We start from the raw sequence: 119,801 nt of genomic DNA, 5'->3' as shown, positions 1-119,801 counted from the left end.
TCCACCCTCCCTGATCTGATCCTTTCTAAACCTTCAGCTCCACCTCCTTTAAATCACTAATCACCTCATGCATCAGACACATCAGTTATTGCAACATTTTACTTGTAATTCTAATGTGTTTTTAAAAAAAATCGAATCAAAGCAGCTCAAACTACAGCTTTTTGTTGGGGTCCGGGTGTCGGAATTAAAGTAATGTGACGGGATGAAGTGAACAAAATTGTTCAGTAAGTTTTGAATTCTCTTTTGTACGCGTGCAGATGGTGATGAACTCTACGAATCTGATTAAACCTCTGTTTGTTAAATATCCTGGTGCAGTGTGACTCTGTCCATATTGATTTCTGAACAGGGAGGATCAACAATCGATAACAGTCCAGTCTAGTGACGGGATCTCGTGTTTCCTGCTTTCTGGCAGTTAAACACAAAAAATATTCCGAGAGTTCCCTATTTTCTTTTTTGGCAGAAAATAAATATATAAATCCTGCGTGAAGGTGAAGAGGGAAACGGGCTGTAAATGTGAGTGATGTCACAGGATATGTGTGGTTTGGCGAACATGACGTTGCTCCATCATATTGCCAAGCTCAGTCATGTGTGTGTGATCCAACCCGGCATTCAATTAACAGCCAGTTCCGCCTGGTAGCCTCCCGCCTCTCCTCGCCCCCAACTCATCCTCACTGACCCTGTAGCTTGGAAAACGTCTGACTTTAAAAATATAACAAAAAGGGTCAAGTAGGGGATTAAAATGGACAGTTTTTAGTTAATATTTTGTCTCAGCAAGAAGAGAATCGGAAGGTCGAAGCTGTTGGAACCACTTGCAGCTTAATTTCCCTCAATTGATGCAGAAACGGCGGCAGGACCCCCCCCCCCCCCCCCCCTTTTGTACATTGACGGCCCTGTGCTTATATTAGCAGCCGCCTCGGGGTGGATGTAGAACTATAGGTTTACAAGTGGTGCAACACTTCCACTGTTTGTAATTAGAGCTTGTATCCGTCAGCCTTTACATAACCAGCCACAGTCGGGAGATACGCTAATGGGAAAAATCCAAACCACCGACTTGCGACCTCATCAGCTCGACACGCTGAATGAAACGAGGAGAACGAAACGAGGCCAGTAGGATGTTGACAGTCGTTATGCAAACGGTGTTTAACGTAGATGAGGCACTTCTTTGTGAATGGTTTAAAAAAAAAGGGTTCATGCCCCCACTAAGCAGGTTGTGTTTGGTTATTTGTGTCGGCACGATTACACAAAAAGTAATAAACCAATTTGCGCCAGACATGGAGAGATGAGGCGTGGTTCAGGGAATAACCCTTGAAAAGTTCATGCGGATCCAGGAATTTGTGTTATCACTTTATAAACGTTGTTGCATAAGGCATTTTCAGACATTTATTTAATCAGGAAATAATATATGTATCTTGAAATCAGACAAATCTATGGCGTTGAGACATTTCACTTTGAGTTTTACATGTTATTATTGGTTTATTTAACTAAAATACTGTCATTTTGATCCAGGAGGATACAATTAGCCCAGGTTTTAGTTTAGAATTGACAGAAAGGTATTAAGCAGCAGATTCATATCACATTTAAAACTGCAATCGATACTGTACAAGTCTTATTAACAGCTAGTGACATGTACTGTTTAACAAGAGCTAGAGTGTAGTACAACAATTTGCCACCTCATTGTGTTAATTAGGGGAAATAACAGAAATATAAGAAAATAACACCTCTTGTATGAAGAAATGTAAAAGTTGCAGTGTTTAAACTTTCTTCGCACCTTTGTCCGACATTGTATCGCTCAGTGTTGAATTTACAGCCGTCGCTACCTGCCCTTCTGTCTTCATCAATGCTTAACGAAGCCTCTCATTGTTTGCTGCGCTTTGCAAAATAAACATCGGTCACGAGGTGAGAGAGTAAAGAAAAATGTCTGACCTCGTTGCTCAGCCGAGCGCTTGATGGAAATCACCAGGATGAAGGTAACGCTGAATGCATGGCAGTTCCTCGGCGGGCCGGGTTGATTCTTATGGTGACAGTGCGTTTTATTCCGATTATTCTGGGGCACGTTAACCTCGGTGAATTCGCAAGGTCACGAGGATTTGCGGTGATAAAACATGCGTCAGGGGTAATGGAAGGAGAGCAGAGTGAAATGGAGAACGAGGATATTGATGCTGCAGATACTGGGGGAGGATTAATGCCCCAATGAAACCCCAGATTCATGCACGAGGCGAAACCATAAAGGAAGAAGTTTCAATGCCCTCTGTCACTTCTTTTATCGGACGGTCTCCATCTTTCAGCTCTGGAACAATCTTCCTCGGTTTCCTGCAGCTATTTCCATAATATATATATATCTCTTCATCTCATTTCCCTTCTCCTCTGGAACTACTGTGACACATAAACTCTTCCCATCTTTTATCTCGCCAATCTCTTTATTCTGCCTCCCAACTCATTTCTATGTTACCCCCCCCCCCCCCCCCCCCCCCCCCGTCTTCCCATTCGTTGCAGTGATTTTCTCGGCCCCTTCCTCCCTCATCGTCTTTTCATCTTTTCACTTCTTCCCTCTCATTAACACAGTGGCGCTCCCTCTGATGTGCGCCTCGCCCTGTGCTTTGTCCTCAACCTGGGGAAATTTATGCACCGTGCATTTCCCCATAATACATTACTGGATGAAGCCGTTGGTAATACCAGGCGCCTGTATACGCATCCCAATCACCTCGTCTTCCTCTTTGTTCTGTTTATTGGCGAGTGGTCACAGATGTCAAGGTGCATTACTGCCATCTACTGCTGTACTTCTCTTTTCCTTTTCATTAGTGCATTACCGTTTTTTTGGTAACACCCACACTGATTCAGGGGCCACGACATGTGCTGTGAATCAAAGAAATCTCAAAGGCAACAGTTTTATTTGAATTCCAAACTATTTCCTGTGTTTTATGGATGTAATTGAGGAATATTTCTCTCAAGGCGGCCGGTGGGCCGAGCAAAGAAGAAGAAGACACAGTAGATGGAGATACTTGACTTGATAAGTGTAAACTTTGACCTGCTGCTGATGCTGATGCTGGGTCAAAGGTCAGAGGGTCGCCAAAGTCATTTGAGAGTTGTAGATAAACAGAAGGGGTGAAAATTCCCACTTGCTTAAAGGTTCAGTGTGTACGATTTAGTGACATCTAGTGGTGAAGTTTCATGTTGCAGCTGAATACCTCTAACTTCACCCTCCAATGCAAACCATCTATTCTGCATGTCAGGTATGAGCTATCACTTTTCAGCAAAGTCGTGTATATGCTGACCACTGTTGTGTTTTTCTCGTTAGATTCTTCTGCACCGAAACATTTGCTGAGTCATTTATCATATGATGTCATAAGATGTCAAACTAATTTAATGCATCATACACAGTCTTCCTCTGTGGTAACAGGATTTCTGCAGAACGAGGCTTTTCCCATTTTACGTTTGCCAACATCGGAATCAACTTACGGCATCATGAAGACAAATATTAAGACGGAGTAAATCACACTCGCATTATCCATCGAGCACAATAGATCTAATGCAACACGGGTTCATTTGGAGACGCACGGAATATTGCTAATTGACGGAATTTACCACTTTCAAAATTGCACACATTCATTATTTGAAATATGAGCCATTAATCTGTGTTTTCTTGAGGGATCATTTGTTGCTGCAACAGAAGCTCATTAAGCAGCGACAGGAACCGGAGCTCATGCATACAAATGACTGTTCCACCCAAGGTTTTATCTCTGTGCTCTACGCAAACTCAGCAAATCTCACAAGTACCACAACAAGTTAGGCAGTTGTTCCAAAGTAGAGAAAACAAGGCATCACGATGGATCTAACGCAACACAACGCACAATCAGAGCGACAAGGGTTTTTATGCAGCAAATTAGTACTTAAGAAGATACACGTAGGAGCAGCTTCAAAATCATCCACTAGAGGGCAGCGCAGAGGCGAGAGTTTATGTTAACAAACGATAAGTAAAAGGTTTTTAAGCAACTCGCAAAGTCTCTCAGCCAATGTTGAAGTTTCTTCCCCGTATTCTATAATTGTCCCGCTTAACTGTTAGCTACGCCGGGGATCATGGGTAATATCCACCATTCCGTTGTGTTTCAGTTCAGCGAGTGGGCCGAAGCAGTCAGAGCTCTCTGCAGGGGGCGCTGTGGCTCAGTAAAAGTTACAAAGTGTTGCTTTAAACCTGAGATCTTCAATTCTCACCATGTTTAAAAGAGTGTTTGCTCTTTTACTGTTCACAATATATATGTAAAGTTACATTTTTCTTGGAAGGAAAAAGGCTTCGGACCAACCAAACAAATTTTTGACATGATCTTAATAACTTTTGCAGATTGAACTTTTACTTCTATAACATTCTGCCTCTGTCAACGACATAATTGCTGTTATTCTTTCCCACGGACGCTCTGGAATCGTAATTATGCTGCTGTGATCTTGGGGAAGGATGTAAACATATAGATGAAAACCAGCCTTGACAACTCCGATTCCACCGCAGCTCCCACCACCGGGCTCCACACAGACAACAAAAAACCTCACCAGAGATTACACTGAATCTGCTTTTGATACGAGTGACTCACTACGGCTGTAATTAAGCTTCCAATATGATTTAATCTCTCACGTTCAAAAACCTCCATATCTGCTGTCCGTCCAAACGTATCAGCAGACCTATGGGCATTGAGTGCGGCACTGCCGGCGGCATTCAGGGAATGTTCATTAGTCTTTCTAATTGGCTGCTGATAGAATATCTGCGGCAGATATTCACGTTAGGAGGTCACCTGCCACCAGCGACACAAAGGCCTCGTGTCTCATATCTAATCACATTAATATTAATGAAGCCAGCGCATTGTTTAAGATAACGCCACTGAATCCACTATGGGTGTAAATTTAGCACGTCAGGATATTAGTGTTAAAACTTCTATGTTACATGGTTGCGTGGCGTATGATTAAATGTATAATATGTGACAATTTTTCATTAAAATGTCAAGATCTATGTTTTATGTTTTGTTAAATGTGTGTACTTAAATTATCCAAAAATGTTCAAGCCCAGAGAAATCCCCAATTTTATTCAATTTTATTCAACAGTTTCATTTCACATTTGAATTTCGAAATTAACTTTTGTTTTTCATCAGTTTTACCAACAGGGGTAAACATTTACCGCAGGTTTGGCCAAATTTAAACAAAATATAGCCTGACAGCACCATTTAAAAAAAAAATAACTACCAGCTTCACCTTTAATCGTGAATTTAACAGATGAATCAGAGGAAGACGACCATCACGATCAAATCCTCTTCAGAGTGAGGCCATATACATGCATCTTTCAGCTTATATCCGCAGCCGCATTGTCATTAGAGGCAAAAGTAGTGCGGCCCTGAGTTCACGATGACTCATCAAACAGTTGAAAGAGCTCCGCAGGAAGAGAAATGTAAAAATAGAATGATATTGTGTTTTTTTCCCCCACATATGTAAATGAGATAAATGAATTATGAATACAGGGACACAGGATTAAAACTGGGGGAAAATCTATTCGTCATTTCTTGAGGCCTTTTTTAAAAAACAAACCTGAACTTTTATTCCCCACAGCTTTACTTTTACTGGGGTTACGGAGCAAACTGGTTCTCGCTCGGTCGCAGTGACGTCAGAGTCTCTACGAGAGAAACAGGAGGAGGTTTAAGGAAACAAACATTATACATACAAACATTTATACATTTGCACATATGCATCAACTGCATATCCCCCAAAAATGTGGATAATTTTTAACATTTTACAGAAAGATTGGCAGACAGATCTTTTTTGCTTGCAGAGGCCACTGAGGATGAATATCAGGTCACTTTATGTGTCGATTGGATCTTTTATTTAATCGTCAGTCTGCTCCGGGCATCGGTCGCATTTGTGCTCATGCATTTCCACAGTCTTGGCCAACAGTCACTGCTCGCTTCATTTTTCCAAAGCTCCACGAGCTCTTTCACTGATCGGGCCCTTCTCTATTGGGAAATACCATGGCAACGGGGCTGGCAGGAGCCAACCTCAACTATCACAACAATCACACAACACACACACACACACACACACACACACACACACACACACATATGTACGCACACACACTCTGCTGCCGTCCCTGGAGTTCTCCACCAGAACGGGACGATTGACATACTGTATCCCCCGCGGCCCCGGGGCCTCGCTGGTCAGAACTGAGCTGTAATCGAAGCAGACACACAGGTCGAACTTTATTATCAACCACTCGATACCGAGCGCAGGAACGGCCACAAGTCCTGCAAAAATACAGCGTGCGGGGAAGAGTTGCAAAATCAGAAACAGGTTTTCGGGGGAGCAGGAACATTACGGCTTCCTCTGGGCCTGGAGAGCTGGCTTCTTAGCTTCTCACACTTTTAATTTAAATTTTTTTTATTCCTTCTTGCTGTGTGATGTCGGTGTGGTGAAGTGAAGCTGATGACCTGACGGAGGACTTTGAAAACTATCAGGTAGGATGCACCTTGTTTCTTCCTCCTCCTTCCTTTTGCTTTAAACTCTGTCGTTTATGAAGTTGGCTTCGGTCAGTGACGGTAAAATATGTCCACAGAAAAAGCCCTTTGGTTTCCAAAGTCCTGCCGCAGACCGTAATTATTAATTTAAAAGTCATTCTAGTTTATTTATAAGGATGACACACTTTGATCAACAGTTCTGTGAATGTGCCAGTCTTAGCCAGCTGGCAGATTTTCAACTGAAGTCCTTCGGTTCGATGTTTTTGAGTCATTTAGATGATAAAATAAGATTTGGGTGATTTATTACCTGCATAAGGTCTTTATTGAAAGGAAATATTTTAACTGTCGGGAAAAACATTCCAAAAAACTGCTTGATTCACTTTGACTTTCCAGAGATGGCAGAGTTTTATCATATATATTCATATGTACTCAACAGTTTAAAAGTATTTTAATCATCTTTACATTACAAAGTGACTCAAAATGGGAAGTTAAATGCTTCTATATGTCTGCTGCCTATATTCTTATAAAATGAAGTGAAACCCTCCAGAAATATACAAAGAAAAAAATACTTGTAGTTCTCTGTGTAAATTATTCTTTTAAAAACCAAAAGCGAATGACCTGTTTTTAAATGTACATTGGTGTCGTTCAACAATTTCACCTCAACAAGTCATATGTCTTTTCTTGGTTTTCTTTTTGTTGTTGTTTATAAAGATATTTGATATTTGCAGTTAGCATCAAAGACCAGTAGGTTCAAATGATCCATCTATTAAAAGAGACTGCAGTCAAACCTCGATATACGTTTATATTTTCATTTGCCTTTTTACACAGTGAGTGAGAATGGAACAGACAGAAAAACAGCACAGAAATTAAAGTCTTGGTGAGTAAGAGAGCTGAACATTTTCACAGCTGCTTTGAGTGAGTAAAACAAGTTTGAGTTGTTCTTTCAAGAAGAAAAAAAACCCTGAACTCGACCTCCAGCAATTGCACAAAGCGATTCAGACGATTTCTGGGTCAATCGATGTTGACCCGAACAACTTCCTCTCGATTCTCGCACTTCCTGAACATGTGATGTCAGTTTATTTCTTCTTCTGCCCTGTGGAACATGCACAGTTCCCAAGGTCACATGTTGTCAAATTCAACAAATCAGTAGAAAAAATCAGCAATTATTCACAAACACTTTGTCTCTGGTTCCAGCTTCTTAAATGAGAGGACAGCTGCTTTTCTCAATTTCAAATAAATCCAAAAGCTTTTACATCTTGCTTGAAAATTCAAGCTTTAACTGAATCTGTGTCTCTCTCAACAGCTTTTCTGCACAGCCGGCGTCCGTCCATTGTCCCGAATCTGTCCGGCCGACATCTGAACCCAGTGTGAGAGACTCAGTCGGACTTTGCCCATCACAGGCCGTCAGGAGCGGGAGATTTTCCTTTCACAACACCCCGTCGGTCTGTGGTGTTCCCGCGATGGGGAAGACCGGGCAGAGCACGGTGGCCTTGAACTCCCCGACAGAGGTCAAACAAGCGGTGCCCTTTGAGGAACTGGATCCTGTGGCGCCCCCTGATGACAAGAAGAAGAAGACAGAGGAGCCGCCCGACAGGGGGAGCTGGAAGGGCAAGTTTGATTTCCTGCTGTCGTGTGTGGGATACGCCATCGGATTAGGAAACGTGTGGAGGTTCCCTTATCTCTGCGGCAAGAACGGAGGAGGTGAGTGACGGGAACAAAGATAACACAGTTTAAAAACCTATAGTGATGATAACATTTTGATGTTCTAAAATAAAATGCAGTAAGAAAGCTTTGTTGTATTCATATTTATCTTTGTAAAATGTTTCCATGCAGCCGTCTTGTCCAGGTCTCTGTTGGGAAAAGAGTTTATTCTGCAGCTCGAGAAAGGAAAATGAAAAGTTTAGTGTTTCACTTCTCTGTAGGGAATCCTCTTTATGGATTTCTGCTGTAATGATGACACGCTCGGTGGTAAAGCATTGATATTTCTTGCGGCACAATAAAATATTTCCCCTCTCACCCGGAGCTGTGCCAGTCAGAGGTTCATTTGTTTCATTTGACTGAAATCGACCTGATAGATGTAATTTATAGGAGAAAAACACATTGGCTTTTATAAAAACTTCACTTTTTTAATGGAAACTTCTCGTGTTAAACTTCCTTTATGTGCAGGGATTATATGGAAGATGTGTCTCCTTGGTGTTCAATTTCTGAAACTAGACGGCCCTGTAGGATTTCACATAAAATGCTGATAATAAAAAAGATGGTTTGCAGGAGAACGGGATATGTGACTCTCTGGCCAATATTAAAGTAATTCAATTTCTTTTTTAGTTCAAAATGAAGAAAAAGAAACCTAATTTGCTCAAATGGAACTTTTAAGTTTCTAAGAAGTGAAATTACGAGCTGTCAGTCCAATTAACAACTTGAATAAAACATCAAATTGAACATCTATAGTAATAAAACCTCCTGAAGACACTAAACCAAATTTAAATGTATTTCCACGTGTTTTTAAATGTAAAACTGGAAGTAAATGTACATTTTATAAATTCAAGGTGTCTTAAAACTCCAGAAAGGGATGGAGCAGATGTGTAAAATACATGTTTTTACGTGACACGTCTATTCTAACGTATTTTTTGTCCATCTCCTCTGTGGTGGTGCATCAGGAGCGTTCCTGATCCCGTACTTCCTGACGCTGGTGTTTGCTGGGATCCCGCTCTTCTTCCTGGAGACGTCTCTGGGACAGTTCACCTCAGTGGGAGGACTGGGAGTGTGGAGACTCATGCCTATGATGAAAGGTACCATGGGGATTTAGCAGGAAGATAAAGATGTGTTAGATGTGAGTGTGTTGCTCCTGTGAAGTTACACGTCTGTTTAACCAGGGGCCCGTTGTCTCGTCATCCCTGCTTCGACAGTGTTTTTCCTCCACTTGAGATTAAAAAGAAAAATGTCAAGGGCGCGAAACTCTGTGACGCAGAAACACAACAGAAGAGCAGGAAAAATGAAATCTTTGTTGACAACTTTTCATGTAAGAATCGTCTCCTGCTCTTGTGCTCGGTGCCCGGCAGCAATCACACCTCAGCTCCGAGCTCAAGAGCCGGAGAGTGTGGGGAACATCTGATCTCCATCCAGTGATGGAGACTGTGGTTCTGAGCCGAGTGACCCTCAAAGACAAGGACGAGTAAACTTGAGAAACAGCCAAATAGCAATGATGATGAGGATGATGATGAAGATGCTGAGTCCTCTGTTAAACCTGCTCTGGTGTCAGATTGTAGTTTCCTGGAGCGTGTCAGCTGACCTGTGTACATGTGTCTCCTCCAGGTGTCGGCCTGGCTTCAGTGGTTCTGTCCTTCTGGCTCAACATCTACTACATCATCATAATCGCCTGGGCGCTCTACTACCTATTCAACTCCTTCGGTTCGGTACGTTACATCGTCGGCAGAATTCCAGAAATGTTGGTGTAGCTTTGGTTAGTGTGTGTGTTACTTTTTCCTTTTTGATTATCAATCAGAGCCACAGCAAACACTCTTTTGTTTGGTTATATCTTCATTTATTTCGCAGGGAATTTCTAAGAAACACATTTGAACTTGTACTGAGTAAATATGACCTCTGCCAAGGAGGTTATGTCTTCTTTTGCACTTGTTTGTCTGTTTGTTTGCGAGTTTGTTGAGATTACGCAAAAACTACTGTGCCGATTTCAATGAAATGGTGTGGAGTATTGGGGCGTGACCCAGGGAACAACTGTTTCAGTTTCTAGCCAATCTGGATGCTAAAAATCAGACATGATAAATATGAGTGTGTGCAATTTGGTGCCGATCCATATAAATAATCTAATAATTTTGACTAGAGTTCAAACTGTTGAGCCTATAAGCAGTTTGCAGACACAAACATTAGAGACTTCCTGGTTACTGGTGTTTGTTGATGTTAGCTTATCACAATATTCTTAAAAACTTGGCTATGCAGCATTTTTTAAGTGTTTTCTTATTGTGGAAACTGTTTCTCAAACTTCCTTCCTGCCTTGAGATAATGTAAATGTTTTAGCTGCTGATAAAAATTCATTACAGAGGTTGGAATGAGGCACGGTGGTCCAGTGGCACTGACAACTCATTCAAGAAGCTTCTGGGTTTGAACCTGATGGCTTTTCTGTGCAGTGGCTACTTGTCGACCCGCAGGATGAGCGACATAGTTGCCGGACTGATGGTTGTAATTAGGCACCAGTCACAGAAGAAAGACACCATTTAATGCCGATCCCAATGTACTACCCTTCTCAGCTTTTTTCCCTCTCTGCCTTTCTTTCACTCTGCGTGACCGGCCTGCTCAAAGACGCGACAGCAGTGTAAAGACTTTGCAGACATTGTGCCCGGGGCTATTGTGGTGGGGGAAATGGAGGATTGAGAAGCAGCCATCAAAAGACTTTGAAGAGAGAATCTAGCGTTCATTGTTGTTCAGTGTTTTTTATCTGAGACCAAAAAAACCCCCCGAAAAACCCCCAAACATCACGGGTCCATTAGATGTCATTTTCACTGTTGAATGGGTTTTGTGTCTGTGTCTTTTATTCTGAGGAGCCTTTGTACAGATTGGGGCCGTTAAGTCAGACGGACTCAGTCGACTGCAGAGAGTCAAGAGGACGCTCGATAGAAGTTTCTTTATGTCTATGAAGAAACACACACACACACACACACACACACACACACACACACACGCACACACACACACATATCATTTATTTCTAGTGTAACTGTTGGTTTGTCTTCTTAGAAAAATAATACAGCTCGTGAACCTAATAACTTGGTTTAGGCTGAAATAGACAAAACAAAACTGAGCAAGATTTCATCATATAGATTTTCTCTGTGTGTGTGTGTGTATGTGTGTGTGTGTGCGTGTGCAGGAGCTGCCGTGGCAAAGCTGTGATAACCCCTGGAACACGGAGAAATGTTTTTCCAACTACAGTCTGACAGACACCACCAACCTGACCAGCGCTGTCACCGAGTTCTGGGAGTAAGTCCACGAGACATGTTCTGTATATCAATGTGTACGTAAGTATGTCTGATTGTGTGTGTGTGTGTGTGTGTGTGTGTGTGTGTAGGCGTAACATGCACCAGATGTCCAATGGTCTGGAGGAGCCTGGAGAGCTGCGCTGGCCCCTGGTGGGCACTCTGGCTCTGGCCTGGGTCCTCGTCTACTTCTCAATCTGGAAAGGAGTGGAGTGGACGGGGAAGGTCAGACTCAAGTTTTTCATAAATTTTCCCTTCTGCAAATTCTCTCTCTGCTTCATCTTCACCTTGTTACCATCCTCTCGCACATTTAAACTTTAAATCGTGCAAACGTGTCGAGACAAAGCTGCTCAGGAGGGAACAGTTGCTCATAGACCATATTAAGACCATTTACCGTTATAAAAGGAATAAGAAAGAAAAGACATGCTTTTCATAAAGCTTAAAAATTAGAATTTCCAATAACTTGTTTCTAACACGATAAACCAAGATGGTGGACATGTGAGCCAATACACCAGTGAAAACATGATGCATTCTCACTGTGCACTTGTTGCCATGGCAGCACTGTGATTGATGTGATTCATTTCCTATGACGCGTAGTTAGCGCGGCTTTTAATCCGTGAAGCCATTAGTCCGACGGTCCGTCCCAAACACCGACAGGAATACTGAGCTCCCATTGGCTCCGTGTTGTTACTCAAGTTTCTCCTCAGGCCAGAAAAAAATACAATCTCAGGCTCGATGAGTGAACGTTCTCCATCGCGAGCTGATTCATTTCCAGCCTCCTGCTCCCTCTCAGTTTCTGCTGGGTCACGGCTCCTGAATTACATCTCAGCTGGACGTGTTTTGTGATATTACTCCATCAGTCCTGAATTAAAACAAATAAGGCGAGGGATTGATTTGCGTCATTGATTGATGTGGAACTCTAATTGACCAGAAAGCTCTGGGAAGAGTTTTCCATCAAGTGATGATGACGCTGAAGCACTTAACCCACATTACATACGTTTATAATATATTGAGATTTGAGATTAAGTTGGATTTATGAACTGAACATTTAAGCTGATAACAAAAGTGTATTGAAGACTTTGTCTGTTCCAATCTTTTTCTATGTCAACTTATTATTTCAGTTATTATTCTTTCCTGATTGTTTGTTTTTTATTGCTGTATTGATTTTAATTCACACTGGTTTCAAAAGAAATGAAATAACAACTTTATTCCTGTAAAACTTTTTTCTCAAATAAATTATTTTTATTATTATTATTGAAATCCCAGAATCTTCTCGCCTCAAAACCGCATAGTGGCCGTTTGTCGTTAAATTCAATAGCGATATATTCTAGTATTTATTTATTCTTCCTCAGATGATGACTTTGCATGTATCTGCTCATTCTGCTGCTGGCACCCAATCTCCTGCTCTCAACATTTCACTGAAGTAGAAAAGTAGAAAAAGTTTCAAAGGTATTCTTTTAATCCCAAACTGCAAACAAACGATTCAGAGGTGATAAAAAAGTAAAAAATTTAAAATATCACAGTCTGTTGCTGTGGATTTTTTAAATTACAGCCAAGTCCAAGCGACGTATGTGAGCAGAAACATATTCACACATTCCCGGCCAGGGGTAATTGGATTTTAATGTGTAGCATTTGAGAGCAGTGAGAAAAATGAATTCCCCCGAGGCCCCGGCCGTGATGGACATTACCAATTAAGCATAAAAATCATGCAACAGAAACTCCAGCCACTTCTAAAAGGTGTGGAAAAAATCCTGTTGGCAAAGAGAAGCCACGGAAATACAGAAAATCAGAAGAATGTTTCACTCTCTGTTAGCTGGAAACAAGAGGTTCTGCAGTTTTGCTTTGACAAGGAGAGAAACGAATCTTTCAAACATGGAACATGCGCTTTGAAATAAAAACCTAATCTGAATTCTTAAAAATAGCCCCTTGTTCTTCTCTTTCTCTCAGGTGGTGTATTTCTCCGCCACTTATCCCTACTTCATGCTGTTCATCCTGTTCTTCCGAGGGGTCACTCTGCCCGGGGCCATCGACGGAATCCGCTTCTACATTACCCCGGACTTCAATAAACTCGTCCGGTCTGAGGTAGTGGGAAAAACTATGAGGCCAGTAGTATTTGTGCGTGTGCTGAAGGTTGTGTAACTGTTTCTCAATCTGTAATCAGATTTGTAAAAGGATATCACAAATCTGTGCAAATGTATAAATGTATAAATGTATAATGTATAAATTACAACTCCGTCAGGCCTCACAACTGTTTTACTGCCACTACTATCTATGTATGATTTATCTACACAATCACAGATCTATGCACAAACTTTCAAATTTGTCTACACATGCACAACTCTCATTACACACTTACCGATATTTTACACGACTACAAATCTGTTCATACACACATGGATCGAGATACAGTTACACGACTCTTCATGCACGCTCACAAATAATACTGCCACACAACCAATCACACAGACCAGTTCAGACACAAACGTGTGCACGTGTCATCTCTCAGGTGTGGCTGGATGCCGCGACTCAGATCTTCTTCTCCTACGGCCTGGGCCTGGGCTCGCTCATCGCACTGGGGAGCTACAACTCGTACAACAACGACGTCTACAAGTAGGGACATGAAATCACGGCGCTTTACGATTCACCAGCTTCCCCCTTCCACTCAGAACTGTTCACGTTGCTCCTCTCGCTTCAGGGACTCCCTTATAGTCTGCTGCGTCAACTCCTGTACGAGCATGTTCGCTGGATTTGTCATCTTTTCCATCGTAGGCTTCATGTCCCACATCACCAAGAAACCCGTGCAGGAATTAGCGGCGTCAGGTACGGTGCTGTTGTCTATTGATAAAGTTTCGACATAATTTGGAGTTTATTATTATTTTGTCTGTTGTTTTTATCATTTCATTGGTAATAAAACCTCAACTTGACCAATATGCTCCTCTTGTAAACAAGGGAGAAAAGTTCTCGAGGTTTTCAACTTGTCGCCTATTTGACCTTTACATGGAGCCTGAGACAAACTGACCTGCTTTCAGTCCTTCACTGCACATTTAAGTGAACTTATCTGGCAGCCATGGAGGTGTTGGAGGCTTAAAAACTCAATGCAACTCAACACCAAAAAAGGAAAAAGCAATGTAAATGCTAGATACAATGCTGTTTATACGTTTTCTACATATATACATGAGACATTAAGTCATTGAATTCTGTTTAATATGAGTCTCGGTTGTGGATTTTAGGTCCAGGCCTGGCGTTTTTGGCGTATCCTCAGGCCGTCACCCAGCTGCCCATGTCCTCGCTATGGGCCATCCTCTTCTTCTCCATGCTCATGATGCTGGGCCTGGACAGTCAGGTATGAACACACACTAACTGGTTGCTGGGCAGATTTTCCTCACCCGTAGTTCGTTTCAGGAGCAGTCTTCTGTGGGGGAGAGGAGCTCCCTTTACCACAGACTTGTTTTTTTTTACTTTGCAGAACAAAAAACCTATATAACACTGAAAAAACTAATCTTTAAAGTGATGTGTTCTTAATAAATACCCACTGCTTCTCTCCTAAGAAAGGACAATAAGACCAAAATATCAGCACTTGTGTTTCCTCTTTTAATAACCGACTTACAGTACAGCACATTCTGACCCGTGTGTCTTGATGATGTCATGTACTAGTTCTGCACAGTGGAAGGCTTCATCACCGCTCTGATGGATGAATACCCCATGGTGCTGAGGAAGAGGAAGAAGGTCTTCATCCTCATCGTCTGCCTCGTCTCCTTCATCATCGGCTTCTCCAACATCACACAGGTGTGGCATGCACTTTTCTTTTGTAGATTATACTCTCTTATACCCTGTTGATGGTCGGTTATGCATAAAAAAACAGTTTTACAGTATGAGGTGTGAGTTTTTAATCGCTGTGATTAATTCAAGCTGGAGGATGAGTCCGTTTGTAACTGGTGTTATGAGAAGAAGGTTCTGACACTGGGGAAAAGAAGAAGCCCTTCCTGCATTAAACATAATGACAAAACAATCGCACAACAACCTGCGGTGTTCATTCATCATGCATATTGTATTCAATAAAAGGGGGGGTATTAATATTCAGCCTCTAAAGCAGATCTGTGTGTGTGTGTGTGTTGGAATCTCCCAGGGTGGTCTCTACGTGTTCAAGCTGTTTGATTACTACTCCGCCAGTGGGATGTGTCTTCTCTTCCTGGTCTTCTTCGAAACCGTCTCCATATCTTGGTTTTATGGTAGGACCAACCAACCAACCAACCAACCAATCAACCAACCAATCAATTAACAAACAAACATGAATGCATGGAACTGTGCGGTCAATTGCGAAAATCATGCCGTTGGACTTTTATGTTTTGTGGTGCCTTATATAATACAATCGTTCACATTGATGGCCTCTATAAACTGTATTATCCATGCTTTATCATTTCAATTATTATTATTCTCCTATTTTAGCTGCCCTGGGCCGACAGATGCAAATTCGCCTATAGCTAACTCTGGTGCAATTGATTTTAATTGAAAAAGAAATGAAGTGAAAGAAAAGGAAACCTGAATAGCAGAGGGACGACAGTATATCGAGCCAAGTCACTGAATGAATCATGCATGTAGATTTCCTACGCAGCTGTCCAACAGGAAATTACATCTAGCGGCCCCACTTTTTGTGACAACGCTCTCTGCCTTCCCCGCTCTCTGGCTTTTGTTGTTGCAGTTATCACTTCTCCTTCTTTGTCCCCCTCTCTTTATGCCACAGGAGCCGACAGGTTTTACGAGAACATTGAAGACATGATCGGCTATCGGCCGTGTGTCTGGTGGAAGCTCTGCTGGAAGTTCTTCACGCCAATGATCTGCCTGGTAGGCACCGGGGGAATCATTATCGATTCGACCTCCCTGATATTGTTTTTTTTCGAAGTCGATCTCTGACATGTGTTTCCTCCTCCTTCGTGGAGAACTGGTTTCCTCTGCCGTGTGATGATTTGTACTCATCTCATGGACTGTGAGGCCCCCTGGGAAATCAATGTCTATGTCTCCTGTAGTGTAGTGATGGAGGAAGTGTGATGTTGAAGGAAGCGAAATTAAATGGAGAGTTAAGGGTGATCTGCCAAAATGACGGAGTGCACTCCACTCCCAGTAAATTGGAGTTAAAGTAATTTGATGGTTTGCACGTCAGAAATCATGGACTGTTTATTAAGATGGACGACATGACTGCTCCCCAAACTGAAGCCAAAGCACCTAGATTGCCCCCTGGTGGCTGGCTGCAGCATAGGTCACAAACCCCTGCTGCTACATGTTAGTGGATCCGAAACTATGAGGTCTGACTGTCTGCATGGACAGTAACAACTTTATGACGGGCCACCCCAATCTAGATAATTAATCAGATAATTAAGCGCACCCTTCTAGTTTGATTATATAAAAGTGGGGTTTAAACATCATGATTGACAGCTGAGACTGATCTGTGATTAGTTCTACCTGTGTATTGGCTCCATCGCCCAATCGCTACTGCACAGACTGTGGCTCCAAATGACGTCATTGGTGCACGATGGCAGCGTACATATCTAAGATAGGCTCCATGTCGTCCATCTTTATTCACAGTCTGTGATATGAATCCCTGCTCACCGGCCTCATTCTGTAACTGACAAGAGATCAAACGGACTGTTTTTAACTTACTTGTATCTTGTAGGGGGTGTTTACCTTCAGTGCCATCGAGATGACCCCTCTGACCTTGGGGAAGTATGTGTACCCGCTGTGGGGCCAAGTGATTGGCTGGTTCATGGCAATGTCTTCTATGATCCTGATCCCAGGCTACGTCATCTACATGTTCTGCACCAGCAAGGGCAGCTTCAAACAGGTACTGACATCGCAGATTTGAACGTAACAACAACAACAACAACACGTCTGCCAATGATTACGATGAAAAGCACATAAAATGAATCTGACCGTGATGTAACTCTCTGTGCTTGACCAGCGTTGGCGGAAGATGACAACTGCCCGGGAGGATAAAAAGCCATCGGGGCATGAGGAATTTACACACACAGGGAGCGTGGGCGAAGCTCCGGTCTAGCCAGGATTGTTCAGCTCAAAATAACCTCACCGCCACCCCCCACCCCCTTCCCCCCTCGTCTACCAGGGACTGAATGTGGTCGACGCTGAAATGTGACAATCGAGCAGATGGAGTCTCATGTAGCATTTTAGTGTGATGTTTTCCTTCGTCTGAAATTGTGCCGAAAAACCAGGAAAATAAAGAATGAAGATGAGGAACTTAGAGGATAGAATACATTTTGGGTTTTTTCGGTAAAATCTCTACAAACTGAATGATTGATTCACCGTGAACCCTTGACCATGAACACGACCGTAAACCTTCAGCCTACACACCCACGAATGTGATGAATGTGGTTGTACAGAGAAATGAAGCAATTAGTCAAAACTTGAAATCTGTGACGCATCAGTAATAAGTTCAGCCACCGTGATAAATATAAATATCAAATTTTACCATTAAATATTTTTGAACCGTATTGTTATATTTGTTGTTTTTGGTGATCCATACATACAGAAATGAAAACAAAACCAGGAACTATACTATGAATGTGATTGAATGTTCTATAATCTCAAGTATTAGCATTTATGTAAAATCCAAATATTAGAGAGCTGTAAATATAATGGTGTCTCTACATGTAATGTTTTTTAATAAATTGAACATTAAAAAAAAAGTGTTTTTCATACAGTGAACGATGAGAAAGTGTATAAGTGGGAATATGTAAAATGATGTGTTTGTAAGATTTGCCCAGAAATTTCAGTTTCATGTCAATAAAGACAAATACACATAAACAATAGATTTCATTCTTCATCAGAGTCATGTAACAAGTTATTCAGATCAACAAAGTCACCGATAATAACTTATTTTTCTCTAAAATTACTTCCTAAAAGCCGTTTATTATGTTTATGCTCACTGCTTTGCATACGCCATAGACTACGAGAAGCTCGACAACATGACGCCTCCCTAAATGGAAAGCCAAAGCATCTTGTTCGCCCCCTGGTGGCTGGTTGCTGTGTAAATCATAAACCCCGGCTCCTGCATTTACCGGCAAAAAAATACTATTATATATATATTTACATGTTTAATTCAATGTGTGGTAGCTACTTCAGCTATAAATTTGAGAAAGTGATGGAATATGAGGCATAATAAAATATATCATTGTGTAACATGTCATTTTAAAAAACAACAACATTTTACAATATTGACTTAAGGCTCATTTATGCTTAACGTTAGATACGTTACACGGAAACAGACGGAGCCTTCTTTCCGTACTTTGCGTTTATTTCGTCCATATTTGAAAGCACACGGATACAGACGAAATGGAACAGTACCATGGAAAGTCACTGGGGGGCAGTGTAGTCAACTGTTCGTTGTCAGATACTCTCGACTCTGCACTGCCCTCCAGTGGATGTACTGCAAAGCAAAGGACTTATGGAAGTGTGCATGACAGATTATTTGAACGGGACGTATTTCTTTTTGTACGTAAAGTCGGCATAAATGAGCCCATTGCAGATTAAATCCAAGACCCAGAGCACATCGTTGAGGTGAGTAGACTTAAATCATCTTTAATAGCATGTTGATATACAGGTAGAGAAGGATTGAACTGAGGGAAGTGACCGATCATATCTGTTACACTCAGTTTCCACCTGTCCGTCCCTTCGAATGTCCACTTTTCTGTAATTGTCCTAACTAGTATGAGCAAAACACAGTGTTGCAGAGCCGGACTGTAAGATCCACATGTCACTCATGAAGCAGTGCACTGGTATGGCAGAGCCCTTTAGTCAGTTTCGTTATGAAAGTCCGTCACTACTTCACTTGGGAGTCACATCACTCTGCGCTCCAGAAATGCTACATTTGTTTCCTCTCAAAACACAAACCCATGGTTGTAAATGTGTCCCGCATGTATGTTTATTGCACACGCAGCACGTCTTGTCTCCCAAAATGCATCGACGGGAAAAACTGTGCAATCATACAAAGGGTAGAGAAGGAGAGGGCAACAGAAATGGCCATGTTTTGACAAAAGAGGAGTTATTTAGAGGCACAGAAAAACCTATTTTCTGCTTAAAGTCGTGTTCATTTTTTTTTTAAATCATAAAATTTCATATATTCTTTTCAAAATTGTCATATTTTGGCATCTTCATCTCTGACTAGTGTGCTCACAGCGAATCCATGCACAAAAAAAACAAGACTTTGGGGACTTTAAAGGTCAAAAGGCCTCAAAACAGATGTCATGCAGGAAATAAAAAGAATAATTTTATATCTTAAAGTTGATTCAAACAAATAAAGAAGCCATCGTCATCGATCAATGTAAGAAAGTCCATAATAGTCAAACTGTAACCTTTAAGTTTGTTTATAGCTAGTAAAAATATGAAAATTATCATAAAAGCTCTTCATTCGTTTTTTGAAAGCACTAATTCGTCTTATTTTGTTACGTAATAATAAGAAAAGCAATTACTGAGATGAAAAGAGGAGGGGTCGGATTTGTTTGTGGGGGAATTAGGATTCTGTTGACACACACACACACACACACACACACACACACACACACACACACACAGACACAGACACACACTCTAACCCCCCGTAACAACAGTCCTGTCACCGGGTGGAATCGTAAGTTGGAAAGGACAGAACGATGAGATAGAGACGTCCCTGCAGTGGCTCCGCGATTATAAATCAACAAGTGGGACAGATGGGGGTCAGATGGGAGCAGAGTTAACCGCACATCCATTCCGCAGCACCTGGCGGGGCTCAATGTTTAAAAGATGGCGCCGCCGCTGACCTATTTCAGAATGGGGGACGTGCGACGGGGGGGCAGTAGCATTTCGAAAGGGGCTAAAGGTACAACTCGCTTGTCCTTTCCCCCGAAGCCGCTCGCATGTGGTATTTACAATCCAAGCTTGGGTGGACACAGAACAGATCAGATAATGCATTCGTCTTTTTTTGTCCCATTCTTATTTAAAGCAGCAGCAATACCATTAATGCCAGCGTTTTGCAACAGAAGCCGCGTGTGTGTGTGTGTTTTGCCTTTTTGAAAATGCCAGTCTGAAAGGTTAGAAGGAGGAAAACAGTCACAGGGAGCTGAAAAACAAAACCTGGGAGTTGTACCGACACGGGGAGACGGTGTCTGGATGTCTCGCGGGAGGAGGGCTCAGTCCTGCAGTTAAACACACACAAAAGCGGAAATATGCCTCACACAATTGAAAATAAACACAGATCTTGACATTTAACGTTTTTTCGCAGCGGGGAACCTCTTCACGGGAAATTCAATGGCGATTTTCCTGAAAGAAAGTGAAGAAGCACAAAATTTTCCACAAACGCACAGATGAACGCACAGTGTGTTGTTACGTATAGTATAATATACACACGGGGGGTTTCGGAATCGCGGTGGTTTTTAGAAAAAGTCAGAGAGCAGTTTCGGTGTTTCAAAATATGAAAAAAAGAAAGAAAAAAATGAAGTTCTTCCTCCGTTAGATAAACGTGGCGAGAATTTCTCTGGGAAGCGTTTAACAACATTGAACGTGGACGGTAAAAGACAAACGACAGAAACACAGAACCATCCCGTGGTCGGACTTTTTGGTTTGGCGACAGTCTACGTGATTTGTTGCCCTTTGTTTCCCATCATCCTTCACTGTAGCGTGACAATCGAGCGGGAGTGTTTTCTGATGATAGAGAGCCGCGGCGCGACGGAGGAGCAGATGAGAAAACGCCGCTTATCGGAAACGACGTTGCCTCTTTTTTTTTTTTGCCTTTTTAATCCAGGGGTGCAGAGAAGAAGAAGAGGACAGAAGGCTCTTCATCGCATAAATAAATCAGAAAGAGTGAAAATGGGGAAATAGCTTCTTTTATTTTATTTTTTAAATATGAAATATCAGTTTTGTTATTCATGCTCCTTGAGGGAGAAGCGTGAAAAGGACTATTTTTTTCTCTTTTCTTCCAGCCCTATCGTTTAGTCAAGTGCAAAGAAGTGTTTAGTGGAGGCGTGTGTATTTTGGCACATGATTTATTTTAAGTTTAAGTGTCAGCTATGCACGCATGCGCACATACAGCACAGGAGGCATGAGCTGTGGGATGTTGAAAGCGAAAACAGAAGGTCCTCAGAGTGGGTCCGTCCCAGGAAGAGTTTGAGGGATTCACATTTTTCTGTTGTTTTTGTTGTTTGTGAACACTGGAGTTAAAAGGAATCCATCCAGAAACTGAATATCTGAGAGTTTTTCTTTTAAAACTGACAAAAACGTTATAGAAATTTGTTAAAACTACGTAATATTTCAAAATACATGTGGAATCAAGTAAAACTTTATATATGCACTTTATTTCCTTATCTCTTTTAAAACCTTGATTTTTCTTTTAGTTTATTTTTAAATATATGCATATAAGTGTGATTTCATTTTTTTCACTATAGCTCTTTCTTCAGTATGTATATATGTACATTATGTACTTTTAAATAGATAGAGAGCGGGTGAGGATTGATGGAAGTGTGCGTGTGTGTTTTGGGGAAGTAATGCTAGTTTATCTATTTACACCATGCTCTGAGAGTCACTTGGGGTCCGGTGTAGACTGAGTCGTGGGTCTGGGGGTATATACTGGTGCGGGTGGTTATAAGGCGGAGGTGGGGGAGGTAACGGGGGCTGGTGGCCGTCGCCGCCGTGGGAGCCGTCCGGGGAGCGGACCGGGGTGGACATGGCCGAGTGGCTGAGCTGGCGATGGCTGTGGTGGTGGTGATGGTAGTGGTGGTGAGTGGGCGTTTGGCTGAGGAAGGCCTCGACGCGTCCGTGCCCGCTGTGGTCGAGCATGATGACCTTGACGATCTGTTGACACTGGATGAGCGTCTCGGGCCGCAGGTCGGACATGCTGACGGCGGTCTGGTGTTGCTGCTGGAGGTGGAGGTGGTGGACGGGGGTGCTTGCTGCTGCCTGCAGCTGCGGGTGCTGAGGTGGAGGCGCCGGGCCCTGGATTAGCCCCTGGGGCGCCTGCTGGAAAAGTAGCTCCCCCCGGTGGTTAAGAAGGGCCACGCTCTCGGGACTCCGAGCCGAGCTGCTGCTGCTGAGCTGGTACGTCTGAAGCCTGTTGTGAATTGACACCTAGTTTAGAAAACAGCCAAGAGAACAGCATCAAATGTTATAAAACTGGTTCCTCCTCTACAATCCGTCAAGCCCTCTTTTTCTTTTTTTTTTGGGGGTGGGTGGGGGTGGTGAACGCACAGCACACACACACAGGGCATGCGTGGGGGCTCAGGTGTTGGGGGGTCAGTGGGGGTGCAAAGTTATCGTGACCACTGTACACTCCCCTCCCTCCACTCCCACATGAGGTGGGGACACCGGTGCGTGACAGGGGTCGGGGGGACAGTGGTGGGGAATGGGGGGGGGATACGAGTTTTGGTGCGAGGCAAAATTAGGGGGCCGGTGGTTCCAAAGGGGACACTGAGGGCCCCTGTGTCTCCCTTCCAAACCACTGTGTGGCGCTATGGTGACAGCAGACACAAGGAGGCTGGGGGGGGGTGGGGGGGGGGGGGTGGGGGTTGGGATAACCAGAACATAGACGGAGGTCATATGTAGAAGAGGGAGAAGTGGAAGAAGAGGAGGAGTGGAGGTGAGCAGACTGACAACCACAGACATCCACAGGCAACACATCAGAATGCAAACCTCCAGTTCAAACATTTATTACATCTCTTTATTTTCTCTTTCTCCTTATCTCAATGTTTCCTGTTATCTTATCTTTACCTTAAATCTTGCTTTAAAGCCTCATCTACATTCTCAAAAGTGAAATGCATATAGAGTGTAGTGGACAGAAATTAGATGAACTTTGTGTAAACTTGTGAACCCGTCATTCTCACGTTTGCAGCCACGTTTGACCAAAATCCTCCAAAATAAGCTTAAAAATTATATTACATCCTCTTGTCTTCATTGCGTTTCAAGAGAAAACACATAAGAAACATGGCTATGTGGAAAATATAAGGTATTTTTGTCAACTAGCTCATTTGTTAGCCGCTATACAAATTTTGTGAGTTCCATTTGCACGTGGCTTCTCAGACTGATGAGTTTTATTTGACCACTTCATCTTCTGTACAGTGAGTGTGTCAATAAGAAAACTGTTGCCCACTAAAACTTTTCCAAATGGAGACTGTGTGAAAAAGGTCACCGGTAATTCTCCTGCCTTATAATTAAACGTGATGTATCTGCAGCAGTTTGTCTCTCGTTCTCTTCCAGCCGGTGTGATGCTTGTGTGAAAGGACTCCATTAACATTTGCTCCCATTCAATCTGCCAGCCATTATTTCTCCTTGACAACTTTGGCACAAAAGCTCAGATACGGTATCACTGAGCTCTGAAGCACTTAAGAGGGAGACAGACTTTCTGTCTGCTGCCTTTCGAAACTTTGATTTCTAAATCGAGAGAATAACTTTGTTCCACAGCTGAACAGAAGAGTTTCAGTTTAAGAGTAGTTTGTCAGTTATCGGTTATTTGGCTCCTGAAATTCAGCAGAAAATTAGCCTGATTCGGTTTAATTTGAATGAGGCAAATTCTAGGATCCTATAAAATAGAATTGTCTAAGAATGCCATGGTAATCAATAAGCAGATCATTAGCTCTGGATCAGTTCAGTTACTTTAGACTACACAAGCACAAGTAGTGTCCTTAATAACAATTAACCATTAATTTCCTTGTTCCTAACAATCATTTTAGAAAATGTCAATGAATATCAAAAACAATGTCCATCATATTTCACTTGAGCTCAGAGATCTCTGAATATGAGATATGATTCCAGAGGTTCTGGACTATTGATAGTTTTAAAAAAAACAAGCAGAGATGGTAAATTAGAAATTTTGATATTTGACAAAGTTTGCTATTCCCTGAAACTTGTAAATGAGAATATAAATTGAATATTATATTGCAACTCACATGAACATCATTATAAATATAATGTCCCATTCAGCATAAGGTCAATAGCTGCAAAATTGGTGTCCATAGAAACACAGTCACTGTCAATAAAAGCTTTCAGACTATGAATCTGACTGTAACACCACATCCTGAACACTTCGTAACAGCTTCAGAAACGTCCCTGTACTCATGTCCCCGGTAGGAGCAGGATTTCTCTGAGTGACCTTCCTGGTCTCAAAGATAAATGTTTTTTCAGCAGCCACTGACATTTACTGGTGAAGACTAACCTGAGGTGCAAACATAAGGGAGCGGGGGAGACCTTAAGTCAGCCTCATATTAGAGAGGGATAAACATAACATTTCTGCATAACATTAGACTGAAGCTTTACTGCAGGTAATAAGAAATAACGTTTTTATTTTATTCTTGCTTTAATGGCTTTTCTCTCTCGCCCTTGTGTTTATTTTGCATTAACATCCATAAAACCTCAGATATTATTGCACAATATAAATGGCTATCAAGCTCTTTCAAATTAAAGTGGATCATTGCGTCCAATGATCAGCATCCGAAGCCTGCTGCAGAAGAGTATGCATCAAATATTCAAACGCGCAATAAAAAGATCATTTTATTTTTATGTCTTTAAATGTCTCTTGTGCAGCAACACAGGCGTGTTTTCCTCTGCAGTAATTATTGCTATACGGGCATTTATGCTTGTGAAAATCAAATGGTCGTGAAAGCTTTCAGTTTGAAGTGTGTGTGTAATCACTTCCTCCCTAACAAGCTCCTGAGTGAGGATTTACATCCTTTATATCAATAAGCTGTGTGGAATTAAAAAATCCACTTCATGTCAAACGGACCCTGCGCATATTTGGATTTTCACTATTGATTCCACTGCTGCACATGAGGCCTAACTGGATGGTAATTGCAAAGCCCCATGGGTAGTGTAGTTCAGCTTGTTCTCTCGCTCGCACAAAATGTTCGCACGGGAAGTCCCCCCCCCCCCCCGACCCACCGGAGGTCCAGTGAGGTGAAGACACTCGGTCAAACAAGCATTACATTTAACCGCCTGCATGTTGCTGTGTTAATTAAGGTCTTGAATTTGGATGTGCACACACACACACACGCACACACACACAGTATATGCATTCCACTTGTGTCCTCAGCTACTTTTAGCGACGGCTGCAGTCCCTGCAGGAGTCACAATTTCTGCCTGAGCCTGTGAAGCTAATTACAACCTGTTCCTTTTTGAGCGTGCGCGTAATATTTAAGCCTCTGCGTCTGTTGCAGTTTCAAAGAGCAGGAACCTGTTCTGTTTTTATTCATTTCCCCAAACATTTTAGGGGTATTTTTTTTCCCTTTTCCCTCTTTATCCAAGAGTGTGGTCTTTTTCGCTTGATAGCAAGACTTTCAGGTTCGGATTTTGTGACCCTCTCGCTCAAAACCCTGCGCTCACACTCAAATATACCTTAGTTGTGCTTAGATTTGATCTGATCCAGCTTCAGCTCTTCTCCAAGGACTGTAATTTTTATATCATATATATTATATTTCTAATTCCCACCTGTATTTTGTTAGAACGGTACAAACAGCAAAGGCAACCAAAAAGAGGGCGGGGGGCAATTTCATGCATCATAATTATACCTCACATTCTATTGGTCGGGGAATTATGACGGACTTGTTGCACAAATCTGAGGGCAGACTTCTCACACATGCATATTGGCAGAAGAGCTGAAACTGGAGCAGAGCAGGCAGAGTATATTTGAGTGCAAGCGGGGCGTTTTGAGCGAAAGCCTTTGAAAATCTGAAATCAATAAGTCGTAAGATCACTGAGTTCAAGACCACCCTCTTGACTAAAGATAGTTTTTTAAAAAAAAAACACAAACACATTTAAACCCATTTAGTGCAGTCCTGGGGATCTCTATCTCCTCCTACGTTTCGTCATGACAAGCTGCACTGACTCCTACGGCTCTGACTTACCTGTCGTTCGGGACACAGCCCTATCACTAGGTACTTACCTCCACTGCATTGTGTCCGCTTCTGTCCTCTACCTCCTGGTTTCCTGAAGGCAGGGAATATAAAAGAGAAAGTGGGGGCAATATGTCCGTGTTAAACCGTCATTTCCTCTTTTACTGCGTCTTAAAAATAACCCTTTTTTTTTATGAATTGAAAACAGTTTAAATATAGGCACCAATTTAAAATGTTTGTTCTCAACAGCAGGCACATTAATGCGAGCGGGAACAAGGCCTCGGTGGTGGGTTTTGAAATTAGGGAAGCGACAGTGCAAACACACTCACACACACCTGATGTGGAGCCCGGTTTGCCACGCAGCTCGAGCTGTGTGCCGTTGTTCTTTACCGAGTGCGTCTTGGCCCCCTGCTGCTTCTCCAGCTCCCCTGCGGAGAGGAGCAAACAGGAAGGATCCAGAATAATCACCGTGACAGCGAGCAGAGGGGGTTGATGGGATGATGGTGATGGGAAGGTGTGACAACATTAACAGGAATATCTTGTGTCTTTAAAAAATGTGCGTACACACACACACTTTCTGGTGCCTTCCTCTCCAACTCTCTCCTCGAAGCTCAGAACCTCCCTAATTAAACTTCACACTTGATGGTAATTGCCTGTCATTTCCAATCATAATGACTAAATGTTGTTTGTGTACTAATTTTGACACTTAACCTCAAAACTGCCGGGTGAAATTCGTCAATTCAACATAAACAGTATGAAGAATATATTTTCAATAAAGTTGTTAATAAATAAAACTCATACGTTAAATAGAAAAACTCTTGAACTCTTAAAATATATCATCTTCACAACAGCTGAGACGGGATCAGAAACGCTCTGAGAGGCTGGAAGTGCAAACACAAGTGAGCGTGCTTCAGGCCTGTTTACTACAATAAAAAAGTCCTGGGAGGCGAAAGGAAGTTGTGCCGTTTCTGTTCCATATTAAGTCTCGAGCGTGAGATGTTTTCGTCTGTGTCCCAACATGCATTCTTGTTCATGTGCGTGCATCGGTTCGCGTGTGTGTTTTTTTGTAGCTCGTCTCGTTACTCGACTCCTGAGAGAGAAATAACTTCCATCTGTCAACCCCTGCCCGTCTCCGTATGTTGTTGACTGCTCTCCCCCCGGCTGCGGACCCTCCCTCTCCACGAAAGGCTAATGCAGTTGCGTCAAATCCCAGCAGGGCTGCTCTCTTTGATGCCCACTGGCAGGATCCAGACTGTGGAAGCTCAGGGTTTCTCCATGTGTGTGAGTGTGTCTTAAGTATGTGCCTTTCTTATTGTCTGGAGGATTTTCAGATGCACACCAAAAAACTAACTCTATTCACCTCCCTTCTGGAATCTGTTTGAGCTGCAGATGGAGAAATGCAAAAGTCTGACCCCAAACAAACACAACACAAAGAGGATGCTGACGATAGGACGACTGACTCTTGTCTTAACTGAAAGATATATTCATTTCCACACGGAGTATCTAAGAACTGTAGTCTACTACTTCCCAAGGTATGTACCGAGATGTCTCACAAAAGTGGCAACACAACTGCAAAAGCCACACAGTGGAAACACAACCACAACTGAAGTGAACGACTTGTTGCTGTCAAGTGAGCCTTCGTTTGTGAAAACCCGGTCAATCCAGCAGCCGTTCTTTAAATTTGATGCTTGTCTATTTGAGGTGTTTTACGGTACAGGTCCATTGGAACACCCAAACAAAGAAGGCATCTGTACCGTAACACCTCAAATAGACAAGCATCACTTTTAGTAGCTTTGTTTTGCATTTGTGTTTATTGCTTGTTCAGCTTGTGTGAGATGTTGAAATAGGTGCAAGCATTTCACTTGGTGGACAAACGACAACATGTACAAGTACACATGTATTCAACCACAGGAAGGAAAAAAAACAATAATAATATTAATATTTGAAGTTTTATTACTAATTGAATAATTATTTTCACTTTTTAGGTCAGATGCATCGGTATTGGAGCATTTTCCAGCATCATAAAAATCTGTGTCAGAATAGTCCTGCGTGTTATAGAGTTTTTCATTGTATTATAAAGGTGAAAATATAAAATGTCAGGGCTCGCACTCACATTCAATACGTATCTGCTCCATCTCCGACACCTCCGAGATTGATTCCTTCAGGTCCTCGATGAATTTGAGCAGCTCCTCTGCACTTTGGGCGCAGAAGTTAAGAACCTGCTTCTTGTCCGATCCGAAGGGCGAGAGGATGGTGATGCCGTGAGGGTAGTCTGAGGTCAACAGAGACAGAAGTATAAGCTCTGAAAGTTTGATCCTTTATATTCAGACCAAAGGTTGGGGTGTTAACTTGGGAGTGTGATATGGTTTTCTTCATGTCACTGTGACTTACACTCGTTTTCAAACAGGTGGAACTGCATGCCCAGCAGGCCCATGGCTTTGCAGAACGTGTAGGCTGCAGGACTCTTCTTCTTTGGACAAAGCTTCAAGATCTGCACACAACGAGAAAATAATGAAAGGTATATTGAGTTATTAAGTAAGTTAAGTTTATGTAAAAGTTAAAAACAGAGTTGTAAAACATTACAGAATCCATTAAAGTGCATAAGAGACAGACCAAGTTCACATGAATTACCTGAAAGCCTGTTTAAACAGCATTATCAGCTTTTTATATGATTCCACAGAATCAGCAAATCTTAGAGGTGTAGGTGGAGTATTTAAAAAATATATAAAGTAGATTTAAGTTACTGGATACGTCATGATTCCATGGCAGAGTATTAGTGTCACTTAAAGAGGAACATTTTTTGAGTTTTCAAGAATTAAGTCATTATATTCACAAGTATAAAGTTGCAATTTAATCAGAAGCTGATTCTTGAAATCTCAGAATAACCATTTTTTTAAAACTTCCTGTTGTATGGACTTTTATTTTGTCATAAAACTTTTGAGTTGCACAAATTTTGGACTTTTAATCTCCTTGTGTTTGAACTTTTTTTTTTTTTATATATATTTGGAGTTTTAGATTTATATCGTTGTTTGCACTTTGAGTTCATTACTTCCTGTTTTACTCTGAAGCTTCATTCCCTGTGTGTCTCTCTGACTTTACTTCCTGTGTTTTTCTGGTTTCCCTCCTTCCTGATTGTCTGCTCCAGCTCCAATGAGTCTCACCTGAGTTTCATTACCTCTGCCTCATTCTGTGTAAACAGTCTGAATCCCAAGTGAGAGTGAGATGAGATGACACGTTGCTCTATTCTAGTTTGGGACTTTTCATTTTATGTTCTTTACTTTCTTCATGACTGTGTTTGAGGGACAGACTGATCTCACGTTCCGGCCTCATGTCTTAAAGAGTGGACAAAAGGTAATGTTCAGATATTTAATTTACTTTAATTTGAATGTATGGCATCATAATGCTAAAACTTCTGTTTCTAGATGAATTAGCATGTGTGTTCCCTGATATATTCTTTTTGTGAGTAAGAGAAAAGAGAAAGAGGTGAATAGTGCACGTTGTAATTTAGTGACAAAGGTTCTTTCCCTGGAATTTGTTCTTGTTTTTGCTCCCTGCGTTGCTGGTTTGTTTCCTTTTGCTTCCTGTAGTTTGAGTCTGGACTCCTAGTTTGCTTGTTTGAGTAAAATTACACTTCTTGCTTTTGATTCTGCCAGAAACACTTAATGTGACAATGAGAGCAGCAGGAGCAGTAACAACCCTGAATGACAATAAATGATTTCTGTCGCTTTTTTTCAACACAATATCTGGGATTATCCCTGAGATCTACAGATCACAGAACCGCCTCAAAGGAAGCTCGGCGAGAACAACTAATTTAAAACGCATTTAAAAAAGCAAATTGAGTCAATATTGATGTACACTGCGATTTTCAAAGTGTCCTGGTTCTGCTGCTGTAATTTGTATGGAAAACCTCTTCGAGCTTCTATCAGGATGGATTAGAGATGTTGCGGAGCTTTTTCATTCAATGACCTTCCCAGATATAGAGAGAGAGGAGGCGAATCTATTTCGCAGCACCACTGGGGAACATAATTTACCAAGCAAGGTGTATTAAACCAATACATCACATCGACACTTTAAATACTCCTTGACGTGTTTAAGCTGCAAGAACGGGGGCCAAATTTTTGGAAAAAGTCCCCATCGTTTAAACTCCCTAGTAAAAAAAGTCTTTCAAAGACAATTTCTCCCTCGCTGTCCGAACTGTCGGGATTAAAAGTACACATCGTTAACTTTTCCGTCTGAATGAAGAGAATTCCCCTGTGATGGTGGGAGATAACTTTGTTTTCACCTCCTACCTGAAAATCAGCCTCTTCCTGCAGCTACTTATTGCATATCATATAAAAGCAAAGGGGGGGAGGCCATATTGCTTTTTCTTTCGCTGGCGTGAAATCAACATATTTGACGTAAATGCCAAACAAGGACATATATACTGCAGTGGATCTTACACCCTAAAGGACTCTGTAGGGGACAGATCTTTTCTCATGAGCTCGCTACAACTCTGCATTTGCATCTGTTATTAAAAGCCATGGCTGGATGGGCCTGAGTTGTGAAACGACATAGGAGAAGAGAGGGGGCCTCGAGAAATGGCTCACAGTCAAAGTAAGTGATGGTGCGTTGAAGCTGTCACAACAAAATAAGCAGCTTTTCAGCTTGAGCATGTGCAGCAGCAGCAGCAACAACATTTGAGGGCTGGTTTTAAAAGAAACACACGTGAAAACCACAACAGTAAATATGAATCATTTCAAAGGAGGTCTGTGTCTTTTTGATTTACTCACCACAATTAGATCGTTGAAGAGGAAGACTTCTCTCTGGTGCGCCGCCTGCTTCTGGGCCTTGTTGACATCTGTCACCTCGAAAAGTCGACTGCAGCACACCAATCTTCTGTGAGGGACAGAGAGAACCTGCAGAGAGAGACACACACACGCACACACACAGGTAAGTCTTCACTCACTCCGATTAAATGACTTGGAGGCTTAGAAAAGAAAAATCAATCAATGCCAGATGAAGACTGGAGGAGACTTTACCACCGGAGCTACACTTTAAATACGATGGACTCTGGCAACAGTACTAAAATACACATTAATTACTGTGGTTAAGGGCTGAAGTATTATTTAAAAAAAAACAATTAAACTCAACAGGCTGAAACAAACTAGTGACATAAACTGGAATCAACAGATCTTAAAACAGATCTTAAAATGTTAATCAGTGATAGATAAGAGTAAGTGTTAGTGCTCTCTCTATATCTTACAGGTATTTATTGTCTTTCCCAATATAATACAGATATTTGAGGTTTCTTTTTACATTTTAGAACATGTAAAATTTACCTAATCATTTCTTTTGGTCATATCAGACATGTATGTGTGACACCGTGTCAATTCGGCAATATACTCTTGAACTTGCTGGGTCTGACTATGGATAAAATGTAAGGATGGATAATTATAATAATAATAATTAAGTGTTTTGGATAGATGGTAAATAGTGTGTGAAGGATAGCAATATATTTCCTTTGCGTTTCGTCTCATGTCGTCATCCTCTGTACAAAGCGTTCCCCGTCAGTATTTGATCAGAATAAGTGTTTTGTACTTGTACATTGAATGATTATGCCTTCCTCCAGTTGTGTCCCTTGAAGCCTCAAGCTTCTCTTTCTGGACTTAAGTGCTTTTCCAAGTTTAAGCAGATTACAGGGTGGGGGGGGGAGAAGATGGCTCATGCCTTCAGAGACTGATCTAATCATGTTCTTGTCTCGTCCGGCTTTCTGACTTCGATTGCTGCAGAAATCCCAACACCAGCTGAAAGGCAGCCGTTAGATTCAAATACACACGATCTGCGTTCAGTCTTCACTACTTTCTGATTTTTGTTTCATTCCCCCCCCCCCCCCCCCCCCCCCCCCCCCGTGTGCTATTTGCAATGCAGCGAATGCACACAGCCTCTTTCTCTCCTGCTCTGCCATCACTCATCACTGCAGGGTTTACAGCCTGCAGCAGCCAGTCAGCCTGCTTTCTCATTACACTAATGTCAGAAACATGTAAAGACGTCATTAGCCTGAAATGCCTCCCACTCACGCTGGCAAAAAAAACAACAGTCCTTTTACTGACAGGATTAAGAAACAGTTTGACAGGAGAGTTTTCCAACGTGTTTCGTTAACTAAACTGCCACAGCTTCAAATTCAAGAAGGGTTGTTGCGTGGCTTTCATCACAACATCAAATATTTACGTCAAACCAAACTCCTATTATGGAGAAACCCATTAAGCCAAAATTATCCTGTGTGCAACTCCCGTGTAGCATAATATGTTTATAATCTACAATGCAGGGACTCGCACACCTTCAGGGATGGATTTTATTTTATGAGCAGCAATAATCACTTCCTGTCACAACAATCCATCATTGTTAACTGTATGACAGCTCTCTTTGTCATCCTAGGACTACTCATCTATCACTGAGAGAGACACTTGAAGGTAGACGGCTGTGTTTCCACCAAAGTTCCTCGATATCGAGGATGTACAGGAAGCGGCGCGTGACAAACCGTTAAACGAGATGTAGAGTTATGCAATGTCATCGCTCTGACGTTGAGCGGGTTTGTGTGTGTGTGTGTGTGTGTGTGTGTAGAAAACAGCTAAGTTCTGGAAAATAACGAGATTACATTAGTTAGCTGTTATTATTCTCCAAAATCTCTTCAGTACACATCTTAATCAACGTCTCAGCTCACACAGGAAATGAAAGTGTCATGAAGGACGACAGTGGGACCAAACTCAACCCTTGTCAACTATGTGTACTTTGAGAAAACTTGAATAGTCTAGTATCAGAGGTCACTAATGGTCGGACCGGATGTCCTTAGAGGTTTTGAAGAAATCTTTAAATCCGGCTCTTATATGTGGATACAATATATATGTCGATGTGAGATGAGAGAAAGAAACTTGGCAACTTTTATCTATATTTCATTAAGGATTGGAACGCCTTACACTGATAAGATTCAATCAGAATTCCCCCGAACTGTTTAAGTATTAAAAAAAAAAAGCCTTTCAGTGTTATGAGGGGGCACGGAGAACACATTCCCCCATGATTCAGAGTAATCAGTCAATTATCAAGCTGTCCACTTCTGCCCGTGTGTCTGTCTCAAGCTTTCAGACCTGCAACGAACTCCGCACATTGTCCTGAAATCCTCCGGAAGGGGCTCGTCCGAGTCAGCTGCTCTTTGAACAGTTAAAGGGGAGTCTTAATGACGCCAGTGGTTAACGATGTATCTTGCAGGAGTAATGACCTGAGGTAATGATCGCGCTGCTGATGAGACATTTAATGGCTAATAAATGTGCTCCGTCAAGGCTACTAAGGCTAGGTGGTAGTGACTAGGCCTTGAATAATGAGTGAGTCACTCGGCACTAAGGTGTGTGTGTGTGTGTGTGTGTGTGAAGTCAAAGTGGTCAACTCTGCCTATTTATTAAACAAAACTCATTAAAAACAGGAAGTGTGATCAGTGTGTGTCTCCTGTGTTGTAATAAAAACTTTGTTGTATGATTACGGAACAATGGGTCACTAGAGGTATTACAACTGCTGTTTAGAAGCTGTGGCTCATCGATATGAAACAACTGGGCAAAGGCTGTAGAGAGTCTGATGAAGGAAATGGTAACTGTACCATTGACTTGGTCAGGGATGAGTCAGTTTTAGATAAAACATTATCAAGGTTTGTGTTTACACTCATTTTTGTTCCATCTTCAGGACATTAACAATCATAAACACTGACTTGTGTGTGTGTGTGTACTGTTATTCCCTCTGTCTCCTGTATATTTATGAGAATATGTGGAGTCGTCCCTGCTTCTTCAAAAGGCTAATTGGGGGTTTAGACCTGGTTTCACTGCAGGGTTAAAGCTGCTCTAATCCACATTTGTAATATTAACAGAGGATTAAATTATTATGTGAAACCTGAAAGGGATCCGTCATAGTGACAAAACCAATAGAAACAAACAGTTCCCTCAGGAGGAAGCAAATCTCAGCCTCACTCTCATCAGGCAGCTGTAAACACAACTTTAAATGAATGACAGAGTTGCGTTAACAACTGGTTGTGCTTCCCTCAATGGTCAAAGACGTCCAGTTAAACAGGTTAAAGGGTTAGGGGTTATTGTTAAGTTAGCTGCCGTGAAGGGCTAAGGCGTGCGCTTACCGTCTTCATGCCCACAATAGACTGCTCAACCTTGGAGACGTAGGTGACGTGGTCTTCGTTGGAGCGTAACTCCCTCAGCTGTATTCTCTCGTAGATTCCCACCACCATGTCTCTGGGGATATCCGCTCCATCATCCACACCTGAGATGAGAAAATAGTCTAATTACACACCAGTGTACACACGTCACAGGGAGGCTGCTTTTCATTTTTCCCCGACAGTCTCGTTCCTCTGGCAGAGTGTCTTTTAAATTTTCTGCCATTCACTGTTGCCATTCAGTAACGACAGAGGGAAATGTGAGAGGAGGACATTTCCCGGTTATGTCCGCACAGCTGTACGCCATGTGGTGTGGTACATTGAGTTTTCAATGGGGCAGGGTGTGTTTGGAGAAAATAGCGAGGCTCCCTGGGAAACTGCGGAGACACAGGTGCAAATTATGTATGCAGGGGCTGTGAATGTAAGAAAATGGCCTTACATAATTGTTCATTACATATGATAGCAGTGTGATATGGGTTTACCATGTGAGTATTATATAACCATGAGATCATATTGTGGGCGGCTGTGGCTCAGGAGGTAGAGCGGGTTGTCCACTAACCAATCGGTCGGTGGTTCAATCCCCATCTCCCCCATTCCAACTGCCGAAGTGTCCTCGGCAAGATACTGTACCTCTGACTGCTTTGCCGGGGACTGTTGGGCCTTATGCACCCATAGGTGCCATTTTATTTGTGTCACTCCTCCCATTTTCCCCTTCGCCAAGGAGTTTTCATTCTGTTTGTTTGTCTATTGGTTGATTTGTTGGCAGGATTATGCAAAAACTATTAACTCGGTGGAGGACGTGGCCAGGACCTATAAAGAACCTGTTAAATTGATTTCTTTATGACAAATAAATCATTTAGGTTATCAGAGCACTTCCATCTTTCTTTTATATTTCAACTATAAGAACTAGACAATCACTGTTTGGGCTTGGCGGAGGTATACACTCGATTGAGCGCTATTCATCACTGCAGAATCTTGTTTTACCCAAATTTCCCATTTAGATATGCTTCTCCTTTTTAAAAGGGAGGTGAACTCCTTGTGCAACACTGACACATCCTCCCAGATAGAAATAAAGAAATCATAAATAACACAATACAGATGCCATTTTTCAGTGGGCTGGCGCACCAGATTAATTTAGGTGGAAGCTGGTCTGTGTTATGTTGAACCATTGTGCAGCAGCTCTGACTCTTCCCTTCTGTTTTAATTGAGATAATGAATGCTCTTTGGTTCTTCATTACTATTGGTTTCTGGGGTATAATTGCATTTCACCTCAGCCAATTAGCTGAGTGAACTATTCTTCTGTGGAAGAGACGTGAGTGAGGAGAAACGGAGAGAGAACAGACGAGGGACGGCGGCTGAATAAACAGACGGCGTAATATTGTGACGGAGAAAAAACAAGATAAGATAACGGATGCACAGAGAGAGAGAGAGAAAACAGTGAGCTGAGCAGAAGACAAATGTAAAGTCGGGGAGAGAGCGACATGTTTTAATTCACGTGAGATACCGAAATTGATTTTCCAACTTAATTTAATTGCGGCGGGAAAAGTCTGCATGAATTTATTAAACTTGTTCTGCAGCGACCTCGGTGTTCCCTGGCTGATTTCACAGAGGGAGAGCAAAACCTGTCTCTACCTCGGCGCTCGGCGAATGAGCATCTGTTTGACGAGAACAACAGGCGTCTCCTGTCTGTCGCTGTGACCTGTGATTGTGTAAAAGCACAACGGGCAGGGGGTGGAATGTAATCTTACATTTATCATCTAGATCAATGCAGGGAGGTTTGACTCACTTCCAATGATTCATCTGTGGATCTGCTGCCACTACAGGACATATTCATCAGGGAACACTTTACTTTTAATTTACAAAAAAAAAAATTGTCAACGTAAAAAAATATATATTTTCTTGTCGTATAGGCAATGTTGTGCTGAAAAAAGATACCAGGCATTGGCACGTATAAACCCTCTTTAATGTGGCGTATAAAGGCCAGATTAAAAGCATTCAAAAATGGCAAAAACACCCCAGGTCTCTGAAGGGTTAATGTATTTACTTGAGTTTTATTTGTCATATGTAAGTTAACACAAGGTCAATGCTACAGTGAAAAATGTTGGAAGAGAAGAAAGGGTAACAAGCGATAAGCAGTAAGAGCCTGTCCTGTCGCCGCTCCGTCGTGTGCACAATCCATATTGCTCGGTTATTGACCTTCGGTTGCTGAGTCGGCTTCCTGTGTGCATGTTTTGAGCAAACTACTTACTGAGTGAACTATTTAGCTCAAACATCACTTCTCAGGTGACAGCACATGCACATACGCTCCTAAAAGACTAACCTCCCTGCTTGAGCTGGTTACAACCACTAATTTCTGTCACTCTAACTTAATGGGCCTCTACACACACACACACACACACACACACACACACACACACACACACACACACACACACACACACACACACACACACACACACACACACACACACACACACACACACACACACAGGCAGATGCGATGCTGTCTTACCTCGCAGGTTGCGTATGAAGTCCTCCAGCAGCATCTTGCGATCGGGCTTGATGTTGGGGCTGTACATGTCGGTGTTGAGCAGGATGATGGCGAAGGCCAGGATGAAGATGGTGTCCGGGTTGTGAAACTGCTGCACCACGTCAGGGTTGCACATGCAGTAGCGCTGGCTGTTGGTTTAAAGGAGGGAAAGAACGATTAACTTTTTTAAATGTAAGGAACAAAAGGTGTATGAAGAAAGAAAGAACACAGGTGGAGGGTAAAGAAGGTGGAAATGCGAGGGATGAATTGAAGGAGTAATAGATGTGGGTTATGACCATTGACTGTGTTTATCGATTGAGGATGCATCTCCACTTTGTGTTTTACAAAAATGAAGCCAATATATCATGGATACATGAGCTGCCATCTTGTGCTGTTGACGTAATTCAGAGACACAGTCTGGCAGAGATTGTGATGTGGAGCCAAAACATGCTCTTGACCAATCGTGAGGCGGCAGTGTTGACCGTATAGGACATGAGGAAGAAAGTACGAGTTGGTGAATTAGACCACGTTTACAACACATCTGCTTTTGCCTGCTCTACCGTCGCCATGTTTGTTTTTGTAAGAAACTTTCAACTCTGCACCGCCCTCTAGTGGATGTATTGCTTAACAACCAGGCCGGTAAAGGACGCATGGTGACAGTTGCATCGTTTGAGACGGAGGTTCATTACAGTTCACACAGTGAAGGCAGCCTTAATGAGCCTCAACATGGAGGAGGCAGCGTTTTAATGACCCACACTGCAGCTAGCCACCAGGGGGTGATACAGACGATTGGGCTTCACTCTGAAAAGCTGTGTTGTCGCCCATGCCTTTTGGGTAGTCTTGAGTCGTGACGGCAGACGTAAACATGGAGGAATGACAGAAGGAGAGCAAGGGACCGAGTAGTTAGAGGCGATGGTAAGTACAGAGTGAGATGAATTAGTAAAATATAAGGGACGGGAAGACGAGGGAAGATGAGAAGGGGTAACAGATGGAAGACAAGTCGTATATAATTTGTTATTCTCAGCCTCTACAGGCATCCCTCACTGCACAACATGCTCGTAAAATGCCTCAACACAAGCTGAGCTGAGCGTGAGTGTCGCACCAAAATAGGAGTTATGGCTTTAATTTAGCTCGTGGCTTCATTGGAAGCAGTTAGCCGCCCCTCAGCAGCAATGAACCCCTCAGCAGGTGCTGTGCTCAAACACCGTCTCTCTGTACAAACACAGTCATCCCACTGGACTGGATGCTTCCACGGATCACTGTGAAATAAGTGTGGGTGCAACAAACAAAAACAAAAGACTATCTTCTGTGATTTACCCCCCGTCTTGGAATCGTTTTGTTTACGAAATAGAATAATAAAGTTCCATCCCTCTGTTGTTTATTTGCTGACACTACACAAACGCTGACAAAGTCCACTGAGTCCTTAGCCATAATTAAACACTCTGCAACATTTATGGGCCGGGGTGCTGGATTTACGCAGGTAGTTACTGCGCCGGAGAGAAGAAATATGACGTTGGAAATCCCTGATGTGGCTTCTTTTTTTCTGCAGGACACAACACAGGATCAGTTTAATCCCCGAAACAACTACATATCAGAGGTGGAGAACGGACATTTGTGTCGTTGTGTGGTTATGGAAGCCGGGAATCGAACAGTTGTGTAGACGCATGTATTGGGTGTTTGCATACGTAGTGCTCTGATGGTAGAGAGAGAGAGAGAAATTGATTCCATCTCTGTGAAGTGCACGAATACTTCCTGGTAAGCGGATGGATAAACAACAGTACATCTAGCTCTCATCAGATATATACAGTGTAAAGGGGAATGAGATGTTTTTTTGTGGATCCTGTGCGTCGGAGTGTATGATCGTTACTTTAATCAGTCATTTCCACACAGCACCTTTTTGCAGACCCATTGAGCTGCATGATTGGACTCTAATGTCTGTGTGGGGCTGAGTAAAGAAACGTGTATTGATATGCATGCAGTAGGTTAACACCTGTGAGCTTGACAACGTGACAAAGCTTGAGGTTGTATGTTTATGCTTGTTTCTATAAAGGCCTTTACAATGGCTCAATTTCTTTTTCTATTTCAAATCTCACTTGTGTAGTTTGGTTCATTCACTAAAGCCGTTTTTCAAACATGGACTTTAAATTACGAGGAACGCAGCAGGAGACTTCGGGTCAGACGCGTTCACAACACCAGTCAAATCATCACCAAAAGGCTCTGGAATCTCAGCTTCTTTCCAAGTTGACGTCTTTATCTGCATCTTCCACGTGTGTCAGTTGAAATCCAGAACATAGGGGTCATGCATTATTATGGAAACAATGATTTTAATTTGATTGAAATGTCTATCAATGAGGAGAATGAGATTCATATTCATTGTGTGTTGGCGGCGCGCTCCTCAGACAGTATTTGTTTAAGCATGATAATCACAGGGCTGTGCACAGATGCTTATTCACATCTCAGCGGATGGAAATCGTGACTCGGCAGCAACCAGTGATTATGTGCTTGTCTTTGAATCATGCAGTGCAGCAACACACAGTGGAAAAACCCTTCACGGAAAGACACACACACAATAACGAGGGTGAAATGGCACAAGATGCTTCTCTCTGAATGGAATTTGGCATTTTCGGTCGTGACAACTTTTCTCTCAGATGGTGCAACACATCACTAATTCCTGCATATTGCATGAAAACCATGATATATGGGGCAAACGGGAAAATGTATGCGAGTGCAGGATGAGTAAATACGAGTATCCTGTTACTACGCCGTGATTCAGAGATGAAAACACACGCTGCATGTATCTGCAGCATCGGGACTCTGGCTCATATTTGCTCATTCATTAGCACACTGACGCAGCAGATACTGAGGCTGCTGGCTGCTTTTCACTTTTCCACCCCTCACTCTCGTTCGCTGCTGCTTCAAATCCCCTTCACTTGCTTCAGAGATGTGTGTGTGTGTGTGTGTGTGTGTGTGTGTGTGTGTGTGTGTGTGTGTGTGTGTGTGTGTGTGTGTGTGTGTGTGTGTGTGTGTGTGTGTGTGTGTGTGTGTGTGTGTGTGTGTGTGTGTGTGTGTGTGTGTGTGGAGTCATATCAAAGCCCAGGAGCAGAGGAGGCAGGCACAGAGAAGCAGCAGCGGTTATGCAATGCCAGTTATTTATAAACCCTCCTCGCTCGTTCCTTCCCCCCCACCCTCCTTCCTTCCTTCTTCCCTTTCCCAGTTCATGGCCCTTCCCCCCCTCTCACCCTTTCTTCCAACTAATACCACACATGGACGCAGGCTGATATCCAAACAGTACCAGTGCCAAACCTTTCTGCCCACTGACTTTTCTCTCCTCGTCGGGGCACCTCCACATCTGTGACAGGTGGTTGCTGCTCAAACGGCGACACGGAAAAAAACCAGGCGACGTTACCACACAGCGCCACAGATGCACTTTGTCTCCCTGTCGCAAATTTGCTGCCAGAGATTACACGACGGTTTCGGCTTTTTCACACGAGGGCTTTTTTTGTCGACATCTAATTGTAGCCGAGCAGAGGGGAAAGGAGAGTGTGTGTTTGGCAGCGCGTCTCAACTCCTCACATTATAACTGTTACACAGGTTCATGCATATTTATGGGAGTCCATGCTTTCTCCATTACTCCTGAGAAATGTGTAGTGCATCTCATTCTGCGTGCATGGCTGACTGTCGTTATTTTTTTATTTAATTTTGTCATACAAGCACGTTTTCCTGCCTGTAAAAATGTATTATTTGCTCCCATCCTTATCTCTAGAAACTTGATTTTGTGCAGCACTGGAGGATAAGTTTGTCCCCGAGGTAATTCTCTGAGTGGCAGTATTTTATTTCACCATTTAACACCCACTGAATATCAACACAGCCAGCTTTACTTTACAGCAGGATCTAAATGAGACCAGCAGGACAAATGAGGGTTATTCTGATGATAAATACTCCTACGAGCTATTACATTCTCCTCCTTCTATTTTCTCTGCACACGAATGTTTCTGAACATTGGTACATGTTTGCAGACATGTATTTTTTTAGTTGCTTGGTGTTTTAATTGCGATTTGTTGAGGTAAAAATGGTTGTTATGGGCGTTTAGCCAAGCTGCTTAGCACTACCCGCGTGTTACCGTTACATCTGCATCTCCCATGCATGTGAAAATAGACACGAGCTCTGTTTCTGCCACAAACAAACTCAACACAATTTGACGACAGTGAGTCAGTTCACTAAGCTTTTCTTCATTGAGTCACTGAAAATGTTCTGGGCCCCTCCCATCTATGAGCTTAGTGAAAAAATGGCCTGTTTTGGAACTGGAAAAACTCTCTAATCTTTTCCCTAAACTTTAAATGCTGATAACAACAAGAAAGAAACCAAACTTAGTTTTTGGAAATTCTATAACGTCTGCAGCCGATCTGCTCCATGTACAGTAGGAGTGAGAATACATGTCAGATAAACTCTTAGGGCAAACGCTGCTTTTCCAATTACCTGAAGGCCTCGATAAGACGTTCCACCTTCTGGGCTTCTCCCTGGACACGAATGTGGGCCTGAAACTTCCTCAGCGCTTCGTCCAGCTCCATCCCCGAGAAGTCCATCTCATCCACAACACAGCTGCGGAGAACACAGAGGAAAAGAGAGAGTAGTTGAATTAAAAAAACTACATATAGTACATCCTTATATTCATTGAGTATCTTTTATTGTGGTGGGATGTGTAAAAACTGTGGATAAACTCTCAAGATCAATTCTCATCTGTTTCTTACTGCGGTACTCTGCTGGCTGCAGGTATTAGCCACGCACGGACACCAGGGATAAGACCGGGCCCGGCTATCTCCTCTGAGCCACAGCTGCCGAGACTCGCACACATCCACGTGCCAACCCACACACACGCGACCCCTCTGGGCTTAAGATCCCCCTATTACCTGACAAGCCCGGCTTAATGACTTTAATTAAAAAAAGCAAAATACCCCTGCCGGTGAGTTCGTGTGGGGGGGGGGGGGGGAATAAACGTGGCCAATCTGGAGGTGAAGTTAGCTTTTGAAGCGAAAGGTGACTTTGGAAACAAGTTGGGAGTTTTTTGGTTTCATTTAAGTTTCTCTCTCTTTCATGTGAGATTTGCTCTAGAGACACAAAGCGGAATAATAATCAAACTATGACATTTTTACACTCGACCGGCTTTCAAGTGGAACTCCAAACCAATCTATACTACTACTACTTCTATCTTTACTTATACTCTTTTTACTTCAGCTTCTACTGCCAAGTAAAGCCTTCCTACTGTATTTTTGTAACTATAGTACTACTACAGCCCTTCTCCCTGTAGCCCTTACACACAGGTCTGCACACTTATCCATCTTCAGGCTTTGCATTGATGTCCATTCATTGTGGACAGCCTAACAAAAAACATATCCCTAAACTTAACGATGACCAATTCATGCCTAACCTTAACCACAATGCAATATTATCACTAAGCTTAACCAGGACCTCAGACATTAAGTTTTGTCTTAACAGGACCAATCTTTGGTCCCCATTAGGTCTACTGGTCCTGACTAGGTCAGTGTTCATCCTGGAAAAAGGTCCTAAAGAGGTAATAAAAACGAGTACACACACGCGCACAGTAAATTAAGATGGATTTACTGTGAACAAAGCGAGTTAATGAGTTGAGTACTTGACTGTGACACATGCTGCTCCAGCAGAAAGATAGCTGAGTCTACAGTACTGTCTGACGCACCATGTCCCAGCACAGACCACAGCAAAGCAGCTCAGAATAAGAATACCACCCTGTACAAGCATTGTACCAATATTACAAGAAATACTTCTACATCTCCTGCTAAGACTACTCGCATTTACTGCAGTTACTGCCTCTGTTTATCTGTTAATTAACCTATTTCTAAGTGGGCGGCTGTAGCTCAGGAAGGTAAAGAGGGTCGTCCACTGTCCAGAAGGTCGGTGGTTAGATGCTCAGGTACTCCAGTCCACATTCGGAAGTGTCCTTGGTAGTGATAGTAGTGATACCAAAGATTTAGTAGTCGATACCGATACGTTGAAATTTCCACGATTCCCGATACCAAGGTAAAAAACAAAACAATAGATCCTAGTTACTACAACACAGCTTTAGCTACACTACTACTACCACAGGGAACTTTGTGGCTTTGAGAAGCCTCATCATGCTTTTGGACTTGACGGCGCTGGCGTTGTCGGAGGTGTAGGGCTGTCGTGCTAGCTGTCGAGCCTCTCTGATCGCCCGCCTCATGATTCCGTGGCCCTCTCCTCCTCTCCTCTTCTCCTCTCTCCTTTCTTCCCTGGTTGTCACTCCTCGTTCATGCAGCGTCAGACGAGATGCTCTCCAGCCGAGTTACATCAGCTCCCACTTTCCCCTCCCGTCTCTTCCACACACGTATGTTATCAGACGTAGACTTGGCTGATCTGTGATGTCTGAAAGTACGTTTTTAATTGTATGTTTGCAAAGATGTGATAAAGGGAAATATCAGTCCAGATGGAACCATATTTTACACAGCCGATGAGACGATGACAGATTGAAAACAGATTTCATTTTTCCTGTTCAACAAGTTTGCTATATTATCAGTAAATGAGTCCTCAGGGTGCCACATCTCTCTGAGCCCGAATCCATAACCACATTTTGGCTTAATTGACTTGAGACGTTTTAACTATTGTTGTTTATGCGTGAAGAAATGTGATGAGAACGAGGTGCCATTAGCTCAATAAGGAAAGGAGGAATATTCATGGATAAGGAGACTGACAACCACAGCTCAAATATAGACACACACACACACACACACACACACACACTCACACATTTAGGCCCAGTAATTCACCTGTGAGTGACTTTCCCATTAGACTGCAAACCCCTCACCCACTCTCATGTGACTATCCAAAGCGCTTCCACACACACTTTACACACTCCCATCATGCCCCTCTTCAACATCACTTACGCGCTGAGTGCTGCCGCGCGACAAGCTCTTTAGAAAATAAAGAAAACATACATTTATCCAAATCTGTGCTGCGAATTAGAGTTTGAAGCGTTAAAAGCATAATAGTGTTAATACTCATGGCGGCGTCCGTTTAAGCAGATATGGATATTAGATGAGGCACTGAACTTGGTGGAGTGCTGTGTTGTGTTGCATGTGACCTTGCAAAGGCTGAAAGTGTGTTCTTGGTTTGATAACTTGAAGAGAGGAAAGAAAGATGTGCTGCGTTTCCTCCGGTTGATATGCAAATGTTGAAGTAAGTGGTGAATAGGAGGAAGTAATAGAATAAAAAAAGACAATTACTGAGATAAAGGAAGGGAGGTTTTACAAAAGAAGGAAATAAGGTGTGTGTGTGTGTGTGTGTGTGTGTGTGTGTGTGTGTGTGTGTGTGTGTGTGTGTGTGTGTGTGTGTGTGTGTGTGTGTGTGTGTGTGTGTGTGTGTGTGGGGAGCGGACCTCTGCAGTTTCAAAGCAAATAAAATGCAATCAGTGTAATGACCTCGACAGAAAATTACAGGGTGAAGTGAATCGTGTGTGTGTGTCTCAACACATTGTTTGATGACTAACACTAGAAGGTGGCATCTGTCCTTGTTCTCTCAGCCCCCTGGGTTCATCCGCTTTTATTTCTGTCACTTTATTTTTATCCTGTTGTGCGTATATATATGTTTTATGTGTGTCAATGCTTCTTTAGGAATATTATTTTAGTTGCTAAAAGCTTGAAAGCATAAATAATATAAATGACTTATTTGAATTATAGTAAATTAATAATATACTACAATATATATTATATACAATATTATATATAATAAAAGTAGTTGTATCCATATATATATATATATATATTATTATTCATTGTTTAATAATAATGCTTAAAACATAACCTGTGTGTCACTATGTTATCATTTACTATCTTTGTATACATCTGTTATAATGTGTCCTATACTTCATCACTTACATGCTAATTAATACAGCTTTTAATGCAGCTTGAGTCATTCATTGAGGATTTTTAAGTTCTTGAATAATTATGTTTACAAAAATATACAAACACAAACCAGAGGAAAATACCACAATGAAAAAGTACATGCACAAATTGGCTCAACTACACAAATATCCCATATACACACATGTGTCACACACTTTGTCATCTCCCTGTGCTCCAATCACAGAATATTACTTGATCTAAGTTGGTGGTTCAGGTTTAATTTAAAGATGTCATCAGTGAAACCACAGGCAAAATATCATGACCAGGAGCTATACATCATCTATATATCTCAAAAGCTTTATTTACATCATCAGATGACAAGTAAATTGCTCTTTTCTTAACTTCTCATCCATCAAAAATAATGTCAATAAAACAGCAGCTGTGCTTTTTATATTAATATGATGAAGGAAGCAGGGAAATTAACTTCTTTTTATAATTCTGTCTTACAAGTCAAACTAGATTTAAAACGTGAAGAATCAGATGAGAGGGAATTTGTTGGATCATTGATTTCAGTTTGTTTACAATGAAAAATTAAAATGTCAATATCTGAACAGTGCATATTGACATTTATAATTTAGGATTTTTGCATTTGAGATTTTTAGGTAATCATCTGAGTCCAAGTGGAACCATTGGACTAACTTCTTTTCTACTTTGTGACTAATAAAGTTGTGTATTTTCTCTGCGAGATAAATCCAGCTGTCAGATCCAGTCCCTGACTCCTGATCTCCCAGAAAATAGAGGGATTACTGTGGAGAAACGACTCCGGGAGATAATGGGTGCTGCTGTACTCACTCTAGTACGTCTCTGTTGAAGGGCTTCTTGCTGTTGCCGAGGAACTCTCCGATCATCTGCCGACTCAGGCCCTTCCTCTGCAGCAGGAAGTGTGCCACACCGATGGGCGTGTCGGGGATGAAACCTCGGGAGATGAGGAACTGAAGGCCTTTGTCAGGGTTTCTGAGACAAACGAGAAAAGACAGAGTGCAATGAACGAAAGGAAGTGTTTTCTGTGACCTAGCGGGGCTTTAAAACTGAATATCGACGGTGGTATTGTGACTGTGACAGATGATTTGCCCTATTTATTGAACTGTGGTGATAAGGAACCTGCACAGTGTAGTGTGGAGTCTACTAAACGCGCTAAAAGACACAGCAGAGCCTTATTCATATTCCCTCCCATGCTGAATTTCAACATTCACTAACGACTACAAAACCGCTCGACACGATGTTAAATTCAGAGCATACACCCTGAATCGTAATGGCTGATTGGGGCCGCGGCTCTGAGTCCCTGCCGCTGTGCGCAGACTGAGCTCAGGCCTCCAGTCGCCGTCGTTGGACCGACACCGGGCTAAGATTAGCTTGAGGCAAACTTTGAAACGGTGATGGATTACCTATGCCAAGTCTCTCCGGTTGATTTTTACCAGTGCACCAGAATTAATAGAAACCAGCGGCAGCCCTGAGGACTGTACAAGCTATAATTTTATTTTGAAAAGATATGTGAGAAGAAATTACATTCTCCCTCTTAAACAAGTTTAATTGAATTAGAAATGATTCACTCTCGCCTTTCTCGATAAACCCAGAGGTTGTGCTGCAGTAATTGTTGGAGCATTATTTGTAAATATTATTTTTATTACAGCAGTTTATGATTGTACAACAATGAAGCTCAACCGCCTCAATCGCCCCCTGGTGGCTGGCAGCAGCACACGTCATTAAACACAGCCTCCTCCATGCTAAAAAATGCGATGTGAGCCAAACTGAAAACGGAAACTTAATTGGAAACCTACGCGGAAATGCATCAGCCATCGTTATTGGCTCTTGTTGACTTTCATGTTCTATTGAATGTTTTGTCCAATACTGTTTTCACAGAATCCCCAAATAAGTCTGTAAAAACGTCTTTTTTCAACCCTTATCACTTCCGCCAAGGAGATCGTGTTTTCATTACAGTTTATCTGTTTGTTTGCCTTTCAGCAATATGATGCAAAGACTTCTGAAGCCAATCTCCTTTGAATTTGGTGGAATGGTGGGATATGGGCCAAGAAAGAGCTCAGCAGATTCGATTTAGAAGTTAGATTCAGGATGTTTTTTTTGTTTTTTTTACACTTTCTTTAACATTGCGGACGACTGATAACTGTACACTTTGGTGCAGCTTAATTAAATTGAAGGGGACAGTTGGGCCTTCATGGAGGTACGCGCTACTGCTGAGTGCCGTTAGAAATGTGATTAGCGGTGCATCTACACTATCTGCAACCGAGCTGAGAGCAGAAGAAGCTACTTCAACAAGATAAAGCCATTAGTAGTATCCTTTATGTACACGGAGTCCCTACAACCTCTTTGTGTGAGCGGTCTGTGTGCGAACGTCTATTCGGCCGAGCGACAGGGTTTATTTTCAGGCTCGTGCTTTCAGAAAACCGCTTCCATGAATCATTGTTTTCAAAAAGCATCTAGCTTCCCATCAGTAGACTCGCTGTAGTTGGTTATGTTTGAATACAGGAGTAATATTGTAACTATTTATAACCCTATTAGACACGGTGTGTGGTTGCTCTGGGGAGGACACTGCTGTCCCTCTCCTGTCTATACACAAACCACAACCTTTATGTAACAGAGCTAAGTGTGTGTGTGTGTGGTTGTGGAACCACAGCTAATGGGTTTAGTAAAGCGGGGGTGGGACAAAGGGGAGGGGAGGATAAAGGGCAAGATAGAAGGGGGTGGGGGGCTGGACGAGGACCAGACAGAACAGATGTGCAGGAAGGGGAGTGTGAGGACGGAGGGCGAGGACGATGAGCACAGGCTCGACTGCCTGGGAGCATCTGTTGTGACGGCCTCGACGCGCTCCCAGCTTCTCGCTCGCCCTCTCAGCTGAAGGTGGTGTCTCGCCAAGCGATGTTGGCAGATATCGCTCATTTGGTGTTTGCCCAAAAACAGATGGTGGCTATTATTTGTAATTAGAAGTGGACCGAGGAGTGAAAGTGGAAATTCATAAGGGGGGGGGAATGATGCAGGAGATATAGGATAGACAGGTTTAGATCGTGGCAGCGGACAGATGTGCAATGTCCTTGCCTTTTAGAACTGTGTTTTATGGCCCTTACAGGAGCCTCGCTGTCAGCTCTGCGTGTTGCCTATATCTCCAGATGCACACGTTTCTGTTTACATAGCTAACCAGTGAAAGATTGATGGGCGGTTAGCGGCCCCAGTGTGTTTCTTCTGAGAGGAAACACGATTGTGTGGTGTAGCTGTAGACGCTTCAAAACCCTGAATCATTACACTGATGTGGAGTCGCTGTTGCAAAGCGTTTCTCTTGTCCACCAACTCCGCTCAGTTCTGCTGACAAAGCAACTGAGAGGAGAATCTAGTGATCTGGCTCCAGTCTTTAGGTTTTTACTTTAGAGCAGTTGTTCCCCAACCTTTTGTTTTCAGAAATATGTCCAGAGCTCTACATTAATTTATTCATTCTCTTCCCAGTTGCAAGACATAGCATTCGGATGTTACACCTTACTGACTCAAGTTTATTTATAAAGCACATTTAAAACTACCAGAGTTGACCAAAGTGCAGTCCAATGTAAAATGACAGAAACCAGTCAGTTTGGTCCATGTCCCATTTGCTAACATGGAGGAGACTGGGTTATTGTTCATCTTTATTTTCAGTCTCTGGTTCATATATAAAAAATGCATAATCTCACCATCTGTATTCTGTAACTAACAAACACAGATGTGGATAAAAAAAAAGGCTGTGAGACTAGAAATGCTTCCTCTGTTTGCCATCTGGCTTTCAGAGTTTGTAATTATGGACTGGGTCATTTAGCACCGAGGGCAGAATGTGAATACAGAGAAGGTGTGTGTGTGTGTGTGTGTGTGTGTGTGTGTGTGTGTGTGTGTGTGTGTGTGTGTGTGTGTGTGTGTGTGTGTGTGTGTGTGTGTGTGTGTGTGTGTGTGTGTGTGTGTGTGTGTGTGTGTGTGTGTGTGTGTGAACAAGCACACAGTCGTATGAGTTCTTTATAGAGCGCTCTCCTCCTGACGTCAGGTTGTCCTTCTCGAGGAGCTCAGCGGGCTTTGTTGATCCACTCTGTTAATTGGCCTCCCTTGACACACAGTGTGTACTCAGATTTCTCAGTTTGAAGACTTATACCATCACCTATGCATCTCTTATGCCACACTCTCTTTCATTCAAAAAAGCTCTGATCCTGCTTCGTTTCCATGCATGTTCGGGAAACTGACGAGTCCTCCACGAGTTGTTCTAATGTTTAATCCGTGCTTTCACTCAGATAGAATATCCAAGGAAGGGAGTGAGAATAAGGGAATATGTAAAAAAAAAAATGGAATGAGTCGTGCATACAAAAGAAAATTCCACTCTGGTATTTGTCATTAATATCACCTTTGCCTCTTTGTCCGTTCCCTGTTGGAAGTTCATACCTAAAAACACTCCATCCTCAGTATCTGTGTCCCAATTTGGCCTTCGAGGCTGCGTAGACCATGTAGGCCTACTCGTCACCAGCGTGTGGCGTAGCTGTGACGAGAGGTTCGATGCGAGGGAAAAGTTTAGCCTGCTCGCGCTAGCTTTTTTAAGATTACCAACCCTAACTTTAATGCCCCTATTAATGTGATATTTAAACATCGGGCGTTTTGGTCTCGTCGCTTTAAAGGCTGTTTGTTACCGAAGGAGTCCTGGGGTAGGTTGGCGAGAGGAGGATCCACCCATCGAAGCCTCGGGACCAATTTGTTCGGCTGCATTTGAATGAGCCTTCGAAATGGGTCGGCTTAGTCGCGACGCTGTGACACAATGGGTTCTCGAATTCAGCCTCCGAAGGAAGCAGCCCCTGAATTGAGATGCAGCTATTGTCATTCCAGACACACTCGAGGTGGAAACTCTCTCAAGTGGCCCCTCTCACAACCTCTGACCCCTCACACCCGTCCTCTCTGTGTCTCTTTCCGTTCCTCTCGCTTGCTTTTGCACTCACTGTTCTACTTTTCTTTTCTTGGACACACACACACACACATTTCTAACTTTTCCTATCTTTATTCTACTTTCTCCTCTTCCTCTCTCATTCCTGGTGCACAGACCACCTGCTGCACGACACACTCACACACACACTACAATACCTGAGAGAGAGAGAGAGAGTGTGTGTGTGTGTGTGTGTGTGAGCCTTTTTGTCTGCATGATCAAGCAATAGCCAAGTTTTAGCCCAAAGCAAACAGCCCTGTTTAAGATGCAAAGGATACAACAGCGCAGGTATTAGGGGGAGGATATGAACTGGTGGAACTAATAAGCCTCAAGCTCCATAGCCCACTCTCTCTCTCTTTTTCTCTCTCTCTCTGTCGCTCTATCTCTCTCTCTCTCTCTCTTTTCCTGCTCTCCCTTAGTCATTCTATCTCTCCCTTCCCTTGTAGCCAATTTAATAAAAGTCAGCTTATCTTTCAAGGTGTTTGATCAGGGGAATGAGAAGAGGGGATTGCAAATAGACAGGAAAGGCAATTAAACAGTTTATTTAGAAAGAAAAAAAAAAAGTCACTTAAAAGTAACGGACCCTCATCATCAAACGTCGTGCTCTCATCAAACAGTCGTTATGAATGTGTACAGTCTTCACTTCCTCTCAAGAGATGTCAAGGAAAACGGCTGTGTGTTTTAAATGCAATGTGAACAAACAGATAAACGTTAGATCAGATTTTCTCTCTGCTGTTCAGACTGACACCATAGACAGTAGCGATTTGGAGGACGGCGTCTCGACCAATCACAAGTCAGTCTTAGCTGTCGGTCGTGATGTTTCACCCCCATTTTATAGCATCAAACATCTTACTAAAACCAAACTTTTATGATCCATGTCCCAACTTCCTGGGGGAGGCGGGATTAAAGACCTATGCTGCAGCCGTCCAACAGGTGGAGATAGAGATACATTAACTGCTGTCATGAGGTCCAGCTTTACTGTTTATGACTAACACTATCAAAGTGGTCATATTTACGATGATAGAATTACATTTTCAGGAAATATGTTAAATACTGTTTTTATTGCAACTACTAGAGAAGTTTACTGTCTTCATGATTCTTCCTTCTTTGGAAGAGACTATTGATGAGGCTTGTAAACTTTTGTAATTATAGACTTTATTTTCCTTGTGTTTCTTTCTTGTAATTGTATTTAAAAATATATATTCCATCCAAATATAAATACTCAAATTCAAGCTGCAACTTGACAACTCTTTTTTACATCTTTAACGTTGATCTTTAATTCTGATATATTCTCTACATTGCCAATTTCCGATTGTGATTATTTTCTCTGCATCCTCCCTCCACCCCATGAACAGCTTGTTCCTGCTTCCCCATGTTTTCAGTGTCACGCTCCAGCATTGAGTCAAAGTTAATCTGCTTTATCGTGCACTATTACAGCGCTGCAGAGCTTGGCAGTGAGCGTAAAGATCATTTGTGTTTATGAGCTCCGGCTTCCCAAATTTGAGTGAAATGGCTTAATTGGAGCCTTATCTTAACAAAAAATCTTGTCATTGTTCTGCACCTAATGGAATGCAATGTATCTGCCCTCACTCCAAGATTATTTTGGAAAGCAAAGGCGGCTTTCACCCAAATGGTTGATGTGTGTAAAAAAAAACAGAAACTTGCTTTGATTGAAATGCTCACATATTTTTCATCCCAGTTCCCAAGGTGCCGGCTCACACGCTGCATTTTAATTACATTCACGACTCGCAGCAGAGTGACTAATGAGAATTTTAGGCCTTCTGGATCATTGCCATTATTATATTTTTTAGATTTACCCCTAATGTATTCTGACTAATTGATGCCGAAACCAGTCCAGCAGTGGTTGAGCTCAACTTGTGATATATCTGAGTGAGTCTGGTTCATTTATTTGAGTATGTGGGGTGTTCATGTCCTTCAGGGTATGCTCTGGGTGAAAAGCTAATAGAGCATATGGTAAATATCTCTATTTAATAATTCCATCTATTTTTGCCATTGGCTGCGTAGCTATGTGTTTACACTTCTGCACTCCAGAAGATATTTAGCCTGTGTTTGACAGACAAATATAAAAAATAAATGAAACAATATAATATTTGCTAATTTATATTAAAACCTTGTGATAAAAATTCTATTAAAATACATAGAGGCTGTGAGTGTAAGAAGGGTTATTCAGGGTTTGGGTGATTATAAGACATGTGAGAAAATGTTTTTAAGTTCTTCTCTACATCTATAATTGATTATGTCAATGAAGAACTTACTGGAGGTCATAATTCAAAACCAATATTTCTGCTTCAATACTTTAAAACATTTCTAGGATTCAAAGTCCGTCTCAGAACAAAATCATCAGATTCAGTCGGTACTGGCCTCGTCCGCTGCTGTCACCATGGCAACCCCGGTCTCTTGCCTCTTGCTGCCATGTAACCACCAGTCACCTGTCTGGAGAGTGTCTCGGGGAAGTTCTTATCTGGTTTTGACTTTGTCACTCTTCACTAGGCAGCGAGGGGAGCTGAATACACAATGACTGAGAAGCTGCAACCGGCAAACATAAACAAGCCGCCTCCCCAAACAGAAAACATGTTGTTTTTTGTCCTCGGCTAACTAACGCATTCTTGAAACCCAGAGGAAAACGCAGCGGCAGCCGGAGCGGCGGTCGGAATGCAAGAGTTGCTTGTATCAGTTTTACATCAAGAAGTTGACATTTGAGCCGACAATAGAGACGTGACCCCGGACACAAATGTCAAATAAACTGTCGAGTTCAAATTAAAATGTTTATCCAAGCTGAGCATCTGTAGTTACACATGCAGAGCTTGTCGAGCTGTTGTCCCTTTTGTGTGCTGCTGAAATAGTTCCAGCTTCCTGAAGCATATAGACTGTGAAGGTGTCCTATTGTATCTTGTAGCAAACGTTACCAGCAGATCCTTTGCCCTGTAGGTTGCAAGATGAAATTCCATATATCCGACTTGTTCAGGTCCCTTACCAGACTTTGACATATTTGATACAAGAACATTAATTTAATTCAATTTATCCATGAGAGCATAATATAATGGCTCATCACTTTACATGTTTGAGCATTTACATATTCTCAAAGATCCACTGTTCTCGATTGCCCCGATATTAGTTCATTTAGCAGCTCTGTCCTGCTCTTGGATTGTGAAAGAAAGGCTGTTAGTCGGCCAGAAATGAGAAGCATGATTTCGTCAACCTCTGTAAAGTTCTGTAGTTTGACTTTAGCGTCGCAAACCTGCCTGTATTATCATTGTCCTGCATTAAAAAGCTCAACAGGTGTCGCAAAAGGCCGTAACTGTCATCTCCACCATTGACTGGGAGTGTAACTGCCCATATTAGGTCATCATGATCCCTCTTGCTCTCAGCCGGGTCACATTTCCTTCATTTTATCCCTTTCCTCTTCACACGGCCCCCCTGTCTCAATGATTCATCGTCTTTTAGCCTCTGTGCTGATTTGTCTTTCTGAGAAAAAAAGAAGACACCTTAGATTTACAGATAGGGACCCTGGCTTCATTCTGTTTGTTTTTTCCGCACATTGGGGATGTGTGAGGAAAGTGCTTTTCTTTGCTCCTTTGAGCCCATTGGGCCCCGTAAAAACTTTAGGTACACCTAGAGGATATAGCACGAGGTACTGACAGTGTCATACATCACACTGGACAAACCGTATTCTGTTCATTCTAATATATACACGCTCTTTCAACTTGAATGTTCAGCAAAACTGTATTTCTTCATCTGTGTCTGTATGAAGAGATACGGATTTGTTCAATTTCATAGCCAAACAGTTAACCGTGTTTCAGAACTGATGACAAAAAAACTGAATGGTTTCAATCAGAATTGTATAAATGCATAAGAAGGAAGTTGCAGTGGCCACTCACACGTTGAAGAGGTTGAGGCCGATGCGGTAGAGGCGTTTTCGCATGACGTCAGTGGACAACGTGGGTGATTTACAGCTGGCAGGGTTCTCACAGTGGTAGCGTGGCAGGCTGAGGATCATAGCCTGCAGGGCCTCCTTGGATGAGGCTTCTGATGTGGAGCGTGCCTCTGTGGACGTGCTGCTGCTGCTCATCTGCTCCGAGCTGTTATCTGCCATCTCGGAGCCACATCTATTGACCCCCAGAGGCTCCGACACAGGAGAGCTCTGTGGTGGAGGGGCTCGAGGGGATTCTGTGGGTGGTGGGGCCACCACCACAATATTCTCCCGGCTTTGCGTGGCGGCCATCTTTTCAAGAGGGGTAAGGGGAAGTGGCTCATCCTCCCCTAGCTCTTCCTCACTTGGAGGAGGAGCAGGGAATTCAATATCCTGCTCGCCTACTTCTGTCTCTGATTCTGGGGGTGGTGGGGGTTCTTGGGGGGGCGGTGGGGGATCTATAGGCTCAGCTGGGACCTCTGCAGGAGGAGGAGGGGGTTCTTGAAGGGGACCAGAGCTTGGTGTGGAGTTTGTTGTTGTGGAAGCGGTTGTGACAGTGGTGAAGTTTCCTTCTTGCTGGACGCAGCTGCCGAGTGTGACAGAAGTGGACGATTCCATCACTGAAGATGAAACGCTGAAGTTCTGGCTGTCGATTTTCACCGTCACATCTCGGAATGCCATCATCAGCTTGCTTGCACTTCTTGACAGGTCACTTGGGTCCACAGGGACTTGATGAATCTCTGGCTCTCCCACAACACCTCCTTCTCCCCCACCTCCCACCCCTGCAGCAGCAGCTGCTGCGGCTCTACTGAAAGAGTCGGCAGTGAATTGATAGGTGCCGCCTTCCTGCAGTGAACACATGGTCTTCAGGCTCCAGTTGCTGAGTGCATCATCTATGGACTTTGCCAGCGACTGGACTTGTTCAGTGAAGGAGTCTTCCAGGTCAGTCAGGGTGCCACCAACCGTGGCAGGCAGAGATGGTGAGCGCACCAATGGGATGCCTGCCAAGTTACAGCCTTCTGCCAGGGCCCGTTCAGCAGAGAAACCCTCCGTGTTTTGCACGCGGACCTTGCGCAGGGAGATACGTCGAGGAAGGCGACTTTCCAGCAGTGAGTTGCGGATCTTCTCGAAGTTCTTGCTGAGCTGGTACTGACGGAAGGCAGTCTGGATCTTGCAGGCGGCACGGCGGGAGATGAGGTGTCCACCGTATTTGTGCTCTAACATTTCGATCTAGAAAATACAGGACAGAAGCACATGAAGGAAATTAATGAAATTGATGGAATTTACAAAAAAAGAGATGACAGCCTATAATCTTTAAAGGCATTTTGCGATTACTGTTAAAAATATTTACTATTTGGACTCAATCATATCTGACAACTCTGGCTGTGTATTGATAAGAGATTTCAGAACAAACACAAGATACACAAATATGGATTATAAAAACATTCCCATGATCACAGATCTCTTTGCTTGTGACTCCGATAAGAACCTGCATAAACTAGAGTTAAGAGTAAGGGCTGGGCAATTAACTGAAAATGTATCAAAACCGACATTTATAACCTCTGGGTTATATGTGTTAAAGGGGCTCATGCATTCCATGTATATTATCCTGAAAAATGAACATCATGTATGAGTGGAATAGCAGCGTAGGTGGAATGAATGGGATTAATATGAAATGGGATAATTGTTGTGGAAAGGAGAAAATAAATGCAGTTTACAGGAGATGGAGGCATTTTTCAGATGCACAGTTCAGATATTAAAGTCTACGAACTCAAATAACAATATTCTCAGATGGTTCTGTAATTGTATTTTACAAGCTTGTCTTGTGATGTTTGTAATGGAACTATATACAGTCTGGTCAATGCCACAGTTTAAAAGAGGGAGCACAGTAGTAAAGGCTGACTCATGGCATTTGGACAAACTTTTCATTTCCTCAGCAAACAGAACTCATAATCTCTGCGAATTCCCCGGAGAGCTCCTCCACACATCTTGAAATCGTCTGAAACTGAACAAGCCATTAATCTTGCCTGTGAAAAATTGCTTGAATGCTGTGGGAAATAGATAGAGGTGTAATATAGCCGTCCTCATCTGGCTGCAGCTCAAACACGAGATGAAACCTCATTGAGTTTCCCAGAACAATCAGGGCGTTGGTATCTTTGGAAGTGCCCAGAAAGCGCTTATCTCCTTGAGTCACTTTGAAATCCTTTTCATTCGGGCTAAATCAATGAATATAATTCGGTTTCTGTTCTAACTCTATCAAGGGCACGAGTGTGGAGGAGGTTTGAGCTCCGAAAGAATAGAGGTATCCCGTTCTGTCATTTCACCGACATGAAAAGAGGCACATGTTCTAAATATGCTGCTCGGGAATGCAAATTAAAAATAGCATGCCAAATTCGAGGAAATAGAAAATCCTTGCTGCTCCTCTCCCTCTGTGTTCACTTAAGGATTTGAGCTGGCTTCTTGTGTCAGGGTGAACTGTACACGAGGATTAATTTGGTCCAAGTAAAATACCCTTCCTGTGTGTTCAAAAGCAATTGAGCGAATGGTTCCTGCGCCCACGGAGGATCAAAATGTGACTTTCAAACTGCTAATCTTCTTTCGGTTTAGTCTCGGACAAAGTCACCCAGCCACCTCAGATGGACTTCTGCAGAGAGCCGCTGATAGGCCGTAATGCCATTTGTGATAAGCTATGACTTCAACAAGATGCCGTCCCTCTGATTGTCATTAGAGGAATGAAATCACACACAAAGCTCTTTTGGAAAAGTGGAACGACACTGAATATCCATCTTATCTGCTCCATTTACATTTCACTGCAGAGCCTCTGTGAGCAAAGTGAGACATACTGAGAATATTAAGGTAGTTTCCCTGAATAGAAGCCTGGTTTGAGGATCTACTGTATCTGCTGGTGGCCACTTCACAGCAGACTGGTCGAACTCTGTCTGAGTATTCATTACTTTTTAAACTGGATTGTTCTGTGGACAAGGTTAGCCCGACTGCTGCACCAAAATCGACTTTGTTTGTAGCTTTCTAGTCTTTTAAAGACGGGCACAAAAGGTAATGTGATTGTCCTCATTTCTCGGAAAGGTGTCCCTCTTCATCAAAACAAATTCGGCAAAGAGTTTCGCTGCAGAGGTGCCCTTGGACGCGGGAAAGGGTCGTCAGCGAGGCTGCGTTTGATTAAATGTGGCGGGTGAGCTTGTTTTGGCTTTTGTGTAAGGCGGGTCGGGGATGATGAATAAAGCATTTGGGTCACGTTGCTTTCTTTATCGGAGTGTGTATCTGATACACTTTGCAGTTCAGGTGGAATTGCGGCCACCGTTACGAGCTGGGACGTGACGGACGGAGGAAAGAAGCATAAAAAGAAAGTAAGGGAAGTAAACAGGATTTGAAGCCAGGCCAGCAAGGACTGTGGTGGAGCAAGAGATGTGCTGTAGTTAAACATCCTAATGGTAACAATGACAGCTTCTAATGTTGTCATTATTTATCATTACTGTCCATTTTCACGTTTTTACATTATGCATTTTAACTATTAATGCAACACAACATGGTTCTTTCCACTGTACACGTCTTAAACCTTTAAAAAAAGTTTTGGGGGCCATTTGGTGTCAGTGGAAACAAAATAATAACACAAAAGTTAGATTTTATGGTGTCTTAAGTTGATATAGAGCAACATTACTATTCATTTAATTGTATTTCCAGCCACCAGGCAAATGTAAGTCCAGTATTGTGTCTACGTTTTTGGTCTCTACCCAAAGAACCTGGCTCTTCAGCAGCTAAATGCTCCTCTATGCACACTTGACAACTGTATAAAAAGGGAAGGACAAACAAATACCAAAAACTTGAATCAGCAGAGCACTGAAGAAAAACAAGTAGTTCGGGGTTGTGGGGCGGAGGAGGAAAATTGAACTCGGTGGGGATGCAAGTCCATGCCTAGAGTGGCAGCCCCCCCATTAGCCAACTGTCACTTCTAACGTTGATTACTTCACTAAGCGCTGATGGAGCAAGATTATTCCAGAGACACAGTGGTTTGACAGAGACACCGTGATGGCACAGCTCTGTTCCACCAGGGTCTCTAAATCGAGTTTGACAGGCAGATTAGCACCACACTGACCTCACCGTGTTCCCCTTTTGAATGAGGGAAGGGAGCTGGGAAACAAATGCACCAGTCTCTAAAGCCCCTGAAGTCAAAGGGAGTTATTATACGGAAATTTGAGGTAATAATTCTATAATACTAGAGGCGAAGCTCTTAATTTCACCTCCTCTAATAAAATTCAGATTTTGAATATTTAAGTATTTCTCTATGTACGAGCTACAAGTAGATTTGACGACTTCGTAACTAAGTCAAACAGCAACGTGTGGAACTACAATTTAAGGGAATTGTTCAACACAAATATACAAACGCCTCAGTTCCATGAGAAGATCGATACCCTCAGCACAGTCAGTAAAAAAACAGCTATTATAGCCAGTTAGCTTAGCTCTGGTAAAAACAGCCATATTCAGATTAATTTGTGCTATTTGCAGTGATTAGATCTGATTCATGGGGTTTCCACCTTTTTTTTAAATGTGCAGCACCGTAAAAAACAGCAAATCTCTCATGCTGCAGAAACACGGGGGCAAGATGCAAAGCTGCAATTATCAGCGTTCATGCTCATGCACACTTTCTCACTGCACAGAAACATCTGCATGATTAATGAGATGATTATATAACAGCAAAACTGGGACACGACTAATGCTGACTGTATTACAAAATGAGGAGGACAACAGATCCGTTCAGCCGATGCATCCGTGAGCAAAGTCGGTGACCGTAAAGGGTCAGTGGTTAGCTGAAGACGGATTCTGACGCAGAAGGAAGTTGTTTTTATGAAAGAAAATAGAATTATAATGAGTGATGTCATTCAAACAAACAAATAAATAACGATTTTTACTGTTTTCAGGAGCAACCCACAGAACAATGTCATGAAATCTGCTCATTTGTGCCCTTTTTTTGCATCAGCAGTTTTAAAAACGAGCGACTAAAACACATTGAGCCTCTTAATGTGTAAGAGAAACACAGATCTGACCCTGATCCGTTCCCCGTTTGGTTTCTCTCGCATGTCACTCGCACATTTCAGTGTAATTATGGGTAAATTCAAGCTGCCAGATTTAACTTTTCACTGCTGAGGAGATAGATGCCCTTTGATTCACGGGCATCTAAACTATTCAAGCAGAGATTAGTGGCAATTAAGGCGCAACTGACGAAGCGACTGATGAAGAGCAAATTTGTGGGTGTTACATAAACAGGGAAAACACACACTGATGTGCTGCTTGGGTTGTGAGAGTTTAAATCAAATTGCAGATAGAAAATAAGTCTGTGAAACACTGATTCATTTAAGTAGAAACTTGAGGACTCACTGAGCTGAGCAGGTCCACAGCACTCTATGTTTCGTATTGAATATTTTGTTGTTTATTGCCACAGGTCAGTTTTTACTCCTTGTTTTTATGCAATGTTTTCTATTTTTCTGAAATTTTATTCTGGGTGAAGTCTTGGGCCTTGTTATGATGTATTTATTTGTGTGCCATACACCAGTGAAAATTACATTTCCATTATTACCTTGGGCAATAAAGTTTTGGAACTTGAGCAACAAAGCTTGAGCTGACCAGGGATCAAAGAAATTAATGTTTCAGACGTTTTATTCAATAGTGTGTTTCTTCTGATTTCATGTTTAATTATTTGAAATTATAAACTGGCAACTAGTCCCTGCTTTATATAATGCAGCACTTTTACATCCAACAATATGGAGATGGAGCAGAAGTGTTTTAATTTGATTTATTATTATTATATTATTGTTTTATTCCTCAAAGACTGTGTCATGACCATGTCACACAGTTCACAATTCAAACGAGAAGGCGACTCCTTCTACAGGAAGGCGAACAACCTAAACATATTTGCTGTAACAGCGTTAATGCATTCAGCTGAACTCTAGAAATGCAGAAATACATATTAATGTTATGTAAAACACTTTCCCTGCAGCACGAGAGCGAATAACGTGAATGCTAAAGATTTACCATCTTTCTGCTTTAAAACCTTATTTAAAACTTAACAATTATCTAAATTTTAAGCCAAGTTGAAGCGAGTTCAAGCCGAAGCTCTTCGTCATGAGGTCCTCGCCCAGCAATCAAGGTATCGCCCCGCGGATCCAATTACCCTGACATTGATCTGTAGATCCATCAAGACCCTGCATCCCCAGCTGTTAGGACGGAAGATCAATCTAGCTGATTGTGTATCTCCGGCATCGTTGACAGGGAGATAGTGAACGAGTGAGGGAGGGGGGGGGGCTTTCAGACTTGAGATTAAAAGAGTGTAACTGGAGGTGAGAGGGAGCTGAGGTTAAAAGAACCTTGGAGAAGTGATGAGTGAGGAAGTGAAGTCCAACCTGAGCAAAACTGGATGTGACACCTCACTCATACATAACCCTGGAAGGTTAGACGCTCGGAAGATGGATCCTAGTTAATATCAACGATAAAACTTCTGCACTTTTCTGTTTTCTTCTCATTTACTGGATTTAAAGCAATATAGACACATATATTATATTTAAAATTGCATTTATTAACTGTTACAAAAGAGTGGAAACTTTCAGAACTCAATTTGTTTGTCCAAAAAACTATAATCTACATATTTAATTTGCAGGCTTTCAAAACAGACAAATCAATAAAGTTGAGGAGCTGGAATCTGCAAAGGTTTGGCATTGGACCTTGGGGAAATTAATCTAAAGTCTTATTGCTGCTGTTTCATAAAAGTGTGGAACTCGAAATCGAAGCACCAGAGGCAGATCATGGACTGTATATAAAGATGGTCGACGCGTCTCCACTTATTCCCACTATTCAGAAATGAAGCCAAACTATTCCAGATACGAACATCGCCATCTCGCACATTTGAAGCCAGAGTCTGTGCAGAAGGAATCAGAGGACAGAGCAGTGGTAGCAGGGTCCTGTTGATGCACGCTCTCGACCAATCACAAGTGAGTCTACGCTGTCAATTATGACGTTTGACCTAATTTTGTGGAATCAAATAACTAATTAAAACCAAAAGTACTCGAAAAATTAACACTTGAACAAACATCAGTGTGAAAAGAACTACCTCAAGTGACAATTTTGGGGGGAAAAACGTGTACTTGTACTCTGTCCATTTCCCATCCACTAATGCACCCCCCTTGTGATGAGATAAGTGTAATGAAAGTGTAAATTCACTGCACTGCCCCTTTTAAACCAGTGATCTAATCTATTACATGACATTTAACCATCGTAAAAGTCTTAGTTCCAGTCCCAGGAAACTGACCCGGGGGCCACATTAGGAGCCCGGCACGTTGGACCCGAGCTCTGCTGCCTTACCTGGTCGTCGATCCACGGACTGGAGGATGTCAGTTAAATGGATGACAATGAAAATGGATGGCGAATGGTTAATGGTTCTCGGTATGGAGACCACAATGCAATGCAGATGATTTCCGAGCCCCTGATGAAGAACACAGACGTGAGAACATGGGAGACACGTGTACACATACAGTCACAGGTCATGGGACACATCAGTTTCAGACAAAGTAAACAGTCACATGCGTTTACGGAAGAGTTTCAACGTCCAGCAGCAAACAAAAGACATGCAGATACAAAAGCAGTTTGTTTGTACAGTGCCTTCATATGATCTTGTGTGTGTATGTGTAAATATGCATCATCGCTAAAGCAGAATCCTGATGAACAAGAGTTTGTCTAATCTCAGAAAAGTTACAGCACAGCTTTAAAATACCAATTTAAATTAAGTTGCCGCACACGCACATTCACAATCCAACTTTAATGAAAGACGAAACCAGGTGAAGATGTTGATGAAATGATGACATGGCAGTTATGATAATGCTGGTTAATGATGATGATGAAAAGGAATTACACATTTTGGGTCGTCAAAAAGAGCCAATAAGGATCAATACTACAAAAAAAAATCATCAGCAATTTTTCCTCCAAACCAAACCTCCTCCTCCTCCTCCGACACAAATCTGAACGAACATGTCGGACCACAAGACGTACAAAACACACAAGCCAAGTTACTGTACACTCCGCCCCTCCCCCAACACAACCCTACCTGCTTATTTTTGAGGTCAAGCGAGAGCTCATAGTCCGAGGTGGCCGTGTGCGAGCCGGCGCCATTGCGCTGCACCCTCATGGGCGAGGCCGTGTGGTGCAGGCTGGCCCTCCTGGCTGCCCCACCTCCTTTAGCGCCTCCCCCTTCCTCCACCTCCTCCTCTTGCTCCTGAGCTGCCTCGCCCTCACGCCGCGCTGCCTCGCCCTCACGCCGCTCTGCCTCTGCCTCTGCCTCTTGCTTTCTCTTCGCTTCGGCAAAGTCTTCCGACTTTTGGTCCTCTTGCTCCCCTGCTGGCTGCACCTCTCCGCACGGCGAAGGGGATTCAGGTGCGTCCTGCACGGCTTCCTCGCTTGGAGTCTCAACTTGAGGCTGAGGCTCAGGCTCCGGTTCGGGCTGCAGTACTGGTTCGGGTTGAGGCTGAGGTTTGATTTCAGGTTGGGGCTGTGGCTCTGGTTCTGGTTCTGATTCTGGTTCTGGCTCTGGTTCTGGATCTGGTTGTGGCTGTGGCTCTGGCTCTGGCTCTGACTGCGGCTGTGGCTGTGGCGGTGGAGTCTGTGGCAGAGTCTCTTGCTGCTGTTGCTGTGGTTCTGGTTCTGGTTGTGGTTGTGGTTCTGGTTCTGGTGCTGGTTCTGGCTGTGAATGGGCCTCACTCTGCAGCTCCCCCTCTCCTCCCTTCCCTTCCTCCCCCATAGACGATCCTGGAGGAAGGTCATCGCTGCAGAAAGGAGGAGAAAATGCAGAGTGAGGTTGCTGCTGCATCCGTGGTGAGCTCTGACCTCTTCTCCACGCTGCTCTGGGTTAGTGGTCAGAAGTGGACCCTGTGTAATGTCTCACTCTGCGTGCAGGGCCAGTTCACCTGTCTACCTGCTCTGCCCTGTCTGCCTCTCTCGTCTGTCTGCACACTGACAGACAATGGAAACGAGGGAAATGCACAGCACACAGAACAGCGGACAGCAAAACCACAGTGTGCAAGAGCGAGGACAAAAAAAATAAAGGATCAAAAGCGATTATTTATTTCAGCAAAATCTTCAGGAGAGAAAATGTGAAAAAACAAGAAGGTTGAGAGCCCATTGTGACACACACACACACACACAGACACACAGACATGGGGGACGGTCATGCACTAATACAACAAGTCTTTCAGACCATATGTGCTCTTGTGTTTCGGTGAATGGTGGCTGTATGAGTGTTAGTGTGGGAGGTGGCAGCTTTTTGTGGTGTAACAACAATACAAGGTGCAACCTGACACACGGAGGGAAGGTGGTGTTGCAGTGTGTTAGCTTGATCCGATCCTAAAGACCAGCTAGAGACTTGTTATTCTTCTTCTGCCTTGCTCTTCACTTTCTTTTCTTGTGTTTTTTCAGTGCGAAAAGATGCTTGAATCCCACCTGTCTCTATCTCTTCCAGTGTCTTATTCCCGTCTCCCATTAAAAAATGAGGCAGTGACAAATTAGAGCAAACTCATCTGTGCATATTTCATGCAATGCTTCATGCACTATATATAAATGAAGTGCATTTGTTAGCCCTTCACTGTTTATCTATCACGCAAGAGCGTTTAGTGTGAAACAACCAAAATCTTTAGAGACAACAAATGTCAGCTGTTTGTTTGGGAGCATCTTGATCTATTGACTTGTTTACTGCATCGTCTTCTCTAGTTTGACAGCGTATTGTAAATCATTTGCAATATTGTCCTTTCTAACATGTCAGCTGATGGCTGTAAAAAAAAACATTAAGCGTCTGCATCCGTGTTTGAGGAGCTGTAAGGATGTACTTTGTGAAACCCCCCTGCTGCCACATCTTCTCAATGCTGAGGGGGGAACGTTACTTCAACCTACTGAAACCAACAATACAACGTTCACCACCACTGTATATTGTGATACTGTCCAAATCCGACCGAGCTTGAGTGTTAATTAGCCGAACACGACCTAAACCCAAGAGGCGTTCAGTTTTCTGAGTCCAAACCCGACCCGAGCCGGATGTTTTCCCAGATTACAGGCACGTGCAGCGTAAAAATGAAGCTAATAGCCCAGACAACGTGACCATTCCGACCCAAACAAGAAGATTATTTCAAAGTTTTCGGACCAAACCCATGAGCCCAAGGTCCTATATCCACTCTAGTGCAGCGGTGATCCAGTAAGCGGGGTTTGTTTCTCAAGATTTCTTTTCTAATAGACCTTCTGGAATATCCTCATATTTAAATGAAAGCAAAAGGTTTAAAAAGAATGAGTTTAAGAAAAATGTACAAATGAATCAAGTTCCAAATTAGTCACAATCAGTGGCGGATCTATGATTTTTCTAAACCAGGGGCCATGAAGGGGCCACAATTTAAACATGTATGTCCAGCATCCATGCACAACTCCTGATTCAGTAACATTTAGTTTGCTCTGGAGCTTTGAACTATAAGACACACATCATTGAATATATTTTTTATATTGCACCCTTCAAAAATTAAAAAAATTATTAACATACTTATTGTGAGTAAGTGACGAGTTTATTATTATTTTTTAAATAGTTTTGACAGGACATGGGCACTTCAAGGGCCAATCAGATTCCAGCTGGGGCCAGTGCCCTCTCTGGCCCCACCCCTGGATCCACCCCTGGTCTCAATGGTCACATATAAGGCCTAAGCCAAGTGCACCTCCTGTTTCTGTACATCCCGTCCCCCAGTCGTGTTTTGCAGATGTTATAAGGGGCAACAAGTCTCCACTTCCTGAAAGATCCTTTGAATTTACAGCAGGTTTTACAGACTCGGCATGTTATTACCCAGATGAAGCTATTGGTTAGGGTGATAAGACTGGAGTCAGCGAGCACAAAATCAGGACATCCACTCAGCCATGTGCGGAGTGCTGCGGTGGAAAATCAGCTTGATTCTCCCCTGAGGAGGAGGAGGAGGCTTCACATCGAGGACAAACTTTTAGTCTAAACAGCATAAATCTGCGTGTTTGCCAAAGTTGCAGAGACAAGTGAAAAAGTCAACACAGAGGGAGGGGGAGGGGGGGGTGTAACCTCTATACATACCCGCCAAATTATGTGTGTATGCAGCTAAAAAAGTGCTGTCTTATATAAAAGAGTGTGTCAATCTATACATCTGCTTACATCCTGTTCTAGCCCAGTGTGTGTGTGTGTGTGTGTGTGTTCACAGCTTTAAATCTGATTCAAACAGATTTGTGTGCTGCAAAAATCCCGTCTACATCCTGCGCAGGAGGCTGACTTCTCATATTCATCGCACATGGCAGCACATTTGAGGAGAAAGTATCTTTAGCGGGGGTATAGCTGGGTCTGCTCCATCCAAAATAGAGCTCGCACGAGCAATGAATAATGAATGGAGAAATAAAGTCTGCTGCCTCGACACTCAGTTTGCAGGTGAGCTGCTTTTCCTTGTGCGAAAAATAGACCTGCGTGGAAAAACAGAAGACTTCGATTAGGGAAGGGGAGTCGTTCCGCAGCGAGGCGTCTCTGTTCGCGGTGTGTTTCCACTCCATGTTGCAAAATCTGAATGTAGCGCATCGCGCCTGTTTGCGGTTTTTCCTGGAGCACTTATAGTGAGAGATAATCTGACAAGCAAGAGGCTGGATTTAAGTCAAACTCTGATAAAGGAGGACCTAAAATAAAAAAAGTTCTGCACACTGTGGATAAACTGTTCAAAGGGGTTTATTTGCAAGGACACGTAAATAAATCACCATATAAGGTGAATGCAGTCACTGATAACGTAATGCACACATGTATGTATATGTGTGTACAGCGATACATGTGCATTAGCTCCACGTATGAGCTTCCCTTTCCTCCAACGCCACCATTTCTTTCATCCATTTTGACACACACACACACACACTCACCCTTCCTGCCACCCTGTCCTCCACCGGCTCTAAGGAGATTGAGTGGTTCCAGGTGACAACGTGATTGAAGAGGAGGAGACGAGCCTTGGACGCCGCCTCCCTCCCTCCTCACGTTTTTTTTTTTTTTTTTTTTTACATATGTCAGTTCTGAGGATGGATGAGCGCAGCAGCTTCCATGGATTCCATCCTTCCAGAATATAATTACGGTGTCTGTTTACGTCTCCTGCTCTTACTGGCATGATTACTAACAGGCTCCTAGTAAAGTATGACATGAGTCCATGTCCGTTAGCGTGTGTGAGGGTTTTATTTATATTGTTGATGTGCTGGACAACTCACAATACAAATTGCCACATGAGTAAACTGAAATTTAGCATTATTTCCTTTCGGCTGCAAAGGAAACCCTACACATATAAAGACAGGGGAAATATAGTGAAATTAAATTGAATTAAGATGCATGAGAGAATAGGATTTATTCTGCTTGTTGCAATACAGAATTTCCATCCATGCATCCTTTGAATCTGATCGAATCATATGTGTTATTTAGCAGAATTACAGGGATGTTACACGTGCTGATATGCAGTTTTTGATCTGCTTTCTTTGTATTCACTGTTTGTTTGGCCTGTGGTGATGCTGGTTGCAGCTTTTCTTTCTGAAACTGTAAAAGTGACCTGCAGGAATTAAGCCTCGGCGAGAAAAGACCGGCTGCAGGCCTCGTGACCATCTCAGTTCCTCTCTAAAAAGCCTCCTGAGTGGCTCAGAAGCAGCCGTGTGCTCCATTTCTGAGTCCCAGCAAAACAACACGAAGGAGAAGCATCTTGAAGATGCTGCGTCCTCATCACTCTCATCCATTACTCCTGCAGACAGGTGCAGCTGGACAGCGGCAGCAACGTCTGACTAAGACATCAACTCAGTGCTTCTCACACGAAGCATCAAAGACTGAAGACAACATGCACGTAGCATCTCTACTGTCACTCACAGGGGTTTTTAAGTGATCCTTTGAAGTCTGGGATATATACGTTTACTATTCAGACATTTTGGACATTTGGATCTAGAAGTTTAAAAAAAGGAGCAAAACTAGCACAAACATTTCTTTTGATATGGTTAGAAACAATTTTGACTGGCTCATAAAAAAGAAATAAAAAGTAGAGATGAATTTGGAGTCAAGTTAGGAGCCACGAACTGCTGAATAGAGAAATATCAATATGTTTTTCTCAGCTGTGAAAGTGGACGAAAAGCAGGAGCTGCAGGAGAAGTGAGGGTAAAATACAGATAAGATCCAGTCCCATGGCTGACTACAGCCACTGAGCATCAAACGTGAAGACCACTATCTTTATATAGGCGATTCACTGATTAGAGCTCTCAGTGTGAACTCGGCCACCGCGGGCCCGCTTCGACTTTAATTAACCTTGAGCTTCTGCTGCATCATCAGCGAGGAGGTGTGCAGCCGCGGTGATGAACCCCACCGAGTGACCGGTGGGGTTCAAGGGGTCTATCCTCTGGTGGACCGCAGCCACGGAAGTGCTGACGACGCCGTTGTGTGAGGATAACTGCATCAGCAGAAGTCATAGATCCCCGGAGACGCTGATCACTGCTATTATATCTTGTTGGCCTGTTATTCCAATGCTGGACACGGATCTTGTGTTTTACTGGAATATCTGTGACCGAGAAGCTTTGAATGCGAAACCATTCCTCTTTCAAACCAAGCAGGAATCAGTCGTCTTGTCACTTGCGCTAAATCCCTCTTACCCCCCCCCGCTTCCCCCCCCCCTATATCTGCTCCTCGTAGCCCTCATTGAGAATGATTCAGTTCATCAGGCAGAACACAAGGGCAGACGGCAGAGCACAAGCTTCTGCATAAATGAGCAGATTTCGTTCTTCCCGATGCATGGGGATGGGGATGTATGGGCTAGGGTTTTTTCTCAATGCATCACCCGAGTGTATTTGAAATTCATCAGTGTCTATAGAGGAGGGGAAACTCGACTCGCACACAGAGGAGGATTCGGAGAGAAAAAAGATGTCAGATTGCAGACAGAAGTTTTGAATACCCCTGTGTGATTTTCTTTTCCGTAACCCGGGATATAAGGCTGCGTTGTTTCTCCCGATCCCTCTTGAATACAAAGTCATAGGTAAAGGAGACTCTGCATTTGAGGTAATTCACTTCAATCTCTCTCTGCTGAATTTCATATACAATAAAACTCTGCTGCCCCGACAATGCTTTTTGTTCCAGGCGGCAATTTTCTTTACAGTTCATTTCCGAAAGTTCTCACTCCTGAATGCTACAGCTATTCAAATGCACAATGTCAGCCTCGGGAAAATTAGCATAAAGAAAGGGCCGGCTCTACCTAATCACCGGGTCAAGTTGAGTCATTTTTCTTCATTGTTAGCGATCAGAAAAGAGTGTGTACAATAATGGCCTCCTCCTTGCTCCCCCTCTGTCTCTAATCTACCACTTCACCCTTTTTAACCTCCCTGTAAACATGCATTTACGGCAGAGCTCAGGAAGAAACTCGAAATACAATATGACATTGAGCGGGTCACGACTGCTGTGAGAGTCCCGGAGTGTGAGTTGAATTAATAGTTTACAATTCCAATGTTTAGCAGGTGCATGTTAAGTTTGGTATCTATCTATCTATCTATCTATCTATCTATATATATATCTATCTTCTTATCTATCTATCTTCTTATCTATCTATCTTACTTACTTACTCATTCACTTACTTTTCTATGAAGCCGAAACGTGAATATTGCTCATGTACCTTCTTTTTTTTTGTTTAAGCAGTTGTGTGTCCTGAGTTGGAAACTGATTGGTTGTTGTCTGTAAGACGATCGTGCCAGCACCGGGTTCATGGTCGGTCATAGTCAATCGTTAAAGCAACGTGTACTTGTGAGTGCTCTGTAAATCCTAAGGGGGGGGGCATAACGTGTGTACCAACTTTCACGGTAATCCATTAAATAATTGTTGTCAGACATTTCATGCACAAAACCGTGCAAATCAACCTTGTGGTGACATTATAGAAGTTCACCAAAATCAATAGGAGGTCATCCTTCGGGAACAAGCGAGTGCCTGCACTCGTTTCTGCCCAGTCGAGACCAAAGTGGTTCCACCATCGCGAGAACATTGCTATCTTTAAATCCATGCTGCGATTACATTTTTATATCAAACACAGAAGTATAAATTATTCTCCAAGTAACACACACTGACCAGTTAATTTGAATTTATAATAATGACAGCTACATGGGAGTTCTAGGCCACTTTTAAAACCAAACCACACATTGAGAGGTCTGTATGATGTAGTGCATGGGAAACTGTAAATAATCGAGCTGTGGAATTACGTCAAAAAATATAAATCAAATACTAAAATATATCTCTTTAACCGCCCTCATTCGTCAACAGATGAAAATCAATTTGTCTCGTCTGAGTCCCCGCGGTCAAGGTCAAATGGAAACGTGAGTCGGCTACACACACTCACGCGGCACCATCGCCCCCATAAGAGCCCTGTTTCGAGGCAGAGACCATAGAAATCCACAAAAAGGCTCAGAGGAGCCATTTTCACATTGCTTTGTTCATATTGTCTCCGGAGAGCCGCAGAGCAGCAGCCACATCAGCAGAAGCTTTAGGGTAGAATGATCAACAAATATAGCCATGACATGTTTAAGTCATGAGATGGGCACTGGATGAGTCACGTGTTGTTGTTTGTTTTTTTCAGTCCTGGAGGTGAAACGTTCAAGGCTTTCTACTCTACATGTAACTTAAAGCATGCAAGTGGAAGGGGGATTTTGAAACATTTATTAAAGTGATCTGTCTGTGGGTGCGGGTTAGAAATTATTGATCCTTTCTTTTGTCGAAAAAAGTTCTGTTTTACATTGGCAACACTATGAAATTCCCCTCGTGTGGACACGCAGTGATGTGTGGTAGGTAACATCCTCTTTCTGCTTTCTGCTCGCCACATGCGATCAATCTTAAAATGATAGGTAGGTTTACGGAGAAACCAGTCAATACTGCGGTCACCCGGGTGCGATGACATAGCACAAGAGGAAGACGAAGAGAGGAGTAGAAAGTCGGAGTAGCAGCTTGTTCTATATATATATATATATATATTCCGAGCACCAGGAGTGAACTGAAGAGGACTCGAGTTCGACGTCGACTGGGCTAAGCAGAGAATCGGGCTCTTGCTAAAATCTCACGCAGGCAGTATGTTCTTTTATGGACGGGCCAGTGATCGGTACCACAGGGTGAACAGGTTGAGGAGAAACAAACAAGACACGGCAGAAAACGCTTCTTGCCTCCTGTTGTTTATTTATGGTGTTGAATTTGAAGATGGAACAAGGATATTCACCCAAAAAACGGTTCAGGGACAAACTGCTTGCACATACAGTATTTCAAGTCTATACACACAGACCAGTATAACCACAGGCAGCCCCCCCCCCCCCCCCGCCCGTGTGTCAATGAAACATCTTTACCGCAACAACAGAGCACGGGGCATAAGAAAAAAAGGTTGGGCTCGTGAAATATGCAAGACGGGATTTCAAATTGAATCTCTTCAAAAGCCGTTGCCCTGGGATGTGGGTAAAATAAAGAGTGAGGCGGTAAGAGACAGAGAGAAAAGAGAGAGAGCATCAGGGGAAAAGGGTTGCGTAGATGTATAGGTAAGGACTTTAAGGATTGGAAATGATAACGACGACATAATTCAATGTCACAGGACGTCATCTATCAATGTTGCAGTGTTGAGTATCAAACATAGACCGTATATAAAGATGAACTAAGTGTCTTCACTTCATCCCACTATCAAGAACTGATTGATTGCCGATTGCGTTATTTGGAGTCTCAAGTATCGGTTGTTATGTCCAAATTGTTATGCCGCCCCCCCCCCAATCCATCTTGTAGTTTTTACGATTCTTGAAGTCAGGGGATCACCGAAGTCGTGAGGACCATGAAGTATGGAATATTTCAATTTGGACCCAACTGTTAAACCAGCTTATAAGAGCCATGCTGCTATTGCAGAGCTGAAAATGACAAGGTGTACTATTGCATGATGTAACTGTGACAATATAACAGTTATAATTTTTAATCTGAATGATTTTCTTTTTGCAAGATATTCTTCCATCCCATTCCAGTTTGATAATCCCAGGTATTCTCTGTTGTCTGTCTGCTGGTGCGGCGTCAAACGCTCCGCTCCCTTCCAATGTGATTGACAGCATGAAAAGGAAGAGTTGCTTGGCTGCACACTTTATATATAACTTGGGGATGATTTCGAGTCATCAAAATCAAGTCCGAAAGTCTTGAGACCGAGTGAAGTCACAACTCATTGCTGTCAAACTCCAGTCTCCGGTCGCATTTGATTTTGGTCAAATCCCAAGTCGTCAGATTCATGAATTCAGGTCCAGCTCGTGTGACCAGTCGACAGCACCGAGTACTGAAGCAATAAAAGAGGAGTTTGGCATTGATTTGCTCGGCATGCTGAGGATACTATGACAGCTCATCTGTCATATCTGCAGTAATAGGACGTTAATTTAACTTTATTTGAAACCCTGAAATGACAATCTGGGAAGCAGACTTCGTGGTGATTGACTTTCTTCCTGCTGAGAAAAACCTCACACTGCCACGTACAGTGTGTCCAGCTCCTAAAAGCCTAACTCCGATTGTCATTCACCTTCATCCATTTGACGCGTACTTCCCTGCTTCTCATTCACATCTTGTTATGCGTAAGAATGACAAAGCTATTTTTATACCTCGTGGCAGCTTTTTTTTATTGCCGCCTGACAGAGAGGGAGAGAGGAAAGGTTGTGTTCAAGAACAATGTCTGGATAAAGGATTCAGCAGCTGCTTCGCCTCGTTGTGACTGGAACAAACAATGAGCCCCCCCCCCCCCCTCCATACTCTGATGATTTACCAAGCTAATTGCCTATTATCTGACCCGACAGGGGGAAAAAAACTGTTTCTTACTTATTTGGCTCTCTTCCTTTATCACTTCTTACATAAAAATATCCTCAGGCAGCATCCCGATGAACAAGCTGCTCTTTGAATTTGGCTCTTCTCAGCAACGTGTGACACGTATCTAAAGAAAGGCTCATATTTTTTAATATAGGCTTATATGTAAAAGGTCTACAAAGTTATTTTAAAAATCACAAAGTCCGCAGCAGAGGACTCGCTCACATAGAAGAAAACATCGCTTCTGAAGCTCCGGAAATGTCTCGTCGGACGTCCAGCCAATACTTTTACGACATTGTGATGTCATGTGACTAGTCTGGCACGCCCCCCCCCCCTACAAATTTCCTTCACACGTTGGAGCTGATCAACCAATCACAACGCAGTGGGCCAGCTGGCCAATCAGAGCAGACTGGGCTTTATCAGAGGGGGCTTCTTAAAGCAACAGGAGCTAAAACCAAGAGTTTCAGACAGAGGCTGACTAGAAGAGCTGCAGCAGTGGAGAGTGTGAGGAAGTAATGTGATTTTTTTTATATTAGAGCATGTTAACCTTTCAAGTAATAACACTAATTAAAACTATGAATCTCTACTATGACTGTCTTTTTAAGCTCTTCTCCAAACTGAGGGTGCAGAGTCAACGGCTGTATTCGGTCCCCAGCATCAGTTTGGAAATGATTACCTTCCAGATAAGAAAAACAAAATCCAATTGCAAAAAGAAAGTTTTAGGCCGAATGTGATGATAAAAGTTGACACTGCAGAAGGTGCAATAATAAGGTCCCTCTTGTCAAACCGATTCTGCAGAGACAGAAAACCCAGTGGTCCCCGTCACCACCGTGTTAATCTGCGGAGGGTAAAGGGGGTAATATAATATTAGTGTCAGCGTCGGATGATTCAGCAAAGTGTAATATTTGATTTGTCGTAATTCACTGCGCCGCGGTTATGATCAAAGTGCAGGATGTCAGCTCCACTTTGACGGCTCTGTTGGCTGCACGCTCAAGAGGATTAGAACAGGAACATTTAAGTGAAACAAAAGAGTCGAGAAAGCCACTGCTGTGAGTCTGTAAGTCTGGGATCACTCACGACAAGTTAAGGGAATCATTAATCGTCGTATACGAGATGGAGCAAGAGGAAGCCCGGTATAAGATAGTTATGGGTTTCATTTTTCTAACTCTAATTTAATATAACCTGAATTATTTTTTGTGTGTGTGTGTGTGTTGTTTCACGCCCCACAGTCAGTTTCTGTGCTTTCCACCGAAGCCGTCCTTGTTACTCATACACTCATTAACTGGGAGAGGACGAGTCACCCACAGCACCCACGGTGATCTGGAATCTCCTGGGAGCTGATTCAGGTCATGTGGGCGAAGCATGCACAGATATTACACTTTCAAATGTAACGACGCTTCACTTGGAATCAGCGAGTTTATTCTGACGGGCTGTTTGTGTCAGCCATATTTGTCTGCTTCAGCTCACAGTAATATTATTTGAATTAAAGTGTTTCTGTCACGATTCTGTCCCTGGCATGAACTTTTGAAAGACTTTCTGTTGTAGGAAATATACAGATGTTCGATTTTGACTTGTTGGACCTTTTTTGATATTGAGTTCTCTTCTTGTGTTTAGACTTCGGTTTTGTACTTTTAGTTCCTTAGCTTCGTTCTCCTGTGTCTGTCTCTTACTTTACTTCCTGTCTTTGTCTGGTCTCCCTCCTTCCGGATTGTCTGCGCCAGCTCTAATGAGTCTCACCTCATTTTAATGATCCTGCCTCCACATAAACAGTCTCTGTGCTTCTCCCTCTGTTTTGTCAGTCTGTTTGTTTTATATTCCTGGATTCCTTAATGCTTCTGGTTTGCTATTTGATCCAGTCTCTTATTTTTCAAAGTATTTCAGTCCTAGATCTGTATCTTTGTCTGGAACCCCAGAATGTACATATTTAAGTTCTTCCTTGGATCATGTCTCAACCCTTCACAAAATTACAATGAAATTGGTTTAGTAGTTTTTTTCTACAGTCCCTAGTATCTGAAGAGTGAGTAGAGTTTTATTAATCATATTTCCTTTTGGTTTTATTAAATTTAAGGCTACAAATGTTAGCATTTCCTGGCTCACTAGATCACGTCACTGGATATGTTAGAATACATCTTGTTCCGCAGCTGTAAATATCAAAAATAACAACAGGGAAGATGACAAAAAAGAGTAACGGGTAAAACCTGCATTAAATTGTTTTTTGGGCTAAATGGGCTTTGGCGCAAAAAGCTGTAAAAAGCAAAACTGCGATATCAAGTGAATTTAATATGGTAAAGAGTTGCCTATTAACATATCCGAAACATTATAACATTATTATTACAAACATTATATAAAGGCAGGTTTCTTTCTAAGTTCAACATTTTCCTTATAGCCCGTAGCTCTATAATGGAATAACGTGTCCCATCATGTTCACCATCAAGTACTAGTAGTTGTCCCTGCTATATTAATGGAGATAGCAAACGCATTGAGTGGGTTTGCTATGTTTGTAAAACCATTCGTATCTAAAGTGAAATCAAATCTGTCACGAGGCTTCATATACTGATATATTCATGGTGAAATGTGATATGGTTTTTACGCATTTATATTTCACTCCAGTATTGTAAAATAGTGCCAATATAAAGGATATTGAAAACATCAATCCACTTTCCTACACCGCAATTCACCTTCAACAACCTTAAAAGCCTGCTGATGATCACTCACCCTCTCTCACACACACACACACACACACACACCCTCTCTGTCAATGAAGCAAGTGTATATATATGTCAGGGTGAGAGCTGTCCTGTACATACAGGATGATCTGTTTGATCCATACTTGAAGAGGAGATAAAGGGACAAGACGTGGCATCTGATAAAACACATTGCAAGCACTTCAGTGTATCACAGTGAAGAGTGGGCTTCTGTGCCTGTAAACACACACACACACACCCACACACTTATACACAGATTCAGCAAAGCGTAGCCGGATAATTAACGCAGCCAAACACAGTGGGGGCTAAAGACTTGTCAAACAATAAAGCAGGAGGCCATGAGACCAACACGCACACATGTTTTGAAAAACTACACATATAACACTCATTAACAGCCTCTACATATAAGGCTATATAGCGATAAGCCTCAGTGCATGATACTTGATGGCCAATGCAATTTCACTATTGTTGTCTGCAGCCATTACGACAATTAAAAAGAAATCTTGGTATGATCATCTTTACACAAATTGGAATAAAACTCCTGCAAAGTTTCTCAATCTATTTTATATCAATGCCGAACACAAAAAAGTCAGGGTATGATAGCAAGTGTGTGTGTTTCTTTTGTGTGTCTAGACTTTCTGCAAGAACAACAATTGATCCTCTTTTTTTTTTTTTTTAACCTTAACCTTTTCTGCTACACCACTGTCTGCTCTCAACGATTTACCTCCTTCCCACTAACCGAGCGTCCCATGATAAATACCGTATGTGCTCCTGTTTCACCAAATGAACACGAATGTCGTGTATCTCAGGCTTTGTCTGGGATTCTTGAGCTTTAGCAGAGTCTGCATCAAGCTTACAAAGATTTGTTCCCGAGAACGTAAGCGGAGCCGCGAACTCAAACTTCCGGGTGTATTATTGTTTTAAGAGGTGAAACGTTGACATGTGTGTGTGTCCTGGTTGAACTGTGCAACACATGGTTAAAGGACATTTTGAGGAAATTAGAATTATTGCAGAGAGCTAATTGAGAGGATTTCTCTCTACTCTAATGTCTGTACGATAATACATTTTGACGGCACAGGCAAGTGAAGGTTAATCTGCTTTTCCTACACCTCGAGAGCTCAAGAAATAATATGTCACACTACATCCAGGGAATTTAATCCTTACAAGACCAACGTGTAGAAACCTGTTGTCGCTCTGACGTTGCCAGAAATGATCCTGCAAATAAACTCTGCATGAACCACATGGTTTTTGCTTGATATTCCATCAGGCTAGTTCCCCCCCCTGTTTCAATACTCATTTCTGTCTGTGCAATTCAAGGCCTCATTTGCAATCCTCTATGATTATATTGCAGGTTTTTCTATATTTTACAGGATTATCTCATCTTTCCATCCTTTGTTCGAAGCTAAGTTAACCAGCTGCTCTCATATTTAATGTATCTACCTCGCTTTCTCAGAATGATTTTCAAAATCACATTCACATCAAAAGCTGGTGAAATATGAGTTTTTGGTAGCCAGAAGCAATGCAATGTGTTTTGCAGTGAGCTTTGCATTTTCCTGCTATTAATCATCGAAAATATGCATCATCGAAAAACAGCTGATAAAAGACATGATGCAAATCCCCGTCTACAAGTGATCAAATCAACCATATCATATTCCCACCACGCCTTCAGCTTCCTAAATCTTTGATTTCACTGTCCTACGAGACGATCGCACAACTACCCATCTTGCCAATAAATGAATGTAAACTCGGGTCATTTTAAACTGTTGGAACAAACAACTAGCGAGGTCGATTTTTCTGGAGGAGACAGTTTGCAGATTATGTGCACAGACGTACAGCGTGACGTTATTTATTCCCCTCGCTACAGGGTTTATTTGTCACCAGCGCTCGGTGCCACAGAGAGGAGGATGTTTATTGTGACGACTGAGCCGCGGCAGGAGAGGCCCGGCCCTGCCGTCAGCCACACTATTCACTCTTTGGCACGTCCTCCGCTATCTGTCACCGCTCTCAGAAACACACACAAGTACACACACACACACTTATATATACTTCAGTCACCCCATCATCTGTGAAATCGCTTTCAAGTGAAGGGTAAAAAAAAAAACGTTTCGCTGTGTTCACTCTCCTGCAAAAAAAAAAAAAAAGTTAAAGCGAGGCAGTGTCCGGTGTTGTGTTCACTGGCTCTCCTGCAGAAAGTGGCGAGATGCTATCCCAAACACGGCAGCCGATAAGAGCGGAGGGGAAATTCAATTAGATCTCAGCGAAATGTGAAAGGTTTTTCTTCCTGAGTGAGAGCTCGTCCGTGACTGTGGACCTTCGTGTTTCCCCTCTTTTTTTTTTCTCTCTCTCTGTGACATTGGTGATCTTTGGAGGTGATGTGAGCTAAAACACTTAACAATGTCAAAGCAGGTTTATCTCAACATGGGCTTAGCGGGCTGCCGTAGCAGAAAACTAATGGTGCGTTTTTTTTACGGTTGCCAAATGAGCTGGAGGATTGCAATCAAGAAGGAGAAGGACACCTGGTCGGCGACAAGGGAGCAATAACAAAATTTGACTTCGCATAAACGTCCTTTGTATTAAAATGTTCTGCGAGTGGAAGCGACATGAACTTTGAATGAGAACTGATGAGTCACTGACACTTTCCTCAGCTTCTTTTTCTTTCTTCTCTCTTTTTCTCATCTATCCATCCATCTATTATCAATAGCGCTTATTCTTTTGAGGGTCGCCCGTGGCTGCCGGCAATCCCAGCGGACATTGGGCGAGGGGTCACCCTGCAAAGGTCATCAGCGTATCACAGCGCCAACACACAGACAGACAATGATTCACACTCACATTCACACCGATGGTCAGTTTAGGCCTCGTAAACGCTACTACACTCCTACTGCGGATATTTTTTGAATAATAAAGGATCTGTCAAAGCAACCTTCGTTTTACGAAAAATATCTCAACAACAAACACCCTAAAAAAGCATGTAGGTGGCGATCAAGTCTCAACGATACATCAAATAGAAGAAGAGAATAACACTGTAGTCGAGGTGGACGCCTATCAATGTAATGTGATGTTAAATTTAGCTGTGAGCTTGTAAACGGACCTGCAGCACTAACCACACACAGAGAAACCGGAAAGCTGTGTTTGTAAATATATCTTCATTTTGTGGCACTTGTTTACGTGCAGACGAGAGGCCCGGATACAGAGTAAAAAAGTTTGTTTAGCAAACTTTCCGTATTAGTGTGGACGGATCGTTAGAGTCTCCAATTAACCTACTTTCAACCTGCATGTATTTTGGCTGTGGGAGGAAGCTGGAGTACCCGGAGAAAACCCACGCACACACAATACGCAGACTCCAAACAGAAAGCGGGTTCTGTTCAATGTAAAAGTGGAAAATCTTGTGTTGGCCTGGCACCGCTGGTCTGCTTTAACAAGTAACACAAAGTGACCACCCATCACCTCTTCAAAACAAAGCTCGAGATGACAAGCAGTGGCACAGCCTGACATACACAGTGCAGGGATGACTCACCATGAGGAACACACACACACGCACACACACACACACACACACACACACACACACACACACACACACACACACACACACACACACACACACTGCTGAAGTCATGGTAGCAGCCTCACACTGAGAACAAAAGCATGACACAGTAAAAAGGAAACATTTCCCTTCATCAGCATTCAGTGGTTTTTTTGGTGGGTCATTATTTTTGTGTAATGACGAAACACAAAAGCCATTTTTAGTAGATATGAATCATAGGCTGTTTATAAATATGGACGACACGGCTTCACTTCCTCCCAGTATATAAATGAAGCCAAAATATCCTGGATATGAATGACGCCATCTTGCCCCAACACCATAATTTGTAACCAATAACAAGTCAGTCTCAGCTGTCAGTCATGCTGTTTCATTTTTAGAAAATCATATAACAAACTAAAACCTCAACTAAAGAATAAGCACTTGGACTGAAAATGACAGAAACCATCTTGGCGAAAAATTTATTTTACGTTTATTTTGAGTTTGGTCCACGTCCCATCTGCTTACATGGAGGAGGCCGGGCTGAGGACATGCAGCCAGCCACCAGGGGGCCATAGAGACACTTTGGCTTCACTTTTAGGGGGCCATCATATCGTCCATCTTTATATACAGTTTATGCTATAGATGTAAGTAAAATATAAATATATATGACACTTAGATAAAATCACTTTGACCGGGTGGAAACATCATCAAACCTCGCCACTCCCTCCATCTTTCTTCTTCATGTAATCTAAACCTCGACCACGCTCCTGCCGTCTTCCCTTCACTCCCCCTCACTCCCCTCGCCGTCACGCCCGCAGCTCATTACCGCGAGCGAGGCGACAGCGGTGCAGGTCGCCTTGTCAGCAGTTTTTTACGTCCTCCTCCTCCTCCTCCTCCACCACCACCTCCTCCTCTCCACTCATTTTTCTGTTGATCTACAGCCGTGAGGCTGTCGGCGAGCTGTCAGAGCAAGGACTCCGCCCGGTGATGTACGCTGAGCCTGACAGTGTCACCCACGCCGGGGACACCTGATGTCCCTTCACAGGGAACAGTAGGGAACAACATGTACCCGTTAGATCGCTACCTGGCTCAGCGTGCGCACGACTGGGAGGTGAGGCAGGTGTGCGAGATAAATGCGACACATTTCCCCCTTTTCTCTCTTTTAATACCTGTCTCCGTGAATCTCCGACTCTCTCACGCTCCCGTTGCTCGTTGCGTGACTTAAGATAAATGCAGGAGGATGATCTGGCACCGGCAGCAAACCCACATGTACTATACGGCACCAAGCTGAACACTGGCAGCACACAACCATGGTTGTGTTTGAGTGGAGCTACGAGGTTTAATCGTCAAAGATTTGATGCACCAGCTGGAACACTGTTGTGTGAAACCTCAGGGTTTTATTGCCTCCGCCAAGGAGGTTATGTTTTTAATTTTTTACAGTGGAGGCCATTTCTTGTCCTGAAATAACATCAGAGTAAAACACTTATGAAACACAATATTAGGGTTTATTAAACCTGAAGGAAAACAAGCACCACACAGCAAAAGCCACATATTTAATCAGTGAGGTGAAGGTTTAAAGGAGAAGCTGGCCTGGCTTAGCTAAGCACAAAGTCTGGAAAGAAGTGGAAACAGCTAAACTCTGTCAAGATGCAACTAAATCCAGCTCCCACCACCTCTAAAGCTCACGAGTTAACAAATATATATATTTTTTTTTTTAGCCCAATCAAAAAACCAAACTGAAGAAACTGTAGATTGAAAATAAAGATGGATGACATGTATCCACTTCCTTCTACTATCCAGAAATGAAGCCAAAACATCCAGGATAAGAATTCTAGTCTCAGCTGTCACTCATAATGTCTTAACCCAGTTTTTATGTCGTCAAATATCTAATCAAAGAAATGCTTGTGTGGAAATTAAAGGGATAGTTCACCAAAATGTTCTCTGATCTCCTCCTCTGGTTGTTTGAATAAGGGGTCCCATTTACCTCCATTGTATTGGATTTGGCTGCAACGCTGTTTACCCCTGAAACTCCCATAGTGTTTTGTGGACTCACACACTTCACCCGACCTTCCATCAGCACAGTGGTGAGTAGATAAAGAGTGAATTTTCATTTTTGGGTGAACTATCCATTTAAGGGTCATTGTGCTTGATTTTTAAAACTGCGGTCACTGAATTTTTTTATATTTTAATAGGAGAAGCAAAAATAAATGTCTGGGTGGACGGAGAGAGGCTGGAAATAATGGTCGACTGCCAAAGTAAAAAGGTCAGGACAAAATGTGCAGCCAGCATGCGAAGAGACAGACGTCCCCCAACTGCCACTGCTCCTCATTAGCACCCCCTTCTGTCCAGAGGGGACTCACTTTGTCCATCTCTGAAGCTGCAGGCAGATTTTAAATGGAGGGAACACAAACACACACATCCCTGGACATTATGCTCTTTCTTCTGTCTTGGCTGCACGCTCGCTCTCTCGCATACACAAACACTCACCTACACACGGGGGACATTTTATCGTGGTGCAGTCAAACAGGAATTGAGCAATTGACCAGCCTGCAGAACAGGACTGTGGGTATTCTGGGACCCCCTGAGATGATGGAGATTAATAAGATGGTAGGCCATTAAAGAAGGGAACGAAGGGATGGCGGTACTGTAAATCATTAAGCTCCACCACTGTACTCAATATCTTTATCATGCAAAATCCTGCGAGCTGCTCGTAGCCAGAGCACAGGATTCATCTGAGTCATTAGCAAATCAGAAGATCTGTATTCAGGCTGAGAACAAAGAGTATAATCAGTGTAGAACTCCGGCCGGTAATGATCGCCTCGTTTTTCTTTTTCTCAGAAAAATGGAAAACATTACAGAAAAATGTGCATTTACCGCTTTACTTCTTGCAGGAGCTCTGCCAGCACAGAGTGGTTATTACTGCATAATAAGCCTGCGGCATGTTTCAGTGGGTATTGTAGCAGTAGCTGTGTCTCCGGAGACAAAAGTGAGTTGGTTCCTAGAAATGACCGAATCCATTGTTTAACATAGTGCAGCGAGGGATAGGAAAATTATCAAAAGTCCCAGACACACTGAGGAGAACGGCATGCGTTTAACCTTTTACGCATTTAATTTCACCATTTGCCTTTGCAGAAAATCAAGAATCAATGTTAAAAAAAAATCATATGCGAGAAGTCACGAATCACAAATAGAAATCTTGTTGTCCTGGGTTTGCACCCTGATGGTTGAATGCACTTAGATAAAAGTGTCAGCTACGGGAAGTGTAATGTAATGTAAAGTCTCAAATACAGGGAAAAAGACAGCATTCATTTGACTGCTTTTTCTCTCAAATCAAGATTCAGTGTTATTGTCGAAATGTTCAAGTAAAACACAAACTATAGGTTATTTCCTTGTTAAAGATCCTCCAGCGTCACTATTCAACAGTTTCCACATGACTAGTAATCCGACTCTGACATGTAAAATCTTTGGAATGGCCCTTTTTTAAAACATGAATCTGTGACGTTACTATCAACAGCTTTTATGTTGCCGTTTACAGCGGTTTGCATGTGTCAAAGAACATCTCAGGACCAGGCCCTGACATTTATAGAGCCGCTGAAGACACACACACACTCATTTGAAAGCGTCTCCACACAACATGATGCAGTACACATAAGAGATGCTGCGGCAAAGTCATCAAAAAGTTGTGCTTTTATTAAATCTCCTCTGTAATAAAACCCTCTGCTCGCTTCACAATGCTGAGATAAGCTGCAGAACGGGGAGAGAAGGAGGAGGAGAAACTCTCAGATGTGAACGTTTGACGCACCACGAGAGAGGGAGAGACGGGCGGAGGGGAAACTGCAGGAATGCTGCAGAGCAACATATACAGTGGAGAGCGCTGTGGTTGTCTTTACGTTTATCACGTTGTGTCACATCAAGGTCGTACATGTATGAACATAAAACATAGGCTACTGAAATCCCAGGGGATGTTTATCACCTGAGGAGAACGACACCGGGCTCTTCTCTGATTGGCCAAGAGGCGAGACAGTTGGAATATGACAACAGACGTGTTAATACAGCATAAGCGTAAGAAGATGACGGTAATGCACCTTGACGTTGGTTGCCACCCGCCGATAAACCGAATGAAGAAAAAGAAGAAGATGATGCATCTGATTATTACAGCTAGCCCGTTCTAAACCTTCCGGAGGTGTATCAAGCAATTGACACGATCTTCAGACCCAATTTCACAACTTTTCAAAATAAAAGCTTGATGTAAAGTACTGCAGCAATATAACCAACTTTGCCTTTACTTTGAAGACAAACAGGAAGTAATTCTATGACTGTTGCTGCCATGTCAGAGATCAGCCACGACACGTGAACAACTAGGTCAGTCTGATATCGTGAATTAAAAGTCATCAAATGATAAAAACGTGGCGATTTTGACCCAGATGCCAACCACTGCTGTAGTTTACATGATGTAGTTTACATGAGGAGGTAGAAGAAGACACTACTCAACGTAACATGGGTCCAAATCGCACCAAATCTGACTCTGACCTTCACGTTCACACTAAGAATACACCTGCCACGTGTGAAGCCGATTAGAAGAACGGTTCTCGGGATATGCGAGCTACATACAGACATGTTTGTTGAATGAGTAGTTTAAAAAAACAACTCATTCATTCATGTGCGCTCAGACACTCCTGACACGGCGTCCCTGGATGTCGGGGCGTTTTTTGCCAGTGTGCCCTCTGTTCCCATGACAACAGAACAGCAAGCCAACAAGGTCACTTTCTCCAGCTGAGGCAGCATCATTGCACAATCACAGAGGGAGGAAGGAGAGAGAGAGAGAGAGGGAGGGAGATGAGGACAGGTATTAAATCACCGGGTGAGGAGGTGAGAGAAAATTGGCCACTGAGGATCCCACATGTGTGAAATTTAATTTGTGGCGGCGCAGGTGAGACTAATGCCGGGTGTGAGGACAAAAGCAGAGGTGGCCTTGCACTTAAAATGAGTTCGGACCTCCACAGTGTGTGTGTGTGTGGGTGGGGACGCTAAAAAAAGCTCTACTACATTCAACATGTCCCTGAACGTCCTCCGACAAAACGGATCAATCATTCAATCAGCTCCTCCTCCGCCTCATTCAGACGCTCTGTTCGTCTTCTTCTGTGACTGCAAAGTATCTCCGCCCGCGTCCTTATTCATCCCACGTCACCTTTCCAATCCACAGATAGCGTGACTCCACTAATTAGTGCCGTTTTTTTTAATCATTATTCCAGTGATTAATTAGTGAAGAACGCGTCTTGGCGAAACGACACAGCTGTCGACTTGTGCCATGACCGGTTCTGAATTAATCCTCCGCAGGAACTCCACAGCTCCCCCCACCTCTCTAATAGTGTCGGCTTCATCTAAACATTTATGGACACTTTATTTGTGTTTACGATCAAGGACGTTTGGATAAAAGCGATGACACAAGCCTAAATCCTAAATTAGATCTGGCGACAACCCAAATGTGGTGTGTCCTTCTTTTTTAAAAATATTTCTCCGAAGTCGTACACTGTAAACCCGAATAAGTAAGCAGTACTCAAAAAAAGTGAGTTAATGGGAGCTTGAATATTTGGAGTTGAAGGTACATGTACTTTTTGATTACAGTTAAACTAAATTACTAATTAAGCAAACTCAAATGTTTTCAGTAACAGTAACTCAAACATACCCATAAGCCAACTCAAATGTTTTCATTATCATGTATCATGTAAATCAAAAATTATGAGTTACACATACATTAAAATGAGAATATCGTATTGGTACTCAATATGTTTAAGTAAGTAGAACTTTTAAACTGATTTTAAGTTTCCACTACTTAATCCAGTTGATTAATTTGAGCATTCGGGTTTACAGTGTATGCTTCACCAGGTGCAGAGTGTAATCCCTCATCTCCTTTACTTTAGCTGTCTTTATAGCCTAACATAAAGAAAACAAGGTTGTAAACTTTAATTACACTCCCAAGTTCAAAAGTGCACATCACCCTTAATTTACCCTGATTAGATGAGGCCAATTTAACATGCAAATTGTACTTCGCCATTGCAGATAAACCAGGTAGGATGAACACAATGTCAACAAACGAGACCCAGAGAACAGGCAGGCGCTTCACTGCCTTTTGATAAATATAGTTAGAATAAAACTCATTCTGACGGACGGAAAAAAAGACGGAGCTCATGAGCTCGACAACTAATTACAGCTCTGACAACTGTAAATCATTCTTGCGTGTGCTAATTAGCATAGCATACCTCATTAAGGCGCTGGCTTTTGTATGCGAGTGCAAGTCGTTTGTCGAGGGCACAGCAGGAGCTCGCTCATTTAAAGGGGTTTTCAGATCGTGGGCAGGATGTTAGTGTTACCGTGCACGCTGCGAGCAGTCGGCTTGGCAGCTGAACCGCCGACGGGCTCCAGTCTCGTGCCAACAAACGTATGCCGTCACCTGCCAAAGGCTCATATTTAACTCTGTCCAAACATGCGAGCCGTCCCATCGTTTAGTGTCCAGGATGACTCAGCCTTGTGGGGGGGGGGGGGACTGTTTTGTTTGAGCCGTGTCGCTTCTTCATGGAGAAACAGCTTATTGTGCTAAAAAAGTTTGACAAAGTGAAATTTAAACGGCAAAGTATGAGGACTCAGCACAAGTGGTGTTTTTGTTTTTATGCAAATTCGGGGGTGTATTGCAAAAAACACACTGACACTCGCTTGAGACAAGAAAGTCTTTGATTAAAGACACTGTGCTGTTCTGTCTCCAGCGTCTCTGATGCCACTTCAGGAATGTGCTCCTATTTATAAGGAACCCAGTTGTTGGTGTTGTTGGCTGCATCTCTATGTTTAGATGTAAAGCTTCTCGTTCCGCAACATCACGACTCACTTAGAATCACACTCCTGTACATTTAGCAGGCTGCTGGTTTTTCCCTAAGATGCCAGGTTGCACCACAGAAAATGTAAAGAATTGCAGCTGGAGATCAAATTGATGCTGATGTGTCTCCCAACAAACTCATGAAGTTAAATCTGCTGTAATTTTATTTTACTTTCAATTCCCTGCAGGTGGCACAAGTTTTGAAATTCCATCCGCTTCTCCTCCCCTTGTCTGTAAATGGCACAGAGAGGCTACATGGGTACATCTGCTGAAACCGATGCTGCTGCTACTTTCCATGTCCGTTAACACAAGAATGTGGTGCAGCAAAATGAATCTGCACACTTTTCACGTCGTATAATTACTAATAACATCATCTCCAAGGTCAGCAGTGTCTGGCTGTTCTTGCACGTAGAGGATTCGTGTGTCAAATTCCACTCAAGTTATCCTCAGTGCAAATATTTGTCTGGATTTACGCCCTCGAGGGACAAATGAATGAATTGCTATGACCAGTCCTTAAATTGCGGCAAAGGTTTGCCGAGAAGTTCATTCTTAGAACTGCTTAGAAATGCGTCCTTGACGTTGGCATGGTTATTGAGCAATACAGCATCCTATCTCATGCTGAGCATTAATTAGCCTTGATCCTCATTTTATGTACCTCCCCGGTTTTGTTTGTCTTCGATTGAACTGCAACAGTGGTGAGATAAACGCTCTATAATTGTAGTTCATTGAAATTATTATCAGCACAGTGTCAAGACAGCGTCTCGTTGCGTTTCCTGCAGCACAAGCGGAAGTTAACCCTGTAATATTTGAGAAATTACATGGATGTGATTCCAAACACTCCTAAATCGAAACTTCAGTCGAGTTCAGAGATGTGATTCGTGTGTGTGTGTGTGTGTGTGTGTGTGTGTGTGTGTGTGTGTGTGTGTGTGTGTGTGTGTGTGTGTGTGTGTGTGTGTGTGTGTGTGTGTGTGTGTGTGTGTGTGTGTGTGTGTGTGTATCTTGGAGCTTAAACATCGTGTTCCAGCTAAAGACTGGAAGGGTTTTACTTTACATCCTGTGTCAGTGTTTATACTGTTCTCCATACATCAATATTCTACTAACAATGTTTTCTGTCTCTCTCTCGCTCTGTGTGTGTGTGTGTGTGTGTGTGTGTGTGTGTGTTTACCATGGCACATCTCAGTTTTGCTGCACAGCAGAAATTTATAACTAACGTCCTCTGTGGAACCGTTAAACCAACAACAAAACTACTCGGTGCATTTTTATTTGTTGCACACTGCAGCGGAAGATGGCTCAAACTACTAATTGAAAGGCTGCGGCCATCCCCAAACCTTTTCCATGAGTGATTATAGATCTGACATCAGGACCCTGAATACAACCCCCTACCCCCCCACCCCCCTACCCCTGTTGTCCCTCTAAAACCTCAGGTGCCTCCTTAAAGCCCGGCAGCAGTGACCAAGGGCTGTCAGGGTGAGTTTTCAGCCCTCCGCAGGGTCCTCATTATATGTGACAGTGAAATCCTAACTTCTCTTTGCACTTCACTACTTCCAACTTTATGCTCAATGACATCCGCTGTCTTATTAACTAGTTGTTGCCCCACTACTACATAAATGATGGGATGAAGCTCCTCAGGTGCGGACGGATAACATCGATTTGGGACATTTCGACAAGTAGCGAGGAGACTATTCTTAAGTTAGACACCCCTGCACTGACCGACTCTGAGTAACTCCCCGCCCTTCGGGACAATTATGAAGGATTTCTCAAAATATGGCCGCCAGTCCTGGACATGCTTGACCCCTCTGCATTGGAGTTGGCCATAAATAATAAATCATAGCGGCCCAGATTTGCTCCACGCTGCCACACTCTCATCCGGCCCACATACCGCGTGGAATGATGGCACTTGGGGGGGTCGGCTCCGGTTTACCATAGCTACGTTTATTTTGTGTTGCACTATCATCATACTTTAATACTTGCATATTTCTTATATTCCTGCAGCACCTATTAACTCCTCTAATAATTCATATTTAAAAGGATATATATTTTGCCTGTTTATAAAGAGAGAGAGAAAAACAAGCAAAAAAATCAGAGGATTCATCAGGCTTGGTAAAAGGTGATGTGACTCACTCATTTCTATGATTAAGGATTTCCCTGCCTGTGCACAGTTTTGTGTGTTTTCCTGGAGTATATGCAAATGATCTACTGTACGCTGTGTGTACCGTGGTGACACACCAGCACACACACACACACACAAACATTTACACACTCACACACGGAGAAAGACAGGGAGCTGGGTTCTGATCACTGCCAAGCCAAAGCATGCAACATGGTAAGAACTTTTTTTTTTTTTCACATGAACACAGATGCATTACATGTGTCAACAAGAAGGCTCACCAGTTTCCAGCATGGGAAAGATCCTACAGTACACACATCAATGCATTATGGCAGTTTTTTACATTGCAGAATTACACTCTGGTTACATGGCAATACTCATACATGACTCTTTCAAACTTAACGTGACCACAGTGGAGAGACAAGCCTGAATGAAGTGAACATGAATGAACGATGGATGCAATGGCTCGTGTGCTCGTGTGGAGTTATGTCGCCGTGGTGTGATGCGATGTGCCGATGCCACGTGGGTAGAATGCTCAACGAGTCACTGACAACAATGCGGAAGTACAGAAAATCAACGACAACAGAATACGGGCTCTCGAGAAGAGAGGAGATGCCAACGAGAACAAAAGAAAGGGACAAAACCACAAGCTGCTTTCTGCCTCGGCCCCAGAGGGTCCTGTGTTGAAGTGGTTTGCTTCAGGGACAGGGAAGGGGGGGGGGGGGAGGAGGAAGGTGCACTGTGGTTGTAGCTTCAGCTAATGGTTACAAGCTAATCACAGAACACAACAGGTTGTATCAAGCAAAGTTCAAACTAATCAAATTTCCGGTCCAGCTTTTACCTTATGAAAGTCACTCCATCAGTTTTAACCACTGCGGCTCTGCACTTGTATTTAAAGGAGACACATTTGCTCATTATCATTCATATTATATAATTATTTTTACTATTCCTATTATCAGTTTTTCTTCCCTCTAGTGTGTTATAGATATTTTACCTCGGCCAAGGAGGTTGTGTTTTCTCACCGGTCCGTTTGTTTGTTAGTTTACTTTGTTGCCGCCATTTCCTAAATGGACTGGAAGCTGTTGACCAATCAGAACAGTCTGGGCTTTATCGGGAGTCTTAAAGAGACAGGTGCTAAAACCAGGTTTATTCGACAGAGGCTGAAAAGAGGAGCTGCAGCGACGGACAGTCTGAGGAACATATAAGAGCATGTAAACCTTTTTAAGTGATAAGACTAATTCAAATTATGAACCTGAACATGAAAAAAGGATGCTGTTAAAGTCGGTTGGGTTTTCGGAGTCATCACTTCATCGTTTGACAATATGTTTGAAAACTATATAAAGATCTTCAAAGTGGCAAACGGAGCCGATGATTAATGTTCCCTTTCCTCTCTTCCTCCTATCTCTCCATGATTTAAGCCTCTGAGCTGTTTAAAGTCTGATTGTCGGAGAGGTTTGTTGTTGGGGCTGCAGCTTTCCCCCTTCGCGCTCTGCACTGCGGGGGCTACGATTTGCCATCAATACCATGTTTGCTTATCTGCTATTTTCTGCCGAGCTCAGGACGACGCAGCAAAACAATCCTGTGAAAAGTGCAATACCCCCCCCCCCAACAAACAAGTCATTTTGGGGCGGATGGCTTAATTGCTATTGACGCGCCTTGGCCCGATGAACGCCGTAAGTTTTAGTGAAACTCCGCGTTGGAGTGCACTTTAGGAAATAGACGCAAACAAATACCGCGAGGACTGTCTGTTCGGCTTGAAGGGGGCAAATACAAAACCATATCAGAGCTTGTTTATTATTTCTTATTGTTCATTTATCTATTCAACACTAAATATTAGTATTATTCTCCCTATATAGGTGCCTGGCAAACTGGAAGGTATTAAAGTATAGTTATTTCAGCAGCTATTTATTACCTTTTCCATATTTCTCAGGACTGTGGCTGAAAATTACCACATCAAACTAACACCGGAGCTTTTCAAGTGTCCGGCTTGAACAGTTTTTATCGTACAATAAAAGAAGCTGTTTGTTGTTCATACACAAGTATTTGAAGTGGTGGATTTCGAGCTTGGCAGCATCTGCTCTGTCACTGTCGTCTGCCGATCTGACACAAAGAGATAACGGCATCATCATCCAGCTTTGTCTCCTAAACTCGGTGTAATATTTTTCCACTTGCTCAAAGCTTGGCCAAGGACTCGACCAGGAGGGAATGGGATCTCGATGTGACTGATTTGGATGTTTTCACTGTGTTCCAGCGGATTTATCTGGATCGAAATTACAGCAGGAGTCGTGATTTCACTGCCTCAACGAGACGCAGAACCCAAGCAGATGTGGCAAAACTGTGGAGTGACAACCTTTCCTTCACTGAGGTCACTTTCTTAAGATTATGAGTCTAATATTAATATTATGGAGGGGGATAATTCAAATTGACCCTGAAGCCTTTACAACCACTTCAACTTAACCCTGCTGGGGTAGTTGTGTTGCCTTAAGTAGCTACTGCAGCACTGTACTAACAGGATGCATGATACGTGGCTGCAATCAAAATTGACATAAAATAAAATAGTTCAAAGTGAAAATAATAATAGAAATATTTGTGCAGGTGTGACAAGGATGCAGTGAATCTTACCTGGGGACACAGGCGGTCGATGTCTCCCCCTCTGGGGCCTCGGGGGCTGGGCAGCAGAACTGGTGCAGCACTGTTTGGTTGCTGTGTGAAAGAAAACAGAATGATAAGATGAATAAAAATAAATAAAAGGACCAGAAGGGTCTTCACATTTTGTTCTGTTTATGTATCCATTTCTAGGCCAGTGCCCCTTGGAATTGACCAGAACCCTGAACCATCTTTGTCCAGACCTAGTTTAGCACAATCGGGACAGGTCTGTCGAGCTTTGGATAAATCCACATGCTGAAACTGTTGAAACTTTTCCCCCCTCTCCAAAAACCCAACACAAAAACCTTGTTTGTTCACAGCTCCATCATTCGCCTTATTAGACTGGAGGGCCAAACACACTAGGACGCCTTTTACATTGTTGTTGGTAGAGATGTTTCGATACCAGCGGTAAAGATCGTTTTTCATTATTGTGAATGAATCCTGCCCACAAACGAGACGGAGCATATGTTGTTGTTATGTTCATTTTAGAGGCGCCAATTATGCTTAGAATCGAATCTCAGGAGCGAGCACCTGCGTGAGAACAGGTGGCATCCGTCAGACGGAGATGAACCATTTACTACAAGCATTCGCAGTTAAGAGAGTTTGATTAATCCAACTCAAAGAGATGCCAGAAGGTTTATGCACAAGCAAAGTGAATATAACTTAATTCTACAGGTCACCTTTAACTATAGATCATGTCAATGTGAGGTGCGTTTGTGGGCTTTAAAGTGAAGAGTGGGAACAGAGTGGGTTATGTTCGGATGAGGAGAGTTTTATTTAAGATGCAGATGAAGTGAGCGACCTTGTTTAATATGCATCGCTTTGTGATTTGTTTGTCTGTGTTCAGTTGGTGGGGAAAAAAGGAAAAGAAAACGGTGACTGATTTCCAGTGTTTCATCACCATGGAGACAGACACAAAAAGACATGGGATTGCTCTGTTTCAGCACCACGGACAGAGACGGGAGAAGAAGAGACTGGGGGTATAGTTTGAAAACAGATTCCTCTTTTCCACCAAAATCAGCAGGTATACGAAGGTTTTTAAATGTCGGTTAACCCAACGACTCCTTTGCAAATACCAGTAGAGTAGTTTGCCCTCTAGTTTTTTCTTTTTCGCGCAGGTAAACAATCTGTGTGGAGAGCAAAAGAGACCGAAATGCAGCGGCTATCGTCTTCAACTGGTCGCTGTTAATTAGCCAAAATCTCGCATGAACCTTCAACTCGCTGTTTGTGTTTTGTGTGTAAAAACTTCCGCAGGACTATCAATCGATTGCTGACGGGCTCCGCGAGATTGTAATTCGATAAAGTTGTGTTTAAGAAGAAGAGCTCCTTTGAGCCTTTTCTTCAAACCTTCGTGTCTTTCTCTTTCCAGTTACCATCCAAGAATTAGAGGCACTTTTGAAAGAATCCAATAGCAATTTAGCAAAGCCTCATCTTGGCGGAAGAGAAATATACATATATACAGTGCAATTTACAAGACAGTGATGGTGCAGCTGCGGCAAGTCCACTAATAATGCATATTCCCATTTTACTGGTTACTAGTTGCTGTAGATATATACAGTCACAGGTGAAGGTGATGCTGAAATAGAGCGGAGAGAGAGCAAGGATGTAAAAAATTAATGTGCAAGAGCCTTGAGTGCCTTTGGCTTTTCTCTCTCCATCACCATGTCCTCTCCTTCACTTGGACCCTGCTTCATCTATCTCGTCCTTCAACATCCTCCCTTCCCCCGTACGACTCATCTCTTCTCCTTTCTTTCCTTTTCCACCGTTTTCCCCCCCCCCCCCCCGTTGCTCATATATACGACCTCCCATCCCCCTATTCCGGAGTCCTGCAGGCACGGTGTGTTGTGCAATAGAGAGATTTGCTCGATTACTCTTGCTGTCAGAAGATGTAGCCGGTAAAAGAGAGCTGCAGCTTTTCCTACGCCCTACCCCTGGACAAGGGACACGGAAATGGACGGAGGGGAACGTATTCCGAGCAGCAACCGGACCTTTCCGCCCTGTAGTCAATCTCCCGGCTGTCATGTCTTTCTTTCTGTCCCCTGGGTGAGGACAGACTGAACAAGTACATCCAAAAAACATCCTGAAGGAGCACGACTCCTCAAGAACACTTCAGTCTGTTCTTTCCTACACGTCTGCTCTCTGCTGGGAAGTGCAATAGTTCACATGCTACACAGGGATTTTTATCGAACCCCCAAATGCCTCACGCGTGACAGCAAAGATTGTTTCGTCTCTTTTATTTTGAAGGGGGAGTTGGGGACGTGTCTGCCAGCAACAATGGCAGACAGCGCAGGGAGGGTGCGACGGCAAATTAATTCCCATTGTTAATGGCTCCTCTAATTGTGTGCGCCACAACGTACATGGCACTGCCGTGGCCGTTTTGAATAGGTCGAGAACACTGCCGTTCTCCGAGGGGACGTAGATTAGTGGGAGCACTGGGACAGCACAGCCTTTTGTTCACACAGATTAAGGGTGTGTACGTTTTGCAGGTCGATAAAAAAAAAACCAAAAAAACAATCGGTTGAAAGTCATTGGTTGTTACTGATCTAATTATATTTACTTGCTGGGAATTTACAGCAACGTGTCAAATAAGTGATCGATGATAATGGGAAAACAAGTGGGACAATTCAGTTTAACCTCCGACAACAACACAAACAGACTTTCTTCTTTACTGATGGGTAAATGGTCTGTACTTATCTATATTTATTTATTGTTTGCATCTATGTGCAGCACTCTCTCTGTCACACATCACTCACACACCAGAGGCACAGCCATGATGGGTTCAGTGTCTTGGCCAAGGACACTCCAGCACACAGAATGGAGGAGCCGGGGTTCAAACCACCAACCCTCTGGTTAGTGGACGACCCGCTCTACCTCTTTGTCCACAGCCACCCAGTCCTGGCCACGACATAATTCACAATATTTTTCTTTGTTTAATTGACTAACTAATCCACTTCTGCGTTTTTATCATAGACTAAATAAAGATGGTCGACATGACTTCTTCTCCTAAGTGACGCCAAATCATCTTGATCGCCCCCTGTTGGCCAAAGATTTTGTATCCGTGTAATATTGGCTTCATTTCTGGATAGTTATATACGTCTGTGGTTATAATAATTGAGTTTAGTTCCCTATATTAAAGCTAAAGCATCACAATCGTGTGTATAATCACTTGGTTTTGTGCGCTGTCTCCTATTTGTATGAATAAAGACCTCAGACACTCCAAAAGTGCTGAGTCATCTTTTTTTTCTCAACAACAGCACGGAGGGAGGAAAATCAGCAGAGCTCATTTGAATTCAATCAATGGGTTTTACTGGTGAGGAAGCAGCGTGTGCGGCAGAGTTAGTTACACACACACACACACACACACACACACAGGACTGACATCCCCACAGGCCCCACATTTGGGGAAAAGCACCTCACAGGAGAGCAGAGGGATGGAGAGAAAATGAACTCTATCTTTTAAATCGCTGCTTGATTCATCCTAACCATCTACCTTTGTCTGCTTTGATCTCTGGTTTCTCGCAATTTTCTCTCCCCATCGTTTTTTGCCCCCTCTCTTCGGAGGTTTACCATCTTTGCGCTCAGAAAACAGCTTGCAAGCATTTTCATGACAATTTTTTCGCTCATGAGAGGATCCTTTTTTTTTTTTTAAAGAGCTCGAGGGGGCACACCCAGCATGAACTGCAAAAAAGGTCAACTATCATGTCATATATCACGAATCTGTGCGTGCTCCACACAGGGGGAGAACACTCGCAGCTATGATTTCCTAATTAATCTGTGCTTTGCCTCCTCTCTCACAAACCCACACGCTCATTATGACGACAATCCCTCATTTCCATGTTCAGGATTACGCAAACATTTCCCCCCACAAGACATCAGCAGGAATTCTTCTCCACGCATTTGAATCAGAAAATTAACAAGGGTACAAACCCTCCATTTTCACACACACACACACACACACACACACCTCCTTGAACAGTGTTTGATCAGTGCGGTTGCTGGAGATTAAACTGAACTCGCATGACCTGCTTTCTGATCTTCCACACCGATGACTGAGTTCCCTCCGTGGCCTAAGCTCGCTAATACCACCTATTAAAAAAACCCTACAAGCTCTTATAAGCTCCTCCGCACACTGGGCGTGTTTAAGGGCGAGCGTAATCTGCACACCACCGGTTCATTGTGTTTTGTTTCAACATCTCGTGTCTAATGTGTTTGTCGATGCGCTCCTCCCGCCGTTGAATTCAGCTTTACTGTGTCAATAGCTCGCCGGCTGATTCAACTTCGAGCTTGAGGCAGAAAGAAATTTTTAAAAAAAAATCAGAAGTGATGCACTTTGCAGCACGGGACTGAGAGAGAGAGAGAGAGAGAGAGAGAGAGAGAGAGAGAGAGAGAGAGAGAGAGAATCAAATCTCGCAATAATTGATGGATTAGTTTTCACAGACCATTTCCTCAGCAGTGAAGGAAGAAAAGCGGTGAACACGCTCGCCCCGCTTACTGAAATAACATAATATGCTGCATTAGAGTCTGCCCCTGAAGGCCAAACACGGTAAATACAAACACAGCTGACCTTGGAGGAGGCAAACACATTCACATTACAGTGGAGAGGCTGTTTAGGTTGCATGGCTGCTGACTTGAAAGAGACACTTTTGGGTTCTGTGGCCATTATTTCATTTCCATGTTTGGTTTGATCTATTTTTTTGTTTTGGGAATAAATGCTTTTTAGAGTCAAGGTCAAAGTGAAATCATACGCAGCTTTAGAAAAGGAAAGAAAAACATCTCAAATGGGTTGAAAATGAATCTTGGGGATAAATTAACCTTCTATTGATAACATGTTTAAAACCAAGCAACTTAATTTCACATCTAGAAAAAAGGAAAAAGGGGAAAAGGCCACTTTCCACTCGGAAACACAATCCGTGAGATTAATTTAGTTGAGAAAATACTTTATATTTATTCAGCTCATCTCATGGCAGTAATACCAGACGCACCTTGATCACGGTAAATCAAAATAAGACACTCAAAATGTTTCTGTAATACAAAATATCCTTGAACTAAATCATCTAAATCTCCTGCGTTATTACTGCAGTAATCTTCCACACAAACACAGAAACACAACTCGCTTTTTCTGCCCCGAAATCTGACCAATATCGATGTCTTAACACACACGCACGCAGTGAATATATATATATAAAGTATATATATATATATATATATAAAAGCTTCTTTAAAAGGTTTACGTCAGCGCGGACTCTCGGGCCGTCCCAAGCGGCTTAGCACTCCTTCGGCAAGAGAAACCGAGAGAGAGCAAGAGCACATTTCCCGAGAGAAGGCAAACAAAAGAGGAAGACGGTAAAAAGAAAAATCACTTCATCCTTGTATTGAAATAAAAAAAAACTTTTGAATTCTGCGCCAGTGTCAGGAGAGCTGCAACATTTGAAGTTTATTCATTCAATCTCATTCTGGCCCACTTGAATCCACCATTTGGAAACATATGACACCATTTCTCTGTTAAGCTGCGTTTATGCTGCATTGTGTCTGAATATAAATAAGTCCCCCCCCCCCCTGAAATCTTACTTATACAAAACCGTGTTCAAACATGAACTCTGGGTTCGGACCATATCCTGCTGTGTTGTCACAAGGCCTCACTTGGACACTATCCGGCATTTCTACGAGGGGGCTGGAGGCAGAGAAGCAGGGAAAACTCTGGAGATTGTGTGGAGATACAGCCCCTCCGGATAATTTCAGGAGTTCAGTGCATGCCTGAAAGCAGTTTATGTACACAGGTGGAAAAGTGGAAGATAAAGGAATGGTGGTGGGCGGTGTTTGTGTGGGTTTTCAGCAAATTTAAATATTTTGCTTGCGTGTATATCAGGGGAAATATCAAGAGTTTTAAGTTCTTTTCAGAGGAGTTATAAAATACCAGTGGTAAACGTCAGGTTTTTATGTCGTTCCCCTCGAAAAATCAAAGGAGTTCTCTCTGCATTTTACATTTTAGTTCCTTCAAGTCAACTCCCAACCTTTGGTCCCCCTCCAATAAAACTTAAAAAGATAAATCTTTGGGTTGCGGAGGGAACACAGGCAGAGAAGGATCGAGAGGGGCCTGGAGGAGGAGCAGGAGCGAACCATTTCTGAGCGCTTGCTTGTCAGGGGGGGGATCCATCAGCTGAGGGGGTTTCCCACTGACACCGAGCTGCATTTACTTCTGCTGGACAAGTTTGTGTTAGAAGTATTTTCAGCCAAACTCTATGCAATAAAGTGACATCTCAGGTTTTCTGGAGTTCAAAGAGCCTCTCACCATCAAAGGAATCCAGATTTAGCCTGCAAACATCAACATTTGCAAACTTCGAGGGCCGTTGCTTTTTATTGGAAATTCTAACATTCAAACTTATTGCATGTAACGTCGAAGTATTATCACTACGGGCTTTTTTTATTGTTGTTAACAAATGAATCAGTGGATTTTGTCTATATTTTAGCCACCGCAGTTCAAAGTGGTTACCTGAAGCCGATATCTCTATCAGCTATCTCAGCTAAGCTACGTAGAGCTAAAAGAAGAATGGATGATAAAGCCGAACAAGTCATCAGTCGACTAACAATAACACCAACTCCTCTCTTTGATTGTTGTGAAAAACTAATGTCGACCAGAAATCCCATCAGAGGGAAACGTATTTCATAACATCAAATTGCATTTTAATTACACGATATTAAATGAATGGCTAGTTCCAGTGAGCAATCTCTTGGGCAGCTTTTCGATCCATAAGCCGATTTTCTGCCAAGTCGTGTGTGTGTGACAGGAGGTGGAATGTACGGTTCAGCTGTATTGAGGAGAAGAATGGTAAAAAGAAGTTTGTTTTGTGTGTGTTTCTCGCCGAGAGTGAGTGAAATTGCAGGACGAATCAGAGACGTAACAAAGGTTGGAAAATAAACGTTGTGATTGTTGTGCTGCTCTTTATTCTGCTCTCTACTTTGTGCAAACTATCCACTCTGGTTTAGTCTGAGACCACCATTAAAAAGACATTTCAACAATAGCTTCACCTGCAGGAGCGGCGGACACGTCGGCCATAATGGCCCGAGCTTCACTCACGAATAAAAAGGTAAAATCACCCAATTTCAACTGGTGTAAAAAAGCTGAATAAAACACAGTCAGTCATTTAGCCATGAAAGCATCGGTTTATCCTTCTGTTTTCATCCGATCTCCAGCTGGTGCCTCCACTACTGAGCAGTTTTAGCAGCTCATATTGAGCATCAAGCTACACTGTGTTGCTGCAGGACCATCTGCTGAGGACTTGGCGGCAGGTCAAATTCCACAGACATTTTCCATGCTTCACAATGATGCTTGACAATCATCACATTGACACGGTTGTCTCATATCAGCCAGAGTTTGGGGCTGATGAGGGAAATGCAGTCTTCCAGGTCAGCAACATTATTTTCCATTTGTACATGAGGGGAGTGTGGTGCCAAGAGGCCTGAATAGAACCCATTGTTTGTGAATGATGGTCCTGGAAAGCAGGAGTGCGTTAGAATTAAAACAAGGGAGAGAGGGTATGTGGGACGGTGATTGGGGCGACGTGACAAATCATCCACGTACAATAACGTCTTTACTCCAGTTCCCACACATGACTCATTCAGACAGTTCTGCTTATGTCATCTGCTTCTTTGCTCCGAACCCGAAATCTCCAATGTCATCGCCGATCAAATCATTGGCCCCTCCCCCCCCCTGGCACTGCGTACCTGATGATGTAATCCTGGAGTTCAAGAGGTCGACAGACGGGGAGTTGATGACATAACCACAGTGCAGGGGGAGGGCAATCTGACTCCCGGGGGACTTTTCTACCGTCCAATCCCAAATGTCACAGAGAAACACAAACTTCATTGCGTGGGTTTCACAGACAAACGCTGGTTAGTCATTTTCTAACTGTGGCTCCAGGAAAAGAAACAAGAATTTAATTCTATGCCACTCAAACCCCACAGAAACAAAAGGAAATGTGAATTTATGAGACCAAGGTGACTGCACCATAGATGAAGCAGCGAGTGAGTAAATTAGTACCTGAATGGATGCGGATTCTTTTATTTTCTCCTGCGCGGTACAATGGGTCACGGCTGAGTCTTGGCTGAGGCTCTGTGCGATGCGTCGAGAAGACTAGGGAAAGCCGATTGGACATGCTGTGCCTGTTCCGATCAGCTCTGCTATGCCTGGAAGCCTAAGGTGGATTGTTTTGAACGTTACTCTGGGTCGTGTAGTTAACCGTACCTGACGTTTCCCCAGGCAAATGTGCGCCTGTGCACGTCTGTCTGTGTGCGCACGTGCACATGTGTGGGTCTGCCTCGTTTCTAAAAGACATGGTGATTATGTTAAATATAGAGAGCAACGTCCAATGAACCCGAATTATACCCATACATGTTACATACCTAACATGCTTAATAAGAGCAAAAATCCTTTAAACTATAAATACACAGATGCACTTAAGAACCTAAAGCTATTCTTGATTGAAAAAGGAGCTACAGGACAAACTAATAGTTCTTATATCAGATTTGAAAGTGTGATTTTCAAACTGCAAAAGCTGCAATTTTATGAATAGTGTTTTAAGCCAGCATGTGAAATCACTTAAAACCTTTCATCTTTATAAAGCTCTGATTTGAGAAAAGCAGGATCCAAGGCCTCGTCTGTTCTCTCAGTCCGAGAAACTAACGTCAAAGTTAGTTCAAGTAGCTAAACTATACATTTTGGGTTTCTGGGATTAGTTTGAGAAGTTAATGTTAAATGAATCTTAAACAGCTAAATTAAAAATGTAAGGGGTTACCAGAGAGCGTGATCTGGTGATGATGCACCGCTGGTTTTCTTCTGGCCGGGACAAAATAGAAAAGTGGCTGCAGTGGCCCCAAATATCCCAAATCCAATGAGGGCCTCTTTTGGCTGAGATAAGGTGCTCGCTGCAACATCTGGCAAACAGGAGCGTTGTCTAAGTGCCACTATTCACCCAGTGTGTGGGGCTGAATGAAGGTGCTGGGTGTGGGCCAGATCAATTTTGTTAAGAAGCTCCCGACCAAAAAGCAGTTTGTCACTATTACATCACTGACCAACAATGCAGCTGTTATCAATACTCACAACAAGCATTACTTAATCTGATTCTGATAATGTGGACAACAAAATGCATTGCGGTATTGCTTGGTACAGTTATATAATATGCAGATGGCAACTGGACAAATGTAATTTAATTTAAACTATAATTTTATATTACAACATTATTCTCAGGATTTTTTTCCTGTCTAATATGAGCCCATATTTAGAGTTTTTAATCTCATTGGATGCACATGCGAGCCCACTCACAGATGCACACACTGGCACACACGGTGCAAAAACAATTAGAATTGTCTGCCGAGGGATTTTCAGCGCTAAGCTCTCAGGAGGTGAAAATCTCTGCGACAGATGGGTGGACATTTTTTCCATAGCCGCACATTGTTCGCTCTCTCAAAGGACCTTTTTATCCCAGAAGCTCACTGACCATCGTGAGTCATGCCACAGCATCATCAGCCCTTTGGGAGTCCCACCATCTTAGCATTGTCTTTTCATCCAATTCAACCTTTACTTAAACTCTTAAAGAATCCCCGAAGGCATGAGCCCATTTAGTGAGGAAAAGATCATTTGAACACATCACATAATGAGGAAGTGAGGGTCCAACACTAGAGGAGCACACGCTGCTATATGATGCATCATCTTCAAGGTATTTCTAAGTGTTTACACTATGGTCAACACATCTGTTCTCTTTGCTAATTGCACATTTTGTGTGGAAGATAAAACAGGTTGTGATGCATTAAGGAGCCAGTAAAAGAGCCAGATACTATATGAGGGGTGTGTTATTAAGTGCCACACTTGTCTCTGTGTGTTTTCTTAACTCCGCAGTGACAAACTGTGCAGTCGTTACATTTTAAATGTTGGTGAGCATCTGTTGAACACTTGTGTTTTCATCAATGCAAAGTCTAATTGGTTTTAATACCAATCTGACATATCTATGCAGCTTTAAACATAACAAAGCTGTATAATGTCATTATTTTACATTTGTAATAAAAGGGACGGACAGGAAGTCGAGCTTTGATTATTCAATAAAATGATCATCTTGCATTATGCAATCAGAAGTGACGCCAGATGACGACGCTGATGTAATTTCCATCTGCAACCAGGACTGAAACATTTTGGATCATAATGACACTGGGCCGATCGCTCATCAGAGGCACTGCTCATGTGTACGAAGAAATGAAATGCATCAATCAGATGAGTGAATATTTTAGCTCACAGCATAAAAACATTGAAATTCGCAATGTGGGGGACTATGGTGACACGTATTACAGGGAGTGCTTGTTGCCCGGGACAACCTGTTTATCTCTCATCTAGATTGATCTCAAACGGATACAGGGGACGGTGAAAAGAAACTGTAGCCATGTTTTTAAGGAAAGTGGGTCAACATGTGGTCTCCTCGACCCTGTGGGACCTCTCACTCACTGCGTTTGGTGCAGTTATTCAGTCCCTGCCCTGCTTTTTTTTAATCTGTGTGGATGTTTTTAGCCCATACTACATTCACCATGCAAAATTCTAATCCACCCCCCCACCCCCCCCACCCCCCCCTCTCTGTAGATTAAAACTAAACATTTGGCAATTCCTGAAAAGGCAGCAGCAAGGCAGGCAGAACATATTAATCAGATAGGCCAAAATCCATATTTGTATTATATTTGTATTTTTACATTGAGACATTTAAAGTAATAGATATTGGTTCAAATATAACAACCGTGAATACCGTGAAAGGGCTTATGACTTTTGATTTTTTTAATTTTAGAGATGGAGGTCTTCACGTAATTGTTTCTGTGCCTCTGCCACACACACACACACACAGACACACACACTCACACACACACACACACACACACACACACACACAAATGTAAAGAGTCCCAAAACTATCCACTCTACCTCCTTACAACAGGCTTTATGTTCATTTAACGCAAAAACAAACCCAATCCTGGGAACACACACACGTGAACACACATCGCTGGATTACAGTCAACTGGGACTGTCTTTAGCTTTGCTCAACTTGTGCATGAAAAAAAAGAAGCTAATATTCCACCTGCAAGTCAGGAATCACCCAGCAGCTACATCCTCTGAGAAATGAAGCAATTTAAAAGCTCTACGCACCAAATGTGATATTCATGATTTGGATTCCAGCGGCGGCAGCAGGAGCCAAGCCACCCTGTCATAAGCAGACGTGATTCCCATTCAGAGGGGGGAGGGGATGCAGAGGAGACAGCACAGGGCGGCTTGTAAGAGAGAGGAGATTCCACCGCATGTGATGGTGAAGGGGAAAAAGAGAACAGGGGGCAAAGAGAGAAGAGAGGCCCCTGCACATCTTTAGGAGTCAAACATGCAGAGAAGCAGTGGGTCTACTTTTCCTTCAGGCTCCAGGACGGCAGAAAACTGTCATTCTTAAAATCTGCGTTCACTAAAATCACAAAACAACATATGTCCCCACTTCTTACAGAGGATACTGGGCTATACACATCGTTTCAGTATTTGTTCTTCATGCCATGATTCTTCATATATAGAGTGGTGTCGTCTTTATATAGTGTGACTGCTCATGTGCCTCTGACACTTTAAACATGTTCGATTGCATAAAAACTTTGTTCAAACTAAGTCGAACATACAAAAAGGGTTTTATAATTCAGATATTTCCCTGGGCTGTTGGTAGAGAACAACAAAAGAGCTTAAAGATCAGAGAATATTGGACTTGAAACCAATTTCCTGATGTTTAAACAAGCATTTCTTTGCTAACTGCATTCCACCAGAAAACATTATAAGGTGGTAAGAACTACTACACACTTGGAGAAGAGTGGGATTGTGGTTAAAACAAGTTATTACATTGTGTAGCTGATGGGTTTTAAGGGCAGTGCCACACGTATGTAAAAGTTCTCCAATTTTGAACTCCACGCTGCAGATTGGCTTTGCCACACGAAGGAAATGTTTTATTTGAGGTGAAGATTTGCCATCGCTCTACTCATGTATTGTGTGACCTTGCCCTAATACTGTAAGGACATCGAAATATTTGAAGGCAGCAGACAAGAAGAAATACTTGAACACAAAGAAATGACCGATACTGCCAATTTCTGGGGAGGACGGTGAAGCAAATCTAATTCTTCAAGAGTTTCTTAGCTCACAGCTAACACGGCTAAGTGTCGCTCTGACGTTTTAACCTTGTGTCGGTCACATATTGCTCCTATAAAGTCTGAATCATGTTCTTTCAAGAAAATACAACACGAGGTATAGAATAGGAATACCTCGTGATGGAGGCCAGCATGACTCTTAAGGGCCGGCAAAGCAGGTGGAGCCTGCGCTGGCAAAGCTCCAGGCTCATTGATCTGAGAGCATCAGAACAAGGAGCCACTGCAGCATCCAGCAGGCGCTCAGCGGGGCCACTCTGTAATGTATGCCTCGGTGCATGTGTGTGTACGTGTGTGTGCTGAGCTCCCCCATCTCTAAGTGCTACGTGCTCGCCCCACTTTAATCCTGAAGGAGACGGGGTGCAGGCACATACGAGATGTATCCTGGTGTCCGGTTGGTTTCGAGGGGGCCGGTGGGAGGAAAACAAGGGCATGGCAGGCACGGGGGGGGGAGTCACAGCGAATGTAGGAAAACACGAGTGCTGCCAGGTGGCATGTGGCATGTGGCATGTTAGGGTTTGTGTGCTTTGTGTGTGAGAGCCTACTTAGAATAACTGTGAGAGCGTATAGGGGAGGGAGAAGCACATGGAGCCGTATGAGGACCCTGGGATTTCCACCTCAGGCTATGGGATTGCTGCCAGTCAGACCCTCACGCACCTCTGCACACACAAGCACATAACCTCACCTATACACCTATTGCATCTCCCTCGTGAAAACACGGCCACAACCATCTCACGCTCTCATTTTAACACACACACACTTTGGCAGCCCCCCCGAGCGTATATAGCAAAGGACAGGGCGGACTGAAGGCTGCAGCCCAGCCGGGAGTTGTGTTGAGTGGTGGAGAGCGTGATGGTGAGAGGATGGAGCTGAATACTGATCCAGTCTGCAGAGGTGGCTACTGTAAGCATAAGCTGCTGATTAGAGGAGAAGAGAGGGGGATGCAGAGGAGAGCGGGGAAAGGAGAGGAAGGACAGTCATGGAGTAATGAGGCAGGTGGACAAAGATATAATTTGTAGGCTGCGAAGAAAGAGGCGAATATCGGGAGGGAATGAGAGTCGGTACAATGGAAGCTGGAGGAGTGGGAGTCACAGAGAAAGTAGCGGAGGAGGAAGAAAGAGGGGTAGCGAGGATCGCTGAGGGCTCCCCTCAGATCACACGGGCCCCTGAAGAATCCTCCTCAGACTCACTAACACAGTCGCTTCGCACTCTCCGTCGGAGAAGTCGGGGTTCGTGGCAGAAACAACCTTTTCAACCGCATTCCTTCTCTGTGCGCGGAGCTGAAGGCAGCTCCTTGATTTGTGCCTCACAAACGATGCCACTGGAGGAGATGAGGGACGAGTGATACGAGTCAGCGAGCGTTTCATTTTTCATTTGGAGCTTTGCAATGGATCGTCTGCTCCTGTTTTTAATCAAGTAAAGACACGTAGATGAGTTGGGGAAATGGTGGTTGAGTTGGAAATCCAGTGCCTCCCGGGGAGTATGTTACTTGATTCCCCCGTTACTTTACTTCACTAATTGACACGAGAATGTGTCCACACGTAGACGCATGTAGACGCAGCCGCGCGTAGGTGATGACGACAGGAAGTACTTTTGTCATACAGAAGTCTTTAGTTCGCTCTATAAACTGCAATGTGAAACCAAAACTAACCAGGTGACATTCAAACAATGTAATACAGAAAGAACCTTGGTCGGGACCTTCAGGTGTGAAAATGCCCTTAAAGCCTTTGCAAAAAGTTACAAATCTTCATTGATAATCCCCCAAAATATTATTCAAGAGCAGAACAATGTAAAAAAAAAAATTTGATTTCATTATTTATAGAAATCTATTTAGCGTATTTACCGAAATGTCAAACTTTTCCCTCGAGGGGTGACAGGTTGTCCTCTTACATAATTCATTCCCCCTGAATCTCAAAGACTGCTCGCCGCTAACTTGTGCCCATAGTTCCCACTATATAGAAAGAACGTGGATAAATAGACAGACAACATATTGTTCAGTTTGTTCCTGTCGTCGTCTCATTATCAGAAACGCATCACTTCTCCCGCTGCACTGACATCACAGCGACACACCATCTTGTCTGACCAGGATCATCACTTTAAGTGGAAATGACAATGCTGCGTCACATCTCCCGCCTTTCATGTATCACTGCTTCTGAATTAAAGACAGGCCTGTATACAGTATGCTCTCTCTCTCTCTCTCTCTCTCTCTCTCTCTCTCTCTCTCTCTCTCTCTCTCTCTCTCTCTCTCTGTCTCACTCTCGAGTTCTCCTGCTCTCCTCTTTCATTGTTCATCATTCCGTAGAACTGCCAGGAGGGCATCCACTTGTTTAATCCGAACCCACACACTCACCCATTTATTTTGCGCAGCTAATATCTTTTGTGTTGTGTTTTCTCCGTGTCTGGGTGACTCCATGTGACGGCACTTGTGTTATTTCTCGTGTCCATGCTGATGTACACTACTCCTGACCCACACCTTTCGGGAATTACGACTTGACGGTGCGATAAATCGACGAGGATTAACAGAAACAATGCAGACGCAGCCGAGTGGAACAGATGGGATGTGCGTTGTGTGTGTGTGTGTGTGTGTGTGTGTGTGTGTGTGTGTGTGTGTGTGTGTGTGTGTGTGTGTGTGTGTGTGTGTGTGTGTGTGTGTGTGTGTGTGTGTGTGTGTGTGTGTGTGTGTGTGCGTGCGTGCGTGCGTGCGTGCGTGCGTGCGGGGCTCCCGCAGAGGATATACATGTGACCTTGATGTTGGCGAGTAGAGAACATTCAACACTGTGGACAGTGCATATAAGTTCCCAGCGTTTTATTCTGTCACATCATTAAATCAAAGAGGGTTTAATGATGTTACACTGAGGGAAAGGAAAGCTGCTGCTCTGCTGCAGCGGCACATGGACGGACAGGGAGAGTAATCGAATGCAGCAAACATGCAAGGAGATTCTGGGGGAAACCGCAGTCTGCAAGAAATCTGCAACAAGAACGGCAACCACAAAGACAATGGCACCAAAGTCAAAACCAGAGCGATGCAGGAATCGCTTCACGAACAACAGTTAATGTCACGTTCTCGGTTTTAAGTCGCTCATTTGTGACTGTAGCTGCAGGTTTGCAAAGAAGAGTGGGGGGGAGGGGGGGGGACTGCAGTGTGGAGGCGGTGAAATACTTATGCAAATGTTTTTAATTGATTTAGACCTTTGTGTCGAGATTTGTTTTCACTTTGACAATTAAAAGTGTTTTGTTCCGAGTCAGAGAGCCTCATGGAATCTACTGATTCAACACCATTACACCATGAATAGTCTTTAAAGCCACTAAAAAACATACAGATGAAGATGCCACCATTGTTGCACTTCGAATTACTTCTGATTGAAAGGAATATGTTAGTTGTACTTTATAAAACCACATTGAATGTAATGTTTTCTTGACATTACAGAAGTACAACCGATTAAAGCTGCTCTATTCCTGATATTGGAGAGGATGCACAAACACATCCATAATCACCGGGGGGGAAATGTTTAATATATATTTTTATATTTGGAAGCTAGACCGTTATTAACATGAGTTACAGGATTATTTATGGGTTATTTAGTTATCCTCATGATTTTACCTCATGGTCTACTTTGCAGCCAATTGAGCCCCGGTTGAAAGATTCTTTACTGTACGATTGAAAACTTCTGCCACTAGGGGTCTCCCAATCAAAACAATAACGAAAATACCTAGTTGGGTGATGTCATGATGCAGCGTTGGATCATGGGAGTTGTTGTGCAAATCATGTCCACAGATGATGTCATGTATTACAGTTTAATCCCTAAACGGCGATGAAAGATTACGTTACAAGTGACAGAACAGACAAAACAGCTGACTGGCTGACTGGCTAACTGGCTGACTGGCTAGTGTGTTATTCCTTCGTCATACATCGTTTGCCCTGAAACTGACAGAGGAGACGATCAAAACCACACGTAAAGCAGATATGTCTCAATAAATAATGTTTTTAGACATTTTAATGAAGAACTGTCACATGTTATATCTTTAAGGTGACTATACAACTCATGAAAGTCAATTTTCCACTAAAGGGCGATCACTTTGTGGAGGATGATCACTTTTTGGCAGACGATCACATAGTCCTGAGTCTGCAACAGCAGCTCTGCGTGACGCCACGAAGATGACGCTGACTCATGAAATGTCTTCACAGAGGAACACTCAAGCTTATCAAGGCTTATTAGCACCTCAACCATAAAAAAACACATTTCCATCTCCGCTATTATTCCCCTCGGGTTGCGTCCCTCACATCTTTCTGCTGCTGTCTTAATGAGCGCCGAGCAGTCACAGTCTGCACAATCACACCTTGATCGTAGGTGGGGTTTTTTTTAAATGCGAAAGATGTAAGAGAGCTGAGAGTCGGTGATGTGCCCCGAGGAGCCGGTGCTTCGCTCGTCTTAAGATGTGTGTTTACACCGTCTCTCCACAGAGCTCTCACGGCACCTGTGAAATCGCTGCATCAGCCCGGGCCTCCGAACAGATGCATTTAAGAAAAAAACAATCCAGCCTCAGCTCAACCTGAGCACGCGCCATTATTTAACCAAACTTTCCTGCTATAGTCGCCCCAAAAAAACACTTCATCTCCAGTGTCTGATCCCACCCACTCGTGACAGCATCCCTTGGTGCAGAATTAATAAAGCGGCACCATTAAAATGCCAGCCTGGCTCCTCCAAATCAATATCCATTAAGCATCCAATTGATTTAAGGGGCCAACGACTGGGTGAATAATGTGAAAATACAGAAGGAGCGAAAATTACCTGTCAGAAAATTAAGCCTTAGCTAGTGAAGGGGATGTGAGGTTAATCATGTATGAGGACAAAACTCATGCAGACTTCAGAGTATGATACTTTTTTTTGGTGGTTTTTACTGTAATTTCTAGAAAATAAATATATTTTTCTGTTTTTCTTTTCTTTTAACAGCTTCTCTTTGTGACATTTCCCACATTTGCAGCTGACACTGTTACTCAGGTGATGACAGAGCGGTGACATTATGTGTCCGGGCCCCTTGAGGATATCACATCTTTTTTCTGGACAAACACATTTGCTATTTTTAGATAAGAAAATTGGATGCACTGCAAAAAAAAAGAAAAAATCCATATTTATTAAGGTCACTGGATTTAATATCGAGTCCCATTTTAACAAGCCTGATATCGAGGTGACTTCTATGTTGGTTCTAGTAATTTAATGAAAAGGATTATTTTGTATATGACCATGACACAAAAATCCAGAAAACTCAAGCTGGATTAAGAAGATTTCTAAATCAGGTTGCTGAGATCTGAACAGTCTTTATAATTTACTGTTTTTTTACTACTTACTCCGCTTTCCTGGCCAGTCCAACTGAGCGGCACAGGGTGGTGGGAGTCTGCGGAACCAGGGACTTGCAGCAGGGGCTCCTCTTGTCCTCCTCGCCGGAGTCCGGGCTGGCTTGGCTCGTTTTGGGCGACTGCGGCGAGGTGGGGACGAGCTGCAGCTGCTGCGGGTGGTGGGAGGACGGAGCAGCGGGTGACGGAAGCTGCTGCTGTTGCTGCTGCTGATGGTGGTGCTGCTGCTGCTGCTGAGGCTGGGCCGACAGACCTGGGATCTGCTGCTGCTGCTGCGGCTGCGGCTGCTGCTGCTGCTGCGGCGGTGGTGGTGGCTGGTGCTGATGCTGCTGCTGAAGCTGCTGCTGCTGAAGCTGCGCCTGGTGCACCGCAGCCTTGTTGCTCCCCGGGTGCGGGTGATGGAGGTGGGCCGGCGCCTGGGGACTGACGCTGCGGTGGGTCGGGTGTTGGTGGTGGTGCGGGTGGTGGTGGTGCTGATGCGGAGCCGGCTGCTGGACGTAGTGGTGCGGGTCGCGCAGCAGTCGGTTCTCGCCGATCAGGTCCTCCACCTTGCGCTCGAGCTCGTCGATGCGCTGGCGCTGCGTCTGGATCAGGCTCTGCTGGTTCTGGACGATGGTGGTGAGCTCCTTCAGGTACAGAACGGCTTTCATTGGATTATCCAGCAGGCTCTCCATCACTGACTGTGGCTGCGACCGTGTGCCCGGCGACGCTGACTTCTCCTTCAGCTGGTTCTGGCGCTTCTGGGGCCTCGGAACGGTGCGTAACCGGGATGCTCTGGCGGCCGTTTGACGCCTCTACACTCTGGAGGGGCTGGGTATCTCTCCCTCTCTCTCTCGCGTGTGCTCCCTCTCCCTCTCTCTCGATCGATGCTGTGTGAGGATACCAGAAATGGTGCTGATGCAAGAGGAGGAGAGCAGCATCAGTGGAGTGAGGAGGCGGGGCTGTAGTGGGCACGTGACGTCAACACGCAAGGAAACGCAGGGGTCACATGAGAGAATCAGTTTTGAACGTGTCTTCTGTGTGTTTCACCTCCCTGAATCAGTCTTAATCACTCTTGAATTAAATGCATTTAACTTGCCACCCAAAAATCCCCACCTTGAATAGAAATAAACAGCTCATTTGTCAACTACAATAATTCAAGATGTACCAGATAACAAAACTTGCTCTAGATATTTATTTAAATGATTCTCTCCATATTTTTTCTTTCTATGGTGTATACTACTTTCCATGATGCATTGTGGGATACAATGAGTCCACTATATAGGGCATACACACTTTTGCTAAACATTCGGACAGCACTGGCGAATGGCGAATTTACCACACTACAGTGAAATGCCAGTGATTTCAGACACAACCTCCCACTGAGCTGACTCAATCTGTCGACTCATTCTCACTGACATTTGCTCCCTGATGTTCGAGGTGTGACTTGAGCGTGCGACTCAGGCGAGTTGAGACCCTGCTCTCCGTGTGAATGTGCGACGTGTTCAGTGGACCCGTCACTTACGGGGATCTTTTATGTCAGACCGGTCGTCTTTATGTGCGGAGCGTAACTCACTTTTCAGGACGTTGCCCTGCAGGTTAGGGAAAGGAACGGGCACGGAGGAGAATGTAATAACGCTGCTCACTTAGCAGCTCAGGAGGAAAATTATGTGACCGTGTGCTGATCTTCTTATTGCAGGTAGATGTACAGAGGGTTTTCTTTAGTGTGTGCATACTCACCAATTTCAGAGAGCTGCAAACTAATCATAAAGTTTGAAGGGAGGACTAGACTTTCTCGTCTGGTTTGAGCGGCATGAATCTTTGCAAATGAGGGGAAGGCTGCAGGGAGTCAGTCTGTGTCTTGGTGTTTCAGACTTTAATAAAAAAAAAAAGTATGTATCCAGCTTTAGCACGGACAGGAAATGGTCTTCCACTAAACGTTACCCAGCTGCTCTGCTTCCTGCAGTGTGATGTTTCAGATTTCCATTGTCGACACAATCGTGTTTGCATGTGTAACTGGCCTAATTACTTGTGGTGTTTCTTTTGTTTGATAGAACTTTATACGCTGACAGGACGATTCAAACGTAAAACCGACGTGTTTATTCACGATGAAAGTCTTTTTGAACTCTGAAGGGTTCCCACACGCAGCTCGTGTAAATTACTGTTAATTAGTGTCAGAGTCTAACGGTCGGCCGGATTCATCCCGAACAGGAGTGACATTAACGATATGCTGTGATTAATGCTGTTTGTTGTGAGAATAGAGACGATAACAACCCAACCGGATTCGTATATTTATTTGCTCTTGAGGAAGTCGTTGTTAAAAGTTGCATCAAACTTTATCCTCGCACAGCTCGGAGGAAGTATGAATATCACATGACCTTGCGGGAGTGAGTTATTATGGCCACGGTGGCGAGCCAGCGCGGGTGCAGCCAGGCCCTTCCTTCCATATGGCTGCTTTACAAGCTGCTTGAAGTGAAAAACAGCTTGTGCACCCGAGCTGCAGCACATGCCTGGACGGAGCCAAAAATGGGTTTTGTGGCAGGATTGTAAAAAAAAAGGAGGAAATGGTGCCAGCAGTGACTTTGGCGCTTGGGTGTCATCTGTAAGGTTCAGCCTTACTTATTATGGACTCTCAGCTGGAAGAGGTGCGACCCACCTTTAACACCAATTACCTCACAGAGCAGCCGGGAGCCTGGGGGGGGTCACACCTCCTTGATCTGAAACGACAAGGACGGGGCTCAAAATGTGTCGTGAATAATCAAGTTTCCCTGCGTCTGGAGATCAGAAAACCTTGGATGCCCCCTTTTTTTAAAAAGAAAAATACACAAAACTTAAGGGAAATGCATCACTTTAAAGGTAGAGATGTTTAAAAACTGATGCAATTATTGAAAATGCCTCAGAATCGGGCCTCGGCAAGAGATATTTGTATTCTTCTTTTTCATGTTATCGACGCCATCAACACTTGCCACATAGTAAATCCTGCGGAGGATCTCCTGCTGTGTTCTTACATCAGCTCATTTGGACATCATCCAGAGTTTTTAGTTGGGGGCTGGTCGGAGAAACTTTGCAGAAAAGTTTGGAGCCTCTCGCTCCGACACCTCTCACATACAGCACCTCTGGAGAATGTCAGGAGATTATCAGTGCATGTCTGAAAGCAGCTTTTGAGAGATCGCTGATGTTCAAATTCCCATTTCTAATTCCTCCGCCCCTGAACGAGAGAGAAGTTTAAAAGTTCTCAGTGTCGAAGTTTTGCCCTCCTGCAGAACTGTGTTATATCAACATATAGGCCCGCTCCCCTGAGTGCTGTTGTATCCTGGGTCGGTTGCTAAGTTGAAAGAAGACCAGCTCCGTTCGCTCTCTCATTATTCAGCGGATCCTGACGCAGAATCCAACAGACGCACACTGAGCACACTGGTGTGAACCCAGAGCAACAGTCGGAGAAACAGAGAGTCGTCTTTCAACCTGTGTTTTGAATAGCCGTGACTCTCAGCACTTATATTATATACATTTAAAACATCTCCATTTGATGTGATGGCTCTTATTCATTCTCTCACAACTGCAGTTAGAGGGATTACTCACTTTCCTCAAATCTTCCCGACTGTAATAAAACAACACTGCTCCATTCGGTGGCTCATCTGGGGTTCAGCGCCGCTCATTAATATTGATAAATGACTTGTTGCGTGCACCCGACTCGCCTTACAACACGAGAGATTTTAAGCCCAGAGATGACTCATTGGTTATGGATGTTTTTGTGCGTCATTACCGTCCCTTTAGAAAAGCTTAAGAGAGAAAAGAAGACACAATGCCAAAGGGAGAGATTTATCAAAGCGAAGCTGTCGTTGTCTCTTCTCCTGCTCGCGAGTGATGCCAGAGAAGTCGAGAGAGTTCATGAATAGAAGTTGATGAAGAGGGGGAAACAGATTTCAAACATTTATTCCAAGGAGTTTGGAGCATTAGCGGCATTAAGAGACGCGATAAGAGCAGACGACACGATGAAGCAATAAATGTCAGGTAGAGATTAATTGCTTGTGACGCCGCACTTAATTACTTCGCACACGAGCGAGTCACTAAGTTATTGACACCGCGAGCCAAGTGGCAAACATGATTATTTGTATTTACACTGCATGGGGCTCTTTTAATAAAATATCTAAAGTTTATTTTTCGAACACTATTAAGGGAAAATTGGTTCCTATAGAGCTCATCTTCACCTCACCCAGAGAGGTTGTGTTTTTGCCCCTATCCGTCTTTTTGTTTGTCAGTAGGATTACACAAATGGATTTCCATGAACCTTAATGGAAGGATGGGACATGGACCAGGAAATACCTCATTAAATGTTGGCTTGAATTCTGACAAATGGGTAGATCCAGGAATTTTTGTAATAGCGAGAGAGGGCTTTTTGACATTTTTACCAGGGAATAATAATTTATCTTGAAAGATCAGTCATAGAGGAATAATATATATATGAGTGTGTGTAATTTGGTGCAGATCCAAATAACAATGCAGATATAGTGGTCTAGTTGTTATGTCGACATCAACTCTACTGAGTGCCACTCTAGTTTTATTGTGTACTGGCAATATGTTCTAATATTTTGACCTCAATCAAAACAATCGATGCTAGAGGACCACCAAGGTCCTTAGGATTCATCCTCTTGGGACCAAGCAATCTATGCCAATCAGCCCAATCGGGACCAAAGTGCCAGGTGCTGCTTTGAGTGGCTGAAAATAAGGTTGAACTAATTCAGATGGGTATAAAGGTTTCTTATTTCTAACTGAAACCATTCAGAGTAAGAGGGACCCACACTGAAGACAAAACACACTTCAGACTCTTTCCATGAAGGACTCTGCTTGTAGGTGAGTGCAGGTAGAACCTTTTTATATTCGATCTGTGGGTAAAACACATTATTCTTTTTATTGATCTACCCCAGTGTCTCTGCACAAAGTGGGGAGGTGCAGATAAAAGAGGAGCAGGTGAGTAGCAGAAGGAGTTTCAAGCTTTGAGTCAACTAAAATGGGGATTGTGTAAAAGGGGCTGCAATTGAGGGTTATTTGAAAAATGACGAGGACTTGTTGAAGTTTTGGACAAGAATAGTTTACAAACTATTTGAAGTCAGACAAAGACTGTAAAATGACTTTAATACTGGCTAAGGCGGAGATTATGATTATTTATTTATTTTATCCAGATGATTTGGCTTCACTTTTGGGACGCTATCATGTCGTCCATCTTTATTTACAGTCTACGGAGCCCATTAGCAGCTGTTTTTTGCAAACTTGCACCTCCATGTTTGCATTTTTTAAATATCTTCTATGCTGCCAAGACTCCGACATCGCTATTAATAATGTATTGAGACACGGTTGCTGCAAGGAGACCTGAGGCACCCGGGGATCAGCTGAGCAAGTTTCTCTCTGCGCGTGTCACCTGGACGACTTTGATTCCAACGGCAACGTCAGCGCTGAGGTTGCATTTACCCCGAAATCTGCAGCTTGTGTCAAATTAAATAAATGCAATTAAATTGAAACTAAACCAACAACTTCAAAAGAGGTGTATTCTTGTCAGGGTTAGGGTTTATCAGATTTATCCTCAATTTTTACTTGCAGCCCTTTTTAAAATCCTCCACCTGATTAAAACAAGAGGGAATCTTTAATGTGTGCAACTTGTTGACCCCTGGCCAGCTTCGGTTTCCAAAACCAATACCCATCAGCCTCCTCTGCTTCCCTATTGGCTCGGAGGAGATCAATAACAAGAGGGGAGCAAGACCACAGCCACCTATTATAGATTATCTTAAACCATTAGATGTGATGGGGGGGGGTGGGTGTGGACGGTGCAGCGGTGGGACTAAGATGCACCTCAGTGGCGTATATGCAGAAGTGAAGTGTCATTGGTTGTTAAGTTTAACATCAAGCTTTTCCCAAAATGAGAAAAAGAGGAGACACGATTTTCCTGAGGGTCTTGTTATGCTTAAATTTCAAAAGTGGTAAGAAGAGACAGTGGTGACAGAAACAAACCCCCCACTGGGAATTGTTGGGCTTGAACCACATTTAGAAATGTGTATATATCTACGAGCAAGTTTCAAGAGGCGACGCTCAGCAACTCAAAAGAGGTGTGTGAATATTTCATGGGTTGCAAGTGAGAGAAAGAAATCTGCCGATATTCTTCATCTCATTCTCATATTAACTCGCTTCTCCTCTGCGATGAGATTCCCTGCAGCATGTTCAGCAAAGTGAAAGGAGCTTCGTCACCTGACTTTCCTCTGCTGAACGCTTTAGCCCCTTTCAGCTCGTTGTTTTGGTTTCACACGCAGCAGTTTCAGTCTTGCTACTTCCAGCAGAAAAGCTCCTGTAAACACGCTGTGTGCTACTCGCTCTGCTACAAACAGCTGACAGACAAAATCACAGACAAGCTAAGCAGCTAATGATCCAACTGTTTCCCTCAAGGGGACTAAATCAGAGCTAAGAGGAGGTAATAGGATGTCTGCCGAATGTGCCAACAGCTTAAAATTACATTTTATTGCTCACTTCTAAGGTCGTAAATGGCCTCAGCTTTGACGATCAGAGCCCACACGTTATGGAATTTGCTCCCCATTCATCTTATTCTCTGTTTATCTTTTAAATCTCTGCTTTTTCTTTCAGTTGACAAATGATTGACATAGGCTCTTATTTACCTTGACTATCCCTTTTTTTTATCTGTTTGATTTGATCTATTTTTTCAATTTTCTCTGCTTTCTCTAGTTTTATCTGTTTTGTGTTATTTCTTCCTCATAAAACACTTTGTTGAGAAAAGTGGAACATAAATAAAGTTTATTTAAAAAAAAACATGTTTGCAATATCAAATTGGCAAGGTAGTGTGTGCTAAAAATCAATAATACTCGATTTTCAGCTCCTCCACGTATAATTATTATTATAAAATCATTTCTTTATGTTTATTTAAACCTATAAGATGGAATAAAACCAAAAGAGTGCACACCTCCACCAAGACTACATTTAAATTCACCAGATTTTTATCTAGATCTTCACCAAAATTATTTGTCTTATGAAGATCCATAAATTACTCTTAGAAATCAACAAAAGTGTTGAAAAACTTTATCGCAATGTTAAAGAAAGTGAAATAATAAAATCCCTGGATCCGCCCCCTGATCCGGTTCTACGTATCAAATCCTTCCACCAGGTTTCATGGTAATCTGTCTGGTAGTTGTTGTGCAATCCTGCTAAATAACAGACAAACAAAGGCAGATGAGAACACAACCTCCTCGGCGGATGTAACGAGTTTGTCTCATTTGGCGACTTTCAGTTTGAGTTCAACTTCTAACTTTAATTTAACTGAACAAACACTCATCATTTTGTTTCCAGTCATTTCCTATTGCTGCCTGTGAATGTTTCTTTAAGTGTAAAGACCTTCATCCATCACTGGGAATCCAATTAACACTCTATAACTGAGGGGAGCGAATACAGTGTGTGTGTGTGTGTGTGTGTGTGTGTGTGTGTGTGTGTGTGTGTGTGTGTGTGTGTGTGTGTGTGTGTGTGTGTGTGTGTGTGTGTGTCTGCGTGCGTGTGTGTGTGTGTGTGTGTGTGTGTGTTTAATCCCTCGACACCACCAGTCTAATTCTTTTTTAAAGCTCATTTTTAGTGTCATTACCTCCAGGTACACACAGGAAAGAAACAGGATTTTGGCTCAAGCGGCTTATTTATCAGCACATTAAGCTGTAAACACCTACAGCGGCTCGTCTGTGTCGCAGGTCACAGAAACAGGCTTTTCACAGGAGCGTCACTAGTTTGTGGCTCTAAAGCAACACGGGGACGTGAAGTAAATGAATAAATCTTTCTTGCCTTCTCAGAAAACAGTGTATTTGTGATATTAGGAATAGTTAGTGGCTAAACTGGGTATATGTGTCGTCCACTTTATTTTTCCAAGATTACAATTCATGGATCCAAGAAGCTGTTGAGCTTTAACTGACTCAACTTTCCTAATACAAATATTTTGTTAAATGAAATGAAATTTAGACTTTTTCGAGATACAGACACTGAGTTGAATTTCAGAAACTTTCAAAAAATCCAATGCACTTATTCATAATGTGTGAATTGTTCTTTTCTAACTGTGATCATGAGTTTCAAGTTACCAGGTAAAATAAATATATTTGTTTTCCTTTCAGACTTTTCAGTTTCAGAAAGGAACTTAAGGCTAATTATGATGCAGTTTGTTGTTACTTGTTTTTACTTTATATTTACCACAGTAGATGTATAATTGTGGACTGCCATCAAGTGGCACTATCAGTACAGCACAAGTGTGACCAGTGTGCTTACCGCCCCCCCCCCTCCCCATGAACCATCACTGACACTGACTGTGGTGCTCCTGGCACATCGAGCCACACTCGAACGTGCTTGTCATCGCAGCGTGTTTCATGGGAGGCCGCAGCGTCGTGACCTTTCGCACCGAATACAACAGCCACCATCGTGTGGCGCTGACATGAGCGTCACATCTGGAACGTTTGCTCTGAGTGAAGGTCGCCCTCATCAGGACCTATTTATAGACGCAGCTTGTGCCAGGACCTGGCATAACCGCCTCGCCGAGACTCAGTGCAAGGGCAGACAGGAGGTTGTGTATCGGCTTTGCAGCGTGAGCACAAATGTCAGCGTGACTAAACACAAACGCACGTCGATTTCACACTGCACACTGTGGACTGACAGGACGAGATTTTTCATCGTCCATATGTCACAACCCTCAGACGCTATTATCCCCCCTAAATTGTGTGGGTGTGTGTGTTTGTGAATCTTTAACATGCCGGAGCGACCAGCCGTTGAAACATAACCAGCCTATAAAGGCAAAAAGTGCAACAACTGAAGAGCACTCTGTGGGATCCTCAGGCTATTGTTGGTGTTACTGTCATACTTCACATAACAATGGCTGGGCAGCGACCACAGCCGGCCCACTGACACATAGCCCACAGCCCAGGGGAAGTATGCGATGTGTAGGACAGCGATACCAGTGGCTTGTGCTGTCCAGCTCAGGCTTTCGCTTTCCAAGCTCTGGGAGTACATGGAGGACAACAGTGTGGCTTAAAATACTCGGGCCCAGGTGTTTCACCAGCTGCTGGAAAGTTACATCCACTGTGGTTTTTATTTCTTTCATCAGACGACTTTAAATAGAACTCAAGACCTACGCGAGTTCCTGGTAAACTCAGATAAATTTGCGTGTGTCTTTCATTTAGAAGAATGAGAGACTAAGAAAGTTTTCACACCTGAGTGTTCGGATCAAGGTTCATGTCTTTGTTTTCACATTGGAATTTAGGGAGCGGACTAAAGACTCACATACTACCGTCATTTGGAAGGTTGTCGTTTCTCAGTTTGAATAGAGAAAAGGAATTAACTTCAAGCGACATATCATCAGAGGCTGCTAGCAATCCTGAGACAACAGTCTCAACTTCCTGCAATTGTCCGAAAGTCTGATCCATCCCAAAAAAGTGTTTTCACACGGCACACGATCCGAACCATCGTTCAGTTTGATCCATAATTTCAGGTCCATTGGTCCGAGGCACCTTTCACACCTGTTACTAAACTGAAAAGTCCGACCCGCACAAGGTAGGCGTGAAAGCACCTGAGCAAAACTAATTCTTTTCTGATATATCTTTATTATATCAACAAACCCTAACTCCTCCTTTCATGAAGGTGTCAACAAGCTCTATTTTAACACTATGAAGGTTAATTTAGGCACAGAACATAACAACAGTCGTCCCCTTGCCTCGACTGTTCATCTTCCTTTTTTCAACCCGTCATCAGCTAAGCTGTTTTCCATCCTCTTACATGCCGCGCATAAACCACACGGGTGCCAACGAAATGAAACATGATAAAGTCAAAGTCAACAGATATAGAACATGAACGACTGAAACTGTTTATTCATCCACTTCAAATGTCTAAAGATGTCGTAAGAAAACACAACAAAAAGCAAACTCTTTAGTAATAAAAACTTTGGGTCTTTACTCGTCTTACACTTTGAGTCTTTGTTTAGAAAATGGTCATCAAGCGTATACTTGACTCCTACATTACGTTAATTAGCGTTTGGATACTTTCTATCTAGACAGATTCCTTTTCCCCGCCTTTAATTGATCACTGTGTTCCGCCGGCTGTGTCGAACATCTTCTTGCGGCCCTCCATGCCTGACATGGCCTCCACGTTCTTACGCCAATCGCCCACTTCAGTCGTAAGCACCTGGGATTGAAGAGAGAAGTGAAATCCAAATTAAAACATATCTTATTCCGTAGAGAAAAGAGACCTCTTGACGTGTGTATTTTTTCCCTATGCACTTGGAAGATCCACCCGACTGACAGACTGAAGCTCTGGGGGTCTTGAGTTACCTTGTCCGTTTTGACGTCCTCCTTCTTCACAGACTTGAGGTTGGCTCTGAGGTCCATGGAGCCCTTGTGTTTGGAGCCCAGGAGAGCTCTCATCATCTCGTCGGCTGACACCCTCACCTTCCTCAGGGCAGGCTTTTTGAACTTGCCTCCGAGGTCCTGTACTTTCAACTTCAGCTCATGGATCTAAAAAAAGAATGCACCAGAAGCTACAATGAAAATGTCAACGTGCATTAATGTCTCTGGGGAGTTCTTCCTTTTACTGGCCAAGCCTTCTCTTTTTTTTTTTAAAGAAATACAGTTGCTAAAAGTGCGATCTTAAAGTATCGTGCTAGACAAAGTGGCAGAAGTTCAAGCAAACTTTCAACTTTCATGTTCAAAGTTCATGTTTTAAGGTTTGACTCTCTGGATTGAAGCCAGGGAAAGAAACTTTTCATTTCAAGATATTGTCTGAGCTGTGCGAGATAAGACGAGTGTGTGCTCGGTGCGGGAGGATGTTCAGAGAGACTCACATCTTTGTTGTGCTTGCCCACTTTGTATTCACAGTCATACCGCTCCTCATCCACAACATCAATTTGAGAATATAGCTGCTTGCATATTTTCTGGGGAAAAAAAAAACAGATTTCAATCATATTATTTAAATCTAATGAGACATCTTATTACATATTCTGAAATGGTCACATGTGGTTTATGACCCTTACTTGTAGCTCGTCCAGGGACGCTCCGGAAAGTTGCAAAGGGGGCAACTTCTCTGCGATTTGACGGACTTTCTCTTCCTCCCTATCCTGCCTCTCCCTCTCCAAATCCTCACAGGCTCGAGTGAGGAGAAGCATCTGATTGGACAGAACAAATATCAATCAAAACAAGGCATGGCAATCAGAGGAGGTCCACTGCTATTCCAAGTGATTTTAGCATTAGAATAAATGACCATATTATTAATATTGAGCTTGAATTGTATGAAAACATAATTATTTAATGGAATAATAGTTTTAAATGAGATCCAGTGCAATATTTTCAAGTAATCGGAACATGATGATTTGTGGCCATGGTGGTATCACAGATATTATATAGGACTATTATATACATAATTTAAATTTTCTTGTATGTCATAACAACTAACCTTGAGGGAGAGCTTACGAGAAGCTGTAATCTTCGACTTCGGCTGCGGAAAAACATCTTTGTCAATATTTTTTCACAGTGCAAAAGACAATTAAATCAAACAGTTAATGTAAGTTTGTCAAATGGAAAACATCAAATGTAGGAGAGTGGACACCAAAAAAATAAATCATATCAAATGCACAAGTTTGATTTGCATCTTTCAACCGAAAAATGGACATTATAAAACTTCAGACATTCCTTCAGGACCCAAAATATGTTCCTGCTCAGCTGACCAGCAGCAAAATGTCCAATATGCCCCGTACATGTGTTGTCAAATATATATGGAAAGACTAGTGAGCGTCCAACTCGGCACCACTCACTGCAGCCGCGCATGTGAAAAGATAAAACTTTATTATTAGGATGAAGTCAAGGGGAAAGCTCTCAGGGATGCTGATAACGGCTCAGGAAGATAACCACTGCCAGGTCTTTGCCATGTAGGACGGCGCGTCCCCTCTCTGTGCACGCAGGATTAGCACCGTGGAATATGACTGACTCACCTTTTCCCCTTTGGGATTCATGGCTGCGAGTCTGTCGGGCTCCTGAAACAGCAAACAGGGTGAAAGGAAGCGCAGGATGAGGATACAGCCAATCAACTATGAGAATATACGTAGCTCATACAATCAAATATGTATAGAAGGAATATTCTTACCTCACTGTACTTTAACAGAAACAAACAACACATAGGAGGATGTGTATTAGTACAGTTTAAGAATAATGAGTCACCCCACTGAACCATAATGTAATCTGACCCACGGAGGCCCTTGCATAGCAGCATCCTCTGACGAGAGGATTAAAGTAGGAATATGACGAGAACAATGCCCTGCACTATATTCAGCATCGTCTCACTTTCTGGCAGCGTGAGTAATGACAGCTCAACAGCTTTGTGAAAAGCTACAGGATCCGTATCTGACAGCTGTTACAATCCGGACAGCAGCAGCGGAAAAGAAGAAGATTTAGCAGATCATGTCTGAGACTGATCTTTGTTTTACTTACTGTGCATGTTCAGGGCTACTCACAAAGTTTGACCCACGTAAAACTGGTTCAAGTTTATCAATGATATATTAATTAACTTCTGAAATATCGAAATAGTACAACTCATTCAGTCTTCTTTATCACTGGCAAAACACTGTCAGAAATCAAATACATTTATAGCATATAATACGTACATAGGTTTAAATACTACAATATTACCACAAATAATACAA

At 43.0% G+C, this 119,801-nt stretch overlaps 3 protein-coding genes across 7 annotated transcripts in view; 1 reads left to right on the top strand and 2 right to left on the bottom strand.

Annotated features, from left to right (window-relative positions):
* Positions 1 to 5,883: 5,883 nt before the first annotated feature.
* LOC117756966 (sodium- and chloride-dependent GABA transporter 1-like) lies at positions 5,884 to 17,915 on the top strand. Its single transcript, XM_034577606.1, has 15 exons — positions 5,884 to 6,485; positions 7,789 to 8,186; positions 9,143 to 9,274; positions 9,798 to 9,898; positions 11,365 to 11,474; positions 11,563 to 11,695; positions 13,418 to 13,552; positions 13,977 to 14,080; positions 14,166 to 14,290; positions 14,701 to 14,813; positions 15,125 to 15,256; positions 15,597 to 15,699; positions 16,212 to 16,312; positions 17,139 to 17,306; positions 17,424 to 17,915. The coding sequence occupies exons 2-15, from the start codon at positions 7,946 to 7,948 to the stop codon at positions 17,517 to 17,519; spliced, it is 1,794 nt and encodes a 597-aa protein (XP_034433497.1). The 5' UTR covers positions 5,884 to 6,485; positions 7,789 to 7,945; the 3' UTR covers positions 17,520 to 17,915.
* Positions 17,916 to 20,527: 2,612 nt separating this feature from the next.
* On the bottom strand, positions 20,528 to 108,024 carry iqsec3a (IQ motif and Sec7 domain ArfGEF 3a). Of its 5 annotated transcripts, none has more exons than XM_034577600.1 (14): positions 107,114 to 108,024; positions 89,548 to 89,628; positions 61,958 to 62,672; positions 53,819 to 55,080; positions 45,782 to 45,943; positions 41,514 to 41,636; positions 37,020 to 37,186; positions 34,475 to 34,614; positions 31,095 to 31,220; positions 28,717 to 28,816; positions 28,439 to 28,597; positions 26,661 to 26,753; positions 26,376 to 26,419; positions 20,528 to 22,573 (listed from the first exon to the last, which is right to left on the bottom strand). In XM_034577600.1, the coding sequence occupies exons 1-14, from the start codon at positions 107,791 to 107,793 to the stop codon at positions 22,010 to 22,012; spliced, it is 4,416 nt and encodes a 1,471-aa protein (XP_034433491.1). In that variant the 5' UTR covers positions 107,794 to 108,024; the 3' UTR covers positions 20,528 to 22,009. The 5 variants fall into 5 exon arrangements, with proteins under 5 accessions (XP_034433491.1, XP_034433496.1, XP_034433492.1 ...); XM_034577601.1 differs by having other exon boundaries at positions 22,349 to 22,556; positions 107,114 to 108,020; XM_034577603.1 differs by having other exon boundaries at positions 22,512 to 22,556; positions 26,655 to 26,753; positions 107,114 to 108,020.
* Positions 108,025 to 116,953: 8,929 nt separating this feature from the next.
* Positions 116,954 to 119,801, bottom strand: part of LOC117756969 (troponin I, slow skeletal muscle-like) — a 2,967-nt gene continuing 119 nt past the window's right edge. The window contains exons 2-7 of the mRNA XM_034577611.1: positions 119,094 to 119,135; positions 118,559 to 118,600; positions 118,140 to 118,271; positions 117,951 to 118,040; positions 117,442 to 117,624; positions 116,954 to 117,295 (exon numbers count right to left, since the gene is read on the bottom strand). Coding sequence (XP_034433502.1) covers positions 117,194 to 117,295; positions 117,442 to 117,624; positions 117,951 to 118,040; positions 118,140 to 118,271; positions 118,559 to 118,600; positions 119,094 to 119,114 — 570 coding nt within the window. The 5' untranslated portion in view covers positions 119,115 to 119,135 and the 3' untranslated portion in view covers positions 116,954 to 117,193. The remainder of the gene's footprint in view (positions 117,296 to 117,441; positions 117,625 to 117,950; positions 118,041 to 118,139; positions 118,272 to 118,558; positions 118,601 to 119,093; positions 119,136 to 119,801) is intronic.

The sequence above is a fragment of the Hippoglossus hippoglossus genome, chromosome 23, assembly GCF_009819705.1.
Source record: "Hippoglossus hippoglossus isolate fHipHip1 chromosome 23, fHipHip1.pri, whole genome shotgun sequence".
Lineage (NCBI taxonomy): Eukaryota > Metazoa > Chordata > Actinopteri > Pleuronectiformes > Pleuronectidae > Hippoglossus > Hippoglossus hippoglossus.
Note: the sequence above shows the minus strand (reverse complement) of the source record. Positions and strands in the feature narration are given on the sequence as shown.

Coding starts and splice junctions, on each gene's coding strand:
- LOC117756966 (XM_034577606.1), top strand. CDS start 7,946: ATGGGGAAGACCGGGCAGAGCACGGTGGCCTTGAACTCCCCGACAGAG. Junction 14,291..14,700: donor GCAGGAATTAGCGGCGTCAG/GTACGGTGCTGT, acceptor TGTGGATTTTAG/GTCCAGGCCTGGCGTTTTTG. Junction 15,257..15,596: donor GCTTCTCCAACATCACACAG/GTGTGGCATGCA, acceptor GGAATCTCCCAG/GGTGGTCTCTACGTGTTCAA.
- iqsec3a (XM_034577600.1), bottom strand. CDS start 107,793: ATGGAGAGCCTGCTGGATAATCCAATGAAAGCCGTTCTGTACCTGAAG. Junction 34,615..37,019: donor CTTCATACGCAACCTGCGAG/GTAAGACAGCAT, acceptor TTCTCATCTCAG/GTGTGGATGATGGAGCGGAT. Junction 22,574..26,375: donor GCGGACACAATGCAGTGGAG/GTAAGTACCTAG, acceptor TTTCTAAACTAG/GTGTCAATTCACAACAGGCT.